General features: G+C 38.9%; 2 protein-coding genes and 1 long non-coding RNA gene across 8 annotated transcripts in view; all 3 read left to right on the plus strand.

Annotated features, from left to right (window-relative positions):
* The window catches only part of epb41a (erythrocyte membrane protein band 4.1a), a 130,754-nt gene extending 118,906 nt beyond the window's left edge, over positions 1-11,848 (plus strand). For 3 of the 5 annotated variants that reach the window (XM_063011518.1, XM_063011509.1, XM_063011543.1), the window contains 4 exons: positions 2,320-2,406; positions 3,267-3,347; positions 4,549-4,670; positions 11,129-11,848. In XM_063011518.1, coding sequence (XP_062867588.1) covers positions 2,320-2,406; positions 3,267-3,347; positions 4,549-4,647 — 267 coding nt within the window. In that variant the 3' untranslated portion in view covers positions 4,648-4,670; positions 11,129-11,848. Of the gene's footprint in view, positions 1-2,319; positions 2,407-2,989; positions 3,159-3,266; positions 3,348-4,548; positions 4,671-11,128 lie in introns of those variants that run through there. The other 2 variants (XM_063011526.1, XM_063011534.1) reach the window with 2 other exon arrangements.
* A 932-nt stretch (positions 11,849-12,780) lies between these two features.
* Positions 12,781-14,387, plus strand: LOC134305447 (uncharacterized). The gene is made up of 4 exons (XR_010008536.1): positions 12,781-12,871; positions 13,663-13,705; positions 13,993-14,041; positions 14,199-14,387. It is a non-coding gene; the product is annotated as an uncharacterized LOC134305447 (long non-coding RNA).
* Positions 14,388-30,760: 16,373 nt separating this feature from the next.
* ctdp1 (CTD (carboxy-terminal domain, RNA polymerase II, polypeptide A) phosphatase, subunit 1) lies at positions 30,761-118,128 on the plus strand. Of its 2 annotated transcripts, none has more exons than XM_063011554.1 (13): positions 30,761-31,166; positions 43,928-44,011; positions 58,531-58,624; positions 58,744-58,872; positions 70,276-70,426; positions 87,803-87,893; positions 91,442-91,614; positions 94,569-95,246; positions 101,143-101,284; positions 101,498-101,719; positions 102,874-103,027; positions 108,864-109,072; positions 117,684-118,128. In XM_063011554.1, the coding sequence occupies exons 1-13, from the start codon at positions 30,862-30,864 to the stop codon at positions 117,850-117,852; spliced, it is 2,601 nt and encodes an 866-aa protein (XP_062867624.1). In that variant the 5' UTR covers positions 30,761-30,861; the 3' UTR covers positions 117,853-118,128. The 2 variants fall into 2 exon arrangements, with proteins under 2 accessions (XP_062867624.1, XP_062867634.1); XM_063011564.1 differs by having other exon boundaries at positions 91,490-91,614.
* Positions 118,129-121,533: the final 3,405 nt, after the last annotated feature.

A 121,533-nucleotide genomic window follows, 5' to 3' on the forward strand; every position in this document is an offset into this window, starting at 1 on the left:
GGTCTTTCCACCTGTCCTAAAATCTAGATTGTTCTTGGGCAATCACTGCTTCAAGCAAGTCAATACCAAACAATTGCAATTGCAACAATTTTATGGGAGGTGAGGTGCATTTTCTGTAAGAAGTGCAGAGTGTACCAATAATTTTGGCCATGGTACAAGTGAGCTCTGTTTTTACCCCACAAAAATCTGCATCGGAAGGTGCTATGTAAATAAATTTCTGACAGCGGTTGTCCATCTTCTCCCTTAGATCTGCTGGAGCAGTGTTTGGACATTTTTCCGGGTTTGATGATTGCCCAGTTGGGATAACCACAGGGCCTTATTTTTTCGGCCTTAGTGTCAGTGGGGATGCTGTTAGCTTAGTGGCGCAGCGTCCTGATGACAGCTAGTTTGTGCTCAAATGGATTATAGGAGTCAAACCCTAAATACTGGTCTGTAGCACAGAATTGTTGATTGTGGGCTGTGACAATTGTTCATATTCCAACCATGCAAGTTCTAGGTCATGACAGGTTTGCTGTGGCTTTACAATTATTAACAGTTTAATAAATCACTAATAACTGAGAAGTGCTCCATATTCTAAAGTGAAGATACACTCATCACTAACTATAGACTAAACAGCACTAAATAATTATTAAATGAGTCAGTTTGAGTCCCATATTTGGCCATCCATTCACAGGATTGTCAAGATGTCAAAATGCATTTTGAAGGTTTACAGGTGGCATAACTCAAAATACTTTCTAGCAGACATTTAATAACTAACACAAAACACTAAAACACTATTATTAACTCTATTTTCCAATTTATTACACACAAACACACAATACAGCAATCAAGACTAAACCACCAGAAATACTAAACACCACTGTAAATAATCTGTGAAGCTAACAGTGCTGATTACACTAAATGAGGCTAATATGCTAGGTTGGGCTAAACCGGGCATGAACAGAACAAAATCCAAACTAGTGTAACGTAACAAAAGATAAAACAAGAACGTAACAATTCTGACACTAGGTATTAATTACACAAAGCACAAGACTAGAGTATTATAAGATTTAACCTTACATATTATTCACAGCTGTGTTTAGTAATGCTGGTGGTTTAGTCTTGATTGCTGTATTGTTTGTGGATGACGTGTGCAAAATTAACCTACAGAAGAGATGGTACCAGGATACACTGTAGGATAAGCCACCTCATACAGAAGTTGAAGGACATGTAAGGAAAAAAATTGAACAGAAGGACGTCTCTCCAACTTGGTGAAAATGTTCCCAAGATACACAAGTGTATCTTGGGAACAGCGAGCTTGACTGAACAACTCATGTTTAAAACACACAACATATATACATTCAAGAAGAACTATATATGGGCTTCCTACGTTGCCCTTTTACGGGTTTCCTGTAAAGTATGTGTATTACCCAAAGGCAGTGCAGACAAGATGGAACTGTCACCTCAATTGTAATTGGTCTAATTGTCTTTAAACACTTTCATGTCTAGGCCGATCCCCTTTGTCTGTGATGGCTGTTGATTACTCATTATAATAATCCCTTTCAAGTTGGTTAGAACCTGTGAGAGCTGTCTCTGCTGTTCTTGTTTTATATGCTAAACTACGCCAGGTGGTCCCCAACTTCAGGAAGAGACACCCTGGTATATACGTTTGATTATGATAATAATGCCATTGAGTGCAGTGGGGTAAAGCTAGTCATCCTTGGGTCCATGCTGTAATTCTTACAGACATGATAGCAAAACTGAATACTTCTGCGAATAACAGATTTCATGTTTTTTAATATTTAATCAATTTTCTAATTACTCTAAAAGCATGTTTTCACGTCATTAATATGGGTAATTAAGTGTAAACAATTACATCTGTTTAAAACACAACACATAAATTGCACAAAAAGTCAAGGCTGTATTAAGGGGTTGATGCAGACACAATAAAACACTTTAAATTTACTTCCATATCATTTCATATCAGCATTAGATGTACATACTGTTAAACTACTGTCATTGTAGCTGTAAAGTACTGTAAAATGTATTCATATAAAATGTATTTTATTGTCATAGAGCTTGCATAAGATTTAAAATGTTAAGTTTACTGACTCTTACTTAGCAACCATATGGCTGATGTCTTGAGATGTTGCCTCAGTATTTCCACATAATTTTGATTTCTCACAATGCCATGTATTTTGTGAAGTGCACCAGTTCCTCCTGCAGCAAATCATTCCCACAACATGATGCTACCACCCTGTGCTTCACGGGTGGGATGGTATTGCAAGCCTACCACTTTATAATACATAATACAAAGTGCAATGTCTGTGTTTCTTTTAGCATATTGAAAATGAGGGTATGCTACTTGATGCACAAACCATTACCTCTGAGACTGTAAGCACAACCACCACTACACAGATCACTAAGGTAAGAGTCTCCACTTATTTTGTACTGATTTATCTTTAAGATTATTCCTTTTACTAGTTTTACTATGTGCTTAGCTGTTTTTGCCAGACTGAAGCTAAAACTAGTCACTAAACCTTTCTACAGACTATAAATGCATGCGAGTTTGTGTCCAAATTATACCTTGTAAAACTAGAGAGATGCATTTGCTAAAGAAACTGTGATTGCAGCTCAGCAGTGGTAGAGTATGTGGGGTTAAATATTGTTTGTGAGTCTATATATTTGGTGGGGGTGTGATTACTTTTGCTTATGTGTGATTGTGTGTGTTTGCAAGCATGTTTTTGGTTGGGGTGTGACTACTTGCTCACGTATCTCATTGTTTGAATGTAAGCATTTATTTGGAAAGGGGGTGAATCATTTTATTATCAGGTTACAGAACAAAATGTGAATGTTTGCTTTAAAGGTAGCATTGAACTAAAAACAGTAATGGACACAGCTGCATTCCAAAAGGTGAATCATGTTGTAAAAATATTCATTGACTATACATTAAGCCATATACTCTAGCACTGTCACCTCATAACAAAAAGGTCCTGTGTTTGATTCCCAGGTGGACCGGTCCTGGTCCTTTCTGTGTGGAGTTTGCATGTTCTCTCTGTGTCTGTGTGTGTTTTCTCCAGGAGCTCCAGTTTCCCCCCTCAGTCCAAAGCCGTGCAAGGGAAGTGAATTGGAGATACAAAATTGTCCATGACTGTGTTTGACATTAAAGATTTGAACTGGTGAATCTTGTGTAATCAGTAATTACCTGTTCTGTCATGAATGTAACCAAAGTGTGTAAAATATGAAGTTAAAATCCTAATAAATAAATTAACAAATAATGTTTTCAGACTGTTAAAGGAGGGATTTCAGAAACTCGAATTGAGAAGAGGATTGTGATCACTGGTGACACTGAGATTGACCATGACAAGGTAAACTTTTATTTAAGAATGTTGCCTGGCCGCTCAGGTGGCGCAGCGGTAAAAAGACACGCTGCAACCAGAGCTGGATTCTGAGTACGTCGTATCGAATCCAGCTTTGCCTTACTGGTTCGAGGCTGAGTGGCTGTATGAGCAACCATTGGCCGGTTGCTCAGTTGGGGGGTGGGACTAAGAACCGGATGTGGGTCTCTCTCTGTCAGAATGCGATTACGACCTCTGCCGGCTGATTAGAGGCGCCTGCACAGGGATGAGGAAGAGTGCCCTTAGGGTGTGTGTCTCCGCATGCAACGCTAGGTGGCGCCACACTCATCAATGTTTGGGTGGCAAAAATGCATCCGGCTGCTGCCCATGTTTCGGAGGGGATATGGGTTAGCTTTGATCTCCTCGGTCAGGGCAGAGTTCGGCATAGACAGAGAGGAAGCACGATGCAAATTGAACAATTGGATGCGCTAAAGGGGGAGAAAAGGGGGGGGGAGAATGTACTTTGTGTCACATAGTAAGAAAAGATATTTTAAATTGGTAATACATGTGCAGTTGTGAACTAATTACATACATTTGTGTTTAACATTATTGGCACCCTGAATATTTAGTACAAAATGTAAGACTCATAATTTATAAACTCAGATGTTGATACAGAAAAGCACAAGACACAAAATAACACATTGGCAGGAAAAAAGGACACAAAATTGGAAACAATGTCAGGAACAATGGCACAAAATCAGACCAACCTGTGATTAATTAGAAATTAGAGTCACCTGTCCCCACCTTGTCAGGCTCGTATTACTTATAATTAGCCTATGAATTGCGAATATTATGATTAAAAAGGCCAGTTTTACTTCCTGTTCCTTGTTCACAATGGCAAAGATGAGAGCTGTCTGAGCAGACCAGAAATTCTATTATCACTAAGCTCACACAGTCTAAAGTGTAGAAGATTATTTCTAAAGACATTGGCATCATGACTTCAACAGTTTAAAAAGTTATCAAGAAGATGGCCACTCATGGAACAATTAACTTTCAGGATGTGGTGGAAGAATGGAAGGAAAATTGATGAGAGAACCCTATGGCATACAGAGAGAAATCTTCCAATTGTTATAGTGATTTAGGCTTGTGAAGTTTATCCTGTAAAACAGCACATCATCCTTGTGACCAGTTACTGTTTATTATTCTGTTTGTTAATTTTTGTATTCTACAGGCTTTGGCCCAGGCCATAAAGGAGGCTAAGGAGCAGCACCCAGAAATGTCTGTTACAAAAGTAGTGGTGCATCAGGAGACTGAAATTACTCCAGAGTAAAATGTTCCCACTAAAACATTCAGGTGAGGACTAGCCAGATGTGTGCATTCCAACTGTACTGTACCAAAATCTTATCAGATACCTTTCATTGACATTAATTGGGTGCAGCTTTTCTATGATTCGATTTATAATTACAGACTATACTTATAGCTTAATTTATATTTAAATGTAGCATGAAAATGTAGCTGAAGAACTATGTTAATTTATTCCTTTATTGATTTGTAGTTGTAGTGGCTCTGTCACCAAACGGAGACAGTAGGCACATGGCATGGACATGGCACAATGACCAATTTACTAACTTACACCTAAAAGGAATTTAGAGCAGCCAGTTTCCCTTCTGCTTTTTATTTATAATTATTTATTATTATTTTTTATTTAGTGCTTTTTTCTGTTTTTAGAAGATGAAAGAAAACCCTTAATGAAACCCACATAGACGTGAGACATGATAAACATACAAAACACATCACTGACCGAGTTCATTCATTCAAAGGCAAATATTATGTTTATGTGAGCTGTGCCAGTGTGCTGCCCATGTATGACAAAAAAAAATATTATAAACTACACAGATAGTAAGTAGTCAAAGACATCAATATAAACTGAATACAAATTTAAAATATAAACAAGAAGTAGTATAAATATTACGGAAGCGTATTGCTGCCACACAGATAAAATAAAAATACCGTCAGTATGTCGTTATAACGAGAAAAGATGTCGTTATAACGAGAAAGGATGTCGTTATAACGAGAAAAGGATGTCGTTAAAACGAGAAAAGGATGTCGTTAAAACGAGAAAAGGATGTCGTTATAACGCGAAAAGGATGTCGTTATAACGAGAAAAGTTCATTACCTCAAATGCTGCACAGCTGATGGAGCGTATCTGCTGATGGAGAGACAGTTTGCACACATGCATGATGCTGTAACTTGTGTAACCTTACAGCTTGTGGTGCCGATCAAGATTCTCCTTTAGGATCTAAACTTGGTTTAATATTCAACATTTGTCTGACATTCGGCATTCCGATCTAAATAAGTGCTTCAAAAAACACATAAGACCTTCTTATTTGATGATTTCTTACACAAATGAAAATAGTCAACATACTACAAAAACAAGTTTATGTTCAATTTAAGATTACGTCTATTTATCTAAAGAAAGGTTATAATGAAACCGTTTATCCAGCTCCCACTTCATCTAACGAGTTAGGGACCGTCATAAAACTAACTGAGAAACGTAGGAAACATGCACTTATACACACTAATAAATCCATTTAAATCTGGTATGATTTGATGAATTAATGTCAAACAGTTTTTACAAAAACACATCAATGTTTCTCACCTACTACAAAAACCTTATTTTTTGAAATAACATGGTATTTATTTTACATTACATTTAAATAAAGATAAATAAATCTGTAATAAATTTATATTTCAAATATACAAATTATATTTCCAAAAATACAAATCATACCAGATTTAAATGGATTTATTAGTGTGTATAAGTGCATGTTTCCTACGTTTCTCAGTTAGTTTTATGACGGTCCCTAACTCATTAGATGAAGTGGGAGCTGGATAAACGGTTTCATTATAACCTTTCTTTAGATAAATAGACGTAATCTTAAATTGAACATAAACTTGTTTTTGTAGTATGTTGACTATTTTCATTTGTGTAAGAAATCATCAAATAAGAAGGTCTTATGTGTTTTTTGAAGCACTTATTTAGATCGGAATGCCGAATGTCAGACAAATGTTGAATATTAAACCAAGTTTAGACATTGTTGATCCTAAAGGAGAATCTTGATCGGCACCACAAGCTGTAAGGTTACACAAGTTACAGCATCATGCATGTGTGCAAACTGTCTCTCCATCAGCAGATACTCTCCATCAGCTGTGCAGCATTTGAGGTAATGAACTTTTCTCGTTATAACGACATCTTTTCTCGTTTTAACGACATCCTTTTCTCGTTATAACGACATCCTTTTCTCGTTTTAACGACATCCTTTTCTCGTTATAACGACATCCTTTCTCGTTATAACGACATACTGACGGTATTTTTTTTTTAACTGTGTGGCAGCAATACGCTTCCGTAAAATATAAACAAGATGACAGAATAAATTTAAAATGTATAAAAAAGAACCACAAATAATCAAAACAGGTTAGCAAAGAACACAGATGTAGTAGCTTTATCAGTATGTGTGACAAGCATGATAGTGACAGCTCTAAATAAACAACTGGCCAGGGTGTCGGAAAATGTCTCAGAAGGTATTTTATTAAATTAAGGTCTTAATAGTTACAGTACAAAACTGAGGTATAGTAAATGTGACAGAACTTGCACATCTTTGCTTTTTTTAATACCATTGTGGTATTAGGGTATATTTCTACGCTGGCTGCAAAACAAGCACAGTACAGTGTTAAAAAATATAATTTACCTCAATTAAAATGTCCCACCCCCAGTGTGACACTTTATCCATATCAGTAAAGCTGTTTTCCTTTCTGCACTCAAATGAAGGCAGTTGCTTTGTACAGCAGCAATCAAACTGTAACTTGCCCATCAAAGAATGGCACTATCTATCTCAAATGCTGCAGGAGGACAGTGCAACTCTATTCTTTGCACACATGACATTTTAGAGTCATTTTAGAGCTATGATAGGACTGCAGGCAGGCCGCTCAGACACCTGCACTCTTTGTCTACGAAGCCACGCCACTATAGTGTGTGCAGTATAAGGCCTGGCATTGTCTTGCTAAAATAACGATGGACTTCCATGAAAGCTGCCTTAATAGTTATATACACTGCCTGGCCAAAAAAAAGGTCACACACTCTAATATTTCGTTGGACCACCTTTAGCTTCGCTGTGGCATTGCATTCATTTTCCCCCAAGATCTTGTATTGATGATGGGAGATTTGGACCACTGCGCAAAGTTTTCTCCAGCACATCCCAAAGATTCTCAATGGGGTTCAGGTCTGGACTCTGTGGTGGCCAATCCATGTGTGAAAATGATGTCTCATGCTCCCTGAACCACTCTTTCACAATTTGAGCCTGATGAATCCTGGCATTGTCATCTTGGAATATGCCTGTGCCATCAGGGAAGAAAACATCCATTGATGGAATAACCTGGTTGTTCAGTATATTCAGGTAGTCAGCTGACCTCATTCTTTGGGCACATAACGTTGCTGAACCTAGACCTGACCAACTGCAGCAACCCCAGATCATAGCACTGCCCCCACAGGCTTGTACGGTAGGCACTAGTACAACCCGATTTTAGTAGTTTCAGCAATCTCCTTAGATGTTTTCTCTGCTTGATGCATGGCAATAATTTGACCCTACTGAAACAGATTAACATTTTTTCCATGACCACAGGATGTGTCTTTCGACATGGTTGTTTAACAAATGAGAAGCTACTCACTGCATCAGTTAGGGTTAAATAACTGAAACATAATCACCCATGCAGTATCATGCATCCAATGGGAGGCTCTTACCTATTTGCTTAGTTAAATCCAGGTGGTGACCTTTTTTTTTGGCCAGGCAGTGTATGTCTCTTATAAATCCCAAGGTACTGATGCACCCCCATCTTTCACTGATAACAATCTGGCAACATTCAATTGTATTTCAGTATTTATATAATTTTTGTGTTATTTTCAGTGTATAAGTGTCAAAAACAACCCCATTGTTTTACATTAGCCTAAAATATATGCAGTTCTACAGGACAGGTTTCCCATACATCCTTATGGTAAAAAAAATACCTTAAAACTCGCCTTTTAAACTCAACACCACTCCCAGAACCAACTGACGTTGAGTTTCAAGGTACCTCATTCCTGCATTTCAGGCCTGCAACACATTCCAAAAAAAGTTGGGACGGGGCAGTTTAAGGCTAGTAATGAGGTGAAAAAACTAAATAATGATGTGATTCCAAACAGGTGATGTCAACAGGTGATTGTAATCATGATTTGGTACAAACGCAGCATCCAGGAAAGGCTGAGTATTTGATGGCCAGAGAATCTCCTGTTTGTCAACAAATGCGTGTGAAAATTATTAAAATGTTTAAAAACAATGTACCTCAAAGATAGATTGGAAGGGATTTGCATATTTCTCCCTCTAAATGTGCATAATATCATTAAATGGTTTAGGGAATCGGGAGGACTTTTAGTGCGTAAAGGCCAAGGGCGCAAGCTTAAGCTGAACGCCCATGACCTTCGATCCCTTCGACACTGCATCAAGAACCACTACTTAACAATAGCTAATATAACCACATGGGCAGGGGATTACTCTGGCAAACCTTTGTCAGGCACTACAATACGGAGTTACATGCACAAATGCCATGTCCAGAAGCAGCGTCTACTTCTCTTGGCTCGGAGGCATCTAGGATGGACCATCACACAGTGGAAACGTGTATTGTGGTCAGATGAATCAGCATTCCAGGTTTTTTTTGGGGAAAAAATGGATGCCATGTTCTCTAGACCAAAGACGAAAAGGACCATCCAGACTGTTATCAGCAACAAGTCCAAAAGCCAGGGTCTGTCATGGTATGGGGCTGTGTCAGTGCCCTTGGCAAAGGTCATTTACACTTCTGTGATGGCAGCATTAATGTAGAAAAGTACATTAAGATCTTAGAGCAACATATGCTGCTTTGAAGATGTCATCTTTTCCAGGGACGTCCATGCATTTTTCAACAAGACAATGTGTAACCAAATGCTGCACACATTACAAAGGCATGGCTGCAGAAGAAGAGGGTATGGGTAATGGACTGGCCTACCTGCAGTCCTGACCTGCCCCCAACAGAGAATGTGTGGTGAATTATGAAATGAAAAATGCGACAACAACGACCCTGTACTGTTGCACATCTTAAACATGTTTGCAGGAAGAATGGGACTAAATAAAACCTGAAATACTAAATTGCTTGGTATTATTGGTGCCAAAACATCTTTTAAGTGTGGTGAAAAGGAATGGCAACCTTACAGAATGGTAAATGCTTTACTGTTCCAACTTTTTTGGAAATTTGTTGCAGGCCTGATAGCAGGAATGGATGTTTATTAATAAATAAAATGAAGTTGACCAAACAAAACATGAAATATCTCAGGTTCATACTGTCTGCAAGGAAATAAAAGTCAAAGTAAATCTTAGAAACTCTGTGTTTTTTTTTTGTTTTTTTGCATTTTCTGTGCTGTCCCAACTTTTTCTGATTTGGGGTTGTACGTTTATATTTTGGGTTTATTTAATATAGGTAAATTCTATAGACTTTAAAATACTGCCCAAGTCACCTAGCCATAGAAGGAAAATGGTTGATACAAAGATAATTGTGGATGTGAACAAATGCATTGATATGTGTATATCCCACCTCTACTAAGTACTTGGAAATGTAATGGAAACTAACCTTGCATTTACCAATGTCTCATTGTCAATTTTTATAAAAAACACAAAACAGAAATAAAAGCCCTTTGTTTTACTCATATGTCATTGTTCTAATAGAATAGAATAGAATGCCTTTATTTGTCATATATACATTTACAGATGTACAGAACAACGAAATTATTTCTTCGCATATCCGAGGTTGTTTGGAAGCTGGAGTCAGTGCACAGGGTCAGCCACTGTACGGTGCCCCTGGAGCAGAGAGGGTTAGGGGCCTTGTTCAAGGGCCCTTAAGTGGCTGCATGGCAGAGCTGGGATTCAAACTCTCAACCTTTCAGTTGACAGCCCAAAGCCCTACCCACCAGGCTAACACTGTCCCTAACAGGGCTTCAGCAGATTTGTGTTTTCAGATGGTCATTTACTAGTAAGAATATGTATACTGAGAAAGCATTTAAGTCACTCTAAATGAGATCATCTGCTACATTTATTTACAGCATTAAGCAAATGCTTTAATCCTAAGTGACTTAAGTTTATGTCTGAATACAGTTTGAGCAAATAAGGGTTGACGGCCAACAGTAGCAACTTGACACCGGCGGGGCTTAAAAACTGGTAACCTTAACAAAGCCATGTAAACAGTTTCTTTAACATCACAAAATAGACTGAAGTATAGACTTCAGAATACAGGCAGTTAATGTGTTTTGTAACAGAAGACAGAAGAGATTTATGCTTGTAGTGGAGCCATGTTTATGCCATACAGCTGTTTGTGTAAGACATAATGAGACAGGCATAGTGCTTTGCCACAGTGGCTATTATGCACTATGTACCCTGGGGGCATAATAGAAGAGACCCTGTTAGGTTTTAATGAAGTCTTTGGATCATGTATACACTTCCTCAAATATGGACCTATGTACTTATTATTTTCTATAGTGTATCAGTTTAAAGCAAAACACATTTTCTGATGAAGACTGTGATGACTCTCATCCTTTATCAATGTGTTCTATTTTTGGTATGCAATGTTAATTGCTTTGCTATTTTAACTGCATTTGTTTACTAAAATTTTTTATTTGGCAGTTCCTGTGCAAAGACAGACCAAATCAGTTGGAAAAATTAATGTGAAAATGAACTACTTTTTTTCTTTTCTTTCAGCATGGCAACTACCAGTTACCTGAGAGACCTACTTACTATGCAGCAACTCACAGCCTCAAAATGTCTTTCAGTTACAAATGTTATGGAGCTAGTCAAACATCAAGCATCTAACCAGACTGCCAGCTGAGGCCCCAGATATAATTATCAGTTCTTAGGAACATTGCTAAGACCCAGAAAAGGAAAAAGATAAATAGTTCCAGTGTACTGAACCTTGTGTCTTTACTCCAATTACTGTGAATTCCAGCGTCGTCTGTTCTCCAGGAGTTTGTATTGGTCCTGACTAATTTATATGAAATGGTTTCTTCATCAAACGAAAAAGAAAAAATATAATTCAGATTTAAATAATTAAAAAATTTTTAGGGTTGATAAATGCTGACACGTTTTAAAGACATTTTATAAACAGTTGTAATGTGAAATTGGTGTTCTTTTCATGTAGCAAAGAGGTGTCTAATTTTAATACATTTTTATTTTCACCTTTAAAATACATTATGTAATATTACTGTTTGTGATGATGATGCTTACTATTAATATTATGTTTGTTATTATTATTTTTATCATTATTATTACTGCTATTAGGTTGCCACAGTGCCATAGCTGGTTGGTGCTGCATAGCAACATGGGCCCTTGGACCTGGAATTTTCAGTGGTTTAAAATGGGACCCTATAATGGAATTTGGGTGTGTCTGTGCCTGTCACTGTCTATAAAATATTTTGACATGTTCTTTATGTGTTTTGGTGGCTTTCTTCTACACTGTAAAAAATAAACATTTTTTTACAGGTTTTCCCAGTACATTTTTACAGTTTTTCCCTGTATTTATAAAAGACAGAATTTTTTTGTAAAATTACAAGAATAAACTGTATATTGAAAAGTGTCATGTGATTTACCATAAAAAATCTGTATAAATGAAATACATAAAAAATCTGTTTTTTAACAGTTTTTAGATGACACTTTTAACAAAACTAACTGTAAAAATAAAGTAATCTTCATTGACAAAAATAGCAGAATCTTCTGTAATTTTCAAAAAAAAAAACTTTTGTTATGCCGATATATCACTGTCAAATAAATAAAAATACTGTTAATAATGCATTTAAAAATGTACAATTGCAAAAAAAATATGTGATCAAAGAAAGAAATATTTAGTAATTTTGCATTTCTTAACCACTACTTTACATACATAAATTGGAAAAACAAAGGTATTGCCTACCTTATTAGACAGGCAACAATACAATTTAAACAGATTTTAACTTTTACTTTATTTATGCATTTGTATTAATTTAAAGATTGAATTGTTAAATAAGTGCATTTATACAAACTGTGTAAAACCATAGTCAAATTTAAAACGTTATTAACTGTGATTTATTCTCACATTTATAATATTTAAATCAAGCATAATTTACCCATCCCCACATTCACAGGAAAAATGTATTACAGTTCATCTGTGCAACATGTTGGGTGCACATTCCAACCAGAGCACCACAGATATAAAATGATGCTCTAATTTACCAGTTACACACTTTTGAGTGCCTGTTGGTTTTGCATAAAGAATATATGCTGGTGTGACACAAATCAATTACATTTTAGATTTAAACATGACTGCATTGTGTTTATTAGTTAACTTAACTTAGTTGCTTTATTTCCCTGGAACTACTTAATGCAATAAGTTTATCAGGTGAAACCGGATATGACGCACCGGGGATTACGCAATACATCGTGAAGGCACATTGTGTTTCAATGGCATCTCAGGTAATGTGAAGCTTTACAAAATCTTTTTCCATATGTCTAATTGCATGCTAATCATGATGTTTATCTTATTATATTGTTTAATATAGCTCTTTAGTTGAATAATATTCAAGTTTTATTGCTGTACATGCTTTATTTGTTTAAAAATGCTAACGCTAATTCGCGCGTGCTAATGCTAACGGCGGACCTGCTTATAGTGATTTATTTATTAACATCTTTCCAGGGATTCTGTGAATAATATTGAAGTCTTGAGGCAGATTTGAATAGATTGCCGTTGGCTGACTGTATATTAAGTCCGGGTGCGCTGTGTGTGATAACGTTGCATTGCCGTGGTGCTAGCTAGTGCTAAGCTAGTCAAGTTCAACAGCCAGTATTCTCAACTTGTGGCAGTAAGATTCTTTCCCGAAAGGTAAAAATGGCTTAAATTACTTAATGCAGAAATATATTAGAAGAAGGTAGAAAATAAAAAGATGTGTAATATTTGCTGTGCCAGTGCATTAAAAAACATGGACAAAACCTAGCTAGCTAGCTAAGATGTGAGCAGGCAGCTCGAGCCTGAGGGGAACTTCATGCTTTTCGTTTGGCGCTCACGTTCTGCACAAACTAAAACAAAGTGATTCTGTAACGTTAGTATCATTACAAACCTGAGTTTTGTGACTGTTATCCTGGAAAGCACACACATGTGATCAGTGTTGGATAATCAATGAATTTGTAATGTTAAAGTCTTTACTATAGAAATAATATTTTAGTTATTTACAACAAAACAACTGATGTCTTGTATCTTCTGTTTACAGATGGTTGGAAATGTGTAGTTGCAGTTGGACTGACCTTTTACTGGTAATTTTTTTTTCTACATTTTATGCTAAATTGAAGAATATTGAGCTACTTTTGACTGAACACTGAGTTAAGTTTAGATTAAGTGAAGAAGAAAAAATGTGGAAATTCTTATTATTTATTCTGTTTGGTTCTTTTACTTACTTTTTAGTTTTATGTATTTTATGTCTTCTTTTTTAAGCTGGTAATTTCTTTATAAATATTTGTCTTGCTGATTTTGATTTCCTTTAGTTTTCTTTAGTAATTTTTTATTTATATATCATTTTAATAGTATCCAATTTCATCTACAGTTTAGGATTCCCCCAATCACGCAATACCATCAGCGCTAGGAGGGTGAAGGTAAGCACAAGTTTCCTCTGAGTTGTTACAGCAACCACCCCATCTTTTACGTCTGAGTTGAAATAAAGGTTAAAGTGAGATATGTTAAGTCCTAAATGGATATTTGTGTACTGTTAAGTTCAAGAAAGTGATTTTTTCATCCTCTGTTCCATTGTAGGATGGTGATATGGCTGCAACTGAACGGGGGATTGAGGAGACTGTTCTGGGGATCTGTGTGACTAGAGTTGAGGGAGCTGAAGCCATGGACCCCCTGCCAATACTGGAGTGGTATTAGAAGGTGGTGTGGTTCTTGGGCAGTGTGTTCCTTGCCTTTGCAGTTCGGGCTGATTTATGCCTTATACAGTGTATCACAAAAGTGAGTACACCCCTCACATTTCTGCAGATATTTAAGTATATCTTTTCATGGGACAACACTGACAAAATGACACTTTGACACAATGAAAAGTAGTCTGTGTGCAGCTTATATAACAGTGTAAATTTATTCTTCCCTCAAAATAACTCAATATACAGCCATTAATGTCTAAACCACCGGCAACAAAAGTGAGTACACCCCTAAGAGACTACACCCCTAAATGTCCAAATTGAGCACTGCTTGTCATTTTCCCTCCAAAATGTCATGTGATTTGTTAGTGTTACTAGGTCTCAGGTGTGCATAGGGAGCAGGTGTGTTCAATTTAGTAGTACAGCTCTCACACTCTCTCATACTGGTCACTGAAAGTTCCAATATGGCACCTCATGGCAAAGAACTCTCTGAGGATCTTAAAAGACGAATTGTTGCGCTACATGAAGATGGCCAAGGCTACAAGAAGATTGCCAACACCCTGAAACTGAGCTGCAGCACAGTGGCCAAGATCATCCAGCGTTTTAAAAGAGCAGGGTCCACTCAGAACAGACCTCGCGTTGGTCGTCCAAAGAAGCTGAGTGCACGTGCTCAGCGTCACATCCAACTGCTGTCTTTGAAAGATAGGCGCAGGAGTGCTGTCAGCATTGCTGCAGAGATTGAAAAGGTGGGGGGTCAGCCTGTCAGTGCTCAGACCATACGCTGCACACTACATCAAATTGGTCTGCATGGCTGTCACCCCAGAAGGAAGCCTCTTCTGAAGTCTCTACACAAGAAAGCCCGCAAACAGTTTGTTGAAGACATGTCAACAAAGGACATGGATTACTGGAACCATGTCCTATGGTCTGATGAGACCAAGATTAATTTGTTTGGTTCAGATGGTCTCAAGCATGTGTGGCGGCAATCAGGTCAGGAGTACAAAGATAAGTGTGTCATGCCTACAGTCAAGCATGGTGGTGGGAATGCCATGGTCTGGGGCTGCATGAGTGCAGCAGGTGTTGGGGAGTTACATTTCATTGAGGGACACATGAACTCCAATATGTACTGTGAAATACTGAGCAGAGCATGATCCCCTCCCTCCGGAAACTGGGTCGCAGGGCAGTGTTCCAGCATGATAATGACCCCAAACACACCTCTAAGACGACCACTGCTTTATTGAAGAGGCTGAGGGTAAAGGTGATGGACTGGCCAAGCATGTCTCCAGACCTAAACCCAATAGAACATCTTTGGGGCATCCTCAAGCGGAAGGTGGAGGAGCGCAAAGTCTCAAATATCCGCCAGCTCCGTGATGTCGTCATGGAGGAGTGGAAAAGCATTCCAGTGGCAACCTGTGAAGCTCTGGTAAACTCCATGCCCAGGAGAGTTAAGGCAGTTCTGGGAAATAATGGTGGCCACACAAAATATTGACACTTCAGGAACTTTCACTAAGGGGTGTACTCACTTTTGTTGCCGGTGGTTTAGACATTAATGACTGTATATTGAGTTATTTTGAGGGAAGAATAAATTTACACTGTTATATAAGCTGCACACAGACTACTTTTCATTGTGTCAAAGTGTCATTTTGTCAGTGTTGTCCCATGAAAAGATATAATTAAATATCTGCAGAAATGTGAGGGGTGTACTCACTTTTGTGATACACTGTATATTTATAACCTTATGATTTAGAACTTGAGTTACCCTCCTACATTCAGATACACTTTTGATGTACTCCAAAACTGTTTGTTTCTGGAACTAGATGCTAACAAACTGTCATGAAGCTCAATTACTAAATACCAAGCTGTTCAGTGAGATGTAGTCCATACTGAGTATTACACTTGTGATGTACTGTTTATCGAATCCCACTGTGGTTGCACTTTCTGAAAACTTCAATGTTGGTACTGTGTTTTGTACATAATTCAGATTTATACGTGTTTCATGTTTTGTAGACATTTCACTTAACTGTATGGTGCTTTGTTAAACATTTTCCATTTAAATGAATTCTGATTGCACTTATTGTATTGTATTGTATGCTGTATTGTGTTAAAGACGTCTGATTCTTACACTGATCAGCCATAACATTAAATATATAACATTACCTCGTTTCTACACTTACTGTTCATTTGTGTGAAAATTATTTGGGTCAAAAATAGCTGAACTGTGGTGGATTTTGATCCATTTTGATGCTGAATTTAACAAAAGTTATTTATATACTGCATTTTCATACTGCAAGTTCTGTATATGTTCTAAAGTTCTATATAACATGTAAGAGCTGCAAAATTTCACAGTAATTTAAAGTGTTATGCAGACAAATCTTAACCTACTTCTAATTTTTTTGAGCTTATATTTTTAAATGAAGAAAAACAATTTAAAACTACAGGTAACATGTTTTAGGGAAAAATGCTTTTATTTTGACAGTTTATTAATGTATTTCAATAATAAAAAAAGACAATTTAACAGATAATTTTTGCAATACCTCTGACAGTTAATTTAAAATTGGGCTTTTGCTAAGTAAAATTACATGGTTTTTTTTGTTTTATATGCTAATTTCTTGTGATAACAGTAGAATATATCTGTACTTAAACTTTTCTTTATCATTTATAAAGAGAATTATTCTGTTTTTTAGAGGTGTATGACACTGTTCTAACAATTAATATATGTTAAAAATAGAAGATTTCATGAAAATATAGGACAATTTCCTGTAAAATTACAGTGATAGATGTTAATTATGGTAAATATAATTACCGTTTTTTTACAGTTTATCTCCGTTTTAAATTTTACAGTATTTTTCAATTTTTTTACAGGCATTCTCTGGCGCCCCTGCTGCCAGAAAAATACCGTTTTTTTACGCTATTTTTTTTTACAGTGTACCTCTGAATAACATGACAGCAGATGGATTGGCTCTAAATCGCTCCTAAGTGTGAATGAGTGAAGTTAATTTGTTACTGAGTTTAATAAGATATGAACCTAATTATGAATCTAAAAAATATTAATCTAAATATCATCAACAAGCATCACACTTAAATTAGTTTAGTAAAAGCTGAGATCATTTATTACAATATTATCAGTCTGAAAGGAATTTCCAAGCCATAGCTAAGATCTAAAAAACATAGATGAACATCTAAGGAACTGTAAGGCTTGATTGTCCCAACATTCTTTATTCTACTATTAGAGAGAGGGAGAGAGGCCAAAATGATATCCATGGGAGAGTCGTAAGGTAAAAAAAAAACCTAATAGCCGGGAGTTTGGACTAATGAACTGTGGACTGTTTAGTCAAAAGTAAAACTTTTTAAAACACATGGGTCATTTGATCTGGTGTAAAGCGCATGCCACATTAACAGTACTATACCATAACTGAAACATGGTGGTGGAAGTGTGACAGTGTGGGAATGCTTTGCTGCTTTAGGGCTTGGGCAACTTGAATCATGAATTGTGCTTTCTGTTACTGAAGAAGAGTGTGTAGATATCATCCATGATCTAAAGCTCTAGCACAGTTGGATTATGCCAAATTTGAAACACAAAAACAAGTCTGCATTGGAAAACAGAATTAATTTTTTTTGAGTAGCATAGCGTGTCATAGCCTATGTCTTGCCTTAAACCCCATTAAAATATGCAACCTGTGCTAGAAAACCTAAATTTCGCAAAAACAGATTGGGCCAAAATGCTCTCACAATGATGAAAAAAACCAGATCTTCAGTTATCAGAAAGTGTAAGAAACTGGTCTATCTGAGAATTGCACAACTAGTTATTAAGTTTTTTAAGGTAAAATTTTCATGCTTTATAGTTTGCCTAACTGTTTTCTTTAATGAAATATTCCTTAAAACAGTTTTAGGCACTCTGTTAGTACAACTATGTAATTTCAATCTCGAGAATCTCAGCTGTGTTACTGACCAGCTGGGTGCCCACACAGACACAAGTGGTTGTGTCAAAGGTATGGAGGATTGAAGATGTTCCTCATTGCTGTTGCAACCGTGGTTTCTGCCTGCTGGCCAGGTGCCTCCATAAAAGATGGTTGATTCACAGATAGAAGTAAGCGACTCTGTACTGCTCTCTGTGAGGCCCCTATTTCTGTTTAGTTGGCAACTGCATGCATGTCATAGGGGCCAGTAATATTCTTCAGGACTTCTTATGTGGGTGGTGGCAGAGGAATTTAAAACTGGGGGAAGTGGATAGGACTAGATTGGGAAAAAAAGAGGAAACAATGCAAAAAAAAGAGTTAAAAATGTTTCTTTGTTGTGCTCTTGTGTTTTCATTGCCTTATAATATTTTGTATAAAACCATGTAGTGTGAAATGAGGGTACCTCCTTTATACACTGTTTATTACCTTGTCTTTAAAACCATATTTACCTTAATTTTTTTAATATCTTGTACTAATAAGTTATTTAGCGTTGATTAAAATAGTTATTCCTGCTGTTGTTACATATACATTAATTTCTTTGCCTACAAAGGAACATTACTGTGTATGGTGTTATTCTGATTAAAATGTTTATTTCTCTTAAGAATATGGTAACCAATTTATTAATTAATTAAACAGTTAATCAATCAATAGTCAACAATCAACCACGGAGCACCACTGGTAATTAAGCGATTACCAGTGCCAAAATTTACAACAAACCAGTCACTTTCCTGATGGACTGATATTCTGATAAAAGAAATAATTACTCTCACCTGGGAATCAAACTCACAGCACCAAGTTTGATACGGTTATAATGTTTATTGAATGCTAAAACATAACATATATCATGGTAATAACACAGACAGACAGTCACCTCCATGATAAGCATGTGTACGCAGTAAGGGAGAGAGGCCATAACTGGATCACCTTACGTCCGTTGGTTCTCCGAGTTGGCCCTGTTCAGAGGGGAAGTTAAATGTCAGTGCCTGTCGCATGCCGCTAAGTACCTCTGCCAACGACAGCTGAAATTCCGGTGTCCTCGATCACAGTGATGCCCCCTTATTCTTCGTCTCAGAAGACATACAGATATGGACCACAAAAGGGCAACACAATGCGCACGAACATGGACAGAATTTCGAGACAAAGCCAAATTAAAACAGCAGATTGAAAACTTTACCGTAGCCAATGGTAAAGTCTCAATAATAATAATATTTTATTTAATAAGCACCTTTCAAGACACCCAAGGACACTTTACAATAAAAATAATAAAATACAAAGACAAAAAAACAACTAATTAAGATACAGGTAAATTAAGACATGATGAGATGGATAAGTAGTAAAAAGAAAATGTTTTATCTAAAAGATGAAGGTATAAAATTTAATATCGGTAGGAAAATAATTAAAATATTTCTAAATGAAAAAAGTAAATGAATAAGGATAAAATACAACTTTGTGTTCACCCAAAAGCTATCTGAAATAGGTGTGTTTTTAGGCTGGTTTTGAAGACAGTGGCAGATGTACAGGCACGCAGCACTGAAAAAAGACTGTTACAGAGTTTTGGGCCAGCAATACTGAATGCCCAATCGCCAACAGTACGGAGTTTGGAGGCTGGTAATGTAAGCAGATGTGAATCAGATGAGCAGAGAGTGCATGATGAAGAGTATGGTTGGAGCAAACTGTATGGTGGGGCGAGGCCATGCATCGATTTAAAAACCATCGCCATTTATATTGGATGCGATACTGTACTGGGAGCCAATGAAGTTGTCTCAGAGTTGGACTAATGTGCTCCCAGGATCTAGTATTTGTTCAAATTCTGCCAGCTGAGTTTTGGACATACTGCAGCTTGTTCAGAACCCTAGCAGGAAGGCCATACAGCATGGCGTTACAATAGTCAATTTGGGATGTGACAAAGGCATGGATGATGGTCTCAGCAGCAGCGTGAGAGAGAAAAGGGCGGAGCTGAGCAATGTTTTTTAAATGAAAGAAAACTGTCTTACAAATATTTTTGATATGAGATTCGAATGAGAGAGAGGAGTCAAAAATTACTCCCAGATTTTGGATCTGTGTAGAGGAGAAAACAATGAAACCAGGAAAAGAAAAAACAGTGCTACTCATCTTTTAATGGTACCTGGGGAAGCAATTAGGAGGGCTTCTGACTTGCCACTGTTCAGGCTTAAAAAGTTCTCCTGTAACCATGTCCTCACATTTGCTAAACAGTGAGACAAAACCTTGGGTGGTAGACCTTGGTTGTGATGGTTTAGTGCAAATGTAGATCTGTATATCATCTGCAAAACAATGAAACTGCAGCCCAAGGGGGAGCATGTACAGTATAAAAAGCAGAGGGCCGAGCACTGAACCTTGAGGGACACCACAATGCAGACAGCACAGGTCAGATCTAAAAACCCCAACAGAAACAAACTGCTCTCAGTGAGATATGAATTAAACCATGCAAGTACAGTCCCAGAGACACCAACCAAGATCTCGAGCTGAGACAGTAGCAGGCTGTGGCATACTGTATCAAAGGCTGAAGTAAGATCCCGTAGAACAAGTAGGTTCACCAGTCCTCTGTCAGCTGCTAATAAAAGATCATTTACTACCCTGAGTACTGTTTCAGTACCATGGGAGGCTCGTTCCTTAGGGCGATCGGGCGACACACCACCAAAGGCGAAAGGGAAGAAATTTTTCTATCACATTCAACCAGTGTTAAACTGGCTGTGACTGTTCTGGACAGTCTGTCTTGCCCCTGAATATCGTAGTCCAATCAGCGTCGAGTTGTGTTCCGTACAGTACCGCCCCTTTTGGCCGATTTCAGTCTGATTAAAATCTCGCCCAGATTGCTCTCATAGACTCTCATGTTAAGGCACTTTTTTTTCAAACTGTAGGCACTGCAATACAATCTGTATAGGTTCCGGGAGGGAAGCACTTACGTGCTTGCGTCACACGTAACCTGGTGCAGCGATCTCGTCACCATGACTACCATTACCTCAGTTCGGAGCAACTCCATCAAGTTATTAAGGGAAATGCCATTTAGTCGTCATAGTAATCAGGATAAATTAGCAACTAAAGAATTAGGGCCACCCAGACCAAATTTAAATATAAAGCAAGTATCTATAATCTACTGATGCCAATCTTTATTCTGGATCTGCTGCACCTAAAATAAAATGCTATCTGATGAAGACTGAATTAAGTTGTTAGTGTGAAGGCTTTACTTAATTTTATGATTAATGGTAAAGCTGGTCTCTCTCTATGTTCAAAGTTATTTGTGAGTGCAAACTGACAGATGACTTAAGATGTTAAATATTTAAGCTTTAATTCACCCATTGAACGGGTCACCTTGGCCATCATCGCAACAATTGCCCCCCCTGAGAGGAGCCGCTGTTCAGTACTGTGATTACTTCTGAAGCAAAATTGGAACACCTCGAACAGATCATTAGATTGGATATGATCTGTTAGCTGGACAGCTACAGTCCATTCTATTATTTTCAAAAGAAAGAGGGGTTTAGAGATTGACCTGTAGTTAGCCAGGTTCTCAGGGTTTAAATCACTCTTCTTGAGCACTGGAGTAATGGGAGCCAGTTTTAGACAATCTGGGACCAAACCAGAACTCAGTGATACATTAACCGTGTGGGTGATGAGAGAACAGACTGACTTCAGACAGGCTTTCACCCAGTGTGTTGGTATGGGATCTAGCTGCCATGTGGCGGCTCTAGATGACTTGATTATCTGTGAGACAAGTCATTGCCATTAAACTTTGCAGATGGTGAATGAGGAGTCAATGAAGCTGAGATAGGCTCAAATGCTCTTTGTAATATGAAACATGTTCTTTATAAGCAAGGGCATGGACCGTCAAGCCAATTCTCTTCCAACGGCGCTCTAGCTGGCGACCAGCAGCTTTCAGTTTGTGCAGTTCCAATGTGTACCAAGGAGACGGATGTGAAAATGTAACAGTACGTGTTCTGAGAGGTGGCAATTGCTGCAAGATGGAGGAGAGTGTGTTATCATAGTGGGCCACTAAGAATGGATTCACTCCACTAATTCGTGAATTCAGGTATGGAAACTTGTATAAGCTTGTCCATAAGTACAGTAGGACTAAGGTCTAAGTTCCTAAAAGCGAACTGCCGTTGTTTGCAATGCCCTTGCTGATGACATGGTAAAAGAAGATCAAAGAAAACAGCCTTATGATCAGATATACACAGATCAACACCAGTAATATTAAGATACCAGTAGCACAGACAATGTCCAATATGTGACCTTTACAACGAGTAGGAATATCGACATACTGCGTGACATCATGTTACTGGAGTAAGTTCAGAAATTCAATATCAAGTGGACAATTACCAGAATCAACATGAATATTAATATCAGGTCAGAGCAGAGAGGACTAAGAGAGGTGAGTAACTCAGAAAGCTCAGAAATAAAAACAGGAGATATTTTAGGTGGACGATAAATAAGAATAATGAGTAGCGGTCGTGTAGCAGAAATAAGCAAGGCTAATGCCTAGCCTTGCTTATTTCTGCTACACGACCGCTACTCATTATTCAATATTCCATAGATGACGTGTGAAACTGGAACAGTTCTGACTCTTAACTCAGATAGGTACACTACAGCAAGTCCTCCACCACGGCCAGCTGAGCATGGTTTGTCCACATATTGATAGTTCACAGTCAGAGTTTGGTTCAAGGCAAAGTAATCATTTGGCTGTTGCCAAATTTCAGTCAGACACAGAACGTCAATGTTGTGGTCCAAGATATCGTCTGCAATAAACGTAGCCTTGTTAAAAGAGCGAACATTGAACAGAACACATTTAACATTTACACCACGACTTGTTGGGGACAGTTGCGTTGCTGGTATACAGCGCAGAGTCCGACTGCAAATGCGACTGGAGCCAGCAGTCACTATGAAGACATCACGCCGATGCAGCTTTCATATAGAGGAAATGTTGTTGGAGTGCTGTTCTGGTCGAACCAAAGTTCGACCAGAACCTCGATGGAAATATTTAGGCCTACGCAAAATGCCAAGGTGCCGATGCTTCAGTAAGTAATCCCGGATATTATATTTAGTGCTTTGAAGGGCATAGAGTTCACTGAATGAGTATCTGATAGTCATGATAGGAACACTGGGCAGTTTTAGCTGTCACAGGCCAGTAAACAAAGGAAACTATCTTGGTATAATCCACACAGCCAGGGATTGGAGGTAGTCACAGTCAAGAGGTAGACACGACTGTAACTCAGAACCCACAGATAACAGGAGGTCCGCTGCCTGAAGCAACTTGAAATACTTAGAAACTGGAAAACATCAAGCTGACTCTGTGAACGGAACCGAAATAACTCAAAAACTGATGAGGTTAGTGAATTCTGGACTGCGTGAACTGCAATGTGACCTCACTGAGCACGCAGGATGAAGAACTCAGAACTTTCACTTTCACTTCCTTTTCTACTTCACTGCCGAGAACGGGTATCCCACGTTTTTTCAACAGACTAAGAGAGCAGAGGACACAGCCAATCAGAGACAAACTCTGTCCAGGATCTGGTTACGTGCAGGTGGTTTAGCATCCAGTACGACGAGTCCGAGGACAGCAGCAGTACATCGCAGCTTTTTTTTTTTTTTTTATCTTACATAACTGATCATTTGTACAAACATGATTTTGTTCAAAAATGTTACAAAGTGATAAGTACAAACAAGACATGATTTGAAGATGTGACAGTTAATGATTTCCTTTTGGCAACATTGTAATATATTCTTATATACTATGTTCAATGGGGAACTGAACTACAATAGTACTAGTTTCTCCCCTTTTTAAGTAATTGCCCCACTATCAAGGTGTATAAACAACAACAACAATAAATGAGAATAAAATAATTGATACAAAACAAAATATGAAGAACATAAATCAATCAACTCTAATTAGCACATTTAGGACAGTAATCAAGTATGTCTGCATAACCTGCAGATGTATTTCTTACATGTGCAGCACATAGTATTTATTTTACAACCCTTGTTTGAGGGCAGAATCGGCATCTTCTCCTGCTGTATGGGGAAGATACTGCCTTCTTTGAATGTATGAGGACAAAATTATGTTATAGAAGATGACCAGGGGCCAGCGGACAGACATCCTCCTGCAGCTGTAAGTTCCGATCACCATGTCCAGGTTGTTCATGTGTCCTTTGTCATGGTTATAGTGTAGGATAATGGCTGGCTTTTTGTCTTCACTATTACTGATCACAGCTGTTTTGTGCATTATGCTCAGGAGGACCACATTCTTGTTCCTCTTTGAGAGGTAAGAAACTTGGGGGGGCTTTCTTCACATTGTTGCAGGGTAGCTCGATTGTGGGTCATAGACCACCCATATCTTGATGTCATACTGGCTTGCTCGGTATATACTGTTGGAAAAAAAACAGTGACCTTTTGACAGAAGATATTACTATCATTGAATAATATAAGTGTCACAAAAAACAATCATACATATCAATAAAATTACAGCAATTCATAATAATATGAACAGTGAAAATGACTTACATTGCAACAATGATGAACATCTAGAATGTTAAAGCAATGTCCTGGGCATGTGCAACTGCATATGACATAATGACATTTTTGCTGCCATACTACCATAGCTGATTTAATAGAATTCCTTTATTTGCCAGTTACACATATACGTGTGTCTAGTACAACAGAATTCTTTTTCGCAAACTGGAATACACGAAAAAGAATTTTGTTGTACCCCTGGAGCAGAAAGGGTTAAGAGCCTAACAGTGGCGGCATGGCAGAGCTGGCATTCGGACTCTCAACCTTTTAGTTGATAGCCCAAAGCTCTACCCACTAGGCTACCACTGTTGGCAAGGACCATGTTATTTTGCAGTTTTTTGACATGTCTTTTTCAGCTTTTTCTTAATCTGAAGATGATGCATCACGCTTTGGGTTGTATCCTTCCCCATATTCTTTTTCAGATAGCTCCTCTTCAAAGTCATTGTTTTCTTGTTCCTCTTGGACATCTGAAAAAATCTGATCTACAACCTGAAATGTGCACTCATGACTTCAGCAGAGAGAGAGAGATCTGGCTTTATTGTCACCAGCAGCACCTTTATAGCCTCTGACTGCATTTTCCCGTTAATAAACAATGCCTTTAAGAGATGTTCATTTTGTCTGAAATGTTGTTTATTTTGTATGAAATTGTTCTATATTGTCTGTAAACTTGTGTCATGTGTGGAGTTGTGGAGGAAGATGCTCAATCAGTATCACACAATTATTTTTTATGCTGCGGTGTGTAAGTGATTTTGACCTGTCAGGTAAAAGATAACAAAAATAACAACACAAGGGTTAAACTAATCTACCATCATCTCCTTGCAACTTCATCTTTTCCTGCTTAATCATGTACGTGCTCTGTTTTATACATGCTAACTTTCATTCTCCTGCTTTACTTCACTTGACTTAATACGTTTTCATACACTTAGGTTGAAGTAATTAAAACTCACAGATTCTGCTGCTCAGGTGGTGCAGCGGTAAAATACGAATACATCGTATGGGCTGGGCGGCCACATGAAAAACGATTTGCTGTTGTTCAGGGTGGGATAAGCCGGACCAGGGTTTCTCATAACTGCACAACCAACTATATTTAACACAAGCTGAAACAGAAAGTATACTTAATCAAGAAGCTTACCTTAATCAGAAGGTAAAAAAGTAGAAAGTGTAAACAAATGGAAGACACCAACAGTGATTGCTGCAATGACCACACACTCGATTATTACCACCTTAAATTCTTCCTTCAACTGACACCTTGGGATCAGAAACTAGCTCCAAAAATAAACACCTGAAACCAACTAATAGCATATTACCTGCACAAACTGGCCACACAGAGCACTTCTTATACAAACAATCTTAAACAAAAAATCTTAAGTGAGAGCCAACAGTGAGAGCCAACAGCAATATGTTGCAATGTTGCAACATAAAAACCCTTTAAACAACATCTACACACCAACCAGCTGTAGTATATTCGTAAGTGAATAAAATCCATTTAGACAGATGGTTCATGGTTAGAAATAAAGCAAACTACTGTATGTGCAACAACATCAAAATATCAGATCTGCCATTCATTAGTCTAACAATTAAACATCCCTGCTTTAAAAACCCATTGGTTGCAGAACTTCTGAGAGCATTGTGGAAACTCCATAATATTACAAATACTTAACCTGCTCACATCCACTTTATAGACTCTCATATGGCATAACCTGACTTTCCAGTAACTAAGAAAATAGACATCTCTGACACATGGATTGAAAAGGAGTACCACACTTTAAACATATCATTCAGAATAATACTTTGGTCCCATTCTTATAGCTAATACATACATGTATATAAGTTCTTTAAATGGGAAATTAATAAGCCATGTGCTTTCATAAGAAAGGGAAAGGAGACAAAATATCTACCAAAGTATCTGAGAAAAACAAAATGCTTTTCAAGAACCTGTATTAAGAAAAAAAGGTATTTGATTTTAATGTTTGTTCTCAAAAACAAGTCTTCATAGGAATGCCAAAGGTGCTAGGCTACGTTTACTATACTCAACCACTAATACCAAGAATGGCCTGTAGATGGCACACTATAGGCGTCTTTAAAAACAAGCTCTTGGTGCTCTTGGACTAGCTCTTGGTGTTAACCTGGCACCTGGTGCTAATTTCTTTAATTATCTGACCAACCATATTTAACTGGCAGACTAACTTTCCATTTTTTATTGACTTTGCAAGATGGTGAGCCGTTCTAAAGTGACTGAAACCCTCCGGCAGCAGGTTGTCCAGATGAGAGCCAAAGGGATGACCCTATCAGCCATAGCAAAAGAAGTTGGTTGTTCCAAATCTGTGATTTCTAGAATATTGCATCTTTACAACGTCACAAACTCATTCATTTCCCTCAAGAAGGCTGGTCAGCCACAAAAGACAAATGCAAAAGAGGACTGGATAATGCAGAGGTTCTCAATGGGCAATTGGTTCAACACTGCAGCTGGAATTGCTCATCAGTTCAGCACTGAACATGGTAAGGATCTGTCTCGTCATACAGTGTCTCGACATTTAAGAGCATTTGAACTGAAAGCCCACTCTGCAGTGACCAAACCTATCATTTGCAGAGAGAATCAAAAAACTAGACTAACCTTTGCTGAGGAGCATGTTGTGTGGACAGAGGAGAAGTGGTCCAAAGTTCACTTTACTGATGAAAGCAAGTTTAATTTATTTGGGTCCGATGGAAAACATTATGTTCGTCATCAAACTGGGGAAAGACCATACACAAAGTGTGTAAAGAAGTCAGTGAAAGGTGGAGGAGGAAGTGTCATGGTTTGGGGAATGTTTTTGGCAGCAGGAGTTGGGCCTCTTATGCAGCTACATGGCAGAGTGAATGCAAATGTTTAACAGAACCTTTTTCAACAACATATGGTTCCATCCGTGCGTTTATCACCCAACCAGCTAGCAGTTTTCATGCAGGACAGTGCCCCCTGTCACACAGCAAAACGGGTAAAGCAGTTCCTTGAAAGTGAAAACATTGAAATAATGAAATGGCCAGCCCAGAGTCCTAATCTAAACCCAATAGAAAACCTCTGGAAAATCCTTGGCGACAAAATTACGGCCAAGAAACCTGCTACAGTCACCATACTGTGGAAGAGACTGGAAGAAGAGTGGACCAAAATCACACCAGAGCAGTGTGAGAGACTAGTGATGTCCTGCTTTAATTGTTGACTGTCGTAACCTTCAGAAACCTGAGTTGTAATCTTTCTCTGTGCTACAGTCATTGCTGTTCTCTAATTTTGATCACTGTGTTTTCCACAAAATAAAGTTTTTTTGTTGAAGTGGTTAACACTGGTTAACACTGTTCTAGTAGTATGGTATAGCAACAACAAAAATTATCTTAAATGTTGAGCAATGAAGATTACATTATTTCTGAAAAAGTCAAATGTTCATAAATTGTTGTCTAATTTTGATCTCCACTCCATATATCTCCATATATCTATATACACCAACCCCTCAAACTTCACACAGCTGAAGAAATTCTGCATGGAGGAGTGGGAAAAAACTTTCTCACAGTCGATGTCAGAGACTGGTAGATGGTTATAAGTATTGTCTAATTAAGTTTATTTCAGCCAAAGGGGGAAATACCAGCTATTAAGGCATAGGTTGTCCTAACTTTTTCCTCACAATAAATTTCCATTTTTATTCATTACATTTTACAACTTGTGTTTAAAAGTAATTTTTTCCACCAACTCAAATGCCTCTTGAGTTCGGGTACTGGACTGTCCTGCAAACCTTTTTTTGGAGTGTGTTGCACAGCTGAAATGCAGAAATGAATGTATATTAACAAAGGAAATATTTTGGATTCATAGAAATAAAAGTCAAAGTAAATGTAAGAAACATTTTTATTTGCATTTTCCATACTGTCTTAACTGAGGTTGTAATATGTTCTTTTGTATTTTTAAATGCAGTATAATTGATAAAGTACACATAAAAGTTAAAATGTTAATTTAGTTTATCAAAGAAATAAGGTTATCAAACATCCACTGGTGCTGTGTAAAAAGAAACTGCAACCCTAAACTTCAATATGAAAAAAGTTAATTAATGGTTTTAAAATTTAGTTTAATGGTTCTAAATATGTTCTAACCAGTAGCTAACTGTGACTCCTAAACTCTGCCCTCTGCCCACCCCCCACTCATTTAAAAAACCCCAGCCTACTTTACTGTGGCCTACAATGACATTTTAGGGCATTTAGAAAGTAAAGTCGTAATATGTCATGTCCTTCATTAAAGTGCTACAAAAGTTGAGAAACAAAAATAAAGACAATAGTTCAGCCTTAAAAAAGCAATGAGTAAACATAAAGGGTTAACATCTGAACAAAAGAGCTGATTTCTTAAGCAAAATGCAAATCCTCTTTAAACATAATCACTCTATCACATAAACTCCATGTACAATACACTACACTAGTTACAGTATTTTTTTTATTCTGTCCTCTTATACTCTTAAATTAACAGAATGGATGATTAAAGTAATTGCCTTTACTTACCTTATATTTATTAATTGAAGAACAGCCATGAGTATAGCCATAACTACTGTGTATAACTTCACTAAACTTGTGTTATACATATCCCCATATCTCTGTATAACTATTGTTATTAACAATTCTACATTACCCATGCAGAGCCTAGAGGGCCCTGACGATTCCCCTCTGGTTCTAACGTTCTAAAAACCTTATGAAAGGGTATTGTTTACCATTGCGTTACATTAACTTTCCTTTTAACAATCTTAGTTGTTTAGGAACTAAGGACACCAATTGCTGTAGCTGCTCAACAGTCCAGGGTCTCCTTTGACATATACTGCTTTTCATGTGTCACACCGCTTCAATTGGGACAGGTCTGGACATTAATACACCTTGGGTATTGGGTTCTTTAGCAGCCAGTGGCAGATACAGAAACGTAACACGTACTATTCTTTCGAACACCCGAACACAAACGCCTTGACAGCAGGTGTTGGTAGGTAGTAGGCGATCAAATCCTCTATCTCAAAGCCGCCCAATCGCGTGTGCAGAGCTCCCAATCAGGCAGTGTTAGCAGTGGTGGGCCAGCGTAATAAAATGCTTTACCAGCCAGAGGCAGATACAAATACTTAACACATAGCATTCTTTCAAACACCCAGACAGGCTCATTAACCAGACAACAGGTGGTTTTGTTGCATAGGCTGTGGTTGCCCATCTGTAGAGCTGCCAATCAGGCAGTTTTAGTGGTGGTGGGCTAGCGTAACAAACCGCTGAACATCTGGCACTGATTTATTATTGAGGAAGCCTGGTTTGTAAATTAAGTCTATCACAAGGAGGTTCACTGAAGTTTGGTAAGGTCTTTGGAGTGTCTATGCACCTAAGTGGTTTTTATGGACCTTACTTTTGGCACGGGACAAAAGAAGTTCTTCTGCCCACGCTACAAGGTTAAATATACAGATTTAAATATTTCAGTTTATATATAGTGTTCTTTGATTTCAATCACGTCTTTCACAATCATCTAAAATTTTAATTACACCCATATGTTTGTACAGGGTAATGGCATTGTTGTTTAGTCTACCTAATATTGAAACAATAAAACATTTTTCAATTTGATGGCTCTCTACAACTCCTAACACTGCAGCAACAGCTACTTGTCTAGAGTCAACTTTTATTTGTTTATTTAAAATGTTATTCAATGCAAAACGGTGTGATTCATTCAAACAAACATAAAATATGCTGCTTCAATCACCTAAAATGTTTTAACAATAACGTATTTATAACTCGGTGTCATAATTACAGAACTGACAATTATATTTGCTGTAGATCACGAATACTGCCAGTCGACCACTATTTGAATACAGCTTACGTCAACGAGAAACCCGGAACAATTTTTGTCTGTAGCCTTTTACTTCCTGTTTATGGGCGGGAAGAGCGAACTGATCGCAACTTCAGTGTATGGCTTAATAATTATACGTCATTTTATGTTTTATCGTGTTGCCTGTTAATTTGATCTTTTGTAATTAAGACTCAATAAGTCTAAAGTTGGGGCAATTCTATTTTAAAGGGAGTTGTAACTAAAGTTTGAAGGAATTGCCAGAACAAGCCATGGAGGACCTTTCCGATTCCGGTGGCGGCAGTTCAGCACATCTAGGGCCAGTGGTACAAGTGACTGAGGTTCGCTTACCACTAGTACCCTGCCCTATGCGCTTGGTGGAGTGGAAAGTAAAACCTGGAGCATTGGTTAACGTTGATTCTGTTGTCGCAGTATGTGTAGCGATTCCCACGAAGTCAGAGTCTGGATCAGAAGAACGAGGCCGAACAAAAAATCTACCTGAGAGGAAGGTAAAATCAGACCGAGCTGGAGTTGTGAGAGAACTGTGTTACGAGCTCGGGCAGATCATATCTTCTGGGTAAGTCTTCAGATAGAAATTTTTGACTTTTTCCATTTAGCCATTAGTCCCACTGCGCTCACATGCGTATAACTTCAAACCTAATGTACGACGAAGACGGGTTTTGTAGGTATGAGACAGCGACAAAAAAACGTAATTATTCTACGGTTGTGATCATTAATTAACCAAAGTTCAGAATAAATTTTCAATTGACGTTAAACTAAATAAAACTTAAATATGGGTGAATTAAGATTATGAAAAAGCTATAAACATACAAACCACGTTCCAAAAAACTTGGGACACCTTCTAAAAATGCAATAAAAAGTATAACGTGTAATTTGTTTATCGCTTGAGCTTTTATTTCATTGATAATACAAAGAAAACAGTTTCAGTGTTTTCACTGACAAAGCTAACTGTATTTTGAATATATTATTTATATAGTTATTTATAAATTAGTATGTGAAGCCTGCAATATGTTGAGAGAGTAGAATGGGAGGTTATACAGGTAATGCTGTTCTCAAAGGTAGCACAGTTAGCAGTTTAACTGGCAACAGGTTAGGTCATGTTTCTCAGCACAAGATTGCAACGAAGACATGGGAGATCTTGGTGCGGATAGGCCAAGGGCAGAAACTGCTGCTCAATGTGTGTGACCATTGTGCTGCAGAGGGTGTTGTTTTAGAAACAGTGATGGTACTGGGATGGAAATAGCCACATGAGCTTATTAGTACTTAAATTAGAGCTTATTAGATAAAAAAAATCATTGTCACTTAAACACCATCCACCGCAGCATCAAGAAATGCAACCTGTAACTGTATTTTGCAAAGAGGAAGCCATATTAATTTTGTTTAGAAATGCCAGCAAGTTCCTTGGGCCCAAAAAAAATCCGAGATTGACAGAAAAACAGTAAAAATGTGTTCTGTGGTCAGACGAGTCACTGTTTTAGCTTGTTGTTTTTTCTCTGGACTGTTACCAAAAAAACTAGCATCTGTGACTGCATTTGTGCTACTCATGGGAGGCGAGCGAATGAGGCACCTTGTTTGCTGTGAGGTGCTGGCTTGCGATTCTCTAGGTCAGGGGTGTCAAACTCATTTTCACCGAGGGCCACATCAGCATTATGGTGGCCCTCAAAGGGCCGATTGTAACGTATTCTGCTGTGATTGCAGTCTGTTGTTTTTCTTGGAGGCTAAATTCTGCATTTATATTGTCCTACTTTATCCACAGACACGGCCTCATAACACAAGAGATGCACCGGTTTCTCTTCCTGAAGCACAAACTTGTTTTCACTTTCATTAAATTTCCTCCTTATGCTTAATTTTCTTACTTATCTTCTTGTACATTTTAGGATCATGTGTAAATATGTGTAACATCATCTACTGGCGGGCTGTGTCACTTTGCAGGTCACAAAATCAGCATGCATTTTGAAAGATGCAGTTTGTTTAGGATTTCATTCTGCCCTCACTAATAGTTTATCCCCCTTTCCCAGCTAGACAGACAGACAGACAGACAGACAGCTCTCTTCAGAATACAGTCGGTTTTATTTGCTCGCCAGCTGTGTGATACACTGTGTGCATCAAAATGAAGTAAAAATACAGACAATAAAAACAATAAAGAACTTAATACAATACAAGCACACAGCTGTAGTCAAGTGTTACATCTGGTACAATATGAGATTTACCCAAACGTAAAATAGCGCTAACGAGTTAGCATTTAGTGTAAAGATACTAATTGCTATAGTAACAGTAACAATTGTATTTAATTACGGTAAATTTGTAACTAAAACGCTGTGATATACTCACTAAACATTTACAAACAACTGAGAATATAAACGCCACTACTTACAGACGATGCTTTGGTATTATATTGCAAGATAATTATCTGTATTTATTTATTATTGTTTACGTTACTGACTACGCTACTTCGCGTTCTTTTGCAGTAAAATTCACATGGCTTCTAAGCGAGGTCAAAGTTAGTTGCCATGACTACGATGTCGCCAGTTGCACTTAAAGGTGCAGGACTCCCATTAAATTATAAGCGCGTCTCTGTAACGACTCGAACCAAAACAACAATCATACAGTCGTTTAAGCTCTCGCGGGCCACATAAAATGACGTGGCGGGCCGGATTTGGCCCGCGGGCCGTGAGTTTGACACCCCTGCTCTAGGTGATTCTCTTGCTGGCTTGCTGGGATGATTTAAATGTATTTTTTCGTTGAATAAAAATTTATTGAAACGAATAATAACTTAAAATGTAGTATATATTATGTTAATTATACCTACTAAATAGATAGTTAATAGTGGCGCGATAACCAGGCTAGATTTCCTCTGCTCTGTGTATTACTGCAACATTGGTAACACCGGGAACATCGCTACCCCACTCAGATCCTCTCTAAACCACATCAGGTGAACATGTTGGTTCTTCTAGCGCGCATGATAACGCAGGTTTAAGGTCTTACAGACTTTATTCTTTATTCTATTTTTTTTTAACCATCTTTTGATTAGATGTGCATTTAAAATATTTAGCCCAAACACTTTTTTTTTCGTTTCACAGTGTATATCTAGCCTAGGAGCTTAATTTAAACCTTTTTTTAATAGAGAAAAGATGCGCATCCCTGCTGTTCTGTATTTAACAATAAACACGCATTTCATTGGTCTTAAAGCTGTCTCATCTTTGTCATTATAAAGCAATAATATACCGAATCATAGCCTAACAATAAAGCTTGTTTATATAGCTCTAAAATCCAGATCAATTAAGTAATTTTCAAAAACAAAAAAAATGGCGATCATACCGCAATATTGAGACAGGCTGAATATCGCAAGGGGAAATTCTTTCACCGCGACAGCCCTAGTCTCAACTTCTTGATCGCGATTAATCTCGATAAAAAATTTTTTATCGCGTGACAGCCCTACTTTAAATACTTTACTTTAAATTATTTCTATTGTGTACATTGTTTTGTTTAGTACTAATGTGAACTGGCAGTTATAAACTAGCATTTCACTACTAGTTGTACCATGTATGAACTGTAGGTGACAAATAAACTTTGATTTGATTTGTATTTTCCAGTCCATTTTCCAGTGATTTGTTGAGTAAGAAAATTAAGCCTGTGTGTCATCGCATAATAATACCCCAGTAAAGGAAGTCATGGCTAACCATTTTAAATGCTCCTAATTTAAAGGTGAACCTTTAAAAAATGAGTAAAATCTTACAAAAGGATTTTCACATTTATATTTTAACAACAACGACAAAAAACCTTAGCTGCCTAAACTGTAGACAGAGCTCATTTTTAGGCAGGTTTTTAGGCATGTCTGGTGTCTCTCTCATCTGTTTTGTTTTTAATTTTTATCTATTTATATTGTTATGCTAATACTACCTAGTGAACCATACCTAATCTGCACAACTCTCCATAGCGCTTTTAGCGGCGAACATTATATGATTTGCTGCCTATTTAAGCCAATGGCTGCTGTATGAACTATGCTGTGGTATGACAAAGGATTTAACATATGCAAACAACACTAAAGTATCTTTGTAAAGTCTGTGAAAGTCATTGGGTGGTAATTGTATCATTATGTATCATTAGCAAAAACCTAAAGTGCTTAAGCAAATATTTTATTTACTTAAAATACAACCCAAATCAGAAAAAGTTGGGACAGTATGGAAAATGCACATTAAATATAAATGCTGTGTTCCTTACATTTACTTTGACTTTTATTTGATTGCGTACAGTTGAATCCAAGTTTTGTCTGCTCAATTTCATTTCATTTGTTGATATATCTCCATTCCTGCATTTCAGTCCTGCAACACATTAAAAAAAAAACACGGGGGCAATTTAGGGCTAGTAATGAGGTGAAAAAACTATGAAGTGATTCCAAACAGGTGATGTCAACAGGTAATTGTAATCATGGTTTGGTACAAACGCAGCATCCAGGAATGGCTAAGACCTTGATCAGCAAAGATGGCCAGAGGATCTCCAGTTTGTCAACAAATGTGTGAGAAAATTTTTGAAATGTTTAAAAACAATGTACCTCAAAAAAAGATTGGAAGGGATTTGCATATTTCTCCCTACAGTGCATAATATCATCGGCAGGAATATCAGTGTGTAAAGGCCAAGGGTGCAACCTTAAACTGAAAGCCCGTGATCTTTGATCCCTCAGACGGCACTGCATCAAGAACCGCCACTTAACAATAGCTGATATTACCACATGGCCAAGGGATTACTTTGGAAAACCTTTGTCAAGCACTACAATGTGGAGTTACATTTACATATGCCACTTAAAATTTTACTGTGCAAAAAAGAAGCCTTATGTTAACCATGTCCAGAAGCGGCGTTGACTATTCTAGGCTTTAAGGCATCTAGGATGGACTATAACATAGTGGAAACATGTTTTGTGGTCAGATGAAACCAGGTAAGAGCAGAGTGTGAAGGTTTAATTAGCAGGGTAAGAGCACAGTTTTGCTCAAAATATTGCAATGCACACAACATTATGGGTGACATACCAGAGTTCAAAAGAGGACAAATTGTTGGTGCACGTCTTGCTGGCGCATCTGTGACCAAGACAGCAAGTCTTTGTGATGTATCAAGAGCCACGGTATCCAGGGTAATGTCAGCATACCACCAAGAAGGACAAACCACATCCAACAGGATTAACTGTGGACGCAAGAGGAAGCTGTCTGAAAGGGATGTTCGGGTGCTTTGGATTGTATCCAAAAAACATAAAACCACGGCTGCCCAAATCACGGCAGAATTAAATGTGCACCTCAACTCTCCTGTTTCCACCAGAACTGTCCGTCGGGAGCTCCACAGGGTCAATATACACGGCCGGGCTGCTATAGCCAAACCTTTGGTCACTTGTGCCAATGCCAAACGTCGGTTTCAATGGTGCAAGGAGCGCAAATCTTGGGCTGTGGACAATGTGAAACATGTATTGTTCTCTGATGAGTCCACCTTTACTGTTTTCCCCACATCCGGGAGAGTTACGGTGTGGAGAAGCCCCAAAGAAGCGTACCACCCAGACTGTTGCATGCCCAGAGTGAAGCATGGGGGTGGATCAGTGATGGTTTGGGCTGCAATATCATGGCATTCCCTTGGCCCAATACTTGTGCTAGATGGGCGCGTCACTGCCAAGGACTACCGAACCATTCTGGAGGACCATGTGCATCCAATGGTTCAAACATTGTATCCTGAAGGCGGTGCCGTGTATCAGGATGACAATGCACCAATACACACAGCAAGACTGGTGAAAGATTGGTTTGATGAACATGAAAGTGAAGTTGAACATCTCCCATGGCCTGCACAGTCACCAGATCTAAATATTATTGAGCCACTTTGGGGTGTTTTGGAGAAGCGAGTCAGGAAACGTTTTCCTCCACCAGCATCACGTAGTGACCTGGCCACTATCCTGCAAGAAGAATGGCTTAAAATCCCTCTGACCACTGTGCAGGACTTGTATATGTCATTTCCAAGACGAATTGACGCTGTATTGGCCGCAAAAGGAGGCCCTACACCATACTAATAAATTATTGTGGTCTAAAACCAGGTGTTTCAGTTATTTTGTCCAACCCCTGTATATGTATATATAGATATATATATATATATATATATACAGTGTATCACAAAAGTGAGTACACCCCTCACATTTCTGCAAATATTTCATTATATCTTTTAATGGGACAACACTATAGACATGAAACTTGGATATAACTTAGAGTAGTCAGTGTACAGCTTGTATAGCAGTGTAGATTTACTGTCTTCTGAAAATAACTCAACACACAGCCATTAATGTCTAAATAGCTGGCAACATAAGTGAGTACACCCCACAGTGAACATGTCCAAATTGTGCCCAAATGTGTCGTTGTCCCTCCCTGGTGTCATGTGTCAAGGTCCCAGGTGTAAATGGGGAGCAGGGCTGTTAAATTTGGTGTTTTGGGTACAATTCTCTCATACTGGCCACTGGATTTTCAACATGGCACCTCATGGCAAAGAACTCTCTGAGGATGTAAGAAATAGAATTGTTGCTCTCCACAAAGATGGCCTGGGCTATAAGAAGATTGCTAACACCCTGAAACTGAGCTACAGCATGGTGGCCAAGGTCATACAGCGGTTTTCCAGGACAGGTTCCACTCGGAACAGGCTTCGCCAGGGTCGACCAAAGAAGTTGAGTCCACGTGTTCAGCATCATATCCAGAGGTTGGCTTTAAAAAATAGACACATGAGTGCTGCAAGCATTGCTGCAGAGGTTGAAGATGTGGGAGGTCAGCCTGTCAGTGCTCAGACCATACGCCGCACACTGCATCAACTCGGTCTGCATGGTCGTCATCCCAGAAGGAAGCTGACGCACAAGAAAGCCCGCAAACAGTTTGCTGAAGACAAGCAGTCCAAGAACATGGATTACTGGAATGCCCTGTGGTCTGACGAGACCAAGATAAACTTGTTTGGCTCAGATGGTGTCCAGCATGTGTGGCGGCGCCCTGGTGAGAAGTACCAAGACAACTGTATCTTGCCTACAGTCAAGCATGGTGGTGGTAGCATCATGGTCTTGGGCTGCATGAGTGTTGCTGGCACTGGGGAGCTGCAGTTCATTGAGGGAAACATGAATTCCAACATGTACTGTGACATTCTGAAACAGAGCATGATCCCCTCCCTTCGAAAACTGGGCCTCATGGCAGTTTTCCAACAGGATAACGACCCCAAACACAACCTCCAAGATGACAACTGCCTTGCTGAGGAAGCTGAAGGTAAAGGTGATGGACTAAACCCAATTGAGCACCTGTGGCGCATCCTCAAGTGGAAGGTGGAGGAGTTCAAGGTGTCTTACATCCACCAGCTCCGTGATGTCATCATGGAGGAGTGGAAGAGGATTCCAGTAGCAACCTGTGCAGCTCTGGTGAATTCCATGCCCAGGAGGGTTAAGGCAGTGCTGGATAATAATGGTGGTCACACAAAATATTGACACTTTGGGCACAATTTGGACATGTTCACTGTGGGGTGTACTCACTTATGTTGCCAGCTATTTAGACATTAATGGCTGTGTGTTGAGTTATTTTCAGAAGACAGTAAATCTACACTGCTATACAAGCTGTACACTGACTACTCTAAGTTATATCCAAGTTTCATGTCTATAGTGTTGTCCCATTAAAAGATATAATGAAATATTTGCAGAAATGTGAGGGGTGTACTCACTTTTGTGATACACTGTATATATATATATATATATATATGTGTATATATATATACAGTGTATCACGAAAGTGAGTACACCCCTCACATTTCTGCAAATATTTCATTATATCTTTTCATGGGACAACACTATAGACATGAAACTCGGATATAACTTAGAGTAGTCAGTGTACAACTTGTATAGCAGTGTAGATTTACTGTCTTCTGAAAATAACTCAACACACAGCCATTAATGTCTAAATAGCTGGCAACATAAGTGAGTACACCCCACAGTGAACATGTCCAAATTGTGCCCAAATGTGTCGTTGTCCCTCCCTGGTGCCATGTGTCAAGGTCCCAGGTGTAAATGGGGAGCAGGGCTGTTAAATTTGGTGTTTTGGGTACAATTCTCTCATACTGGCCACTGGATATTCAACATGGCACCTCATGGCAAAGAACTCTCTGAGGATGTGAGAAATAGAATTGTTGCTCTCCACAAAGATGGCCTGGGCTATAAGAAGATTGCTAACACCCTGAAACTGAGCTACAGCATGGTGGCCAAGGTCATACAGCGGTTTTCCAGGACAGGTTCCACTCGGAACAGGCTTCGCCAGGGTCGACCAAAGAAGTTGAGTCCACGTGTTCGGCGTCATATCCAGAGGTTGGCTTTAAAAAATAGACACATGAGTGCTGCCAGCATTGCTGCAGAGGTTGAAGACGTGGGAGGTCAGCCTGTCAGTGCTCAGACCATACGCCGCACACTGCATCAACTCGGTCTGCATGGTCGTCATCCCAGAAGGAAGCTGACGCACAAGAAAGCCAGCAAACAGTTTGCTGAAGACAAGCAGTCCAAGAACATGGATTACTGGAATGCCCTGTGGTCTGACGAGACCAAGATAAACTTGTTTGGCTCAGATGGTGTCCAGCATGTGTGGCGGCGCCCTGGTGAGAAGTACCAAGACAACTGTATCTTGCCTACAGTCAAGCATGGTGGTGGTAGCATCATGGTCTTGGGCTGCATGAGTGTTGCTGGCACTGGGGAGCTGCAGTTCATTGAGGGAAACATGAATTCCAACATGTACTGTGACATTCTGAAACGGAGCATGATCCCCTCCCTTCGAAAACTGGGCCTCATGGCAGTTTTCCAACAGGATAACGACCCCAAACACAACCTCCAAGATGACAACTGCCTTGCTGAGGAAGCTGAAGGTAAAGGTGATGGACTAAACCCAATTGAGCACCTGTGGCGCATCCTCATGTGGAAGGTGGAGGAGTTCAAGGTGTCTAACATCCACCAGCTCCGTGATGTCATCATGGAGGAGTGGAAGAGGATTCCAGTAGCAACCTGTGCAGCTCTGGTGAATTCCATGCCCAGGAGGGTTAAGGCAGTGCTGGATAATAATGGTGGTCACACAAAATATTGACACTTTGGGCACAATTTGGACATGTTCACTGTGGGGTGTACTCACTTATGTTGCCAGCCATTTAGACATTAATGGCTGTGTGTTGAGTTATTTTTAGAAGACAGTAAATCTACACTGCTATACAAGTTTTACACTGACTACTCTAAGTTATATCCAAGTTTCATGTCTATAGTGTTGTCCCATGAAAAGATATAATAAAATATTTGCAGAAATGTGAGGGGTGTACTCACTTTTGTGATACACTGTATATATTTATATATATTATATATATTAGGGGTGTAACGATATACTCTGCTCACGATTCGATTCACGATACTGAGCTCACGATTCGATTTTCTCACGATTTTTTTTTTGAAGTGTAAACAGTGCAAAACAATGCACATTTTCTTGTACATTTTTTAAACAAAAAAAAAACTTCAGTCCCTTGCAATTAAAGGTAATTACCAAGAACAGAGTACTTTACTGTAACCTAACAGGTTTACCAAATTTAAGTTACTTATTGCCATCTTAAATTGAAAATCAAAGTAATCAAACAAGCTCATTGAGCTGAGCTGAGTCTTTAAACAAATTTTCTTTGTTGCTTGAACTAATGTATTAACAAATTACATGTGAAATGAATTACTAATGTAAAAAAAACCATTGTATCAAATGTTTATTATTTAAATGGCTTTATGTATGTACTCAACATGGAACAAAGTGCTACAACAATAAATTATAAAATACAAAAACAAAGACCCATCTCAATTAGACCAAAAGGTCTGATTGTGTATATTACTTGTAAATTTGCATCTAGAGTGAAAGAACACATCAACAAAGCGTCACTCAACAAAATATATATGAAAATGTGCAAAAGAAAAAGCAGCATCCAGGTGACAGTATTTGTAAGTATTTAGTGAAGATTGGCATTCAGAAAAACCGAGCTCATCTTTGAGGGGTTGATCCTGTTTCTCCTTTCTGTTATGATCTGCCCTGTTTTGGAAAAGATTCTCTCTGAGGGGACAGATGTTGCTACAATACACAGTGACATGTATAAGATGTGGGTCTCAGTGGGTCTGAACTTCTCTGTTAGTGGTTCCTCGTGTCCAAACTTTACTGTTTCCTGTCACTCATTTTCCTCACCTTTCCAGCGTGTAATGTCTGGCTACGTAAAGCGCAATGTAAAACTTCATCAAGTGCTCTCTCTCTCTCTCTCTCTCTCGCTCTCTCTCTCTCTCTCTCTCTCTCTCTCAATTCAATTCAATTTGCTTTATTGACATGACAAATTTACATATTTGTATTGTCAAAGCTTACATTAGTATATATAAATATTTGAAAAAAAGAACAAGTATATACATAGAAAAAAAATGGTAATAAAATATTCATTATGTAATTAGACAATTATTCACACAAAAAAAAGAGAAAATATTACTGTGTGTGTGTGTGTGTGTGTGTGTGTGTGTGTGTGGTGTGTGTGTGTGTGGTGTGTGTGTGGTGTGTGTGCGGGGGGTGGGTGGGGGGATGATCTGGTGTTTTACTCACTGTCCCGGAGTGTGTGACACTCCTGTACATATCTGGCTGCAGTGGAGGCTGATGGTCCCTCTCCTAATATAATGGCCAGTTTCTCGCTGTCTGTCAGCGTTCTGAAGCCGCTCACCTCTCTTCCAAACTGATCAAAATATTTGTGTCTAATTGTTGTGTATTTTGGGCAGTTTAGAAGGAAGTGCACCTCTGTCTCAACCTCACCTGTCCTGCAGTGACCACACAGTCTCTCCTCTCTGGGGATCCAGGACTTTTTTAACCTGCCTCTCTCGATGGCCAGGCTGTGGTCACTCAGTCTGTATTTGGTGAGAATGTGTCTCTGCTTCGTATCTCGGACAGTGAAGAGATACGTGGCCAGGTTGTATTCATGTTTTAGGGTCAGATAGCAGTTCAGTCTGTTTTGGGATTGAGTTTGGGTTGTCCAATGTTCCAGATAAGTGTTTTTGAGGTGTTTGATAATTTGGGTGATCCTGATTGGTGTTTGGGAAGCAGTGCTGGTCAGAGAGTTAGGGTTGTTAGGGGTCAGAGTGTTGGGCAGTCTCTGGACCAGCTGACACAGGGGACTCTTTTCAGGGTAGAGCTCTTGGGATAGGAGTGCCTGAAACTGCAGGCTTGTTGTGGGACTGGATTTTAGGTGCATCCAGAATTTAAGGGCTCTTTTTTTAATATTAATAATTAATGGGTATCGGCCTAATTCAGCCCTGCATGCGTTGGTTGGGGTTTTTCTTTGTACATGTAAAATCATTCTGCAGAATTCTGCATGCAGGACTTCAGCGGGATGCTTGTCCCATCTAGTGTAGTCATGATGACTGAGTGGACCCCATACTTCACTACCGTATAGCGCAATGGGCAGGATTATACTATCAAAAATCTTTAACCAGATTCTAATTGGGATGTCAATCTTAATGAATTTGTTTTTAATTGAATAGAGGGCTCTGCAGGCCTTCTGTTTCAGTGCATCCACTGCCAGACCGAAGCCTCCTGAGGTGCTGATTTTGAGCCCCAGGTAATCATAAGAAAGGGTGTGGTCTAGGGCGGTGTCTCCTAGATTGAAAGTATATCTGCTTTCCTGAGATCTGGCTTTCTTTTGGAAGATCATGATTTTAGATTTATCAGGATTTACTGTCAGGGCCCAGGTCTGACAGAACTTCTCCAGCAGATCCAGATGCTGCTGAAGCCCCTTTTCTGTGGGCGACAGCAGCACCAGGTCATCCGCATAGAGAAGAAATTTAACTTCCGTTTTATTTAGTGTCAGGCCGGGATTTGCAGATTGCTCCAATAACACCGCTAAATCATTGATATAGATATTAAATAGAGTAGGAGACAAGCTGCAACCCTGCCTGACACCACGCCCCTGAGTGAAGACCTCAGTCATTTTATTGCCAATTTTTACTCCACATTTATTATTGACATACATTGATTTAATGATGTCATAGACTTTACCCCCTACACCATTTTGGATAATTTTATAATATAATCCTTCTTGCCAGATTGAATCAAATGCTTTTCTAAAATCTATAAAACATGCAAAAACTTTAGCATGATTTTGTTTGTGTAGATGTTGGTGGATTAGGGTGTGTAGGGTGTAAATATGGTCAGTAGTGCGATGATTTGGTAAAAAGCCGATCTGTCCATTACTCAGGACACTGTGCTCGGTAAGGAAGGCCTGTATCCGGGCGTTAACGATACAGCAGAACACCTTCCCCAGGTTACTGCTCACACAGATGCCTCGGTAGTTGTTGGGGTCGAATTTGTCTCCACTCTTGAAGATTGGGGAAATAAGCCCCCTGTTCCAGATCTCAGGAAAGCAGCCGGACTGGAGAACGATATTGAACAACCTGAGCAGGTCTCTCTCTCACTCCCTCCTGTTCATGTGCACGCTGTCCGTGTGTGTGTGTATGTAACCCTGCCCCTCCTGCTCAGTGTAAACACACAAACGTCACCACGCATCTTGACCAATCACGTGCGGCTTTAACGACAAAAAAACCCCGGAAAAAAAACCGAATCGGCTCCAGATCCTGCCGTTCATTTTAAAGAGCCGACTGTTAGAGCCGGGTTGTTCGCCACCGACCCATCACTAATAAATTACAGAACGCACGTGCACTCGTACAATTTAATATATATATATATAAACACAAAATTAATTAAATGAGAGAATATTTATTTGTTAAAATTAAATCAGCAACTATAGTTCTTCAGTGTCAAAGGTCAAAGCTAAGACCTAAACCCTATTAAACATCTGTGGAGACACCTGAATGGCATTTCATAGGCAATCACCATCCAATCTGACAGAGCTTTAGAAGATCTGTTATGCAGTATGGGATAAACTGCATACTTGTATAGACATATTCCAAAAAAACTTATAGCTGTAATCACTTCAATATTACATAGTATACGAACATTTTTGTAATTTGAATAATTAATTAATTTTCATAAAAAAAGGGTACTTGGAATACTTTGAGGTCATGTATATCATGACCAATAAACTTATGGCGTGAACAAAATATTGCACCAGGTACAGGAATGGTGAATTGCTGTACTCACATTCACATTTCAGCATCATAACTATATTAGTATTTAGTTCGATGTGTTTGACAGAAACAAATTACATATTTTGGAACGGTCATCATGATGATGCATTCATTATATTATTTGATTTTGTACAAATTCTGTTTTTTCTTTTCTTTTACAGAGATGTTATTGCAAAAATAGAAGAATGCAGTCATCCCATAGTAATGAAGGGTCTGTGTGCTGAATGTGGTCTGGATTTAACTCAGTAAGTAAAGTAATTTTCTAAGGTTATTCTTAAGATTTATTATATGTACGTTAAGCAGTAGATACACCAGGTTTTTGTTCAAAATTTACTGAGCACAATTACAATAATTTCAGTGAGATTTGGAGCAGTTACAAACCTTTGGTGCAAATGAAAATAGCAAGCAGAACTTTGCATGTAAATGTGGTGAAAAATGATCTATAAATGAACAAATTAACTAATGCCTAAGCCATCGAGCAAATTTACATTTCATTTACATTTTCTGCATTTAGCAGATGCTCTTATCCAGAGCGACTTACAGAAGTGCTTCCATAGTAAACATTTCACTTCTCAAGTTTTAGTAAACAACAGTCAAAGAACACGAATCTGCTGAAACCTGGTAGAACCAAAAGTGTTTTTTTTGTTTTTTTTGTTTTTTGGAAATGGAAAAAAATGTTAGTAAATAGGTACAAGTCAGCTTAAGTGTTTAGTAAAAAGGTGGGTTTTTAATCGTTTTTTAAAGACAGCAAGAGACTCAGATGTTCGGACAGACAGAGGAAGTTCATTCCACCACTTGGGTGCTAGAACAGAGTAGAGCCTTGATGCTTGTCTTCCTTTAGTCCTGGGTGGCGGCTCAAGTCGAGCGAGACTAGTGGCTCGGAGGTTGCGTGGTACAGACCGGGGTTTGATTAGCATTGAGCAAATGTTTTGCTTACTCAAATTATTTTTCATATTACGAATGACAGAGCATAGAACATACCCCTACTGTCTTTCACTATTTAATTTGCATCCCATGGATACGGAAACATGAATATGGAAACAATCATATAAACAAAACATATTTATATTAAAATATAAAATATATTTTATATATTTTTTTATTTTAAAAATATATTTACTCAAATACGGTTCAGACAAAACAATAATGTAAACAAAAATGACAAAGTCTGACCAAACAGTAGTTTAGCAAGACCCAATGTCTCTCAGGCAAAACAGTCAATCAGGCAAAACAGCAATCCAGACAGAACAATAGTTCCAGCAGAACACCAATAAAGGCAAAACAGCAGCACTCAGGAAACTGGAACCAAGCCAGCACGATCCAGGCTAAAAGACCTATAACACATAATACACAACACTTAAAATGATCGACTCACACGATGACCAATTTAAAATAGATCGTATACCTACCAGGATACAGCAATGCAGTTTTCGGCGCAGTGAAAGTCAGAGTACAGACCAGCGGGTACAACAGCTACCGTAGTCACAGCAGTGCAATGTAGCCGCCATTTTCACTCGACTGAAGGCGAAACACGCCAACAGAAACACAGAGAGAACCCACAACATAGCACCGGTACTACAAACACAAGCCCACATGGCTTTTAATCGTTAAGAAGCGATTCACCGGGAGACACGAAGCCAAACTCGTCCATGCCGGCACGGACGTCAGGTGCCCCGGAAGAGGAAGCAGCAGGAAGTGCACCACAGGTAGTCAACCAATGCCCATACTTATAGCATGGGAAAGGACCGCCCAGCAATTTAAAGGTACCTACAAATCATCCTCAGCTGGAGAGCAATTTAGATGAAATCAACACACAACCCCATCCTGCTACAATATCATAACCAGGCCAACAATAGCGACAGAACATGAGAACACCAGGCTAGGGCTGAAACGATTCCTCAAGAAACTCGAGTAATTCGATTACTAAAAATCATTGATTCAAATTTTTTGCATCGAGGCATCGTTTAATCCATGCAACTATATACAGTTCACGGTGTTTCGCATGGACGAGTTTCACTTTTGCACAACGCGTTCACGATGTGCAGGTGACGTGAAGAAGTTGAGGACTTAAACCGGGTACTTTTCGCGTACAGTTCAATGAATACTACGTTTTTGTACACGCTCCTGCATACTATTCATTATGAAAGTGTGCGATTTGAAACACAGCCGAGATTTGGTAACGCGGACAGCTAATGCCTAGTTCACACTACACGATTTTTGCCCTGATTTTCGCTCGACGACTGGTCGGCGCTAGATTTGCTGGCTCGGGAGCAACTCCGCGTTCGCTCGGCGATCAAAACTCGGCTCTTAATCGCTAAGTGTGAACTACCCAACAACTTGATCCGAGCGGCTTGCTGAGCGCTCGGCGACCGGATCGAGATATCTAGCATGTCGGATATCTGAAGGGGTGTTTCCCAACTGGCAATGCAGGGCTCTATGCGACCTAATTTCTCAGTGGTGCAACTGAAAAAAATCTGAGGTCGCACCGGTCTCTGTGACTCTGAAAGTCTCCGGTGCAACAACAGACACACATTAGATCCATATCTAATCATATCTAATCATATCTATATGTCTAACCAATCAGAGATGGTGAAGGGCGGGACCAGCGTCTTCAACAGTGGGCGTTACACAGCGAAAGTTAAGAGTAGTAATATCATGGCGGAGTGTGTAGAATATGTGTGAGCATATGTGCTGCTGTTACAGATGTTGGTTTTTATGTAAAAACATCAATCAAATATTGGTGATTAGAAGACATATTTGTCTCAGTTGTTGTTTTCTTTAGTTCACTGACGTGAGGAGTTTTGCGCTTCGCTGTCACCGCGACTCTCGGCGAGAGAGATAAAACATCATTAAAGTTCCATAATACAAACAAACATCTGTGTGAAATAACCATCAAATCCAGCCTAACAGCTCTGTGTTTAGCTGGATTTACTTCACGTGTGCTGTTTATATTTCACGTTAAACGTTGTTTGTTCTGTCCGGGTCACTTTTACCATTTAATATCACGGTTCATCTTTTTTAAGGCAAATATTAAAAATATTAGCAGCAAACTGACTCAAAATGTAATAATGTCATGTAGCCTACAGTGTATCACGAAAGTGAGTACACCCCTCACATTTCTGCAAATATTTCATTATATCTTTTCATGGGACAACACTATAGACATGAAACTTGGATATAACTTAGAGTAGTCAGTGTACAGCTTGTATAGCAGTGTAGATTTACTGTCTTCTGAAAATAACTCAACACACAGCCATTAATGTCTAAATAGCTGGCAACATAAGTGAGTACACCCCACAGTGAACATGTCCAAATTGTGCCCAAATGTGTCGTTGTCCCTCCCTGGTGTCATGTGTCAAGGTCCCAGGTGTAAATGGGGAGCAGGGCTGTTAAATTTGGTGTTTTGGGTACAATTCTCTCATACTGGCCACTGGATATTCAACATGGCACCTCATGGCAAAGAACTCTCTGAGGATGTGAGAAATATAATTGTTGCTCTCCACAAAGATGGCCTGGGCTATAAGAAGATTGCTAACACCCTGAAACTGAGCTACAGCATGGTGGCCAAGGTCATACAGCGGTTTTCCAGGACAGGTTCCACTCGGAACAGGCTTCGCCAGGGTCGACCAAAGAAGTTGAGTCCACGTGTTCGGCGTCATATCCAGAGGTTGGCTTTAAAAAATAGACACATGAGTGCTGCCAGCATTGCTGCAGAGGTTGAAGACGTGGGAGGTCAGCCTGTCAGTGCTCAGACCATACGCCGCACACTGCATCAACTCGGTCTGCATGGTCGTCATCCCAGAAGGAAGCTGACGCACAAGAAAGCCAGCAAACAGTTTGCTGAAGACAAGCAGTCCAAGAACATGGATTACTGGAATGCCCTGTGGTCTGACGAGACCAAGATAAACTTGTTTGGCTCAGATGGTGTCCAGCATGTGTGGCGGCGCCCTGGTGAGAAGTACCAAGACAACTGTATCTTGCCTACAGTCAAGCATGGTGGTGGTAGCATCATGGTCTTGGGCTGCATGAGTGTTGCTGGCACTGGGGAGCTGCAGTTCATTGAGGGAAACATGAATTCCAACATGTACTGTGACATTCTGAAACAGAGCATGATCCCCTCCCTTCGAAAACTGGGCCTCATGGCAGTTTTCCAACAGGATAACGACCCCAAACACAACCTCCAAGATGACAACTGCCTTGCTGAGGAAGCTGAAGGTAAAGGTGATGGACTAAACCCAATTGAGCACCTGTGGCGCATCCTCAAGTGGAAGGTGGAGGAGTTTAAGGTGTCTAACATCCACCAGCTCCGTGATGTCATCACGGAGGAGTGGAAGAGGATTCCAGTAGCAACCTGTGCAGCTCTGGTGAATTCCATGCCCAGGAGGGTTAAGGCAGTGATAATAATGGTGGTCACACAAAATATTGACACTTTAGGCACAATTTGGACATGTTCACTGTGGGGTGTACTCACTTATGTTGCCAGCTATTTAGACATTAATGGCTGTGTGTTGAGTTATTTTCAGAAGACAGTAAATCTACACTGCTATACAAGTTGTACACTGACTACTCTAAGTTATATCCAAGTTTCATGTCTATAGTGTTGTCCCATGAAAAGATATAATGAAATATTTGCAGAAATGTGAGGGGTGTACTCACTTTCGTGATACACTGTATGTCAATAATATGCGTCTCGCTACTGCATTAACCATATGTAATATTCTTATCATTAAATGAGATTTGAAGCCCTTAAAACACTTGCACTGTTAATTTAGATTTTCTTTTTATTTCATTTATCTTGAGTTTAAATTTCAGCTCAGTGAAGCACTTTAATCACCAACACTTTTTCAGTAAGTTACCTTTCTTGTAGAATTGTGCTTCAAATAAAGAACTTTATGTTGACCAGATTGTTAGTTAATCATTTACAAGTCAATATTGCCTATATGGACAGCGAAAAAAAAAGTGAACCTGTAAAACTGAGCTGTTAAATGCGATGCGGTCGAAAATTTGGGTGCACCTAACTTTTGTGCTGGTGCACCTAAGAAAAAAAGTTAGGCGCACCAGTGCATAAAGTTAGTCTAGAGCCCTGCAATGAGTGCTATGTCGAACAGCCAATGATAACGCAAGATACAGCGTGAGAAGAAATGCAGGGGAGGAGTGTAAAAGGCTGTACAGGGGCTTAATATAGTTTATATCATAATACACAGGTGTTACACACAAGTTTTACAGTATTTCTGACTTTATCGTTCTCTACAAAACACCAACGTTGCATTGCAAAAATATTTATTAACCCCCAACTCACTACACAACAACCCAAGCCAAATCCACTAAGATTCATTTATTTTTTCTCTTTGTTTTTACGTGCACAAACTTTGATCGCTCACTACTTGTGCATTTTAGGACATGGTATCATTAAACCTTTTGTCACATCTCGCGTGTGTTTTCGTAACAAAACGATATTTGTGAGAGCAGAGAAGCTTGGCTGCAATTCGAGTTGGTGATCGGTGATAGGGGGTTTCACACTACACCTATCAGTCGTGTAGTGTGAAATACACACCGACTGAAAGACTCCCGAGTGCAAAAGATTCAGTCGTGTAGTGTGAACTGTACAGCGACCCGGCAAATCAGAAAGTCGTGTAGTGTGAACTTGGCATAAATGGAGAGAGAGAGAGAAAATAACGAGGGGCGAACAGAGAACACGACAAAGTTTTAGATCATTTTAAGCTGGAAAAAACAAAAACTCAGTACAACATCCACACCATCAGAGCGTCTTGTTGACACGCTGACTTGTAACCACCACAGGCTTTTTTGAAGGCTTAGGCAAACACACATGTACACGCACACAAACACCAAATCTACCTCATCTGACAGATACAATCCTGACAGAATTTTTTTTTGCCTCCTACAAATGCCACAAAGCCTCCCAACAAAATATTAAAGGTTTATGTTCTGTGTGAGCTGTAGCTGAAACTTTTAGTTCTGAAATTTGCACAAATTAGAGGCAATGTTTATGTATTATTGTTTATTATTATTTATGCCTTGGTTTTAGGTTGCCTGTGTACATTTTAAAAGTAATTTGATTCATTTTTGATGTATTTGCATTTCAAAAATGTTTTCTTTAAACTACTGTATGCAAGGAATAAAAATGTACAGTTTGTTTTAAGAGACATGTCTTATTTAATCTTATACGTATTTATTTTGCTCTTTAATAAAGCAAAAGTATTTCTTATCCGATTACTCGATTAATTTCTGGAATAATCGATAGAATACTCGATTACAAAATTAATAGATAGTTGCAGCCCTACACCAGACTGCCCAGACCTTTAGGATCAGAGCTACGCATCCCTGGTTTGGTAGGACTAATTAAAAGTCTGAGTAAATAAGTATGTTTTCAGGTGTTTTGTAATTTATGCAGAATTTAATGGACAGCCAGTGCAAAGATGATTGAACAGGACTAATATGATCAAGCTTTCTAGTTCTATCACTGAAGCTGATGATAACCAACTGGAGCTTGTTTATTAATCTACCCCAGCATCCAGTAAGCAATCATTGCAATAATCTAACCGAGAGGTTATAAACGCATGGATCAGTTTTTCATTAAAAAAGGATTATTTCTTATTTTAGAGATATAACACAAATGAAAAAAAAAAATTTGAATTGAGATGAGGTTTTTCAATCACGGGTTTACTAACTGCACATTTAAACAATTTAGGTACATATCCAAGGCCAATAGATTCATTTATTAAGGTAATCAGGGGCATAGAGCAGTGGAATAGACTTACGTTTTCATGATGATGATTTTTTTAATCAAAGACTACTTAATGCAGTTAGCTTAGTTTGGGAAATGAAGTTTATATATAGTTGGATTAAAGCAGATTAGTTGGAAAGCATTGATTGATGAGTAACTTTTTGGATTAGCAGTAAATAAACTTAAAAAGAGCCTCACAGTAAAGATAAACCGGAGCAGCGCGCGTGTGTGTGTGTGTGTGTGTGTGTGTGTGTGTGTGTGTGTGTGTGTGTGTGTGTGTGTGCCTTTAGAAGATACGCTTTGTTCACAGTATCGCTATAAGTGATTCATGAGTTGATTCGTTTTTATGTGAAGCGTAAGTTTCTCTTCTCGGTTATCTCTCCGTGTTTACTGTTATTAATTAAATGTCGTGGTTTTAAATAAACACCAACTACTACAGAACATTTTATGTGACTCTTACATTAAAAAGCTTAATTAAAAAGCTTAATTAAACTGCTATTACCACAGATCTGTAACCGACCGTCAGACTCGTTCCGTCTAAGGAGCTAAAAGTTTTCTAAAAGTTCAGCAGATGATCCTGAACTAACGAATTTGGTAATAAATAAACTTTTGCCTCGGATTGGCTCTGTAACGTTTTCTGTTCTCATCTACATCACAAGTAAGAACCGCTTACGATTTACCAAAGTGAACCAGGAGTTTATATAACGTGCTGATAGAATCGACTCGGATGTGACCGGGTTGAATTATCTTTTTAAAGTAAATATTACAATCAGCAAAATTACATCGTAAGAGCTTTCACGATGGTTTCTGTACGATTGTTGATGAATGGTGATGTGATGGTTGGTGCTTCGTAGCTCAAAGTCTGGATCAATCCACTGAGCTGTTAACTTAACGTGATCTTTATATAGCACACGATCGGATCGGCTACTTTTAGGAAATATCGCCGATCGCCGATAGCATATTTTGATTAAAAATCGGCCGATACCGATTCATAGCCGATCGATCGTCCCATCTCTAGTTTCTAGCATTGCAGTGCCGTTGTTGCAGTGGTGGCTTATCATCCACTCCACGTTGGTGCTGCAATTCCTATGGTTTTATGATAGAGGTCACAGAAAGACTAAGTAATCTGCCTGCGGATTTAACCATGGTTTTCTCCATCTGTAGCAACTCAATGTAATAAAATCAAATGTAATAAAAGCTAATAATTAGGGCTGTCGAAGTTAACGCGATAATAATGCATTAACGCGATCTCAATTTAACGCGATTAAAAAAAAATAGTGCCGTTAACGCAAATTCTATTTGGCTCTGCGAGTCATCCGTAGTTTATGTTGAGACTTGACCGTGCACGGCATCTCTCATTAAGACAGCGTTTCTCAAATGTAACCGAGCGTCGTAGCGTCGTAGCACTTGCTTAATAAAGAAATAAATACACGGTATATTTACAAGTTGTCGGGAGCAGAACACTTTATTACTTTTTCTGTTACGGTACCGAATAGCGGACAGCTAGAGTCGTTAGCCAAGCATGCTATTCCATGAACTATGGAAGCCCCAAAGGGTCAAAACACACTCACTTCGTGTAGAAACGTCCATCAAACCATTGTCACGATACAACCACAGAAAAGTCTGTTACAATAACTACGCCTTATCCCACCTAACGCACCGCTGATCTACAATGTTTGCTGATGGAGAAATTTTAACCTACAATCTGACATATATACGAAGTCAAGGGTCTCTGCTGGATAGTATTACTGCCTAGTATGTGAGGGAATAAAACTCCCATACAGTTTTCTCTTGTCCCAGCAGTTTTTAACATAAGTACATTTAGCATAAAATGTGTTCACCATTTTAAATGTAACATTTCACTTAAAAATCCTTGTTTTCTATAACATTTACACAGATTTTTTTTAATGCGATTAATCGCGTTTAACTATATGAAATTCTGAGATTAATCGCGATTAAAATTTTTTATTGTTTGACAGCCCTACTAATAATGTAATAAATGGCTGATAATGTAATAAAATCTTTATCCAATAATGTAATAAGATGTTTGCACATAATTTTAAAGGGTATTACATTATGTTACATTATAAATTGAGTAATAATAAAATTCAAAATAATGTAATAACTTCAACATAATGTAATAAAACAGCTAACTGACCATTTAAAGTCAATATAAATGAAAGGTATATTTAGTGGTGTATTGTTTTAACTTTTTGTAAACTGTAAACAGGCTTAGATGAATTCAACAAAATCTTCTGAAGTAGGACATCAAGTAACAGTATTTCCAATTCACTCAATGAATGGGCATATAAATACAAATAAATGAAACTTAAATAATAAAGTCAATGAAATTAATGTTTATTTTCTCCAGAAGATACGTTTTATTTTCTCCCATCCAAATGTGGCATGTTTGAGAGCAACCCAGGCTTTCATCCAGTGTCTGGGTATTTTACACTGATTAAAGGTAGAGAAATATGGTAAAATGTATGTAGTGTTCTAAAAGGGAAATGTTTATCTACACAGTTTAACATGTCATTAGTTTACTAAAAGTTAAAACAATACACCACTAAATATACCTCTTGTTTATATTGACTTTAAATGGTCAGTTTGATGTTTTATTACATTATAAACTCAATTTATAATGTAATACCTTTATTACATTGAGCTTTTATTACATTTGTGTTATTACATTATGTGCAGTTATTACATCGAGTTGCTACATTCGTCCATTGCATAGAATTTCTGCTGTGAACCTCCACTCACTGCATCGACCTGTTTTTTTTTTATTGTCGTATTATGATTAATAAAGGAGTACTGATCCTGTTCGAAAGGAACAGGTGGTGGTCTGGCTTTTGTTCATCGCACTACTTTTATTTTCAAACCCTTGAAACTTAATGATATTTTATTGTTTTAATATCTGGCACTATGACTCTGGTTCCATCACCATGTTTTTGCTACTAGTATATCAGCCTCCTAAAATTGGGAAATTTGATATTCATGACCTTCTCCCCTTGGCCTCACTGCATTGCTCTGCCATGGTTTTCCTGATGACTTCAATATTTATTATGAGTTTCTGTCAGTTCTTTCTGTTTCAATCTTACTCAACATAATAACTTTTCCTTCCACTGACATGGCTACTTCCTGGATTTGATTTGTTTATGTAGCTGTAAGGACGTTTCTGTTTCTTGTTCTTCTGTTGGTTTCTCCGATCATTACCTGATTGAATGTCATCTCAGTGCAACTATGGCTAGGGTATTGGATAAACATACTCTCTTTCCATAATATTAACTTGATTACTAGCCACTAGTGAGGCCAAAACACTGACTTCTACTGTGTCTTTTTAGTCTCTCCTGAAGACTTTTAATCAGTAATTATTTCATCCTCTTATGTGAAGTGACATTGAAATTGTAAAAGTTGATATAGGTGCTACAGTTGGTGCTACAATTGTTAATTCTGATATGCTGTTTATGAATACAGCTTCAATAGAACATAATAGACAAAATGTATTTGTATAGCACTTTTTACAATGGACATTGTCTCAAAGCAACTTTACAGAATCCAGGACCAACAGACCAAAAACCCCTGTTGAGGAACCAGACCTCCAGGACCGGAGCCACACCCCTAGTTTCGAAAGACTAATCAAAAGCCTGAGTAAATAAATATGTTTTCAATCTAGACTTGAACATTGAGACTGTGTCTGAATCCCAAACAGAGGCAGGGAGATTCCAAAGTTGTGGAGCTTTGTAAGAAAAACTGTGATCTTTTTAATTCTAGGAACTATAAGTAACCCTGCACCTTGTGAACGAAGTAAATAATAGTGTGTTTAAATTGATAGCGACATGGTAGCAGCATTGTAGTTTAATAATATTGTTTAAATACAGTTCATATATTAGGAGAGGGTGATCTGAGATGGTCATTTTGTGGTAAAACAACCACGTTGTCTATATCAATACCAAGAGTTCATATTATCTCCAAGATATGTTTGTAACGGTGAGTGGGGCCTGTTACATTCTGAGTGATCCCTCTAGTGAGTCCCTATAAGTGACCTTTGTTTTTTTATAAGTATTGTTCATATTAATATTAATTAGGTTATGACAACAGTATTTTTGTTTACAAAAAATCCAGTGAACAGACACCGTTTCAATAGTTTGGGACCTAAAAGTTGTAGGTGATATCTAATGGTGACTCGCAGACTTTTTAGCCTGTTTGTCTGCTGCCTGGCCTTCCCTTCAAAATTGACCGGTTATCTATAAAAGCAATGTTGTTTTTAGAGCACCATTTAGACATTCAGCAGTTCAGCCACAATAACTTGCCAGAGGTTTCCCCACTGTATTGGTTGTGGACCAGAGCATATTACTGTTTCTGACATTGTTCTAGCTAACTTACACTCCTCTTAAACATTACTCTTCGTTACTTTAGACGTACATCATTAGTGCTGATGTGGATAACAATCTTTGGATATATACGGTTGGCATCAGCCAGCACTTATTTGCTGTGACATTGGTGGCTCCCTGAATACAGGTGACTATGGTGGCTAAAGTGTGGCAGTTTGCATGTGTTGAAGCTCAGAATCTCCTATAACAAACATTTGTTCCACTATGTTGCAGAGATGTCACCATTTTGAGGGCTCTAGTGGCGGAGTGGGGGGTTGTACTTTGGAACTAGTGGCATTTGTGTCTGCTTCACTGTCACTTGTCTTGTCTAATGCATCTAAAACGTGCAGAATTGCGACTAACACAAGTTATAACAAGTGAAAAGCATGAAGAATTTAGAGTTCAGTCTGTGGATGTCTTTTGGTGAGGTCTGGACATTGTGACTAGTCACTGCAGATCATTTCCAATAGTCCAGCAGTCACATCATTGTTGGTACGGCAGACTCAAACCTGCAGGCTTCAGTCTCAGGTGGGTAAAAAGGCCACTATCAGCACTTGTGTTGCTGCTTAATATGGCAATGTGGCACATTTTAAGTTTGAAGTCATGTTTTTAATCTAATCATTAAAGAATATTGGGAAATCATTGCTTCCACAATATGTTTGATTGTCATTTTGTGGTAGAACATTAAGCTTGTCTGTCAATACCAAGAGTTAATATTAAGCATAAGGTATGTTTACAGCAGTGAGTAGAATAATGAATTTTAAAGTCTTCAACAATTAGAGCCTTATTGGTTGTTTGTATTAAATTGGAATGAAAATGAAAAAATCTTATGAAAATTACGGTAAGGACCAGGGGATATGGACTGGGGACCACATATTTTGTGTTTTTATGCAAATGGTGTGAGGGGTAATACAGGATACCAGGGGATTTAATTTTTTTGGGACAGTGGTAGCCTAGTGCAGGGGTTTTCAACCTTTTTAGGCATGCGCCCCCCCCCTTGGTGGAACAGCACTCGGTCGCTTGTACCAAGCGCTGCTTCTGCCACGCCCCCCTCCCCTGGATAAGGCACGGATGCCAAGCACGGCTTTTGCCATGCGCCCCTCCCTTTAGTGGACCACGGCTCAATCACGGATGCCTGCTGCGTCCTCCGCCAGTCTCGTGTGCCACCGGTTCATAATAATAATCTCGTAGTGCAACGCCAACCCTGTATATGTATACAGGGGTTGGACAATGAAACTGAAACACCTGTCATTTTAGTGTGGGAGGTTTCATGGCTAAATTGGACCAGTCTGGTGGCCAATCTTCATTCATTGCACCAGTAAGAGCAGAGTGTGAAGGTTCAATTAGCAGGGTAAGAGCACAGTTTTGCTCAAAATATTGCAATGCACACAACATTATGGGTGACATACCAGAGTTCAAAAGAGGACAAATTGTTGGTGCACGTCTTGCTGGCGCATCTGTGACCAAGACAGCAAGTCTTTGTGATGTATCAAGAGCCACGGTAGGACAAACCACATCCAACAGGATTAACTGTGGACGCAAGAGGAAGCTGTCTGAAAGGGATGTTCGGGTGCTAACCCGGATTGTATCCAAAAAACATAAAACCACGGCTGCCCAAATCACGGCAGAATTAAATGTGCACCTCAACTCTCCTGTTTCCACCAGAACTGTCCGTCGGGAGCTCCACAGGGTCAATATACACGGCCGGGCTGCTATAGCCAAACCTTTGGTCACTCGTGCCAATGCCAAACGTCGGTTTCAATGGTGCAAGGAGCGCAAATCTTGGGCTGTGGACAATGTGAAACATGTATTGTTCTCTGATGAGTCCACCTTTACTGTTTTCCCCACATCCGGGAGAGTTACGGTGTGGAGAAGCCCCAAAGAAGCGTACCACCCAGACTGTTGCATGCCCAGAGTGAAGCATGGGGGTGGATCAGTGATTGTTTGGGCTGCCATATCATGGCATTCCCTTGGCCCAATACTTGTGCTAGATGGGCGCGTCACTGCCAAGGACTACCGAACCATTCTGGAGGACCATGTGCATCCAATGGTTCAAACATTGTATCCTGAAGGCGGTGCCGTGTATCAGGATGACAATGCACCAATACACACAGCAAGACTGGTGAAAGATTGGTTTGATGAACATGAAAGTGAAGTTGAACATCTCCCATGGCCTGCACAGTCACCAGATCTAAATATTATTGAGCCACTTTGGGGTGTTTTGGAGAAGCGAGTCAGGAAACGTTTTCCTCCACCAGCATCACGTAGTGACCTGGCCACTATCCTGCAAGAAGAATGGCTTAAAATCCCTCTGACCACTGTGCAGGACTTGTATATGTCATTTCCAAGACGAATTGACGCTGTATTGGCCGCAAAAGGAGGCCCTACACCATACTAATAAATTATTGTGGTCTAAAACCAGGTGTTTCAGTTTCATTGTCCAACCCCTGTATATGACAAATAAAGTATATCTTCTTTATCTTCTTCTTAAACAGAAAGGTTTATTTCAGTACTCAAAGAAATGTGTGGAGAAAGGATGAGGGGTGTGTAGGAGACCGGTAGGTGAGGGTGTTTGTCAAGATAAGACTCAGACAAGAGAGGATAAGACAGAAATTACATAAACACAGCAAGAATTACTTTATTTTACACAGAAAGAGTTATGATATGTATCATATAATATTTTCTCTCACACATAATCCAGTCGTGGCCAATTAGTGCTTTTCTCTACCTCGTTGATACCGCCACCATTACCCCCACACCTGATCAAGCAGGACCTCCGATAAACATGCGGCAAATAATTCTTTTCACCTGCCAGTGACAGGTTCTCACAGAGCACAGTATTGTGTGTGAAAAGCCATGAACTGCCATCCATCAGCAAAAATTTTTATTGCCCAGCGATGAGGATCCCCTATAAAAAGCCATTGTGGGGGCCTGGTTGGCTGATAGCAGAGCTAGGATTCAAACTTGAGAGCTTAAGAGCTCAGCAGTGGTGACCTACCGTATTTTACCTCTGCACCACCCGTTTGACTCTAGACTACTTTTTAAAATAAGTGGGGTTGAATAGTTCCGATTGCAACTGTATATATGAATGTGTATATACATTCCAGTAAAAGAGAAAGTCACACTATGATAAACATAAAAAGTAAAATGCACTTGGAAAAAAACTTATTTCCTTTCTAAGAATTTGTGGTGGTGCCATTAATTTCACATGTGATTTCAGTTAAAAAAAAAAAAATTTTTCTGAATGTTTTTTTTGTTCTTCAGAAAATAGATTTGCCAATTAAAAGTGTGAGTGTGTGAGTGTGTGAGTGTGTGAGTGTGTGAGTGTGTGAGTGTGTGAGTGTGTGAGTGTGTGAGATTGGGCTAATTCGCCAAAACTGTTTTTACTCATTTTTGGCAGGGGTGCCAATCAGTGGGACTGTATATATTTAAACAGCAATGAAAAGTCTTTGTTAAACTTAAACAGTGACAATTGTTAAAATTTAATGGCAACAAAATGGTGGACAACAACTTCTATTCACTGGAGATGGCAAGTTTCTTGAAGCTTATATATACGTACTGATAGTGAAAATAGCTGTAACAATTCATATGTCTTTTCTTAATGTTTAGTTCTGTTATATATTTAAATGTTTATATATGTTTAAAGGCTACAGAGCAGAAATGGAAAGCAGCAGGTACCTGTCTCTACAGCAATGGTTTCCATTGTACACAGTGTTCCTGAGTTAATGGTCAGCTCAGAGGTTAGTTCAAACCAACCATCAGCTGTTGGAAATTAATTTAAATGACCTTTTTAACCAACAGTTATAACAATTAATTGCACCACTTCAATGCACAAATTTTGTGTCTTTTTTTGGAGCAGCAGGCGGAGCAGCTTGGCAGGGAAGACCAGAAGAGGCTCCACAGAAATAGGAAGTTAGTGCTCATGGTGGATCTCGACCAGACTTTAATTCACACCACAGAACAACACTGCCAACGCTTGTCAAGCAAAGTAAGGAAAACAGTCAGAATGCTACATGTGCCAGAAATAGTGTGGAAAAAATAGAGAAACTGTGGCAATGCATTGTACCCGCAAAGCAGGAGAAATTGAAACAGGAGGTGACTAAATGGGAAAACAAATGTGAGGACTTGCAAACTAGATCACAGTGCAATAATATTAAGGTTTTATGCAGTACCGATCTGACACCTACCTCCATTATGAATATCGTTTCTTCTTTCCTTCTTTCCAAGCATTACCCACAAGCTATCATAGCAAGTCTACACTTCCATTCAGACTATGCCAGCTTGTGCTGTTGTAAGATGTTAAATTTATCTGATTATATGCCTGTGATAAGTTGTTATACAGTGCACCTGGAAAGTATTCACAGCGCTTGACTTTTCCCCAAATTTTGTTATGTTACAGCCTTATTACAAAATGGATTAAATTTATTTTCCCCCCAAATTCTACACACACAATACCCCATGATGACAACGTGAAAAAAAATTTTTGTTTGAAATTTTTGCAAATGTATTAAAAATAAAACACAAGAACCTCTCAAGCACCATCAGGTTAGATGGGGAGCGTCAGTGCAAAGGCATTTTCAGATCTCTCCAGAGATGTTCAATTAGGTTCAAGTCTGGGCTCTGGCAGGGCCACTCAAGGACATTCACAGCGTTGTCCCGAAGCCACTTCTTTATTATCTTGGCTGTGTGCTTAGGGCCGTTGTCCTGTTGGAAGATTAACCTTCGCCCCAGTCTGTGGTCCAGAGCGCTCTGGAGCAGGTTATTATCAAGGGTGCCTCTGTACTTTGCTGCAGTCATCTTTCCCTCGACCCTGACTAGTCTCCCAGTTCCTGCTGCTGAAAAACATCCTCACAGCATGATGCTGTCACCACCATGCTTCACTGTAGGAATAGTATTGGCTAGGTGATAAGTGGTGCCTGGTTTCCTCCAGACATGATGCTTGGCATTCAGGCCAAAGAGTTTAATCTTTGTTTCATCAGACCAGAGAATCTTGTTTCTTATGGTTTGAGAGTCCTCTAGGTGCCTTTTGGCAAACTCCAGATGGGCTGTCATGTGCCTGTTACTAAGTGGCTTCCGGCTGGCCACTCTACCATACAGGCCTGATTGGATCTCTTTAAAATGCGGAGTAAATACAGTCAGTACTGTTTTAAAATATTTTAAGATTTATTATGAGAACATAATATACAGTGTATCACAAAAGTGAGTACACCCCTCACATTTCTGCAAATATTTCATTATATCTTTTCATGGGACAACACTATAGACATGAAACTTGGATATAACTTAGAGTAGTCAGTGTACAGCTTGTATAGCAGTGTAGATTTACTGTCTTCTGAAAATAACTCAACACACAGCCATTAATGTCTAAATAGCTGGCAACATAAGTGAGTACACCCCACAGTGAACATGTCCAAATTGTGCCCAAATGTGTCGTTGTCCCTCCCTGGTGTCATGTGTCAAGGTCCCAGGTGTAAATGGGGAGCAGGGCTGTTAAATTTAGTGTTTTGGGTACAATTCTCTCATACTGGCCACTGGATATTCAACATGGCACCTCATGGCAAAGAACTCTCTGAGGATGTGAGAAATAGAATTGTTGCTCTCCACAAAGATGGCCTGGGCTATAAGAAGATTGCTAACACCCTGAAACTGAGCTACAGCATGGTGGCCAAGGTCATACAGCGGTTTTCCAGGACAGGTTCCACTTGGAACAGGCTTCGACAGGGTCGACCAAAGAAGTTGAGTCCACGTGTTCGGCATCATATCCAGAGGTTGGCTTTAAAAAATAGACACATGAGTGCTGCCAGCATTGCTGCAGAGGTTGAAGACGTGGGAGGTCAGCCTGTCAGTGCTCAGACCATACGCCGCACACCGCATCAACTCGGTCTGCATGGTCGTCATCCCAGAAGGAAGCTGACGCACAAGAAAGCCCGCAAACAGTTTGCTGAAGACAAGCAGTCCAAGAACATGGATTACTGGAATGCCCCGTGGTCTGACGAGACCAAGATAAACTTGTTTGGCTCAGATGGTGTCCAGCATGTGTGGCGGCGCCCTGGTGAGAAGTACCAAGACAACTGTATCTTGCCTACAGTCAAGCATGGTGGTGGTAGCATCATGGTCTTGGGCTGCATGAGTGTTGCTGGCACTGGGGAGCTGCAGTTCATTGAGGGAAACATAAATTCCAACATGTACTGTGACATTCTGAAACAGAGCATGATCCCCTCCCTTCGAAAACTGGGCCTCATGGCAGTTTTCCAACAGGATAACGACCCCAAACACAACCTCCAAGATGACAACTGCCTTGCTGAGGAAGCTGAAGGTAAAGGTGATGGACTAAACCCAATTGAGCACCTGTGGCACATCCTCAAGTGGAAGGTGGAGGAGTTCAAGGTGTCTAACATCCACCAGCTCCGTGATGTCATCATGGAGGAGTGGAAGAGGATTCCAGTAGCAACCTGTGCAGCTCTGGTGAATTCCATGCCCAGGAGGGTTAAGGCAGTGCTGGATAATAATGGTGGTCACACAAAATATTGACACTTTGGGCACAATTTGGACATGTTCACTGTGGGGTGTACTCACTTATGTTGCCAGCCATTTAGACATTAATGGCTGTGTGTTGAGTTATTTTCAGAAGACAGTAAATCTACACTGCTATACAAGTTGTACACTGACTACTCTAAGTTATATCCAAGTTTTATTTCTATAGTGTTGTCCCATGAAAAGATATAATGAAATATTTGCAGAAATGTGAGGGGTGTACTCACTTTTGTGATACACTGTACATGTAACAGTATGCAAATTACACCAATCAACACACATAGTAAAAACTGCAACATTTTGGTCTTACTAAAAAATTGTTAAACAAAAAACGGATCTGTGTCAAACCTTTTCTCATACCGACATCGTCATACCGTCTTTAGAAAATATTGCGGTATATGGTATTACCGCGCATGGGGGGGACAAACTTTGCAGTGTACAAACTTTAGTGTAATCACAGTATTCAAATGTTTTATTACAAAAAATAAAGCAATCAGAACGTCAAACATTGCTTATCCTATCTGATCTATAATAAATATTTTACGCATAAGTGTAAATGCATGTGTGTCAATTACACTTTTAAACATATTATCATATAACATTTAGCCATTATAATCTCTCACTGCCCACACAAAACAGAATAATAGCAGGCTAAACAGTTAAAAATATTTCAAAAAGTTATTTGGTTAGTTTTTAGTTAAAGCTATTTCTTAAAAGTGCATGAAGCAGAACGCTGATTTAAATACATTAAATGTTGTAATAGTTACACAGTGACGTGTACGATTAGTTATGCCTGTATTACAGAATTGTACTGTATACAGTAAAAAATATTATGATGTATGATGTAAAATAATGTAAAATAATTAAAAGTTCAAACACTTGAGTGGGAGTTTCACGAGAACGCTACTTTTAATGTCACACAAGCTCAGTGCAAAACAACATAAGCACAGCCGGAGATGATCATTTCTGATATCTTCCCTACATCTTCCCTACCACCCAGTTGTGTACTCAACTGGGTGGTATTTAAAAAATTTTTTTTTAAAAAGCTAAAAATTGTTTAAATAAATTGGTAGTGTTTCCTGACTTTGTCAGCACTGGACGGTGACATATTTTGCATTTTGGGCTTAAAATCGCTTGGTCAGACTTAGGAATTTCGAACCACTTCTATCAGCCTTTCTTTGGACGGCTCACCTTCACCTTGTCTTTTGCTTTTGCTATTCTCTCCACTGGCAATCTTCCTAGCTTGTTACTGTTTAAGCTCTATTCCTCACCTTGTGTAATTCAGTGTGCAGCCCGATTGGCTATTATGAAGGCTTTATGCCAACCGTATGTCATGTGTGATTAGGCTGCTTTCTATGGCTTTTCGGCGCTAGTAAGGCAGAAAAATAGAAAAGAGAATATGCCCTAAGCTTATCATGGTAATCGAGAAAAATTTTATCAGGTTATCATTTAAAGTGACTACAGTGTGTATATACAGTGCCTTGCAAAAGTATTCGGCTCCCTTGAACTTTTCAACCTTTTGCCACATTTCAGGCTTCAAACATAACGATATGAAATTGTAATTTTTTGTGAAGAATCAACAACAAGTGGGACACAATCGTGAAGTGGAACGAAATTGATTGGATATTTTAAACTTTTTTTAGAAATAAAAAACTAAAAAGTGGGGCGTGCAATATTATTCGGCCCCTTTACTTTCAGTGCAGCAAACTCACTCCAGAAGTTCAGTGAGGATCTCTGAATGATCCAATGTTGACCTAAATGACTGATGGTGATAAATAGAATCCACCTGTGTGTAATCAAGTCTCCGTATAAATGCACCTGCTCTGTGATAGTCTCAGAGTTCTGTTTAAAGCGCAGAGAGCATCATGAAGACCAAGGAACACACCAGGCAGGTCCGAGATACTGTTGTGGAGAAGTTTAAAGCCGGATTTGGATACAAAAAGATTTCCCAAGCTTTTGAACATCTCAAGGAGCACTGTGCAAGCGATCATATTGAAATGGAAGGAGTATCAGACCACTGCAAATCTACCAAGACCCGGCCGTCCCTCTAAACTTTCAGCTCAAACAAGGAGAAGACTGATCAGAGATGCAGCCAAGAGGCCCATGATCACTCTGAATGAACTGCAGAGATCTACAGCTGAGGTGGGAGACTCTGTCCATAGGACACAATCAGTCGTACACTGCACAAATCTGGCCTTTATGGAAGAGTGGCAAGAAGAAAGCCATTACTCAAAGATATCCATAAAAAGTCACCTGGGAGACACACCAAACATGTTGAAGAAGGTGCTCTGGTCAGATGAAACCAAAATCGAACTTTTTGGCCACAATGCAAAACATTATGTTTGGCGTAAAAGCAACACAGTTCATCACCCTGAACACACCATCCCCACTGTCAAACATGGTGGTGGCAGCATCATGGTTTGGGCCTGCTTTTCTTCAGCAGGGACAGGGAAGATGGTTAAAATTGATGGGAAGATGGATGGAGCCAAATACAGGACCATTCTGGAAGAAAACCTGTTGCAGTCTGCAAAAGACCTGAGACTGGGACAGAGATTTATCTTCCAACAAGACAATGAACCAAAACATAAAGCGAAATCTACAATGGAATGGTTCACAAATAAACGTATCCAGGTGTTAGAATGGCCAAGTCAAAGTCCAGACCTGAATCCCATCGAGAATCTGTGGAAAGAGCTGAAAACTGCTGTTCACAAACGCTCTCCATCCAACCTCACTGAGCTCGAGCTGTTTTGCAAGGAAGAATGGGCAAATATTTCTGTCTCTCGATGTGCAAAACTGATAGAGACATACCCCAAGCGACTTGCAGCTGTAATCGCAGCAAAAGGTGGCGCTACAAAGTATTAACGCAAGGGGGCCGAATAATATTGCACACCCCACTTTTCAGTTTTTTATTTCTAAAAAAAGTTTAAAATATCCAATAAATTTTGTTCCACTTCACAATTGTGTCCCACTTGTTGTTGATTCTTCACAAAAAATTACAATTTCATATCGTTATGTTTGAAGCCTGAAATGTGGCAAAAGGTTGAAAAGTTCAAGGGGGCCGAATACTTTTGCAAGGCACTGTATGTATTTTTTCAGGGTAAAACCCACATCACGCTCCGCGTTGTTTGCTTGTCTCAGCATAATGCGCACGATATAAAACTCCGCACCCAGACAAGATCAGAGCTGATATAAACATAAAACGTTTTTGTTTTTGAAATGTTATATTCACTATTGTCATTTTCAAATCTACATCAATGCAAGTGTTAATGATTTAAAAAGAACATCAACACAAATACAATTTTTAGATGGAGCTTTAGTCACTAGTGCTATTTTATAACATGCCCTGTGGGTGACACACGTGTTGGTGACCCCTGATATATACACAGTATTAGGGCTGTCGCGGTGAAAGAATTTCCCCTTGCGGTATTCAGCGTGGCTCAACACCGCGGTATGTGGTAATATCGCCATTTTTTTGTTTTTGAAAATTACTTAATTTATCTGGATTTTAGAGCTATATAAACAAGCTTTATTGTTAGGCTACGATTCAGTATATTATTGCTTTATAATGACAAAGATGAGACAGCTTTAAGACAAATCAAATGCTTGTTTATTGTTAAATACAGAACAGAGCAGGGATGCGCAATAAGAATGCACGTCTTTTTTCTATTAAAAAAAGGTTTAAATTAAGCTGCTAGCCTAGGCTAGATATACACTGTGAAATGAAAAAAAAAAAGTGTTTAGGCTAAATATTTTAAATGCACATCTAATCAAAATATGGTAAAAAAAATAGAATAAAGAATAAAGTCTGTAAGACCTTAAACCTGCGTTATCATGCGTGCTAGAAAAACCAACATGTTCACCTGATGTGGTTCCAGAGAGGATCTGAGTGGGGTAGCGATGTTCCCGGCGGCACTAAAACTCTCTCTGATGGTGTGCTCGTTGCACTAATACACATGTACTGTACTTACATGCGACTTTAGAGAGCAGAGGAAATCTAGCCTGGTTATTAATGCGCCACTATTAACCATCTATTTAGTAGGTATAATTAACATAACAATATATACTACACTGTAAGCCCGGATAAGTTCAATCTACTTAAAAAATTTGAGGAAACCGGTTGCCTTAAAAAAGTTAAGTAATGTATAATGAAAACTTGAGTTAGCATAACTTAAAACATTAAGTTATTACACCTAAAAGGCAAGTTGATTAAACTTTTTTTTTTTTTTATATATATACCAACTGCTTCTCCCAATAATTCTAATTATTATCTTCAGCTCAATGGACAAAAATATTGATTTCTTCTTAGTTTTCATGTTAATTACGTTTTAAATATCAATTAGAAATGTTTATAGAAAAACAGACAGAATAATACAATTATTTTTCTTTATTTAACTTCAGAAGTATTTACTTAAAATACAACATGTCAAGAAAACATCTTAAAAACTGTACAAACTGTATATAAAGTTCTGATGAAACACAAACAGCTCTTCACAGTAACCATGAACCTGTACTCAGTTTCACACAGCAAGCTGATTTCTTAACGTTTGGCTGCAGCTCTCTAAAACAAAACAAAGAAACAAGAAACAGATGTATTAATATCAACATTAATACCATTCATTTAAGGATTAAAATAAAGCAAGCCAGCACACTCTTTGCTTCGTATGAAGACTAGCATGCTAGCATGTAGCCTAAACACGGCAAATAAAGCAGCGCTGTTTGATTATTTATTTAGTGTCAACATTAAGATCATTTATTTTAAACAAAATTGTTAAGTAAAGTACAACACTTACCAAAATTAGACGGAATAATAAGTAAGAAAATGTTCGTCCATTTAGTTTAACAAAGGTTCCACTTCACAAAAGACAAGTTTACTTTTGCAAAAAGCCTTAAATGAAAAGTAAAAAGTAATTTGCAACAACAGGTTACAAAAGTTAAATCAAATGGCTACCTGAACACAAGAAAATCATTTTTGCCTGATTCACCAACAGCAAGCTGAAAAAAGGCGGACTTACACGTAAATGGTGGGCGTTTTTCTGTTTAATTACCTTAACTTAACTTTTTTAAGTTAATCTGATAGAAAAGTTTTTTTTTTTGTTTAGTAAACTTAAATCTTTTATCACATTTAAATGTACGTATATATATATATATATACACAGTACCAGTCAAAAGTTTGGACACCTTCTCATTCCATGGTTTTTCTTGATTATTTTTATTTTCTACATTGTAGATGGATACTGAAGACATCCATACTATGAAGGAACACATGGAATTATTTAGTAAACAAAAAAGTGTTAAACAAACCAGAATATGTTTTATATTTTATATTCTTCAAAGTAGCCACCTTTTGCTTTGATGACAGCTTTTCACACTCTTGGCATTCTCTCAATCAGCTTCATGCTGGAATGGTTTTCATTTAATAGGTGTGCCTTGTCAGGAGTTAATTTCTGGAATTTCTTGCCTTCTTAATGTGTTTGAGACCATCAGTTGTGTTGTGCAGAGGTAGGGTTGGTACAAAGGTCTATACAGTGAATAGTCCTATTTGACTATTGTTCTAATCCATATTATGGCAAGAATCACTCAACTAAGTAAAGAAAAATGATAATCGATCATTACTTTAAAACATAGGTCAGTCAATCCGGAAAATTTCAAGAACTTTGAACGTATCCTCAAGTGCAGTCGCAAAGACCATCAAACGCTATGATGAAACTGGCTCCAGAAAGCTGCCCCAGGAATGGAAGACCAAGAGTTACGTCTGCTGCAGAGGATAAGTTCATCAGAGTTACCAGCCTCAAAAACCGCCAATTAACAGCACCTCAGATTAGATCCCACAAAAATGCTTCACAGAGTTCAAGTAGCAAACACATCTCAACATCAACTGTTCAGAGGAGACTGTGTGAATCAGGCCTTCATGGTCAAATTACTGTAAAGAAACCACTTCTGAGGAAGAACAACAATTAGAAGAGAATTACTTGGGCCAAGAAACACAAGGAATGGACATTAGACCAGTGGAAATCTGTCCTTTGGTCTGATGAGTCCAAATTTGAGATTTTTGGTTCTACCCGCCGTCTCTATGTAAGACACAGAAAAGGTTAGCGGATTGTTTGTACATGTGTGGTTCCCACCGTGAAGCATGGACGAGGAGGTGTGATGGTATGGGGATGCTTTGCTGCTGACACTGTTGGTGATTTATTCAAAAACCAAGGCACACTTAACCAGCATGGCTACCACAGCATTTTGCAGAGACATGCCATCCCATCTGGTTTGCGCTTAGTAGGACCATCATTTGTTTTTCAACAGAACAAAGACCCCAAACACACCTTCAGGCTATGTAAGGGCTGTTTGACCAAGAAAGAAAGTGATGAAGTGCTGCGTCAGATTACCTGGCCTCCACAATCACCTGACCTGAACCCAACTGAGATGGTTTGGGATGAGTTGGACCGCAGAGTGAAGGCAAAGCAGCCAACAAGTGCTTAGCACCTCTGGGAACTCCTTCAAGACTGTTGGAAAACCATTCCAGCTGGCTACCTCATGAAGCTGATTGAGAGAATGCCAAGAGTGTGCAAAGCTGTCATCAAAGCAAAAGGTGGCTACTTTGAAGAATATAAAATATAAAACATATTCTGGTTTAACACTTTTTTGTTTACTAAATAATTCCATATGTGTTCCTTCATAGTTTGGATGTCTTCAGTATTAATCTACAATGTAGAAAATGGCATGGCATGGAGTCGATCAGTCTGTGGCACTGCTCAGGTGTTATGAGAGCCCAGGTTGCTCTGATAGTGGCCTTCAGCTCTTCTGAATTGTTGGGTCTGGCGTATCGCATCTTCCTCTTCACAATACCCCATAGATTTTCTATGTGGTTAAGGTCAGGCGAGTTTGCTGGCCAATTAAGAACAGGGATACCATGGTCCTTAAACCAGGTACTGGTAGCTTTGGCACTGTGTGCAGGTGCCAAGTCCTGTTGGAAAATGAAATCTGCATCTCCATAAAGTTGGTCAGCAGCAGGAAGCATGAAGTGCTCTAAAACTTCCTGGTAGACGGCTGCGTTGACCTTGGACCTCAGAAAACACAGTGGACCAACACCAGCAGATACATGGCACTCCAAACCATCACTGACTGTGGAAACTTTACACTGGACCTCAAGCAACGTGGATTCTGTGCCTCGCCTCTCTTCCTCCAGACTCTGGGACCTTGATTTCCAAAGGTAATGCAAAATTTACTTTCATCAGACTTTGGACCACTCAGCAGTCCTTTTTGTCTTTAGCCCAGGCGAGACGATTCTGACGCTGTCTCTTGTTCAAGAGTGGCTTGACACAAGGAATGCGACAGCTGAAACCCATGTCTTGCATACGTCTGTGCGTGGTGGTTCTTGAAGCACTGACTCCAGCTGCAGTCCACTCTTTGTGAATCTCCCCCACATTTTTGAATGGGTTTTGTTTCACAATCCTCTCCAGGGTGCGGTTATCCCTATTGCTTGTACACTTTTTTCTACCACATCTTTTCCCTCCCTTCGCCTCTCTATTAATGTGCTTAGACACAGAGCTCTGTGAACAGCCAGCCTCTTTAGCAATGACCTTTTGTGTCTTGCCCTCCTTGTGCAAGGTGTCAATGGTCGTCTTTTGGACAACTGTCAAGTAAGCAGTCTTCCCCATGATTGTGTAGCCTACAGAACTAGACTGAGAGACCATTTAAAGGCCTTTGCAGGTGTTTTGAGTTAATTAGCTGATAAGAGTGTGGCACCAGGTGTCTTCAATATTGTACCTTGTCACAATATTCAAATTTTCTGAGATACTGAATTTGGGGTTTTCATTAGTTGTCAGTTATAATCATCAACATTAAAAGAAATAAACATTTGAAATATATCAGTCTGTGTGTAATGAATGAATGTAATATACAAGTTTCACTTTTTGAATGGAATTAGATTAGATTAGATTCAACTTTATTGTCATTACACATGTACAAGTACAATGCAACGAAATGCAGTTTAGCATCTAACCAGAAGTGCAATTAGCAGAAAGTGCAGAATAAACAGTATTTATGATATACATTATTTACAGTGGGTAAATAGCAGTGGTATAAACAGGATCTATAAACTATACTATAAACAAGATATGTAGCTGAAAACAATGTACATATTAAGGTGCAGATTAATTTTAAGGTGCTATGCAGGTTAAAGTGATTAAGGTGCTATGGACACGATCAAGGAATGAGTACGTAAAAACAATAAACAGATATATACAGTATTTATGAGATTTATGTACAAATGAGGTATGTACCAGTGAAATACAAGCGGAAAGAGGATAAAAATGATCATGTTTGTAGTGTGTGTGTGTGTGTGGGGGGGGGGTTAACGGGGGACAGAGTTCAATATGGAGACAGCTCTGGGGAAAAAGGTGTTCCTCAGTCTAGTAGTCCTTGTCCGGAGGCTCCTAAAGCGCCTGCCAGAGGGCAGAAGGGCAAATAGTCTGTGTGCAGGGTGGGAGGAGTCCTTAAGAATGCTGCGAGCTCGACGCAGACAGCGTTTCCTCTGGACGTCCTCAATGGGTGGAAGTGAAGTCCCTGTGATTACTGAAATAAATTACTGAAATAAATCAACTTTTTCATGATATTCTAATTTTATGACCAGCACCAGTATATATACACAATGATGATACCTTCACCTGTTACCATTTTATCTACTTATTCTGACATTTTTAAAATGGGGTAACTTGAATTGTTTATAGACTTCTCAGTCTTATTTTGCCCTTGTTATGTTAATACAAATTTTTGCACGAAAACTTGTACACCTTACACATTATTTGTAAGAAGACTTCATGAGAGACCCATGCTGTTCTAACTTTTTATGTGATTATTACAGGGAATCTTCCATTTTCGATTGGGAAGGGGTGAGCCCATGCTGCACACACGTCTTAGACCGTATTGCAAAGAGTTTTTGGAGAAGATTTCCAAGATGTATGAACTGCATGTCTTCACACTTGGAAGTCGCCTTTATGCACATACTATTGCAGGTAAGCATAATAGTTTTCTTTTACCACATTAGACCTACACATCATTTCTGTTTGTTAAAAAAGTATTTGGTGGAATGAGATGTTCATAAAAATGTTACCCTAAAGTATGTTTAATTTTTAAATCGAATGCTATGATGCAAATTAACATAACAACTGCAAATTAACGTTCAATCCAACTTAAACCATTTGTTGATTTTCAAATTACAAATGTATGTAACGTGAAAAGAGTGAACTATTATTGTACTTCTTCCATACTCTTACATTTCACTAGCTACAAGCTGAAGCTGCGTTATGTGTGCTATGGGCCATTGAAGACTATTAGCTGTCTGGTTAAGAAGTTTGATAGTTTTTGTGTTAAACTATTTACAGTCTTAATGTTATTGCATAGATGATCCTATAACACCTTCCTGATGTTAGGACATTAATTAGTTTATAACATGGGTGACAAAACTTGGGTCAGATGTACTTAGTCCTCTTTAGACACCTTGTTTTGTAGATTTTCTCAAGGAAAGGTACCTGTATTCCTACAATTTTATGAGCATGAGCAAAAAGGCCTTAATTTGTTTTAAAAAGTCTTAAATTCATCTGCCACTGGTCTTAAAAATGCCACAGAGTGTAAATATAATTTTGGTTTTATTTTCGTGGATTGTATCTTGTAATTTCCAGATTTCGTATGCAAATTGTTTAACTGTTTAAATGGCGGACTGAACTAAGCGGAACCAACGGCAGTCTTAATGGTTCCGAGGGGAGCTAATTTGAGGTAACCTTACGCTCATTACTTGCTAAACGCCACTGCTGGCATGGGGAAGTGTAAATTTAATGTCCGTGAAGCTGGCCCCCCATGTGGTCAAAAATGGAATATAAATATTATTATTTGTTTGTGCTGCGTTTGTGCTGGTTTGTGCCGTAGGAATCATCGTTTGTGCTGGCACCGTTTTACAGAAATTAAGCATTATATTTTATATAGACGTCACTCAGCCCCCCATCAGAGCCCAAATTGCACCAAAACCACCTCATTCGTTTGTGCTACGTTTGTGCTGGTTTGTGCTGCTAAAAGAAACATTTGTGCTGTTTCAATTCTCAAGTTATAAAGCTATAAATATTCCACCCGTGACGTAACCAGCCCCCCATTAACGTCCAAATTGCACCAAAACCACCTCATTCGTTTGTGCTATGTTTGTGCTGCTAAAAGAAACATTTGTGCTGTTTTAATTCTCAAGTTATAAAGCTATAAATATTGGTCCAGTGACGTCACCAGCCCCCCATTAACGTCCAAATTGCACCAAAACCCTTTAATTCGTTTGTGCTACGTTTGTGCTGGTTTATGCTGCTAAAAGAAACATTTGTGCTGTTTTAATTCTCAAGTTATAGGCTAAATAATATGTAAAGTGATGACACTTAGCATCAATAATTTTAATGTCAAAATTCCTGTGATAAACCAATTCTCCCTATGTGACTTCTTTATGATGGGAATCTTTATTTTAAGCCCTGTTTCCATGTGGACCCCAGTTCGAGATGCAGAAAAGGGGTGGGGACCTGTTGACTGTAAGCAGTCATTTTCAGACAGCAGTTCTTCCCAACCCCTAAAATTTCTTTTCCAGGTAAAAACATGACTAAAATAACAGACACATAACCTATTTTCAATATTTTAGACTTTATTGTCACTTAATGAAAAGTCTCTAGTAGACTCAACATCAGTGATAAAATACTGAGGCAGAGTTGGATTGTTTGTTGTATGAATACAAGTATTTTATGAAAAATGCAATGCATGTTTGATTTGTCATGCAGTTTAATGGGGATCAGCAAATGGTTTGCTAGACTGGGAAATTTATCAAGTTTTCATGGTCATTGCTTGGGGCAATGGATTCCCATATGTGTATCACTGTAATGACACTGGAAAGAAGTAACATCCTCAGATCATTAACATTGTTAGCAAAAATGTACTGCAGCATCCACTTACAAAACACAAAAATATATAACCCTCACCATATAACATCATATTAGTCATTTAGGTTATACTTGTTTATCCATCTGTCCCCCTGTGCAACTTGCTGTTAGTTCTGTTAGGTCTTCACATATCTTCATACTTTACACATTTATACTTTCCACCATGCTGCCCTGCATATTTATTGTATTAAGATGCACTGTCTTGTCTAATTACACTGCACTCATTAATTTTGTACTTTTCCTTTCACTAGATAGCATGCTGCACCAAATCCCTGGCAGAATGTCATTCTGCTCCACTATACACCACATTACCAAATTATTCTAAATACCTACCTTTTAATTATGCTCACTGGCCAGTAAATTGGGCTTCAACAATCCAAGGCATGATAAAACATTATTTTTATGCAAGCTTTATTAAAAGAAAATCACATTTGAGAAAGAACATTGTCCCAGCAACAAAAAGTTGATTGTCACGTTTGACTAGGGTCTGAGCATACTTTTCTTTTGTCCTCTCCTCAGGCGACTGTTGACAAAACAGGAATATATTTATAACACAAACACATAATTCTCATTTCAAGGTAATTTATTGCTGCTAATAAAACCCTGTGATAGTCCTGCGAGAATTTAAATCATATTAATGACATTTAAAACAAGACTGGACAGTTCTGTGAAAAATATAAAACAAACATATGCTGTACATACACATTAACAGGCAAGTGGAACAAAAAAAAAAAACTGAAAATGATTGCATCAAAAATAACTGATGTTCTTATACATAGATGCCGAAGCTGCCAGTTTGTAACAAGAATGATGTCATAAAACTCATCCAAGCTGCTAGGGATACAATTGTCAGAGCACAGTGTATTGCCTGCCCCTCTGAAAAGGTGTGGACAGAACTTAGTGAACAGCTTGGAGGAAAAATGACTCCTAAAAGCTTGTACACGTTTGTCAAGATGGATCAACACAACATTTGGCAAAGCCTAGGTTTACAGGTAGATGAGGACAGTGACAGCTCTGATTCTGATAAACAATTCACACAAAAGACAAATAACATCAACTTTGAACTTACCATCCCCTTTCAAGAGTGGACCGACATCTGGCAAGAAGTAGCAGTCTACAAGAACAGAGCTGCACAGTCAAATGAAAGAACTTACACCATCTTGAAACGTGGCACATGGTCTAATGTCCTAAATGAAAAGATCTGGAACATGACCAAATTAGCCTGCACACTTAGTTTCAAGAGAGCAAAAGTGTACCCACACAAGTGCATCTAAGTGCATTGACATCACTGGCCACTGTACTGAGTGCAATGCAAAATTGTGCATTTCCAGTGAGAGTCTACCAGAGGTGAGCACACCAGCAGTGCTAAAATGCAGAATTGATAACATTGATGAAAGTCTTCATACTGGAAAGGCAAAACGCATGCTATCTGGAGAGAAAAGACTGCAGGTCTCTGAAGAACTCTGGGAAGGTAAAAAACTGCCACATGTGTGGCGAGCCGCAGAGGCTTACAAAATAATGGCACTCGGTGACCCAGAACCTAGCCACCTACCAAGCCTGAGTACATTAAGAAAAGCAAAACAAGAGAGAGGGGATAAGGAGGTAGGACACAAAGACCCTATCCTTTCCCTTCATCTGATAAAATACAGTGTGCAGTATAGGCATAGGGGCAGTATTCATGGCATCGCTCTTGACAAATTTTTTTGCCATTATTGGACCCCCTCTCAACTACTAGTCTACAAAACATTAGTAAAGACTCAAGGTTCAAGTGTAAGTTTTGATGCTACAGGTACAGTAGTCAAAAGGCTCACTAGACCAACAGAAACATCAGGACATATCTTTTTGTATCAAGGAGTTCTGTCCTCACATGGAGATACTTCTGTTCATATCCCAGTGGTGCAAATGCTGTCAAGCGGCATGACATTAATGCCATATCAAACTGGCTCTCTGAATGGCTTAGAGCAGGAGCATCTGTACCAAAAGAAGTTGTTTCTGATTTCTCTCTTGCATTGCTGGGTGGTCTTGTTAAGGCCTTTACTCCTTACTTTGATTTGAAGACCTATATAAATGAGTGTTTTGGTGTACTAAACAGCTGGAAGTCAACAAAACTGCCTCCTTGCTTCATCAGAGTAGATGTTGCACACTGCATAAAGATGATCAGTCAATGTGAATGTCTCCAAAACAAAGCAAGGCGGGTTAAAGATTTTTATCTAAGAGCCATGGCACAGCTTCATCAGTCTGTGACAATCCAGAATGCAAGGCAGCTCATACACTTTATTGCAATTGCTGCATTGAGTGAGTCTGAGGGTAATGACAAAAAGGGCATGCCTGTCATCTCAGAGATATGCAAAACAAATCTGAAAAAAATAATTGCTTATGGATGGGATCCACTCACATGCACTGATGACAGTCTGGACACCGTGAAGACTCAGGAGCCTGTGACAATGTACCACTGATGTTAAGAAGTGGGTGATTGACATCTGAGAGGAAAGCAAGATTCTGGCTGTTCACGACGGGGATCGGGATAATTTACATTTTCTTCCAGAATTTATTCCCCATCTAATAAGACTAGGTTCTTATCTACCTCTCTGGACAGGTGTAATGGTTCCACTTTTCAAAAGTGACAGCATCACAGCAAGCTCTGCCCATGCTGAAGCTGAATTAAAAAATTTGAAGTATGGCCTCTTCAAACATGAAAGTTTGCCAATTCGAGTAGACCACTTCATCACTCAACACCTTGGGTTCATTGAAGGGACCATGAGACTTTCTTCAGCAGCCACATCTGCAAATAATGAGAAAACAATCTCAAAGTCAAATGAATGTGGACATCCTGCAAACATAAAAGATCAGTTGATTCAGGAGAACAAACAAATACAGCAGTCTACAGAGGACTTAATGGAACAGGAGTCTCCGATTGAAAATTGGAGAGGCCTTGGTCTACCATTGAAAAAGAGAAAATCATCATACCTTGTACACTGTCCAGAGTGGCTACAATGTTGATTCATCTCTTAAAAAACAAAGAACCCAAATTGGTGTTTTAAAAAATGGCAATTACTCTGCAAAACAGCCCATTAAAGTAGGCAAAACACTTGTGAGCGTGATCAATACTTGTGCCTTTGACTCCTTTTGCCAGTGTCTCTGCTGTGCCTTCTGTGACAGTGAAAATTTTAGCTCCTATGTAACTGAACAGCAAAACAATGCTGAAATGTTTAATTTGGTTAAGGCCACAGCCATAAGAGGAGTACAACAGGGTGTGTACAAACAGAGGGCAAAATTGTTGTTAGACATATTTGACTCTGTTCAACTTAAGTCAGGTGTGGAGCACATTATCACCTCAACATTATCACCTCAACAATGAAGCATACGCCAAGTGTCACAAGCAAAAGTCAGTGCTCCTCTCCATACTGCAGCCGTAGTTTGGTACGCTCAAGGGAAATTCCTCTGATTCCAGTCAATGTCGATATTTTAAATACAGAAGGAATGAGAGGGCTTCAGGCTGCACTTGAAGCAGGTCTGAGGCTGCAGCCCTCAAAATGTCTTCAGCCACTGAAGTCTCCTGAAAAGTGTCCAGACAGTTTAAAAACAGAACACCCATCAGCACTGAAATTTATGTGCACTGGTTAGGTCACGCACAGTTATGCAAGTGGTCCAGCACTGTACATTGAAACAGCAGCAGAATGCAGTTTTCCACTGAGTGAATTCCCCATCAACATTAGTCTGAGCAAAGACTCGTTCACACTCAGAGGCATTGTGGCATTTCTCCCAGGGCCAAGAGACACTCTTGGACACTATGTGGCCTATTGCAGGAGGTCATACTTTGTCTGGGAGCGATATGATGACTTTTGTAATCGCATCATGACAGCCCCTGAAAACACAAAAACTCAACCATGTTGTATTTTATACAAAGGACTGATAGTCTTTACTTTTATGGCTGGATGCCATGAAAAATGATCAGTCATCAATTGTAAACTAGATTGTTTAACCTACAATGTTTCTATTTTATACGTTTTGTATCACGTTTACGTTTTGTCTTTTTTTCTTTAACAATTTTGTAATTAATTAATTGTAACTTTTTACATTCATACTAAACATAACCCACTTCTTGATATTATGTGTCTTGCATTTCAATTAGTATTGCATTCATCATTGGTGAGTGACATCTACTGAATACACTACCTGTCAAAAGTTGACACACACCTACTGACGCCACTGCACCAATATTTATGGCTTTATAACTTGAGAATTAAAACAGCACAAATGTTTCTTTTAGCAGCACAAACCAGCACAAACGTAGCACAAACAAATGCGATGGTTTTGGTGCAATTTGGACATTAATGGGGGCTGGTGATGTCACTGGACCAATATTTATGGCTTTATAACTTAAAAATTAAAACAGCACAAATGTTTCTTTTAGCAGCACAAACGTAGCACAAACGAATTAAAGGGTTTTGGTGCTATTTGGACGTTAATGGAGGACTGGTGACGTCACTGGACCAATATTTATGGCTTTATAACTTGAGAATTAAACCAGCACAAATATTTCTTTGAGCAGCACAAACGAATGAGATGGTTTGGAATTCACAAATCAATTTAGCTGTGTAACATGTATGGATAATGTTATGCATAACGTTTTAACATTTAAAAGGTTAAAGGTTTTTAAAGGTAATATGGTGAGAATAAATTTCACTCTGTGAGCAAACAAAGCTAAACTGCGGTGACCTGAGCATACACGACATGTTCACTTCTCTTATTAACTAAACGGAATAAAATGTATTAAATACAACAGGGCACGATGTAATTATTATACAACATAAAAAATACTTTTAAACTGTCATTTTACTTACCAGAGACAAATGTTGCAAAAACATCACCACGTGTGGAAAACGATGTGTTTTACGAAATACTGTCGCTTTTTAGAAAGTAGGTGTTCGGCTGACGCTTTATTCTAATTAGTTAATTTTTTTTTTTCAGTTTTCTTTATAACTATTGGTCCAAAATTAACCAATCAAAGTGCATTTTGGTTGCTGGGCAGTTATTTCATAGCTCAGCAAATCAAATAGCCTGTATGACTTCGGATATTTTCGTAATATCCACCGAAATGCACAAAATAATAAAAAGGTGATGTAAATCGATAAAAAATTCTTTTAGCCTGTATTGTAATAAAAACAGCACAAATATTTATTTGAGCAGCACAAAGGAATGAGAGGGTTTTTATGCAATTTGAACATTTTTAGGGGCCGTGTCATCACTTTCTAAAAAAAAAAAAAAATATATTATTTAGCCTATAACTTGAGGATTAAAACAGCACAAATGTTTCTTTTAGCAGCATAAACCAGCACAAACAGCACAAATAAATTAAAGGGTTTTGGTGCAATTTGGATGTTAATGGGGGGCTGGTGACGTCACGGATGTAATATTTATAGCTTTATAACTTGAGAATTAAAACAGCACAAATGTTTCTTTTAGCAGCACAAACCAGCACAAACGTAGCACAAACGAATTAAAGGGTTTTGGTGCAATTTGGACGTTAATGGGGGGCTGGTGACGTCACTGGACCAATATTTATAGCTTTATAACTTGAGAATTAAAACAGCACAAATGTTTCTTTTAGCAGCACAAACTAGCACAAACGTAGCACAAACGAATTAAAGGGTTTTGGTGCGATTTGGACGTTAATGGGGGCTGGTGACGTCACGGATGTAATATTTATAGCTTTATAACTTGAGAATTAAAGCAGCAAAAATGTTTCTTTTAGCAGCACAAACCAGGACAAACGTAGCACAAACGAATGAGATGCTTTTGGTGCAATTTGGACGTTAATGGGGGGCTGGTGACGTCACGGGTGTAATATTTATAGCTTTATAACTTGAGAATTAAAACAGCACAAATGTTTCTTTTAGCAGCACAAACCAGCACAAACATAGCACAAACGAATGAGGTGGTTTTGGTGCAATTTGGGCTCTGATGGAGGGCTGGTGACGTCACAGGTAATAAAATATAATGCTTAATTTCTCTAAAACGGTGCCAGCACAAACGATGATTCCTACGGCACAAACCAGCACAAACAAATAATAATATTTATATTCCATTTCTGACCACATGGGGGGCCAGCTTCACGGAGGCGTAAATTTAATAACAGGGTTCGTACGGGTGCTTGAAATCCTTGAAAATGCTTACATTTTAATGTCGTATTTTCCAGGTTTGAAAAGTGCTGGAATTTTGGGTAAAGTGCTTGAAAATGCTTGAAACCGAATAGTTCGCTTATTAGAGAAATAAAAAAGTCGCAGAGCCTAAAATGAAAACTACTCTGCCTGCGCCTTGTTTGCGCCTGTGTGTAAGAGTAATGCGAATTCCGGCTATTTTTGGTGAGCCATGGGCTTAGCTCACCAAGAAGAGCCGGCACTTTCTGCTCCAAAACGACTCTTTAATTTTACCACTTCTGCCTGTGGAGTGCCTGTCCGTGCCGCGGAGATCACCACCCTAACATTCTGCCTTGTTTTAAGTTACAAAAGGAAATAAAGAAAGTAATGGCTCTCGGGAGTCGGCTCCCATTGTTCACGTAAAAAATAGTTGGCTCGCCGCTCAGGTGGCGCAGCGGTAAAAAGAAACGCGCTGCAACCAGGGCTGGATTCTGAGAGCGTGGTATCGAATCCAGCCTTGCTTTACCGGTTTGAAGCTGAGTGAGCTATATGAGCAACGATTGGCCGGTTGCTCATGTGGGGGGTGGGACAAAGAACCGGATGTGGGTCTCTCTGTCAGAATGCGATTGCGTTCTCTGCCGGCTGATTGGAGGCGCTTACACAGAGATGGGAGAGGGTGCCCTTAGGGTGTGTCTCTCCGCATGCAACGCTGGGTGGCGCCAAACTCGTCGATGTGTGGGTGGCAAAGATGCATCTGGCTGCTGCTCGTGTTTCGGAGGGGATACGGGTTAGCTTCAATCACCTCCGTCAGGGCAGGGTTCGGCATAGACAGAGAGGAAGCACGATGCTAATTGAACAATTGGATGCGCTAAAAAGGGGTAAAAATATTTTAAAAAAAATAAAAAAATTGTTGGCTCAAAGAGCTCGTTCACGACCGACAGCTAGTGTGTGACTGCGATCTGCCAGTCTGTATTCATGTGTGACCCGTCCCCCGAAGAGACAGTGGGTGTTAGTGATGGGTCGTTCGCAAACGATCCCATTCTATTGAACGGCTCTTTAAAATGAACAAAGAAAACCGAGTCGCGCCTCTGGGAGCCATTATGTGTTTTTTTTTTTTTGCGCAGTTCTTATCGACTGTAATCCACCCATTCAGCTTCACATCAGTAGAATGAATGAGTCATAAAGTCATCAGTCATAATAAAGAGCGAGCGAGAGACACGCGCGCGCGCACACAGAGAGAGAGAGAGAGACGTAACGGAGCTACAGATAGAACATGCAGAAAATAAGCAGTGCTCTTAGTATAATGACAAATAATTAAGAAATAAACTTGTTTAATTATGCTAACATGTAACAGGACAGATTATTCCCAAGCTGAGAAATCGAGTGAAGTCAGAGAACGTGTTTTTTGAATGCAAACTTGCCCTAAATGCTGCAATTTAATTATTTTTGTGTTTCTAATTGGGTTTTTTTAAGCTTGAAATGTAAGCCCAGTTTGGCTACAAGTTATACAGCAGAGCGTTCGAGACTTTTATGCAGTCGCCTCAGCACTTGGCAACCCCGCTATGTAACTTTATGTGGTCTACTACTTCGGGGCCCGAGTTGCTGTCTTTCCCAATCCCACTTTGTTATACCACTGACAGTTGACTGTGGAATATTTAGTAGTGAGGAAATTTCATGACTGGACTTGTTGCACAGGTGGCATCCTATCACGATACCACGCTGGAATTCACTGAGCTCCTGAGAGCGACCCATTCTTTCACTAATGTTTGTAGAAGCAGTCTGCATGCCGAGGTGCTTGGTTTTATACATCTGTGGCCATGGAAGTGATTGGAACCTGAATTCAATGGTTTGGATGGGTGAGTGAATACTTTTGGCAATATAGTGTATGTATTTGAAAAATTTGAGAAAATTGAGACCCCGTTTTCAGTGTACAGACGGTTCTGGTTTATACAAAATATAAGTATAAAAGGTTTTGGTTTATACAAAACTGTTCATTTAAGTTTAAATCATTAAATATTGGTTAAACAGAAAATACAGCACTCGCATGCTTACAATAAAGTCTGTAAACATAATGTTGATGTGTGCTTTTTGCTGCTTTGTTACTGCAACAGTGGTCTTAATTTTTGTCTCAGAGTGGTATTAAAAAGTCTTAAATTTAATTTCCCAATTTCTGCAGATACCCTGGTATGGTTTCTGTAGTGTAGTCAGTAAAGGCAGCAAACTTTGACAGAGGTCACCAACCTTTTAGAGACCGAGGGCTACTTCAGGGGTACTGAATAATACGAAGGGCTACTTGTTTGATACAATCTTCCTGAATAACATAAAGTTGCACAGTTCACCTAATGATATTATTATTATTATTATTATTAGGGGTGTGTTTATAAAATCGATTTTTCGATTCGAATCGATCTTTATTTGAACGATCCGATATCGATTCATATAAACGCGAGATCGATCTTTTAAATACGCCCCTTTTTACGGTGCACACGGAAATCTGTTACCCCCTTTAATTTCGCGTGACCAGCCAGTGTTTTTTCATGCAACGAGATCTGACCTGCACATCAGTTTAGCATGGCAGAAGCTCAAGTTATGACCACTACACAACTTTTTGCACTGATTTTTGCTCGGTGACGGGTCGGTGCTGGATTCGGGAGGATTGCTCTCAATCAATGTGAGAAACAGCGAGGGGAAACACAGGGGGGAGGAGCGTGGAGGTGGTGGAGCGCAATATAGTTTCTATCAGAATACATCAGCACACGTGAGTTTTACAGTATTTCTGACCTGATCGTTCTCTACAAAACAAAATATTTATTAACCTCCAACTCACTATAGAACAAGCCATGCTGCTCGTGTTGCCAAATCCACTCAGATTCATTTATTTCATCAGCAGCGCACAAACTTTGATCTCTCGCTACTTGTTGATGTGCATGTTTGGACGTGGTATCATTAAACCTTTCATCACTTCTCACGTGTGTTTTCGTGACGAAACGTAGTTTTGGAGACCAGAGAAGCTCGCCTGTGATTCCCCCTGGTGATAGATGGTGTAGTGTAAAACCCCCCATCGCCGATCAGTCGTGTAGTGTGAACATTACAGCGACCAGGTGTTAATCAGAGTGTCGTGTAGTGTAAACTTGGCATAAGCTGTTCAACAGCCAGGTGTATGTTTACATTACATTTACAATGTTGTAGCGTGTCAGACATATAAAATAATAATAAAAAATGAATGTTACTGTTTTCTGTTTTGGATTAATTATTTATGTAAACAAAATACACAAATATTTTTAATAATGAGTGTTCTTTGTACAATTATCACATTCGTTCTCTGAACATCTTTACATATTTAAACAAAACCTGTTAATGTAACTCAAATATGCCTTACTGTGTTGAATCGAAATCGAATCGAATCGGAAATCGAATCGAATCGGGACCTTGTGAATAGAATCGAATCGATCCAGGAAATTAGTGGTGATACCCAGCCCTAATTATTATTATAAATATTCATATATATGAAGAGACTGTCTGATCATATGTTAATGATTCCTCAGAAAAATTATTAACAACGATACAGATACATTTAAACATGTAACATTATTTATCTCTATTAATCTAAATTTGTTCAGTATTTGAAAGTCAGAGCTATCAAATCTCTGATATTTTTGTAAATATCTTTCTTGACAGTTTTTTTTGTTCAGCATTTTGATCAAAATCACAAATTATCAATTATGTACGATTTTAAAAAAAGATGCGATGTACATGGAAGTTTTTGTGACACGTACTGAAATATCTCTCCACATTCCTCCCAATCATTGTGAAAATATAAAGTTTTCTTTCACTTTTCTTGTATGTATTTTTATTATAATTTTTTCGTGGTAAAACCCGCATCTCGCGCCGCATCGTAGCTGCGCGCGCTTGCTTGTCTCAGCATTATGCGCACGATATTAAACTCTGCACCCAAACAAGATCAGAGCTGATATAAACATAAAATGTTTTTGTTTTTGAAATGTTATATTCACTATTGTTATTTTCAAATCTACATCAATGCAAGTGTTATTGATTCAAAAAGATTAACACAAATACAATTTTTCGATGGAGCTCTAGTCACTAGTGCTATTTTAGAACATGCCCTGCGGGCGATGCACGCGGTCCCTGAGGGCGACCAGGTGCCTGTGGGCACCGTGTTGGTGACCCCTGCTTTATGATGTCCCTGTATATTGTGTAGTCTTGGTTGCTTTTCTAGTCAGCAGTGACTCAGTTTCTGCCCCATGTATTGACAGTCCACACTCCTCAAGTGATACGCAATATGTTGCTTATAGTTGTTCTTAGCCTTGGTAATGCCTTTTTTAAGTTCATTCTAGCAGTATTTTATGCTTTACCATCACCCCTTCTAAATACTGCATTGTACTTTTCACAGTGTCCTTAAAAACCATTATGCTTTTTTAGAATTGTTCTTACTTTTTCCTGTGGATAATGTAAAGGTTTTGGCACTAACCTGCCCTTTAATGGATATCTATTTTTTATCTTCTTGATGCACATAATTTATGCATGCTTGCCCCAAAACTTGGAATTATTCAACTGCTTTACCTTAGAAGGTATTATTTGTGTATAGAATTAAAAGAAAATATTTGTCCCAGTAAACAGAAAATATATTCACACATATTATGTTCACATATATTTCTTCAGCATCTATGGTTATTCTTGTTCCCCAAAGTCTGCTTTCTTGTATAGTCCTGGGCATATCTAATTCAGTTCATAGTGTTGGCACATATTAAGTAATATTTCTGTTTAAGGACATTCTATTCAGGTGTTCTGTAAATAGGGTTTGATGAATGAGTAGGAAGTGGAAATATGACTAAAGGTTTAAGAATTAAATAATAGATTTTTTTGTATCGCTTTTATAAAATGTCCTTTTTTGATGTTTGTACAAAAAGCTTTAGGAAAAAAACAAACCCAAATCAGAAAAAGTTGGGACAGTATGGAAAATGCAAACAATTAAAAAAAAATAAAATAAAAAAAAAACACAGTTTCTTACATTTACTTTGCCTTTTATTTCATTGCAGACAGGATGAACCTGAGATTTTTCGTGTTTTGTCTGGTCAACTTCATTTCATTTATTAATAAACATCCATTCCTGTATTTTAGGCCTGCAACACATTCCAAAAAAGGTTTGGAAAAAAGGACAATAAAGCATTTACCACTTTGTAATGTTGTCATTCCTTTTCACCACACTTAAATGACGTTTTGGCATCAAGGATACCAAGTGATTAAGTGTTTCAGGTTTTATTTTGTCCCCTTCTTCCTTTAAACACGTCTTAAGATGGGCAACAGTACAGGGTCGTCATTGTCGCATTTTTCATTTCATAATTCTCCACCACTGATGTCAGTAACGCGTTACTCTAATCTGACCACATTTTTCAGTAACAAGTAATCTAACGAGTTACTATTTCCAATCCAGTAATCAGATTAAAGTTACTTATCCAAGTTACTGTGCGTTACTATTTTTGCAAATCAGGGAGTGACGTCTGGCCTATACGACAATTAAGTCAAGAGCTGCGTCCGAAATCGCATACTTACAGAGTATGTACTAGATTGGAGGAAGTATGCACTACTCGGCCGGTAAAGAAGTACATACTTTCAGTATAGAAGTATGCAGTATGCACGCAACACCGCTACGTACTACACGTGGGGACGTGATGACGTAATATCACCATAGTCACTGACTCATTACAAACCCCACTCGCCAAAATTTTTGATATTTATTGTCTTTTTGTTATTTATTTGTCTTAAAAAATTTTATTTTATTTATCTTACTTACACTTGTGAACAGAGGACTCCGTTTTCTGCTATCTTTCTTGTTTCTTATTCCGCTTCAATCGCCTACGCAGCTCCAGTTGCATTATGGCAGCTGCTGACTGTAACTAATAAAGTAACTTGTAATCTAACTTTTAAAATCAAGTAATCAATAAAGTAACTAAGTTACTTTTAAAATCAAGTAATCAATAAAGTAACTAAGTTACTTTTTAAAGGTAACTATGCCATCACTGTTCTCCACACATTCTCTATTGGGGACAGGTCAGGACTGCAGGCAGGCCAGTTCAGTACCTGTACCCTCGTTTTCCACAGCCATGTCTTTGTAACGTGTGCATCATAAGATAAGATAAGTTAATCCTTTATTAGTCCCTCAGTGGGGAACTTCACAGTGTTGCAGCAGCGATGGGATAGTAAAGCACACAGTACAAAAAGTAGACAATAAAAAGTACAATGTATAACAATAATAATAAAAAAGTCAGAAAAACTGAAAAAACTCTGAAAAAATATTCACAAATAATTACAAATAACAAATAATTGCACATGGGAAAAAATTATTGCACATTGTAATAGTTACACCTGGTTCAGGACTTTGTGGAAAATTGTTGCACATTGTTATGAATAATGAATAATTTAAAGTGTGTGTATGATCTGTCTGGAGCAGTGCTGGTTGTACAGTCTTACAGCAGCAGGAAGGAAGGACCTGCGATACCGCTCTTTCCCACATTTGGGGTGAAGCAGCCTGTCACTGAAGGAGCTGCCCAGTGCTGCCAGAGTCTCATGCATGGGGTGAGAGTCGTTCTCCAGCATGGATGCCAGCTTGGCTAACATCCTTCTGTCTCCCACCACCTGCACTGGGTCTAAGAGGCTCCCCAGGACAGAGCCGGCCCTCTTAATGAGTTTGTTCAGTCTCGTCCTGTCCGCTGTAGAGATGCTGCTGCCCCAGCATACCACTCCATAAAAGATGGCTGATGCCACCACTGTATCAAAAAAAGTCCTCAGGAGTACTCCCCGCACTCCAAATGACCTCAGTCTCCTGAGCAGGTAGAGTCTGCTCTGACCTTTTTTATAAAGTGCGTTAGTGTTAACTGACCAGTCCAGTCCAGTTTGTTGTTGAGGTGAACACCCAGGTACTTATAAGAGTCCACTTTCTTAATGTCCATTCCCTGGATGCTCACCGGTGGCAAGGTGGATCTGCACCTGCGGAAATCCACCACCAGTTCTTTGGTCTTCCCCAAGTTTAACTGGAGGTGGTTCTGCAGACACCAGTCCACAAAGTCCTGAATAAGTTCTCTGTACTCGCTGTCCTCGTCATTATTTATGAGTCCGACAATCGCTGAGTCATCAGAGAACTTCTGAAGGTGACAGTCCGGTGAGCTGTACATGAAGTCAGCCGTGTACAGGGTGAAGAGGAACGGTGCCAGGACCGTTCCCTGAGGGGCCCCTGTGCTGCTGACCACCATATCAGACACACAGTCCCGTGCCCTCACATACTGTGGTCGGTTGGTGAGGTAGTCCAGTATCCAGTTGGACAGGTGACTGTCCACTCCAACATGATCCAGTTTGTCCTTCAGGAGCCCCGGCTGTATGGTGTTAAAAGCGCTGGAGAAATCGAAGAAGGTGATTCTCACAGTGCTCCCAGGTTTCTCCAGGTGAGAAAGAGTTCTGTGTAAAAGATAGATGATGGCATCATCCACCCCAACGCCAGGCTGGTAGGCAAACTGAAGAGGGTCCATGGATGGGCTCACCAGAGGGCCAGCCTCTCCAGTGATTTCATCAAATGTGAAGTCAGTGCCACCGGTCTGTAGCTGTTGAGGTCCTTTGGGTGCTGCGTTTTCGGCACAGGTACCACACAAGATGTTTTCCACAGCTGTGGTACTCTTCCCAGCTTCAGACTCAGGTTGAACATGTGCTCGACTACCCCGCACAGCTGATCTGCACAAGACTTGAGGAGTCTGGCACTGATGCCATCTGGATCATGTGGTTTTGCATTGTCTTGTTGAAAAATGCATGGACGTCCCTGAAAAAGATGACTTCTTGAAGGCAGCATATGTTGCACTTAATGATCTTAATGTACATTTCTGCATTAATGCTGCCATCACAGAAGTGTAAATTACCTTTGTCTGTCATGGTTTAGGGTTGTGTCAGTGCCATTGGCAATGGTAATTCACACATCTGTGATGGCTGCATTAATGCAGGAAAAGTATATTATAGATTTTACAGCAATATATGTTGCCTTCTAGCAATATATCTTTTTCAGGGACGTCTATGTATTTTTAACAAAACCATACAAAATCACAGGCTGCACACATTACAAAGGCGTGGCTACAAAAGAAGAGGTACGGGTATTGGACTGAATTTTAAAACGAAAAACACAACGACATCCTCATACTGTTGCACACCTCAAGATGTGTTTGCAGAAAGAATAGGACAAAATAACATCTGAGACCGTTAATTGCTTGGTATTTTTTTTTCTCCTTACTATCCTAACTTTTTCTAATCTGGGGTTGTATCTATACACAAACTATTAAGGGCGAATGTATTGAGACACACCTCTTAATGATTGAATTTATGAGTTATCAGTTCCATTGTACAGCTGTAAAAATCAAGCACCTAGCCAAGCAGACTTCCTTTACAAACATTTGTGAAAGAATGGGTTGTTCTAAAGAGCTCGTTGAAATCAAGCATGATGCTCTAAGAAGATGCTGCCACTGCAGCAAGTTTTTTTTTTTCTCGTAAGTATTCCACAATCCACTGTGAGTGGTATAATTAAAAATTGAATGAATTATCTTACTCTCACACTGAAAAAAATACGGAAAACGAACCATTAATTAAATTACATTGTCAGGGAAAAATAAATAACAAAACGCAGGTTTTCTTTGGAATTTAGATTAGGGGACTAAGATGTCCATGGTAGAAGCTTGATTTTGTCTTCAATAAATTATTTTTATGTTGATTTGTACATTGTTTTGGATTATTGTCCTGGTGGGATTTTCAATGACCCGTTTAGTTTTTTCCTGAGGCAGACAGACAAAATGTATTTAACCATTTCAAAGCACCGCCAGTGAGACAGCTTGTTTATGCACAGACATGATGGGAATAAATTAATTTCACAAAACCCTGAAGTATTTAATTCACCTGTACTGTGAACTTGTGAGAGAAATATAGCATGCTAATGATGTGAAATTGGGATACCATATGTGCATTTTAGATATCGTTTACTAATCCCGGAATCCCTTGTGGCTTTGTAGCTCTTTAAAATGACTTGTTTGAGACAGAAACATTTCATGAACCCACTTCCTTTTTTTGTCAATGTATTTAATACACACACCCCCAACACACACATGCATACAGAACTCTAAATGTAAGCATTTTTAATTGTCAGGTTTATTCACTGATGATTTCAGCTAAAATGTATATAATAATTTATTAATTTCATTTAAGGGCATTATTTATTTATTTATTTTTTGTTATTTTATTAAAGGTTTTTTGGATCCAGAAAAGAAACTTTTTTCACACAGGATTCTTTCAAGAGATGAGTGCATTGACCCATTCTCTAAAACAGGAAATCTAAGGTAAGCAATTTATGTCAGTCCAAGTATTTTTTTCTATATTAATATAGTTTCCTATATTACATGTTAGCATGTCTTCTTAATGTAATGTTGTGATAGTTATATTTTTTTGCATGCACAGAATATGGGCATTTACTTTTTTCCAGTTAAATGTATTGTGCACTCTAAATTGTAAATCTTACAGACACAAAACTTATTGGATAGATTGAATATGTGGATTGTTATGTAAAGTTGATTTGTATCAAAAAGATAATTATTCGAAAACAAGCCTGCTTTTAGTCAAGCAGTTTACAGGATTTGACCGGCATACTGTTGTCCTCTCATCACAATACATTAACGGTGTATGCATGTCTTCTACTACTTCTACTGTTTAAAATTTGTCATGGATCTAATTAGAGCTGCAACTAACAATGAGTTTTTAAATCGATTAATCTAACAATTATTTTTCGGATTAATCTAATAACAAATGTATTAATTATTCTAAAGGGTTATCTAATTAAGAGTTCAATATTATAATATTATATTATAATATTATTATAATATGTTTCAATATTTTCTCTGATCTTCTCTTAACACAACATGCACTTCAGGGCATTATTCTGGAAATAAAAAGCCTGTGTTGAAAGGTATCTTTATTGTAATGTTAATGTCCCATAAAATTAAAGCAAGAGCTTGTAAAATTCAAGTAAGGAAACACAGTGCAATACATTTAACAACAACGATGTAAAGTTTTAGGATGAGTACCACCAGTCCATAAGCAAAGTAGCCCTAGATTATAACACTGTCACCACTATATTTGACTGTTGATATAATGTTCTTATGGTGGATTGCAGTGTTAGTTTTACATCAGATGATGTACAAGTGGGGCACCCCTAATTATTCTAAGACCTATCGCACCCATAAGGGCTTTCTCGGCACATCAGCGCCCACCTCCCCCACAGTCAACAAAAGTGATGCATGAGAGGCTCAGAATGGCATCAATTATCATTACAAGTCTCTATGACCTCGAACCTCCAACTTCTGCGCCATTGTGTATAGCATAGTCTCTGTCATGAAGGGCCAAAACAAGTGCAGCAAGATGGCCCAGAATATCATAGAAACAGGCCCAGCTAGTGAGACACATCATAAGAGCACCAGACTGCCTTGACCTCATTACTAAAGCAATACATCACTGGTTTGTAAAGACTAATCAAAAGCCTGAATATAGGTATGTTTCTATTCTGGACTGGATTAAGAACGTTCATTTTTTTCTGGGTTTTAAAAAAAATTTTATTTTAGGAACTATAAGTAGCCCTGGCATCTTGTGAATGAAGTAAACATGCTGGGTTGTAGTGCTTCGTAAGTTTCCTTAAATACAGAGCTAGACCAATAAAGTGCAGATGGAATAAAGATTTAGAGACAAAAAGTGATAATTAAATAATTTTGTTGAAATTGAATAAAAAAATTATGTCTGGTTAAGGAAGCTGTCTTATGTAGCTATAACTGCTCAACACACTCAAGGAAGTTTTCTTCAATAGAAATGAAATATTGTTGCAGACATTCCCACAATTGTGTTGTACAGATAGGTTCACCATTTTGCCCAGTTCATCTCAAACCAGCTTCATTGGGTTTAAGTCTGGCGAGCTGCTGAGCCCTACATCTGGTCTGTTCTGTATGTTACACATCATACATGTATGCTCTCAAGTCAAATTCCTTGAATGTGTAACATACAGTGGGGCCAAAAAGTATTTAGTCAGCCACTGATTTTGCAAGTTCTCCTACGTAGAAAGATGAGAGAGGTCTGTAATTTTCATCATAGGTACACTTCAACTATGAGAGACAAAATGAGAAAAAAATCCAGGAAATCACATTGTAGGATTTTTAAAGAATTTATTTGTAAATTATGGTGGAAAATAAGTATTTGGTCACCCACAAACGAGCAAGATTTCTGGCTCTCACAGACCTGTAACTTCTTCTTTAAGAAGCTCTTCTGTCCTCCACTCGTTACCTGTATTAATGGCACCTGTTTGACCTCGTTATCTGTATAAAAGACACCTGTCCACAGCCTCAAACAGTCAGACTCCAAACTCAACCATGGCCAAGACCAAAGAGCTGTCGAAGGACACCAGGAAGAAAATTGTAGACCTGCACCAGGCTGGGAAGAGTGAATCTACAATAGGCAAGCAGGTTGGTGTGAATAAATCAACTGTGGGAGCAATTGTAAGAAAATGGAAGACATACAAGACCATTGATAATCTCCCTCGATCTGGGGCCCCACGCAAGATCTCATCCCGTGGGGTCAAAATGATCATGAGAACGGTGAGCAAAAATCCCAGAACTACATGGAGGGACCTGATGAATGACCTGCAGAGAGCTGGGACCAAAGTAACATAGGCTACCATCAGTAACACACTACGCCGAGAGGGACTCAAATCCTGCAGTGCCAGGTGTGTCCCCCTGCTTAAGCCAGTACATGTCCAGGCCCATCTGAAGTTTGCCAGAGAGCATATGGATGATCCAGAAGAGGATTGGGAGAATATCATGTGGTCAGATGAAACCAAAATGGAACTTTTTGGTAAAAACTCAACTCGTCATGTTTGGAGGAAGAAGAATGCTGAGTTGCATCCCAAGAACACCATACCTACTGTGAAGCATGGGGGTGGAAACATCATGCTTTGGGGCTGTTTTTCTGCAAAGGGGACAGGACGACTGATCCGTGTTAAGGGAAGAATGAACGGGGCCATGTATCGTAAGATTTTAAGCTAAAACCTCCTTCCATCAGTGAGAGCATTGAAGATGGAACGTGGCTGGGTCTTCCAGCATGACAATGATCCCAAACACACCGCGCGGGCAACGAAGGAGTGGCTCCGTAAAAAGCATTTCAAGGTCCTGGAGTTGGCCTAGCCAGTCTCCAGACCTCAACCCCATAGAAAATTTGTGGGAGGAGTTGAAAGTCCGTGTTGCCCAGCGACAGCCCCAAAACATCACTGCTCTAGAGGAGATCTGCATGGAGGAATGGGCCAAAATACCAGCTACAGTGTGTGCAAACCTGGTGAAGACTTACAGGAAACGTTTGACCTCTGTAATTGCCAACAAAGGTTATGTTACAAAGTATTGAGTTGAACTTTTGTTATTGACTAAATACTTATTTTCCACCATAATTTACAAAAAATTCTTTAAAAATCCTACAATGTGATTTCCTGAATTTTTTTTTCTCATTTTGTCTCTCATAGTTGAAGTGTATCTATGATGAAAATTACAGACCTCTCTCATCTTTCTAAGTAGGAGAACTTGCACAATCAGTGGCTGACTAAATACTTTTTGGCCCCACTGTACTTGGCGAAATAAAGTGAGTCTGATTCTGAATACACATTAAACATGCTTACATTAAAACAACTTACCCTTTAAATCACAATGTATTGTTTACCATTATTTGCCATGAACTGATGCAAATCACTTAACCACACAAAACGTCAATTGCAAGACAAAAGACAAAAACAGTAATACCCAGGAGGTCCAGTTAACGTTTAAGTCACTAATGTGTTGTTGTACTCTGTTGGGATTCATTGTAGAAATTTGTTTCCTTGTGGTGATTCCATGGTGTGCATCATTGACGATAGAGAAGATGTTTGGAAGTTTGCTCCTAACCTTGTAACAGTGAAAAAATATGTCTACTTCAAGGGAACAGGTGACATTAATGCCCCACCTGGATCACCAGAGGTGCAAATGGCCAAAAAAACTACAGGTAATTTTATCATTTTTGTTTTTTTATGTGATTGCAATATAGTAGAACATATGGATAATCATTAGGTTTTCATATTAATGGTAACAGAACTAATCAGCAGCAGCTATACCCTCTGTCTGGTCAAGGCACTGGCAGGAGCACCTGCATAGTACTATGAACATACAGTTGAGCTCATAAGTTTACATACCCTGGCAGAATTTGTGATTTTGTGGCCATTTTTCAGAGAATATGAATGATAATACAAAAACCTTTCTTTTAGTCATGGTTAATGGTTGGGTGAAGCCATTTATTATCAAACAATTGTGTTTGCCCTTTTTAAATCATAATGACAACAGAAACTACCCTAATGACCCTGGTCAAAAGTTGACATACCCTGGAAGTTTTGGCATGATAACATACACACAAGTTGACACACACAGGTTTAAATGGCTACTAAAGGTAACCATCCTCACCTGTGATCTGTTTGCTTGTAATTAGTGTGTGTGTATAAAAAGTCAGTTTCTGGGCTCCTGACAGACCCCTGCATGTTTCATCCAGTGCTGCCACTGACGTTGTTGGATTACGAGCCATGGGGAAAGCAAAATAATTATCAAAGGATCTGCGGGAGAAGATAGTTGAACATTATAAAACAGGAAAAGGATATAAAAATGTATCCAAGGAATTGAGAATGCCAATCAATAGTGTTCGAACTCTAATTAAGAAGTGGAAAATGAAGGATTCTGTTGAAACCAAGCCAGTGTCAGGTAGACCAACAAAAATTTCAGTGACAACTGCCAGGAAAATTGTTTGGGATGCAAAGAAAAACCCACAAATAACGTCAGCTGACATACAGGACTCTCTGAAAAGAAGTGGTGTGGCTGTTTCAAGATGCACAATAAAGAGGCACTTGAAGAAAAATGGGCTGCATGGTCGAGTCGCCAGAAGAAAGCCATTACTAGGCCAATGCCACAAAGCATCCCGCTTACAGTATGCCTAGAAGCTGCGCATGGGACGCACTTGGACATTCCAACATGACAGTGATCCAAAACACAAGGCCAAGTCGACCTATCATTGGCTACAGCAGAAAAAAAGTGAAGGTTCTGGAGTGGCCATCTCAGTCTCCTGACCTCAATATCATTGAGCCACTTTGGGGAGTTCTCAAACATGCAGTTCATCCAAGAAGAATGGGCAGCTTAACCATCTGAGAAAATAAAGTGCCTCATCCACAACTACCACAAAATACTTCAAGCTGTCACTGATGTTAAAGGAGGCAATACACAGTATTAAGAACTATAAGAACTTAAGAACAATACACAGTATGTAAACTTTTGATCAGGGTTTTGGGTAGTTTCTGTTTTCATTATAATTTAAAAAGGGCAAACACAATTGTTTGATAATAAATGGCTTCACCCAACCACTAACCATGAATAATAGAAAAGTTTTTGTATTATCATTCATATTCTCTGAAAAATGGCCAAAGAATCACAAATTCTGCCAGGGTATGTAAACTTATGAGCACAACTGTAGCATTATTCGCCATACTTGTTAAAAATCTCCCTGTAGTCATCTGCCGCTGTCCAGTGAAAAGAAGTGACTGAATGGTTTACACATGTCACAGAAGAAATTTTTAGAGATGTCTCAAAGATCGGAATCGGGGCCGATCAAGGCATTTTTTAACTGATTGGTATCGGCTTTACTAAGGCCGATCCTAAGCCCGATCCTTTGTTTTACGTCAGCATGTCCGCTGTGTGGAAATACTTTGAATTGGAAAGTGAAACAAGTCCAACAGCGAAGTGTAATGTCTGCAATGCGAGCATTTCATGAGGCGGTAGGAGCAGAGCTGCATTCATTACTGTAGAATTTTACTATTTATATGGTGTGTGAGTCAAGGATCACACCGGTTTACAAAACAATAACTTTTAATCTGAGTATGAAAACTTCAGGACCATAACAGACAGCTTTTACGAGTTTACGTGTTACAAGACTGAATGACATCTCAGTATCAAGCACTCTGATTGGCTTAGTTATGTAACCGATCGTCGTAGTGAGGCACTTGCTTAATAAAGACATAAATACACGGTATATTCACAAATTGTTGGGAGCATAACACTTTATTAACTTCTTCTGTTACGGTTCCGAATAGCGGACAGCTAGAGTCATCGCGTTAGCCAAGCACGCTATTACATGCACTATGAAAGCCCCAAAGGGTCAAAACACACTCACTAAGCGGGGAAACGTCCATCAAACCATTGTCACAATACAACCACAGAAAGGTTTGTTACAGTTACAACACGCATACAAGTACGGTGGCTCATAAGAAACAAGCCAGATATCATTTAACCAAACGATCTACAAATACTACCAATTTGATACGGCACCTAAAAACTAAACATTTAGCCGAATACAGCGAGTTTATTATTATATGATGAAAAGCGGCTGTCCGCTAACACGACAGAGATGCTGATTTTCCTCAAAAAGAACCTTCACTTCACTAGAGTGTTCTGGTTTTACTACTACAATTCTGCACTAAGTTTGTTTACTTTTATTTTGTAAAAATAAAAGAACATTAAGCAATAGCTTGGATGCAGGCAATTTTTTTTCCTACAGCACTGCAGAGCTATTCAGTTGTTAAACATATATATTGGATAAATTTGAATAACTGTAATGTACTTGAAGTGTGCACTGTGTGAACAGTATTCACTAGTGCACTAGTTCTTATCTAGACAATATTTAGAAAATACAAGTATCGGTTTGAGACTCGGTATCGGATCGGGATCAAAATTAATGATCGGGATCGGGAACAAAAGAACATGATCGGGACATTCCTAGAAATTTTAATTTGTTAAAGTTCTCATTTCATTTTTTACATGTTTTGTTTTCTTTACTTTTATATATGTATGCTAAAGGATCATATAAATGCTAGAGGATCAGTACTAGTATTTTTATATTTAAGCTTTTGTGCTCTTTTGGTGCAGGTAACTTTTCTAGCCAACCTGTAGAGAGCTCAGACTCATCCAAAACATTGGGACACGACGAGAAGCACAGTTCTGGTAAACCAGGATTTCAAGCTATTGAAAATGAAGAACAGCTCTCAAAAACTAGAACGCTCAAACAAACAAAATTAGATAAGCACGACTGCAGTATAAAATCAGTTGAAGGAAATGAAACAGAAGAAGCTCTGTTTAATAAAAAGGAGAGTCTTTCTGACCTTGATAACAGCTGTGCTGACAAGAAAGAAGCAGAGACTGAGTCTCAAAATAGTGAAAATTCAGGTGTCAATATGGGGGAGGAGTCTTTAGATCACAGTATGGTTGATGAGGAAGAGGAAAATGACACTGACCAGGATGATCATTTAATTTACCTTGAAGAGATCTTGACACGTATTCACAAAGAATATTTTTTGCGCTACGAGTCCTACATCCAAGGGGAATGTACTGAGGTGCCAGACATTCGAAAAATTGTCCCGGAGTTAAAGAGCAAGACCTTGTCAGGCACCACCATTGTGTTCAGTGGTTTATACCCCACAAACTATCCCATGGAGCGAACACGAGAGAGTTACCATGCCAAGACACTGGGTGCCATTATTGGTAAGAGTCTGGTCCTGGATGCCAAAGATCCCTCCTGCACCACCCATCTTATTGCTGCACGTGCAGGTGAGTTACACACCCTTTATAATACTGGTAGTTAGATTCATTTATTTTTCTGTAAAAGGTTAGAATATAAGTTTTTAGAGCATGGCCCTTTTTTACCACAGCACTTGGTTTTTTTTCTCTCTTTTTTAAATACATACTTTTTTAAATACATTTCATAAAGTAAAGAATGTCATTAACAGTTAAATGTCAAAGCAACAAAAGCAACAAATCAAATTGTTGTATTTAAAAGTTAGGGCCAAATTACATGTTTACAAGCAATCTATACAAAACATTCTGCGTCAGTCTAAGATAATCCTTTATTAGTCCCACAGTGGGGAAATTCACAATATAGAAAATAAGTTCATAAATGACAACTTTTTTCTTTAAATGTTATTTATGTAAATCTATTATTCATTTGGGTGGTTAGATGCTTTTCACAAAAAATCAGTACATTCTGAATGAAAACAAAACTTTTGAAATAGCTCGCACACTTTATTGAAAATTATTGGAAAAAAAGCCTTTGCTTATGCCATTATTTCCATTTTGAAGTAAAAAAAAAAACGTAGTTCACTGCAGTGTTTACTTTTTACTTAACTAAATATGCAATTTATTGACATATTTTGGTGTGTGCATGTGTGTGTATGTGTATATACAGTGGTGTTCAAAAAAATAGCAGTGATTTAAAAAAAAAAAAAGTGAATAAAGCGCAAAATCATAATAATAACTTTTATTTCCATTAATGCAAATGCACTGAAAATACTACACTTTCAATTCTAAATCAAAACATTAACAAAATGTAGCCCGTTTGTGTCAATCCTTTACAGAAAGTTAAGAAAAATGAATATTAGGCTGTTCAAAAAAATAGCAATGCCAGCATTTTTCTTTAAAAACTCAAAAAATGTATGTATAAATTGAAAAAAATGTTTCACTTTACTTTAAATTACTGAACTAATAATTTAGTGGCATAACAATTGTTTCCGAGATCTGTGTTGCATGGAGTCGACCAACTTCTGGCACCTCTGAACAGGTATTCCAGTCCAGGATGATTAGACTACATTCCACAGTTCTTCTGCATTTTTGGGTTTTGCCTCAAAAAACGCATTTCAGATATCAGCCCACAAGTTCTCTATGGGATTGAGGTCAGGGGATTGGCTGGCCACTCTATTACCTCAATCTTGTTTGTCTGTAACCAAGATGTTTTGGGTCATTGTCATGTTGAAACACTCATTTTAAGGACATTTCTTCTTCGACATAGGGCAACATGATCTGCTCAAGTATTCTGATATATTTAAACTGATCCATGATCCCTCGTCTGTGATAAATAGACGTAACACCATGGTATGAAAAACATCCCCATATCATCATTTTGTACCACCATGCTTTACTGTCTTCACAGTGTACTTCGGCTTGAATTCAGTGTTCGAGGGTCGTCTGACATACTGTCTACAGCCACTAGACCCAAAAAGAACAATTTTGCTTTCATCAGTTCACAAAATGTTGAGCCATTTCTCTTTGGACCAGTCAATGTTTTCCTTGGCAAATGTTAACCCATTCAGGACATGTCTTTTTCTTAACAACGGGACAGTGCAAGTTCTTGCTGGTAAATTGGCGTCACTTAATCATCTTCCGTACTCACTGGTAACTCCAGATGTTCCTTGATCTTTCTGGAGGTGATCACTGGCTGAGCCTTTGCTATTTTGGCTATTCTTCAATCCATTTGAACAGTAGTTCCACGCTTCCTTCCGCGTCTTTCAGGTTTTGGTTTTCACTTTAAGGCATTTGAGATTATTTTAGATGAGCAGCCCATAATTTGCTGCTCTTCACTGTATGTTTTTTCCCTCTACAATCAACTTTTTAATCAAAGTACGCTGTTCATGAGAACAATGTCTGGAACAACCCATTTTACCCAGTATTTCAAAAGGAAATGCGCTATGACGAACCTGTGCAACATTTGCTACCCTCCTACCTTAAATAAGGGCCAAAATTGACACCCATTCTTCTGCAGAAGGAATGACTTCACCAATTGAACTTCTCAATGCTATTATTTTGAACAACCCCCTTTCAATCAATGCTTCGATTACTCAGAATGAGCGGCATGCATGTCCTAATTGTTTGTGGTCTTGTAGCCCATTCCAGCCTTGTGCAGGTCTACAATCTTGTCCCTTTGATAGCTCTTTGGTCTTGCCCATGGTGGTCGAGAGATTTGAGCGGAAGAAACTGAATCTGTGACAGGAGTCTTTTATACAGGGACAGGACTAATTTGTGTGCCTCATGGGCACATAACTGGTCTGTGGGGGTCAGAATTCTTGCTGGTTAGTAGGGGATCAAATACTTATTTCCCTTAATTAAATACAAATTAATTTATAACTTTTATTTAATTTTTTTTTTCTGGATTTTTTGTTGATATTCTGTCTCTCTCTGTTAAAATAAACCTTCCATAAATATTATAGACTGTTCAAGTCTTTGTAAGGGGGTAAACTTACAAAATCAGCAGGGGATCAAATACTTATTTCCCCCACTGTATGTAACTTAGAGTAGTCAGTGTACAACTTATATAGCAGTGTAGATTTACTGTCTTCTGAAAATAACTCAACACACAGCCATTAATGTCTAAATGGCTGGCAACATAAGTGAGTACACCCCACAGTGAACATGTCCAAATTGTGCCCAAAGTGTCAATATTTTGTGTGACCACCATTATTATCCAGCACTGCCTTAACCCTCCTGGGCATGGAATTCACCAGAGCTGCACAGGTTGCTACTGGAATCCTCTTCCACTCCTCCATGATGACATCATGGAGCTGGTGGATGTTAGACACCTTGAACTCCTCCACCTTCCACTTGAGGATGCGCCACAGGTGCTCAATTGGGTTTAGTCCATCACCTTTACTTTCAGCTTCCTCAGCAAGGCAGTTGTCATCTTGGAGGTTGTGTTTGGGGTCGTTATCCTGTTGGAAAACTGCCATGAGGCCCAGTTTTCAAAGGGAGGGGATCATGCTCACAGTACATGTTGGAATTCATGTTTCCCTCAATGAACTGCAGCTCCCCAGTGCCAGCAACACTCATGCAGCCCAAGACCATGATGCTACCACCACCATGCTTGACTGTAGGCAAGATACAGTTGTCTTGGTACTTCTCACCAGGGCGCCGCCACACATGCTGGACACCATCTGAGCCAAACAAGTTTATCTTGGTCTCGTCAGACCACGGGGCATTCCAGTAATCCATGTTCTTGGACTGCTTGTCTTCAGCAAACTGTTTGCGGGCTTTCTTGTGCGTCAGCTTCCTTCTGGGATGACGACCATGCAGACCGAGTTGATGCAGTGTGCGGCGTATGGTCTGAGCACTGACAGGCTGACCTCCCACGTCTTCAACCTCTGCAGCAATGCTGGCAGCACTCGTGTGTCTATTTTTTAAAGCCAACCTCTGGATATGATGCCGAACACGTGGACTCAACTTCTTTGGTCGACCCTGGCGAAGCCTGTTCCGAGTGGAACCTGTCCTGGAAAACCGCTGTATGACCTTGGCCACCATGCTGTAGCTCAGTTTCAGGGTGTTAGCAATCTTCTTATAGCCCAGGCCATCTTTGTGGAGAGCAACAATTCTATTTCTCACATCCTCAGAGAGTTCTTTGCCATGAGGTGCCATGTTGAATATCCAGTGGCCAGTATGAGAGAATTGTACCCAAAACACCAAATTTAACAGCCCTGCTCCCCATTTACGCCTGGGACCTTGACACATGACACCAGGGAGGGACAACGACACATTTGGGCACAATTTGGACATGTTCACTGTGGGGTGTACTCACTTATGTTGCCAGCTATTTAGACATTAATGGCTGTGTTGAGTTATTTTCAGAAGACAGTAAATCTACACTGCTATACAAGCTTTACACTGACTACTCTAAGTTATATCCAAGTTTCATGTCTATAGTGTGGTCCCATGAAAAGATATAATGAAATATTTGCAGAAATGTGAGGGGTGTACTCACTTTTGTGATACACTGTATATATATATATATATATATATATATATATATATATATATATACACACACACACACACACACACACACACACACACACACACACACACACACACACACACACACACACACATAATATACACTATATACACTAAATACACCCTGCATATACAAGTATGGCCGTGTCTGTCTAATTTCAATACAGGAACGCATAGTTCTACTGAATATGGTACTAATTATATGATTGCCTGAACCAAATCTTATTTAATGAGGAAAACTGTAAAAAAATAATAATAATAAATAAATAAATAAAAACCATGTTTGTGGTAATCACTGTCCTACTGCAATATGACTGGGTGGGGAAAAATGCTTGTATTTTCTTAAAAGTAAATGGCATATAAAAACTATTAATCATATCAGAAAAGTTAAAGTGGCTTTATTGTCATTTCAGATATATACAAGCATATAGGGGAAACAGAAAAAAGGTTTAAACACTACCTTTTCCTATGCACATCTGTTTTGAAAATTTTAAAGATGAAAGGTGCCTACAGGAACCCTACAAGCCACAGTGTTTTAAACCCACAATCTGTAAGAGGATCAGTGATGGTCTAGTATTGATGGAACTAAATATTTGCACATGAAGTCATGCAACAGCAATGTGAAAGAGTGTTGGAAAGCATTTCAGGATGCTTGAAAACTGTGATTAAATTTTTCTAACTTAAATCTAAGTTTAACCATTAATATTGTGTGTTTAATGTAACATGTAATAAATTAAACAAATGTAATTAACTTGTTTTCTTTGCATTTTTTGAGATCTGAAAACACTGAAACTTTTTTGACCAGTTGTCATTTGCAATATTTTATTTGGAGTTTGGGAGAAATGTTGTCAGCAGTTTATAGAAACGAGCAACAATGTTAATTTTACTTTAACACATAAATAATAAAACTAATAAAATAGACACATACACAAACTGCTTGAAAAGATTTAAGTTAAAAATCTTTACTGATGTGATGACTGTGTGATTTGTTAAAAACAAAATGATGTAACAATGGTCAATAGGAATTACAAGCCCTATTTTCAGAAAAGTTGGGACACTTTTAATACAATAAATTATGTTAATTTGTTGATTCAGTTTAGCATTTATTTAACAGACAAAAGATAAAATACTAATATTTTTCAGTGATGAACTTAATACTACAGTATTTGTAAACAAATTTAGAAATTAATGCCTGCAACAAACTATCTTCTCTTCATAATACGCATACATTTTCAGGAGATAGATCTGGACTGTAGGCAGGCCAGTAAAGCACACTCAATCTATGTGTACGAAGCCACTCTGTTGTAATTCATACAGAACAAGGCCTGGCGTTGTCCTGCTGAAATAGACATGGAGTATTACAGCAGCATATGTCCCTTTGAAATTCCAATATAAGCCTGCACATGTATTTGTGTAACTGAGTCACCATTACTACTTTGTTTTCCTTTAGCCTCTTAGCTACAACTTTGAAAGTATACTTGGGGTTATTGTCTATTTGAAAGACCTATTTGCACCCAAACCTTTGGCTAATGTTTTGAGATATTGCTTCAAAATCTCCATATTTAGGAAGAAATAAACTTACAATACCCTTAAACTAATATTTTGTTGAATAACCTTTTAATTTTATGACAGGAGTCTTTGTGGGTAGGAGTCTATTAGCATAGCAGATCTTGACATGTCAAGTGCTCAAAATCTGTCAGATTGCAAAGGCATTTCCAGTGCTCTTTAGGTCACCCCCATAGATTTTCAGTTGGATTCAGATCTGGGCTCTGGCTGAATCGTTCCAAACCTTTAATCATCTTCTGTTTAAGCCATTCTTGTGTTGATGTGGAGGTATGATTTGGGTCATTGTTATGCTGAACATATACGTGTGCGCATGTGTGTGGTTTTTAAGGAACAGAGAAGGTCCGGCAAGCCCAGGCCTGTAAGCATCTGCATGTGGTGAATCCAGATTGGCTGTGGGAATGTTTGGAGCGTTGGGAAAGAGTAGAAGAGAAGCTGTTTCCACTTAAAGAGAGCTACAACAAATCACAGAGGTCTTTTTATTTTCTTTGTTTTTTCATGTGTTTAATCTTTTTCTTTATATAGTTTTTCCATCAAAGGCTGTTGTTTTAATAAACTTATTTTTACTAACCATGTCAACATTTTTTTTTTGCATTTTTGTTTCATTCTGTCTTTTTATTAGTCTTGTATTTCTTGTCACAGTATTAAAAAATAGATCAATACAAGTAATTATCTCTATTATTTAGAAGTAACAGCCCAATAGCATTTCCTGATGTTCAAGAAATCTTCCCAGCACCAGTGATGCATCCTGTTCTCATTCAGAGCAAAGTTTCTAGAACCCCAGAAGTGCGCACGTATGATGCTGTAACTGGAAAATTGATTCGCCGAACCGCCCATCATCTTTCCTGCAAACAGCCTCAAAGCACACCTGTGACACACTCCAGGCATGAAGAACATTTCAATTTAAGGTACATTTACTTCTTTATGGTCTGTATTTTTAATTACAATAATTGAATTATTTATTAGATTTATATTTAAATATTATTTTATATTTAAAGTTTTTTAAAACTAGCTTTTTAAAACTAATGAATAGCATTGTAATACATAATGCATGGTGAATGTCTGTAGAGTAAATTGTAAGCGAAGACAGGATGATGAGCCCAATGTGTACAAGTTCCTGTCTGGCCATTGTGTCAACAAATTATACAAACAACAACAATAAGGAAACAATTAAATATGTTTTGGCCTTTGTACTTGGAAATTAATAGAGAAGCCAGTAGTCACTCAGTATGGTTTGCTAAATGATCTTAAAAACAGAAACATCAGTTACATAGTGGACATCACAATAATTCCCTTTCCCAGAAGCACAGAGGTGACCTATCTAAAATGGCACATTTAATTAGCATTTAGACAAATCAGAACAATGGTTACTTGAAACAAATGTAGAATCTGTAAAATTTTATTCGTCATGTTTGGTGGTTAAAAGGGTTGCCTGTATAATTTCAGACACAATACCCATGTTGGGGTATGGTGGTAAGAGCTTCTCCTCAAATGATAATGGGACATGTCATCCAAAGTAAACAGAAATGTAGTGATTGTACTGAGACATATTAGATGCTAATTAAATTTTCTCAGTCATGAACTAAATCTGCATGTTTCATCAAGACAAAAACATTAAAGCCAAAAAAAAAAACTAAAAAGGGTGAAGATGCTTGCATTGCCCAGACTCACGTCTCTAATGCTTTGTATTCTTGGGTAATTATGGACAAAAAACACAATTGAATCACAGATGTCTTGAGACTGTAAATACAACAACAGCAGCTTTGCCACAACATAATGTTATTACAAACCCTATTGCGGGAAATGTAGGGATGTTTTGTACAATGCAGTAAAACCAGAATTTCTTATTTGTTCATATTCTTAAACCTGTATTACTTGAAAAAGAAAGAAATTACTTAATGTTTTCACTGACCATCTTAATTGTATTTTGTAAATATAAGCACATTTAGAATTTCTTGTCTGTAACACACTTCAAAATGTTGGGACAGTGGTGTAAAATAAGAGTAAAAAGTTTCTACGTAGAACTGCACATAAACATTTTAAATGACTGCTTATTTTATAGGCATTCAGGTTCACAGCAGCAAGGCAACTTAAACAGCTCAGGTCCAGAAGATGAGCAGCCTGGATTATCACGCAGGAAGAGGCAGCCAAGTATGTCTGAAACGCTGCCGCTCTACACACTCTGCAAGGAGGACCTTGACAGTATGGACAAAGAGGTGAAAACAATGTATTAGCCATAATCATGTAAAAAAAATTCTTATTAATGTAGGCTGAATCACACAATTTTTGGTTCTCTTAGTGGTTCTGGCAGCTATGAACACTTAACTGATGCTCATGCTTCTTTAACATGGACACACACAAGGAAGCATAAACAGTGAACAGAACACATGTTACATAGCCTGGGTGGGGTGGCACGGTGGCTAAGTACATACAGTGCCTCACAGCAAGAAGGTCCTGGGTTCGATCCCCAGGTGGGGCGGTCCGGGTCCTTTCTGTGTGGAGTTTGCATGTTCTCCCTGTGTTCGCGTGGGTTTCCTCCGGGTGCTCCGGTTTCCTCCCACAGTCCAAAGACATGCAAGTGAGGTGAATTGGAGACACTAAATTGTCCATGACTGTGTTCGATATAACCTTGTGTGATCTGATTAACCTTGTGTAATGAGTAACTACCGTTCCTGTCATGAATGTAACCAAAGTGTAAAAACATGACGTTAAAATCCTAATAAACAAACAAACATAGCCTGGGTAATTAGGTCACAGGTTTGCCCGCTAATTAACCTTATAGTTTATCCCCTAATTTCCCCCTCCTGTTACAGCTTTTACCTAAACTCGGGTATGAACCAGGTTAGGTAAACTGCAACAGCTTAGGCTATTAGACTTCAACTATCAGTGCACATGTAAGAAAATGAAACACCTGCTCTTAGCAGTTTTACACAAGACATCTGTGTTCAGCATTCTCAAGGTCATACCAGGACTTACTCAGTAATTTTCCACTAAGCTCTATAAACAATGTTGTCTATTAAGCATATAAAAGGTAAAGAAGTCAACAAAAAACTAAATTTTCCCAACAACCTTTTTTTATAAAAAATACACCTTTAAATTTGTACTTCCTCGATGATTGCAAGGCATCCAGGCTCTTAAGCAGCAAAGCAACTCTAAACCATGATGCTTTCTCTACCATCCTTCATACGGTTGAGCTTTCGGTAGCTCATAGCTCAAAAAAGTTCCCTTTATTATGTGTACAAAGAACATTTTCATAGAGGCATTGTGGAACATCCAGGTGGTCTTAAAGAAACTTGAGTTGGACCGCTATGGCGTCACATCAATGTCAAAACTAGCGCGCGCAACTTTTAACATTTCGCTTCTGTAAATATCCCTCTCGCGAGCACAAAAAGAGGAATCGCGTGCGCACTGATCATAAAATCGCTCTCGAATGTTGTTTTTCGGCTCGATTTCATTGTTGTGCGCGCACGCGCGAAAGCAAATTGTGCTCGGCTGCGCGCGCGCGAAAGCAAATTGTGCTCGGTTGCTCTTTCTGCGCGAGAGCAGTTTTTGCGCTCGAGTTTTGAAAGGGGTGGTTTTGACAGTTTGGAGGCGGATTCAGGGCCGTCTCTATCAGCGAATGCTATTGGCTCTATGCACACAAGCTCTGTGACGTGTTTCCGTTTAGCCTTAGTTGGGCAGGTTAGATTCTGGTGTGAGAACCCCGGCAAAGTTTTAAACACAACAAGTCGTATAGCAGTGAATATATAGAGTTTGCATTTTAAAATGAGTAAGAAGGTTTTGCGTTTTCAAAAACAAGATCGGGGTGGATCGGAACATTCTCAGGGTTCATGTTGAACGCTGCATTCGACGGGTAAAAGAGCAAGTTGTTCGACACAGTGATCGCTATGTCCATTTCTGTTTACTGTGTTTTGCCTGCATGTGAACCATCAGATTGGACCACTTGACAAAGCAAGCTAAACACTCGCCTTTATCTGCAATTTTTTAAAATAACGTGTACATTTAAATATTGTAAATATATATTATAGTTTATACGCTATTTCTGTGTTTAAACAAAAGCATAAAAAACCAACAAAAGCTTTTTTATTATGTAAACATATCTTTTATATCTACACTATTTGATTATTTTATCAGTTCTACAATTACAGACTGTAGTTCATCTGTTTCTCTCTATACTCTGTTAGCCTCCTTTCTGTTCTTAATAATCAGGACCCCCACAGAGCAGGTATTATTTAGGTGGAGGATCATTTTCAGCACTGCAGTGACACTGACATGGTGGTGGTGTGTTAGTGTGTGTTGTGCTGGTATGAGTGGAGTTAAATACCGTGTCCACTCACTGTCCACTCTATTAGACACTCCTAACTAGTTGGTCCACCTTCACTCATCTATTGCTGCTGTTTGAGTCGATCATCTTCTAGACCTTCATCTGGGTCACACACCACCACCATGTCAGTGTCACTGCAGTGCTGAGAATCATCCAACACCCAAATAATACCTGCTCTGTGGTGGTCCTGTGGGGGTCCTGACCATTAAAGAACAGCATGAAAGGGGGCTAACAAAGCATGGAGTCAGTCAGTTAGTCAGTAATTGTAGAACTACAAAGTGCTTCTATATGGTAAGTGGAGCTGATAAAATGGACAGTGAGTGTAGAAACAAGGAGGTGGTTTTAATGTTATGGCTGATCAGTGAAAGAAAGAAAGACTTGTCCATATTGAGTGTGTAAAACAGTTTAGCTTCACTTTTGCTGTTTCTCATGTTTTGTGAATCTGACAGTTGTTTAGCATTTATTTCATGATGAATAGACCACTTAAATGGTGTTAAAGGCTTGAAATAAAATCTTTTTACATTTAATTTCAAATGACAGTGATTTTTTTCTCTTTTGTAACGCAAGGTTTTGAATTGATCAGCATATATATTTGATAGCCCATTGCTGCCAGCGTGACAATGATAAATTCTGTAATGACCAAGTCTTGATAACCTGCCGTACGAAACATAAGAATAAAAAAAATCTAAATTTATCCTCACATTTACAACAAAAATGTTTGTTGGAGAAAGACATGTTATTACTGTAACATCAAATTAATTAAATGACATGAAAATTTAAAGGTCTGACATAACATTTGATAATAAATAAAAGATAACTTATTAATATATTGGTAAACTTTTTACACTTAATCAAGAGATAGAGGGTAAATTGGTAATATATCCAGTCAGATATGTTAAGTTTGTTTTATGTTTTATTAGGATATTAACGTCATGTTTTACACACTTTGTTAACATTCATGACAGAAACGGTAGTTACTCATTACACAAGGTTCATCAGTTCAATTAATCAATTTTAATATCAAACTCAGTCATGGACAATTTGTATCTCCAATTCACCTCACTTACACACTTCTGGACTGTTGGAGAAAACATGAGCATCCGGAGGAAATCCACATGGATACGGAGAACCCAGACCGCTCCACCTGGGAATTGAACACACACACATACATACATAATATATACTGTATATGTGGTGTTTACTTTTTTATAAATTTATTTTTAGGAAAAACATTTTGTAGTTTTATTTGCCCTTTGAGCTGATGCATTTTAAGCACTGGAGCTTGTTTATGGATCTACTAGAGCAACCAGATAGGGTGTTAGGGTCTCAGTGTTATTAACTGAACTTATATTTGGATATAGGTTAGATGACCTGTCTTTCATGTTCTTTTGTCCAGTTAGCAATACATCAGCTTAATTAAGTGAGAGAAATTACTTGAAATTCGTTCTTTTATTTAATTTACATAATCCTTAATCTTACTAATTGTGTTGATATAATTTGGCTGGAATATACAACTGTGTCATCTGCACTACAGTGGAAACTGATGCCATGTTCACAAATAATTATTCCTAAGAACAACATGTAAATGTCTTAACACTGACCCCTGTGGAACACCTTACTTCACACTTGTGACCTTGTAGTATTCAATATTTACATTAACAAAAGGGTGGCACCAAAATAGTGCCAAGTCATTATTTTCCAACCTCTCCAGAAAAATATCAGGATCTAAAGTATTAAACAATGCACTAAGATGTAGGAGAAGAAAATATAGGCATCCGTTATTTAAGGGCGTTAAAAGATCAATAATTATTGTTTTAGTGCTGTGGTTTGGTCTAAATCTTAATGTCTCATGAATACCCTTTCCATGCAGAATAAAGCATAATTGCTGAGAAATTGCTTTTTCTTGAACCTTGGATACAAAAAGTTCAGACTGTACAAGCAAAAATGTCCTAATATCCAAACGATATCCAACTACAATCCTGTAATCCAGAGTTATTCTTTTTTTTTTTTGTTAAAGTACAAAAAATAGGAAGTGGGAAATTGTTGTTCTGACGAGAGTTCCTTATTTTTTATTTTTTTTATTTTGCATTTTTCCTCAATTTTCCTCCCAATTAAACAAATTACATTACGCTGCCTCTCTTCACTCTGACTGAGGACAGCCGTGACTAACACACACACCCTCCGACACATGTGCAGGAGGCAAGTTCATATGTAGATCAGCTTTGTGTACAAAGAGATACACTATGATCCTCATTATTCCTCATAATTGCATCAGTTATGAGGAATCCCCTCCGGCTTTAAACAACAAACCAATTATTGTTAATCACAGTTAATTTCTCTCCCCTGAGAATCAAACTCACGGAGCTCAGTTCTGAATACTAATAATGTTTATTCAACACTAAAACATAACATGTTAAAAATGTTTTTAGTCTCCTAACAAGGTTGTATTGGTTGATTGTCAAGAAAATCAGCAAAATCTTAAAATAAGGTGGAAATGGACTAGAGAAGCTGTTTCATTTAAAACTAAAAACTTATTAGAAAGCATTTTGACAAATCTGTGATTATTACATTTATAGATATGGGGCCTTTGATGCAAGTGATCTTTTATTTTTATCAGGATCATTTAGGTTCATGCTAACAAGGCTAATTTTTAATGTTAACAAATGATTCATGATCGATAACCACTAACTGGAAATTACAGTGTGACTAGAAAGTTTGTGAACACTTTATAATTTTCTGTGTTTTTACACAAATTTTATTTTGTGATTAGATATTCGTCTGAGTATTAAAACCAGATATAAAAAGCCGCTCAGGTGGCGCAGCGGTAAAAAGACACGCTGCAACCAGAGCTGGATTCCAGATACACCGTATCGAAAGTGGGCAGCTGTATGAGCAACGATTGGCCGGTTGCTCAGTTGGGGGGCGGGACAAAGAACCGGATGTGGGTCTCTCTCTGTCAGAATGCGATTACGACCTCTGTCGGCTGATAAGAGGCACCTGCACAGAGATGGGGAAGAGTGCCCTTAGGGTGTGTCTCTCCGCATGCAACGCTAGGTGGCTCCAAACTCATCAATGTGTGGGTGGCAAAGATGCATCTGGCTGCTGCCCATGTTTCGGAGGGGATGTGGGTTAGCTTCGATCTCCTTGCAAATTGAACAATTGGCTGCGCTAAAGGGGGAGAAAAAAACAGATATAAAAACACGACACAAAACATGATAATTTGGTTTATTGCTTATTTGTAGCACAATTTTTCAACATTAACGTACGTACGAAAGTAAGGACGAAATGAATGCTTTAATACAGTGCTGAAAAGTAAATTATGCTAAACATTGTTGAACATTTTTAAAAGTGCTGAAATGTTACCTGAGTGTGTGTGTGTGTTTGTGCATGTGTCTGTCTGTGTGTTTGACTTGTATAGCTGTAGTCTTTTTTTCCTTAAACCATCAGAAACACAAAAAAGGAACTACTAAGGAACTACTAAACAACAGTCTTAACATAATTTGTAATCATTTTGCATTGTGAAACATTAAATTGGTTGAAATTTTGTGTTTAAAACTTTATGCCTACCTTTCCTTTTGCATATTTAAAACATAGTTTAAAATGAGTAATTATAGTTTCTAGACTAATGCAGGCTGCTTTAATGTAACCATAATGATATAACAGTAATATAATTATAGCAGGACATGTACTAGTTGGGGTAGACCTTATTTAACTGTATTCTCTGGTAGGTGAATGACATTCTTGGAGAGGAAAGTGATAATGAAAGTGACGAAAAAGGACACGATGTAAGAGTCAGGGGAGAAGATGAAGATCAGTCAAATATAAGCAGCGTGATTACTATTCCAGGGGATCACCAGCAGGCCCTGGGTACATTCGTCGAGGACACACGGCTAACACTATTTAGTGATGACATCAGTCTGACTGAGAAAATGCCAAGGTACAGTAACTTGAAAATGCTGAGGAATATTTATGTTTCACAAACATTTCAATAATTGCATATACATTTTGCAAATAAATCACAATGGGGTTTTTTCTACAAGAAAATCACTTTCATAAATGGGATGCTACAACCCCAAATCAGAAAAAGTTGGGACAGCCTGAAAAATGCAAATAATAGAGTTTCTTACATTTACTTTGACTTTTATTTGAATGCAGACATTATGAACCTGAGATATTTCATGTTTTGTCTGGCCAACTTTATTTCATTTATTAATAAACATCCATTCCTGCATTTCAGGCCTGCAACACGTGTGGTCATTGTACCATGGAGCAAGCTTTTTCTCCCCAATCAATTTAGTTTTGAGTGAGGCTACATTATTTAAGGTTGTGCGAAGTAAAGTCTCTAAATGTTGAGTTGCCTGATCTAGCTCTTTAGGTTCTCATGGTGATATAGTTGGTAATTCTGGTAGGCAGTTTATGAACGCTGCTGCAGTTGCAGACGTAATAGTGCGCTTACATTTAAAATAATGTGGTTGCTGTATATTATTGGATAGGGACATTTCATACATTAGTATTCCGTTTTCTGAGCACCATTTAGACATCCAGCCATTCAGCGACAATAACCTGCTGTAGGTTTCGCCACTTGGCCAAATCTGTAAGGGGCCAGAGCACACTATCGCCTCAGACATCGACCTAGCTAACTCGCACTCCTCTTTAACATTACTCTTAGTAACTTCAGACTGCCACAAACTAACATCATTCGTGCCGACGTGGATAACAATTTTAGAAAATCTACGATTAGCATTATCCAGCACTTTTAGATTTGCTCTGATGTCTGGCGCCCTGGCCCCCGGAATACAGGTGACTATGGTTGCTGGTGTCTCTATGGGGGTTGCAATACGCACATGTCGGAGCTGAGAATCTCTTATAAACAGAGCACTTTCTTTAACAGGCTTCTCAGCGGGTGGGTCACTGAGTGGGGAAAACCTGTTGGACACGTGCAACTGAGATGGTTGGTGCTTTGCCCTACGACTATGTCGCCAAGATGTCACCCATCCGCTGTGAAGGCTCTAATGCTGGAGTCTGGGGTTCTACAAGCTACTGGCATTCGGGACTGCTACAGCTGTATCTAACCACTAGTAGTAGTCTGTTCTAAAGCCTGAACACTGAAGTCTTCTCCGTCAGACTAACAACTAATCTACACTTATCACATGTAAAATAATCACTAATGACGGAGGGAGAATAACTGAACATTGCACACTCAACCCAAGTATATAGAGCACCAACAGGAGCCATGGTAACAGAGAAAATGTACTTAGCTTTAGAAGAAGCGTTGAAGTTGCTGTTTAAGTTGGATTCACCGGTGTTTTGCTGGTAGTCACAGAAAAACGGCTTTAATTCCGGACGAAACAGGCGTTGATAAGCGGGAATACAAAAACAAACAAAACGAGCTTTGTTCTGACAGAAACAGTTTTAATTCTGGTCAAAAACGGTGTTTATGAGCTTGTAACTGGTTGATGTCGACATGGCTGCCACAATAGACAAATGGACTCTGCGTTGTGTTTTTGATGAGGATCAAAACAATATAGCCCTTAATACTGGTAGCGATTCCCTGCTTCTTCTCTACTCTCCTCACATCCTCCTCATACAATACAAAATTCAAAAGGGGCAGGAGCAGACAGAAGCAGGGCTTATAATAAAGATTACAATATAATACAAGAAAATTACCAAAACAACAGCTTATTAACAATAACAATTGCTTTTCATTTACAGTCTAGACAAAAACATACAGCAATTACGTCACTCTATTTCGCTCTGCTGCATTAGCATAGCCGACTGGCATACCTCAGACTTTATCAACTTTATACATATAATTATGCATATCTGTTAACAAAAACAATATAGCCCTTAATACTGGTAGCGATTCCTTGCTTCTTCTCTACTCTTCTCACATCCTCATATAAAAAGAATATAAAGAACAGACTTAACTGACCGATACACTGGGTGGACCATGCTGTGCAATATTAGCAATATATGTAGAAGTATAATTCACTTTAAAACTATCAACAAAATATAATATAATAATATAATATAATAATAATAATGAACCCAGGAACATATATATATAAACCTGGTGAGATATTTATATTAACTAAACATGTATGATTAATATAGATTTAATATGGAGCATACTGTGATACCTACAGTACCTCCTCATACAATACAAAATTCAAAAGGAGGAGAGGAGACTTTAAGAGAGGCGGGAAGGGGACGGGACGTCCCAGTGTGAACTTACCCAGCACCAATACAGGCTATATGTAAAAAGAGAATTGTGTGTAATTATAACATTAAAATATATAGATTTTTAACACTGTTACACTCACCCCCCAATAATTACACAAAATTCTAAACCAATTAGGGGACATTAATAAACATGAATACTCAAATGAGTAGAAAAAAAAAAATATATATATAAATAAATTCAGACCAGCCAGCACCATACCTACTGTAAAACTGGTACGCTAATCAACTCAGCAGTTACCTAATCAAAGGTTATGAAGATACAGAGATTGATCAGTTCTCTAGTCATCCCATAGATACACATATAAAGTGCCTTTTACACCCATACAACATCTGACTATACATTAAACTTAAATAAAAAACATTTACTCTTTTGCACCCATGTAACATCTGACTATACATGGAACTTAGAATGAAAAACATTTACTCTTTTAATAATCTTAGACTTGAATAATTTTAGGCACAGGCACATCTCCCCCAAATATAGATTCTAACTGGACCATTGACTCTATTAACCTGCAAACTGGCTTTATAGCTCTCCCAAATCTAGAAGTTAGGCGAACTTGGCTAAGATTGGAACAATCTGTTGCAGGGGAATGTCCAGGACTCGGGTTGGGCAAAGGGGGAATGTTGTCATGAGGGAGGTCTTCAGTAAGAGTGTCACTAAGTATCACTAAGGCTCTGATTATCAAACACATCTCCTGCCAGACCAGCAGCTCTGTTCGGTTTTGTAGAGTGCTTCTGGACCCAAGAGGAAGTCCAGCTGCCATCTAGGCTGTCAACTGTAGACAAGGCCCTGGCTATTGAAGGTGAAGCTGTTGCATTTGGAAGAACTGAATTGTAATCATGTTCAGAATCATCTTTACATAGGGATTGGCTTTTCACACTACCGTTGACAAGACTGGACACTTCACTCAGTGGTTTGTCTATGGGGAGAAAGTTGACTGGAAGAAGGAGATTTCTGTGCAGCACTCGTTTACTTCCATCCTGATTCTGAACCTTGTAGATGTGTAGCGATGGCCTGGAAGACACAATGGTGTAGACACATGGCTCCCACTTGTCAGCGAGTTTGCGTTTCCTTCTGCACCCTTTGTTAGCTACAAGGACTTGATCACCAACTGACAGAGAGAGACCTTTGGCCTTTTTGTTATACTGCTGGGCCTGGTGCTCCTGTTCTACAGCTGAGTTTTTCTGTGCTAATAGCATGGTTGACTAAAGGTCACTCACCAGCGATTTGACAAACTTGTGGTAGTCACAGACCCTCTCGTCTTGGAGCACATTTTTGAACATCAGGTCAACAGGTAGTCTGGGCACTCTGCCAAACATCAAATAGAAGGGCTCAAAGCCGGTGGTCTCGTGCGCACCGTACAGTTGTACACAAACGTTATTGTTTGAATCATTTGGGGCCACTTCTGTTTTGATTTTGGAGGCAAGGATCTTAACATGTTCCCCAGTGTCCTATTAAACCTCTCTGTACCTCCATTCCCCATCGGGTGGTATGGGGAGGTCCTGGATTTTACAACGCCAGCCAGCTCAAGAAGCTCAGCGATAAGTTCGCTTTCAAAATTTGCTCCTTGATCAGAATGGATGCGCATAGGGAATCCATATATACAGAAAAAGTTATCCCAGAGCTTTTTCACCACTTTCTTGCTGTTTGATCTTGGCATGGAAAAGCATGAGCCAACTTGGTGAAATGGTCCGTAAGCACCAAAACATCTACTGTTTTGTTGTTGTTGTCCTCAGCAGACCAGACCAGTTCCAGTGGAGCAGTAGTTTTAATGCTCTCCAGTGGGGCTCTTGCTGCAGGTTCTGGGGTTTTACTGAAAACACACCTCTGACAGGACTTAACATAATTTCTTATGTCTTTCTCCATATTATACCAGAAAAACCGCTGTTGGGCGAGAGAAAGCATACGTGGCTGACCCAGATCATGGATACCAGTCAGAGCATCCTTTTTTAGTGACTCAGGCAAAACAAACTGAAATCTCTTGTGCTTGGTCATGGGATCTTTTGAAACTCTGTATAGAACACCATTTATCAATGTCAATTTCTCCCATTGTTTCAGTAGTTTCAAAGTCTCAGGGATTTCACTGAAGCGCTCACGTCTGGTCGGCCTACGCTTCCTTTCAGCATAAAACAATGCTTTAGCAATTAAAGTGTCTTGTAGTTGATGTGACTTTAGTTCTTCCATGGACCAAGTTGGAAAAGGGTCTTGGCTACTAGGAATCAGCTCCTCCATGTAGTCTACGATGAAAGCAGCTCTCTGCCTAGGCACAGCATCCCAAGACTCATGAGCTGTGAGGAGACAAGACAGACATGGACAGCCTCAGACATGGACACTGACTCTGGATTACATACAGGTAGGTTAGCCATTATTTGTGGCTGACATAACAGATGGAAGACGTCCTGAACGCATTCATCCTCTAGTTTACATGCCTGCTCAACCAGTACATTGTAAAGCTCTGCCAAGAGTCTCTAACTGATAGGCTTCACAAAAGGATCACGGCTCAGGGCATCGGCTACCACGTTCTTTGTTCCTGGAACATGTTTGATTTCGAAGTTGTATGGGGCAAGTTTGGAAATCCATCACTGCTCACATGTGTCCAGTTTTGGTTTGGTCATAATGTATGTGAGAGGGTTGTTGTCCGTCCAAACCGTGAAGCTGTGACATTTGAGCCAGTGGCTAAACTTGTCACACACAGACCACTTAAGCGCCAAGAACTCAAGTCTGTGTGCTGGATAATTGGCCTGATTTCGACTTAGAGATTTGCTGGCAAAGGCTATAGGCCTAGTTCTGTCTTCTCCATCCGGAACTTGTGACAAAACAGCACCAAGGCCATCAAGAGATACATCAGTGGAATGGATAAAAGGCTTTTCAAAATTTGGGTGGGCCATAAGCATTTTCTTCAGTTTTTCAAATGCTGCCTCACAGGCTGGTGTCCAGTCATCAGGATTAAGCTCACGGAAGGTGCCAGACCTCTTGCATCCTCTATCGCCTTTACCTTTGCGCTTTAGGCCAGTCGTTAGGGCAAACAAAGGTTTTGCTATTGATGAACAGCCCGGAATGAAATTCTGATAATACAACACCATACCCAAAAAAGATCTGATTTGTTTTTGAGATGGGGTAAGGCCATCCTCCATCAATAGATCCTTAGCTGTGAAGTCAGTGATGACCTTTACTTTTTCAGGGTCAACAAACACCCCTTTACTGTTAATAATATGGCCAAGAAAATGCACAGACTGGCGCAGAAAATGACATTTCTTTTGGGACAGCTTCAGGTTGTTTAAGCCGACTTAGTACAACTTCAAGACGTTTCAGAGCCTCCTCCTCCGACGGTGCCATCAAAAGTAAGTCATCTAAGTAGCACAAAAGAGTAGACAAATTCAGGTCTCCAAATATGGACAGCATCATTCTCATGAAGGAAGCTGGGCTGTTAGAAAGCCCTTGTGGGAGCCGATTGTATTCATATAAACCTAAAGTCGTGGTGAAAGCGGTGTATTTCCTATCAGACTCATTTAAGGGGGATGTTGTAGAACCCCGATGTTTAATCCATGGTGCTGAAGTAAGAGTTTCCACCCATTGCAGCGAGACAGTCTTCCTGATGTGGCGAGGGATGAACATCCTTAATGGTCTTGGCATTGAGCAAACGGAAATCTGTGCAGATCCTCAGATCCCCATTCTTTTTCCAGACCATGATGAGAGGAGAGGCATATTCACTCACTGATTTGCTAATGATATCTTTCTCCTCCATCTCATTCAGCTCTTCCCTCCATATGTGATAGTGACCGGGAGTAACCCTGAGGTATGGAAGCCTAAAGGGACGATCATCAGACAGACGAATCCGATGTATGAAATCTTTTGCCTCACCGCAGTCCAGCTTGCCTTTAGAAAAGACATCTTGGAATCTCACCAGCAGCTCAGCCAGCTTAGCTGTTCTGAAACTTCGCATGCATCAATGTCAATATCACCCAACCCACAATCCTTAAGCATCTGCTTAATGTCAGGTGATGACATCACTGTTGGGGATACCAAGTATGAAGTGTCAGAATGACTTTGAGATAGACCTTGATCATACCATGACCAACACAGGCCTTTAATCTGTATGTTCGTAAAAATCGGGATGGTTCTTTTTTTTGGTCTGAAGAACATGACATGGATTATGTTCAAAGCATTTGAAAATGTGGATCCATAGGATCACAGACACTTTCCACTTTGCTTCAGTCTATTGCAGATAAAGTTTGAGCCCATACAAGTTCATTGAGTTTCTGGATAGTGTTTATACAGTAGCTTCTCATTTGTTAAACAACTATGTCGAAAGACACATCCTGTGGTCGTGAAAAAGATGTTAATCTGTTTCAGAAGGGTCAAATTATGGGCATACATCAAGCAGAGAAATCTAAGGAGATTGCTGAAACTACTAAAATCGGGTTAAGAATTGTCCAACGTATTATTTAAAAAGTGGAAGGACAGTGGGGAAACTTCTTCGAGGAAGGAATGTGGTCGGAAAAAAATCTTGAATGATCGTGATCGGCGATCACTTAAACGTTTGGTGAAATCAAATGGTAGAAAAACTACAGTAGAACTCAGGGATATGTTTAATAGTGAAAGTAAGAGCATTTTCACACGCTCAATGCGAAGGGAACTCAAGGGATTGGGACTAAACAGCTGTGTAGCCTTAAGAAAACCACTTGTCAGTGAGGCTAACCGGCAAAAACAGCTTCAATTTGCTAGGGAGCATAAAGATTGGACTCTGGAGCAATGGAAGAAGGTCATGTGGTCTGATGAGTCCAGATTTACCCTGTTCCAGAGTGATGGGCACATCAGGGTAAGAAGAGAGGCGGCTGAAGTGCTGCACCCATCATGCCTAGTGCCTACCGTACAAGCCTGTGGGGGCAGTGCCATGATCTGGGGTTGCTGCAGTTGGTCCGGTCTAAGTTCAGCAACATTATGTGCCCAAAGGATGAGGTCAGCTGACTACCTGAATATACTGAACGACCAGGTTATTCCACCAATAAATTTTTTCTTCTTGATGGCACAGGCATATTCCAAGATGACAATGCCAGGATTCATCGGGCTCAAATTGTGAAAGAGTGGTTCAGGGAGCATGAGACAGCATTTTCACACATGGAGTCCAGACCTGAACCCCATTGAGAATCTTTGGGATGTGCTGGAGACGACTTTGCGCAGTGGTCCAAATCTCTCATCATCAATTCAATATCTTGGGGAAAAATGAATGCAACTCTGGACAGAAATAAATGTTGTGACATTGCAGAAGCTTGTGGAAACGATGCCACAGCGAATGCGTGCCGTAATCAAAGCTAAAGGTGGTCCAATGAAATATTAGAGTGTGTGACCTTTTTTTGGCCAGGCAGTGTATAATGCTAGTCATAACTTGCATTTGTAGATGCAGCACCCAGCTGTGTTTAGCAAATTAGCAAATGCAAACCTAGTTTCTTAAAAAGTTCAAAAAGAATATTTTTTAATTTGATTGCAAATTATTGAGGTATTGGGGATATTACATTTAAGGGTTTACTTACTTTTTTTTCGTGAACAGTGGATGTTTGCTCAGTAATATACTTTAACAGTACATCGGTTTGTTATTAATTTGGCTAGATAGTGTAACTTTGTTGCAACACCCAAGGGCGAATTACACAAGCCCACCAAATCCAGGTTTGAATCATAGCTGTGCTATTGGCTGGCCAGACATCTTGACATGCGTTTTTGGTTATATGCTTTATGTGAGGTCAGGGAATGGCCATAGCCCTGCTATGGATTGGCGCCCTGTCTAGGGTATTCCCTAAGCCAAGTGTTTCCCATTGAAACCAGACCCACTGCTACCCTGACCTTTATAAAGCAGTTAATGGACATGAAATGAAGTGAAGTGAAAAAAATGACAACCAGGCCACTTTTTGTTAGTAATTAATGTAGAAATGTAGGTAGTTTCAAATGGTTCACTTACACTTTCTTGCCACAATGTATTGGAACTTTAGAGAGACATGTGCTGTGATCAAGGTGACATTTTTCTACTAAGTTCATGGTTACTTCACCAAGACAATGCCAGGCCTCATTCTACATGCTCTATAACAGTATGACTGTTTTTGGTTTTATTTACACAGTACATTTAAGTAGTTGACTGAAAAAACAAACTTTTCTTTGTACAACAGTTAAGCAAACATTAAAGTAATTTCAAAGGTTCAAGAGAATTAACAAACAACATGTTCTGGTTTTACTGCATTTTACAAAATGTTTTACCTTTCTGGAAATGTTTTTAATAACTCACACAGACAATACACTTTGTGTTCCCTAGGGGGCACAAAAGGAAACTACAGGAAGCGAAAAAGGACGAAGATGTTGATGACAATGATGTACAGTTGACTAGTCAGCACAGTAAGGATTCTAATGAGGATGAGGGTAGTAGCTCAGAAGCAGATGAGATGGCTGCTGCCCTGGAGGCAGAATTAAACGACTTTATGTGACCTCATGTAAAGGATAAAAATAATTTGACCTATGGTTCTATCTTGTAAGTTGATTTCACTTTTCTCACTGTGTGGTGTATAAATAAATATTTGTGTATAGTTGTACAACATTGTTGTGTATAGACAGTGCTATGGGAGTTGGGGAAAGCAAGCTGTTGAAGTTTTACTGTAAAATCCTGTTTAGGAAATTGTTAAATTGTTTTTGTTTTATTTTTATTATACAAGTTTTATACAATTGTATAAAATCAAATAAAGTGATTTGTCTTAAAGGCCAAAGATTCAACTACACCCTGTTTACATACCCTGTATACAACATTTGTATGGACTCCTATTTTACATACATTTTTTATCTTTGCCTTTTTGTTTAAGTGGTCTATTTTTTATCATCAAGTAAAATTACGTGAATGCATTTGTCTGATAGCATGCCCTTTCCTGCTTCAGTAATGCTTAGGGATGTTTTATTGACTCTGTAAGAGCGTTATATTATTCTGCCAACACTAACATTACAATATTACCCACCTCTACCCAGTTAAGAAGGAAAACTGGTTATTAATAAATTACCTTTTAAAATTAAATTAAATGTAATTTAATGTTTATCTGGTACTAAAGTGTGTAGCTTCACAGCTCAACCACATTTTAAACAAAGGTTTACTTTACACTTTATTAGGCACTTAAATTAAACTATTGAATATCTACTATATGTTTTGGTTTTCCGTAGTGCTCAGGATGTTCAGAAAAGGACAAATAATTTCTTCTGTTCCTTTTTTATTTAAAACAAAGGTTTAAAATAAATCAATAAAGGTTGTTTTGTGCTACATAATCATAATCTATTTTTTTTCCAAATAACGTTTTTACACTCACATTTATATATGCAATAACTTGAACCTATTCCTCTTTTTTTGCATAAAGAATTAATACATTATACATGATTAATACAAATTCTATGCATTCTACTTTTTAAATACCACTGGATACAAAATTTGTATTGTCCAGCAGTTGTTGGACAAAAGATAAAGTAGAATCAGAATCACTTTATTTCGCCAGGTATGTTACACATACGAGGAATTTGCTTTGGTGATACACTCAATGATACACACAACAGTCCACATAGTAGTACAAACAATACACATAATAGTACAGACAATTACACATGTATGACATGTAACATAGAACATACAGTGTATCACAAAAGTGAGTACACCCCTCACATTTTTGCAGATATTGAAGTATATCTTTTCATGGGACAACACTGACTAAATGACACTTTGACACAATGAAAAGTAGTCTGTGTGCAGCTTATATAACAGTGTAAATTTATTCTTCCCTCAAAATAACTTAATATACAGCCATTAATGTCTAAACCACCGGCAACAAAAGTGAGTACACCCCTTAGTGAAAGTTCCTGAAGTGTCAATATTTTGTGTGGCCACCATTATTTCCCAGAACTGCCTTAACTCTCCTGGGCATGAAGTTTACCAGAGCTTCACAGGTTGCCACTGGAATGCTTTTCCACTCCTCCATGACGACATCACGGAGCTGGCGGATATTCGAGACTTTGCGCTCCTCCACCTTCCGCTTGAGGATGCCCCAAAGATGTTCTATTGGGTTTAGGTCTGGAGACATGCTTGGCCAGTCCATCACCTTTACCCTCAGCCTCTTCAATAAAGCAGTGGTCGTCTTAGAGGTGTGTTTGGGGTCATTATCATGCTGGAACACTGCCCTGCGACCCAGTTTCTGGAGTGAGGGGATCATGCTCTGCTTCAGTATTTCACAGTACATATTGGAGTTTATGTGTCCGTCAATGAAATGTAACTCCCCAACACCTGCTGCACTCATGCAGCCCCAGACCATGGCATTCCCACCACCATGCTTGACTGTAGGCATGACACACTTATCTTTGTACTCCTCACCTGATTGCCGCCACACATGCTTGAGACCATCTGAACCAAACAAATTAATCTTGGTCTCATCAGACCATAGGACATGGTTCCAGTAATCCATGTCCTTTGTTGACATGTCTTCAGCAAACTGTTTGCGGGCTTTCTTGTGTAGAGACTTCAGAAGAGGCTTCCTTCTGGGGTGACAGCCATGCAGACCAATTTGATGTAGTGTGCGGCGTATGGTCTGAGCACTGACAGGCTGACCCCCCACCTTTTCAATCTCTGCAGCAATGCTGACAGCACTCCTGCGCCTATCTTTCAAAGACAGCAGTTGGATGTGACGCTGAGCACGTGCACTCAGCTTCTTTGGACGACCAACACGAGGTCTGTTCTGAGTGGACCCTGCTCTTTTAAAACGCTGGATGATCTTGGCCACTGTGCTGCAGCTCAGTTTCAGGGTGTTGGCAATCTTCTTGTAGCCTTGGCCATCTTCATGTAGCGCAACAATTCGTCTTTTAAGATCCTCAGAGAGTTCTTTGCCATGAGGTGCCATGTTGGAACTTTCAGTGACCAGTATGAGAGAGTGTGAGAGCTGTACTACTAAATTGAACACACCTGCTCCCTATGCACACCTGAGACCTAGTAACACTAACAAATCACTTGACATTTTGGAGGGAAAATGACAAGCAGTGCTCAATTTGGACATTTAGGCGTGTAGTCTCTTAGGGGTGTACTCACTTTTGTTGCCGGTGGTTTAGACATTAATGGCTGTATATTGAGTTATTTTGAGGGAAGAATAAATTTACACTGTTATATAAGCTGCACACAGACTACTTTTCATTGTGTCAAAGTGTCATTTTGTCAGTGTTGTCCCATGAAAAGATATACTTAAATATCTGCAGAAATGTGAGGGGTGTACTCACTTTTGTGATACACTGTATTTAACAGACCCGACAGCACACGGACTGTTAACCAGTATTTACCAACATTTGCCCAAGAGAACAACTTTGGTTAAAAAGTGTTACAGCTCTGGGGAAAAAACTGTTAGCGTGTCTGGATGTGTTTGTTTTTATTGTCCTGAGTCTTCTGCCAGATGGAAGAGTTTGAAAAAGGTGATGTCCAGGATGAGAGGGGTCTGCTGTAATTTTGCCGGCACGCTTCAGCACTCTGCTGTTGTAAATGTCCTGAAGCGTTGGCAGACTACATCCAATGATCCTCTCCGCTGTCCTGATTATACGCTGGAGTTTGGCTCGTTCATGTGATGTTGAGGAACCAAACCAGATGGTGATGGACGATGTAAGGATGGACTCTATTATTGCTGTGTAGAACTGGATCAGCAGACTCTGTGGCAGGTTGAATTTCTTCAGCTGTCTCAGGAAGAACATTCTCTGCTGAGCCCTCTTGGCGATGGAGAGTGTGTTCTTTTCCCACTTTAGGTCCCTGGATAAGGTGGTGCCCAGGAACTTAAGTGACTCCACCACTAAGGCCATAGAGCCATTAATTGTGAGCGGGGGTAAGGAGGGAGCGTTGCGCCTGAAATCCACCACCATCTCTACAGTCTTTTGTGTGTTGATCAGCAGGTGGTTGTCGCTGCACCAGGAGACCAACTGCTCGACTTCCTTTCTGTAGGCAGACTCGTCACCATCGGTTATGAGGCCCACCACAGTGGTGTCATCAGCAAACTTAAGGATCTTTACAGCTGGTTCCTTAGAAACACAGTCATTGGTATAAAGACTGAAGAGAAGGGGTGAAAGCACACAGCCTTGTGGTACACCAGTACTTAGGTTCCGCTGGTCTGAAG

The sequence above is a fragment of the Trichomycterus rosablanca genome, chromosome 2 (genome assembly GCF_030014385.1).
Source record: "Trichomycterus rosablanca isolate fTriRos1 chromosome 2, fTriRos1.hap1, whole genome shotgun sequence".
NCBI lineage: Eukaryota > Metazoa > Chordata > Actinopteri > Siluriformes > Trichomycteridae > Trichomycterus > Trichomycterus rosablanca.

Coding starts and splice junctions, on each gene's coding strand:
- ctdp1 (XM_063011554.1), top strand. CDS start 30,862: ATGGAGGACCTTTCCGATTCCGGTGGCGGCAGTTCAGCACATCTAGGG. Junction 70,427..87,802: donor TTATGCACATACTATTGCAG/GTAAGCATAATA, acceptor ATTTTATTAAAG/GTTTTTTGGATCCAGAAAAG. Junction 91,615..94,568: donor AATGGCCAAAAAAACTACAG/GTAATTTTATCA, acceptor CTTTTGGTGCAG/GTAACTTTTCTAGCCAACCT.